Source organism: Microcebus murinus, chromosome 5, assembly GCF_040939455.1.
Source record: "Microcebus murinus isolate Inina chromosome 5, M.murinus_Inina_mat1.0, whole genome shotgun sequence".
Taxonomy (NCBI): Eukaryota; Metazoa; Chordata; class Mammalia; order Primates; family Cheirogaleidae; genus Microcebus; species Microcebus murinus.
The window spans coordinates 15222177-15366355 of record NC_134108.1 but is presented as its reverse complement, the minus strand read 5'-3'; the positions used below and the strand labels follow the sequence as shown (position 1 = coordinate 15366355).

General features: G+C 45.2%; 1 protein-coding gene across 1 annotated transcript; it reads left to right on the top strand.

The window, feature by feature from the left end:
* Positions 1-40444: 40444 nt before the first annotated feature.
* PPP1R14C (protein phosphatase 1 regulatory inhibitor subunit 14C) lies at positions 40445-124691 on the top strand. Its single transcript, XM_012740938.3, has 4 exons — positions 40445-40907; positions 99018-99101; positions 100920-100952; positions 123074-124691. The coding sequence occupies exons 1-4, from the start codon at positions 40590-40592 to the stop codon at positions 123146-123148; spliced, it is 510 nt and encodes a 169-aa protein (XP_012596392.1). The 5' UTR covers positions 40445-40589; the 3' UTR covers positions 123149-124691.
* Positions 124692-144179: the final 19488 nt, after the last annotated feature.

Genomic DNA, 144179 nt, shown 5'->3' with positions numbered 1-144179 from the left:
AGTGGCTGCGCAGTGGCTGGGCTGTGCGAAGGAGTCTGGGGAATTACATTCATCAGGGAGCTTGCCTTCAACAATAGGGGAGGGGCAGGAATGGAAAGGAGGAGGGGAGCATTCCGGGGACACCTGCAACATGTCAAGGCCAGTGCTCCTTTAAGCTCCACAGTGTGAGGCGTGGAGCCTACCAGGCTAGATATTCTCTCTTCTGGGCCCTGGCAAGGCAGCAGGCAATGACCTACAATGACCACCGGGTGCTTCCCCTGGGACCGTGAATCAGAAGGAGTGGCACAAGGTATGGGGAGAGGACAGGATGCCTCACGGCAGTGTGGAGGTGATTGCCCAAAACAACACTCTGGCATCCTACGCAGGATTTTCCTGTGAGTCCTCCTGGCTGGGCGTGGCCTTGCCTGGTGCGGGTGGTTGGCCAGCTTAGATCTGCCACCTTTAGATCAGTCCCCTTATGCTTCTTTTCTACAGACTGTTTTTCTGCTAAAGATGGGTTGTGTTGTTTGCAACCAAAACCAAATTGATAGGCCGGGCGCGGTGGATCATGCCTGTAATCCTAGCACTCTGAGAGGCTGAGGCAGGTGGATCATTTGAGCTCAGGAGTTTGAGACCAGCCTAAGCAAGAGTAAGACCCTGTCTCTACTAAAAATAGAAAGAAATTAGCTGGACAACCAAAATATATAGAAAAAATTAGCCGGGCATGGTGGCGCATGCCTGTAGTCCCAGCTACTCAGGAGGCTGAGGCAGAAGGATCACTTGAGCCCAGGAGTTTGAGGTTGCTGTGAGCTAGGCTGATGCCACGGCATTCTAGCCCAGGCAACAGAGTGAGACTGTGTTTCAAAAAAAAAAAACAAACAAAAAAAAACCCAACTGATGCAGCCAGTAAGAGGCAGACGCAGGATTCAAACAGGCTAAACCCATTATTTATTCTTGTATACCCTAAAAGTGGTCAGAATTCAAGTGACTGTCAAATGCTGTCCATCTTAAATCTTCAGGGGAAAGACATTTAAGAATAGGTCAGTGATCAAATAGCCACATATAAGTGTTTAAATTGATTACTCACCAAGTTGTCATGCAAGAAATCGGCTGACCTTCCTGTTGCTGGCATTCCCAGAGAAGGCAAGCAGAAGTAGCAGATCCTGAGTGGCTATAAGTGCAAGAGGCAGTGGTGTTGTCTCAGTGTGTCTGTGCTGCGGTAACAAAATTCCACAGACTGGGCCAGGTATAAGCAAAAGAAGTTTCCCACAGAGGCCGGTAAGTCCAAGATCAAGGCGCTGGTGTCTGGTGTCTGGTGTCTGGTGACAGCCTTCTTGCTGCGCCTCACATGGCAGAAGGGGAAGCACTGTCCTCACGTGGGGGAAGGCAGAAGAAGAAAGAAGGGCCTGAGCTCGCTCCCTCTAGCCCCTTTGCAGGTGCTAATCGCTTCCTGAGGGAGAGCCACGACTTCATCTCTTCCCCAAAGGCCCCACCTCTTCATACCAGCACAGTGGGGTTAAGTTTCAACACAGGAAGTTTGTGGGGCATTCGGACCATGGCAGAGGAGCTACAGAAGTGATTTGATGGTTAAGACACAGATTTGGGAGTTAGACAGATTCAATTTCAATCCCAGGTCTGCTATTGAGTGCACCTTTGAGACCTTGGACAAGTTATTTGTCTTCTTTGAAACTCACATGAATCATAGAGATAAAAACACCCATTTCACAGCAATTCCAAACAGCACGCGTCACGTGCCTAGCGCAGTGCCTGGCAGCGAGTGTTCGGCAAGTGGGAATTTTTAATTTCAGTCGAGCACATCACCTAATTCCATGCTCACGACAGTGCTGGCAGATTGGATTGTTTGCCCTTCCTTACATAGGTTTAGGAATCTTACTCGTGAGCATGTCCTCTTGTCACCCTCTTACCACGCTCCAAAACAGAAACGATGTGGGAGAGGGAGCAGAGAGGTGAGGGGGCGGCCAAGCAGATTGGGGCCCAAAATGGCATCCGGGTTGTCTGTTTCAGGGTCATCATTGGTCCATTAGTCACCAGTTAATTCGACATGTTCATTTTGCTGCCAGAATGTCCAGTAAATTTAGATTAAAAAGAGACTATTCTAAGTCAAGAGTGCTCCGCATTTATAATAAACTGCGACACAAGTCCCTGGGGTTGGGTTAGTCATGTCATCCTGGTCCCCAAATCCACCCAGGTAAGGCGCATAGCTCCAAGCGCCCACCCCAAGCCCCTCGTTCCCGGGACGCTGCTCTTCCTGTGTTTTGGGAATGAAGGCGGGTTCTGAGCAGCTCCGGTCCAGGAGCGGCCTTTTCGCCTGGGAGCAAAGACAGCTTTGGAGGAAGCAACGGAATCCACTAGAAGATCAGTCAGCACATTCATTAATGAATACTTAATAATAAACCACCTTGTCTTCTCTTACACTGTGTAATATATGAGAAACATCTTTGTCAGCGTGCTTTGCAAATAACAGGTACTAAGGGAATGTTAATTTCCTTTCTGTCTTTCAAAAATTGTTTTTGTGGCTTGTAAAAAATTGTCATCTGCATTAGCTCAGATAATTCTCACAAGAATCTTGAGATGTGTGTTGTTTTTCATCTGCTTTACAGAGGTGGAAATCTGGAATTTAGAAAGGATTGTTCTAGGCTTGTGCCGTGTGGACTTGGCAGGGCACGGACTCAGACCCCAATCTTTGGACACCAATCATTCATTCATTCATTCCCTATATCACCTACCAGGTGCCTGAAGCTGGGCTGGGCACCAGGGACCCATGTTAGGAAGAGTTTCCTTTTTGCCTCCTGTCTGAAACAGCACCATTTTTTTCTGGCCCTAATTAATGATCCATTCACACCCTGAGGCTGGAGGATGAATAGTTATATTCAGGTTTCTAATTTATGGTAATTTCGCTTTGGATGCCAACCAGTTTTGTGTCTCCATTTCAATGTGCCCACGCACTTCATAGCTGCACTGTGGAATGTGACCAGGAGAGTGGGATCATTTCTTGCCAGTCCCCACGCGGGGCATGGCAGGGTCCGTGTCTCCCTGGCTCCCGTCGGTCTGGGCCACACGGGAGGAAATGCTCCAGGGGCCCTGCCTGCCCGGCTGACAGTCTCCTACTTTCTGCTTTTAGTTTGCTTTATTTTCTTCATAAGACAAAGCTGAATTTACTTTTCACCCTATTGAGGGAGACAGCTACTTCAACCTAGTCTTGATAGCATCTCAGAGGGGCAAAAAAATTGGGTTATTTATTGAGACTTTGACATCTGGTCGAACGCAGGTCTTTAAGTGTGGGGCTGGACTAGAAATGTGTCCCTGTTTTCAAACTTGAGAATTAGTGCCATGAGAGGAAATGCTTAGAGAACTCTTTTAAGGTTTGGGGCTTTTGTCCGCATCTCCCTCTGGCCACCGGCGATGTAACTAACTAGTCCTGAGAAGTCCAGCTGTGGAACTCTCGGGTGACACACCAGTGACCTGCATCCCGGCAGGCTGGACCACTTTGATGTCTCTTAGTTCACCGCTGCTTCTCAATTTAGTGCAGGGACAAATCCTCCTTTCTTCTCCAACCACAAAAGGTGGAGCTGCCTGGGAGCATCATATATGTGACAAAATAATCATCATAAGAACCATCACCTTATCACCGGCAGCATTTATCCGCCCTGACTATGTGCGGGCAACTGTGCTGAGCCCTTTGCATGGATCCTGCTCATGTGAGCCCCGTGACAATGCCGTGAAGTGGGTGCAGCTTGGCTCTTATTTATAACTGGGATCATTAAGCTTACGGAAGTGAAATAACTGGGACAAGGCAGTTAGTAGTGACAGAGCCAGAATTCAAACCGCAGCTATCTGAGCCCAAAGCCCATTTGCTGTTCACTACTGCGGTATAGTATAGATGTCCTCGTGCCTTTGAAAATGCATTGTTCCCTCATCGTAGCAACTAATTTCTTTAAAGTGACATCCAAATCTTTGTTCGCCAGGCAGAAGACTGACGTTCCCAGCACAGGGCTCCTCTCTTCTTTCAGCCTGGCAGGAGTTTGGGCTCTGATCCCCATGTCAGGGATTATTAGGTCTTCTCCCATTCAGGACGCTTTCCAGGCGAAAGCGGTTTCTGCAGTAACCACAGCCCACGCTGGCCCCTCTGCCGGTGAGTCCGCAGCTTGCTCTGAGAGTCTTGGATTCTTAAAGGTGTTTCTGTTGGGCTGTTCCCACTGCGGTGACGCATGTTTTCACAAATGACTGATGAAGACGACACTGTCTTGGCTAGAAGGAATGACTGTTCAGAGACATAAAAGAACACTGTCACCATAAATGGTGGCTGCTGCAGGGTGGGAGGGCTCTGAGCAACCGATCCATTTATTTCCCTGGTTTTGGGCAGACATATCGAATTATTCCAGACAGATGAAATTCTACCGGTTTTAAAAGCTTCCTAGAGAAGGAGCCTCCACTGTTCCCTGTAACCAGCGTGTAACAGTCGGGCAATTATTTCTAATAGCTAATCCAAGTCCTGTATCTGGCAACCTTGAAGTCATTTCTAATATTTTGCTTCTTAGGTAGAAATAGACAAAACCACCCACTCGATAGAGGGGGCGGCAGCTGTTCTGCTCGGTTCTCTTGGGAAGTGGTGGGAAGACTCCGCGGCATTCACGGGACGGTAGAGGGTGGGGGAAGAAGTAAGCTCCAAGCTCAAGCTCGGCGTAGGTGGAGGGTCAGGACCCCCACATACCAACAAAAGGTTCTCCGGACCTGCTTCCTGTGCAGTAGAGGAGGAAGGAGGTAGGGCGATGGGTGAATGGACTCCAGGGGGACAGGAATGGGCTCAGGAGGACGGCCCGAAGGGTCTGCTGTGTTAGGAGAGGCTGCTCGCTGACTCTGGAGGCTGGAATTGAGGGAGATAAGACATTGGAGACTTTTGTGGAGTTTCAGAAAGGATCCTGACATTGAGCAGTAGAAAAACCTTTTTAGAGTTGATATGTATCTTACCATGGTCTTCAACATGCTCGTAAACTATTAAAGTTCGTAGGATCTTGATACGTCCCTGGTCAAATCACATCTCCTCCTGGGTTCTGTGTTTTTCCATGTTTTGTTGTGTTTTTGTCTGTTCTAGTCAAAGAGGAGAAGAAGAGGAAAGAGATCTCTTGGAACAGAGGGACTTGGAAGGTGGAAATTTAGGAACAGGCTATGTCAATTTAGAAGGCAGGCAAGAACAAATAAATAAGCAAAACAAAGAAAATTGGAAAAACAAGTGGTAAATGTTTTGAGAACACAGAAATGTTATTCCAACATCATGTCTTATACACAATATCTTCACAGTCTTCCATTCACTCAATAATGGCTTCTTAAGTGCCCTGCAGTGCCCGGGGCCCATGCAGTCTGCTGTGGGTGCCGCAGGTATGAATTCGACTTGGAGAACCCCGGGCCCATGAGAAGAGCTGGACTGGGTACTGGAGGTGGACGGTGAGAAGAGAGAGGTGGTGGACGGTGAGAAGAGAGAGGTAGAAGTCCCTCGCCGGTGCCGGGTGGGGGGGGTGCTCAGAGGACGTGAGATCTTTCTCAGCTGGCACGTGCAAGAAGGGGTGGAGGAGGCAGAGGAAGCCTGAAAACCAGGACCTGAGAGTGGCAGGTGGGATTTGGCCCGGGTGAGGAGAAAGGCTGAGCTGGGGGGCCTGGCTCAGAAGGGAAGAGCGCTGTGTGGGATGCAGATTTGAGCTCCAAGACGGCTGTTCTCGCCTCCTTCATTTTAAGGTCGTGTGGAGTCACTGGGAGCCTTTGGCTTGTGGACAGATGGCCAGAGGGACTAGTGTGTGGCTGTGGGTGATGCTCTGGGGCAAGGGTGACAGTGAAAGCCCATCCCGCCCTGCTTACTGAAAACTAGGACCTGGTCCCTGTGTGCTTGCTGCTGACTGAGCCCGGACACCATCAGCCTACTTCAGACTGCCGTGGCAGCTGCTGCTGAGAAGCCTGGGTGTCTCAACAAGAGGACGTGACAAAGGACTTAAAGGATTTGCACTGGTGTTTGATGCTTTGGGGTAGGGTTTGAGGAAGGCCGGCTTTGCTCTGCCTTGGATGCTGTCGGGAAGTGGAGAAATTCTATGACTGGGTATCTTGATCATTCTTATCTAGGAGGCAAAATGAACGGAGGGGGAGAGCCCAGATTAGGAAAGGAGCAGCAGCCACTCATATTGGCCAGGACGAGAAGATGTTGGTCATTGTGATTTCAGCAATGCTCTTAGTTTTGCCTGTGTTCAGACATGATTATGGGGTGGTTTTGTTTCTGTCTTGCTCCATCCTGGTCACAGAATAGCTGTGTCTGGTCTTGCCATGCTGTGAGATTATGTTCTGCAGAAGAACATCAGGGCTCAGCTGAGGGTGCGGGCCAACTCCTAGAGGTCACGCACTTCTCTCTTTCTTTCTCACCAACGGACCACAGAGAGCTCTGGGGAGACTCAACCTGGAATTGGGTGCTCCAAAGGATGCAGGGGAAGGATATTTGAATTGCAAATGGAAGAGGGCTCAGGCTGAACTGGGGCTTACCACAGAGGTTATCGATGAGACATGGTTGCATGTACCATGCATGCATCATTAAGGAAGCTTGTCTTCTGTTAAAATTGGCAGAGGAAGCAGGAGCATTGCTGTTTAAACACACAGACTTGGAAGTCAAGGCCACCTGGGTTTGAATCGTCCTGGGACTCTAATGTACTTGCAGTGTGACCTTGGGTAAGTTATCTAATTTCTTTAAGCCTCAGCTATTACAAATGTAAAATAAGGATAAATGTTCCTGTCTGTATAAGTTTGTTGAGAGGAATGAACCCACTGTAACAGTGGGAAACACACTGCTTGTATGAAATATGTATGTAGCATGTGGCAGCTCTATTCGTTGTTACCAGATAATCACCACCCAGCAGTAATTGTAAGTGTACAGAAGAAATCAATCAAAGGGAGATCACAGTGAGATTCTTCCTAGAAATTCCTGGGAAAAAAGGGGTGGCTGATTGTTATAGAAGGATTATTTGATTTGGATTCAGGAGATTTAAGTTATGGTCATGAATTGGTTGTGTGAGTTTGAATAAGTCTCTTAATCTTTTTGAGCTGTGATTTGCATATTTATAAAATCAGAATAATGATGCTTATCTCTTTGCACCACCCACCAGAGTTGCAGTGAGACCAAAATTAGAGCAAGTAGCAATTGACAAATACTTAAGTGATGGGACCATCTGCAAAGGCATGTTGCAAAGGTGCATGGCATTAGAAAATGCAAGATGCTATCAAAGAAAGTTAACAGTTGATTATAAATTCATGTCTAAGAAGTTGCCTTATGGCAGGGTGTGGTGGCTCACGCCTGTAATCCTAGCACTCTGGGAGGCCGAGGGGGGTAGATTGCTCGAGGTCAGGAGTTCGAAACCAGCCTGAGCAAGAGCGAGACCCCTCTCTACTATAAATAGAAAGAAATTAATTGGCCAACTAATATATATAGAAAAAATCAGCCGGGCATGGTGGCATATGCCTGTAGTCCCAGCTACCCAGCTGGCTGAGGCAGAAGGATCGCTTGAGCCCAGGAGTTTGAGGTTGCTGTGAGCTAGGCTGACGCCATGGCACTCACTCTAGCCTGGGCAATGAAGAGAGACTCTGTCTCAATAAAATGAAATAAAATAAAATAAAATAAAATAAAATGTTGCCTTTAAAATGGATATTTACAGAGAATGTTCTTTTTGTTTCCTTTTTAAAAAAGATGTAATATAGGAGAGTTCAAATTTTTACATATTTTTATCCCATTGTAACTACTACCCAGATTAAAAGCAACTAAGAAGTGAAATTGTCTCTATTTGCAGATGAAATTATTTTTTTTGTTAATTTCAAAATATTAAGTGGTGATAAGATTATATATATGGAATACCGTAAAGATTCCACCAAAAACTGTTAGGACTAATAAACAAATTCAGTAAAGTTGCAGAATACAAAATTAACATACAAAAATCAGTAGTGTTTCTATATGCTAACAACAAACTGAAGAAGAAATCAAGGAGAAGAAAACCATTTACAATGGCATTAAAATATTTAAAAATAAATTTAACCAAGGAGATAAATGATCTGTTCACTGAAAGTTATAAAATATTGATAAAAGAAGTTGAAGAAAACACAAATAAATGGAAAGATATTCTGTGTTTGTGGATTAGAAAAAGTAAATTTGTTAAAATGCCCATACTACCTTCTATAGATTCAATGCAATTCCTATCAAAATTCCAATGACGTTTTTCACAGAAATAAAAAAGACAATCCTAAAATTTTTATGGAACCATAAAAGACTCCGAATAGTCAAAGCAATCTTCAGCAAAAAGAACAAGACTGGAGGCATCACACCACCTGGTCTCAAAATTTAGTACAAAGCAATAGTAACCAAAAGAGCATGATACTGTCATAAAAACAGGCTTATAGACAACTGAAGAAAATAGAGGGCCCAGAAATAGATCCATGCATCTACAGTCAACTGCTATTCAACAAGGGTGCCAAGAACACACAATGGGAAAAGGATAGTCTCTTCAATAAATAGTGTTGGGAAAACTGGATAACCACATACCCTTATCTCACACTATGTACAAAAATCAACTGAAAATGGATCAAAGACTTAAATGTAAGACCTGAAACTGTAAAACTACTAGAAGAAGACATGGAGGAAAGCTTCACAATCTTAGTTTTGGCAAAGATTTTTTTGATATGACCCCAAAATCACAGGTAACAAAAGCAAAAATAGACAAATGGGATTGTATCAAACTACAAGGCATCTGCACAGCCAAGGAAACAAGTAACAGAGTGAAGAGACAACCTACAGAATGGGAGAAAATATTTACAAACCATACATCTGATAAGGAGTTAATATCAAAATATATAAGGAGCTCAAACAACTCAGTAGCAAGAAAACAAATAACCCAATTTAAAAAATGGGCTAAAGACATGAATAAACATTTCTTAAAAGACAACATACAAGGAGACAACAGGCATATGAAAAACTGTTCAGCATCATTAATTATCAGGGAAATGTAAATCACAAGAAGATATTACTTCACACCTGTTGGAATGGCTATTATCAAAACAAGACAAAAGATAACAAGTGCTGGCAAGGTTGTGGAGAGAAAGGAACACTTATACGCTGTGGAAATGAATAATAAATTAGTACAGTCATTATGGAAAACAGTATGGAGATTTGTTAAAATATTAAAAGTAGAACTACTATATGATCCAGCAATTCCACTGCTGGGTGTATACACAAAGGAAATGAAATCAGTATGTGGAAGAAATATCTGCACTCTCATGTTCGCTGTGGCACTATTCACAATAGACCAGATATGAAACCAATCTAAGTGTCCATTAAAAGGTGAATGGGGCCGGGCGCTGTGGCTCACGCCTGTAATCCTAGCTCTTGGGAGGCCGAGGCGGGCGGATTGCTCAAGGTCAGGAGTTCAAAACCAGCCTGAGCAAGAGCGAGACCCCATCTCTACTATAAATAGAAAGAAATTAATTGGCCAACTGATATATATTTAAAAAATTAGCCAGGCATGGTGGCGCATGCCTGTAGTCCCAGCTACTCAGGAGGCTGAGGCAGAAGGATCACTCAAGCCCAGGAGTTTGAGGTTGCTGTGAGCTAGGCTGACGCCACGGCACTCACTCTAGCCTGGACAACAAAGTGAGACTCTGTCTCAAAAAAAAAAAAAAAAAAAAAAAAAAAAAAAAGGTGAATGGATGAAGAAAATTTGACACACACACACACACACACACACATGCATATATGTGGTGTATATATGATGGATCATTATTTACCCTTAAAAAAGAAGGAAATCCTGTCATTTGCAGTGACCAGATGAACCTAGAGAACATTATTTTAAGTGAAATAAGCCAGCCACAGAAAACAAATACCATATGATCTCATGTATATGTAGAATCTAAAAAAGTTGGACTCAGAGAAGCAGAGAGTAGAACGGTGGTTACCAGGGGCTGGAGAAGGGGAGCAGGGAGATGTTGATCAAAGAGTGCAAAGTTTCAGTCAGATAGGAGGACTAAGTTCTGGAGATTTATCGTACAGCATAGTGACTGCAGCTAACAATGATGTATACTTGAAAATTGCTAAGAGAATAGATCTTAACTCTTCTCACCACAGAAAATCTGATAGGTCAGTGAGGTTATGGTTAAGATGGGTGAAGGCAGGAAGATGCCTATCCTGCTCAGCAACGCGGTCTCTAGCGCATGGTGGGTGTGCATTACGCGGAACGAGTCAATATTAACTTCTTGTCCAGGAAGGGGTCCCGATGTGTCTCCCTCTGCCTAAAAGTCCTCTCTGTGCTTCCTCAGACAGGCAGGGCCCACCCCATGGCTGGCTGGTGATGGGTCTCCTTGGCTCCCCGGTTTCTACACTACCTGCTTCTCTCTCGAAGGATCAGGGACGAGAGCCTGTTGGGTGGGCTTTTGACCGTGGCCCCCCTAGATACGTGGCTACCTGCAGCCTGTGTCCAGGGACACTGTAGAAGCTGCTGGTTCTTAGCACGACCAGTCAAAGGAAGGAGTAAATTAACATGGAAAGAAAACCAAGGCCTAGATGATTATTGTAAAGAGAACAGAAGTGAAGGAAAAGGAATTTACTCTATCAATGAACAGTTGGATTCTGTTGGAGCAGTTGGTTGTCTGATACATACGTTTTGAAATAATGAATTTAGAAATATAAGCCTGAAAAAGAAACATGTTGCATATCTCATAGGTTATTGCTTTTGCTGGAAATAATTTCACCTGGGTTATAAAAATCTACTTTCAGAATGTGTTAGTACTACATAACCCAACACGGATGTCACCTTTCCCTTTTCCATATAGTTGAATGACGAAAAGCAAGTCGATTGTTTTGTTTCTTATTTATTTATTTATTTGAGGTGGGGTCTCACTATGTTGCCCAGGCTGGAGTGCAGTGGCTCTTCACAGGTGTGATCCCACTACTCATCACAGGAGTTTTGACCTGCTCCATTTCCAACCTGGGCTTGTTCACCCCTCCTTAGGCAACCTGGTGGTCTCCTGCCCCTGGGAGATCGCCATGTTGATGCTGAACTTAGTGCAGACACCTGATGGGCAGAGCCTACTGCAGCCCAGAGCTCCTGGGCTCAAGCCATCCTCTCGCCTCAGCCTCCCAAGTAGCTGGAATTACAGGTGTGCACCACCGTGGCTGGGTGCTTTCTTTCTTTACTTGCTTCCTTCTCTAAGATGTGTCCTAGCCTGGTTTTTGCAGAGAGTGGAGGCTGAGTAAAAGGAGTATGTATGAGGATCTTACTGGGGAGTGTGATCCCAGGGGAAGAAGGAAGGCTGTATTGTTGAGTGGCCTGCAGCCACTGAGTCAAATGGTCGCTGGATCTTATGGAACCCCCAAGGAGCCATATTAAATGCATCTCAGGACTGTCCATCAGGGGAATAAGGGGGAAGAACTGTCTGCCTACTTCTGTCCCCATAGATCATAGTTTTGTCCTCTAAGGTATTAACTCCCCCATCTTCCAGGTTAGGCACACACAGGCACCAAGTGGGTTCCGAAGGCATCCCGCTCCGTGCTGTCATCAGACAGGCTCTGGTCTGGGTGGTGAGAGGCTTGAGCTGCAGGTCTGGCTGTACCTGGGTGAAACCAGGAGCTGTCCCAGAGCTGGTGTCCCTGTGGAGGCTGAACTGAGAGGCAGGGGAGGCAGAGAGTGTCCAAGTGGTAAGAGGTGGCCAATACAGATGGTGATGTAATGACCCCAAAAGTTATTCTTTGGGACAATACTTCAGTCTGCAAGACAGAGAATGAGCATATTAGACATTAGTTTCAGACTTGGCTTTTGTTTCTCCTAGTAATGATAGAGTAAGATATCTTAATATATCTACCAAAGCTAGAAAAAATAGTACAAAATCTCAGTGATGTGAAGAGTTACTAGCAGAACTGACTTCTGAATGCCATCCCAAAATGGAGTGTTGAAAGGCACCCATTTCCCCCAAGAGAGCCTGTCTGTACCTGGCTGCAGCCACCGTGATGCCCAGCTCCAAGTTTCTGCTCAGCCACACTCCATTTACTTTATTATCTTCAAGACCCTTCTAAGGGGAACTTCCTACATAACCTGCCCGAGACAGAAATCAACACCAAAGTCTTCCCCTCTTTCTTTCTCACTCTTACAAATGGAACCTGCAGGGCCAGAACTCTGGGAGGGGGTCATCTCTGACTCCTACTCTCCCTCTCTCCTTCATGTCCCTCCCCATAGCCAGCCAGTTGTGGAATCCCATCAGTTCTAGCCCCTTGCTGTCTTCATGTATCTTCAGGTCTGTCCCCTCTGTTCTGTTCCCTGCAGCTTAGTTCCGGGGACCTCTCCTCTTGTCTGAATTGCAGCACAAAGGACCTCCTAAGCCTCCTCCCCGCCTGCAGTCTTGTCTTCAGCCCATCCTCTGGGAAGACTTCCTGACTGCCCAGAGACCAGGGGATGATGTGGGAAGTCACGTAGCCTGGTGATTTTCAACAGTAAGGTAAAGATGTCACCTGGGTTGGACCTGAGGTTTTTATAACAGTTGCCAAAATTGACTCTTGTTTGTTCTCCAAGTCTATCCATGATGGGATTCCTGTTCTTTCTCCCTGTACCTGGCTTATCTACCCATCCTTCTAAGAGGTGTGTTCTTGGACATTCAGTGCTACACTCAATTCCCCATAAACAAGTTTTTATGACATGCTGCAGCTGTGACTGAATACAGTTGAGCCTTGAGCAACGCAGGGGTTAGGGGCATCAACCGCCTCTACTGTCGAAAATCTGTGTATACATTCCCCCAAACTGAGCTGCTAACAGGCTGTTGTTGAGCAGAATCTTTACTGATAACATAAACAGTGGATTAACATATTTTGTATGTTATATGTATTCTTACAATAAAGTAAGCTAGAGAAAAGAAAATGTTATTAAGAAGATCATAAGGAAGAGAAAATATATTTCCCATTCTTTAAAGTGGAAGTGGGCTATCATCTTTGTCTTCACATTGTCTAGGCTGGGAGGAGGAAGAGGAAGGGTTGGGCTTGCTGTCTCAGGGGTGGCAGAGGTGAAAATAAATCCATGTATAGCCCAATCCCATGCTGTTCAAGGGCCAGCTGGCTATGCATTTGGTGGTGGTTAGGGGAGTCCAGGGTTGGTGTCGGATCTATGACACAGAATACCTTCACAAATTCTGCAGGAAGGTGTGCACTAGCAAGACAGGTGTGTTCAGCAGGGCCTTCTTGGTTCTTAGCCTGGCTGGATCTCTTGTCTCCCTTGCTATTTAAGGGGTGGGGGTTGATTTTGATCAAACTCCCTGGGGAGGGAAGGGAAAATTTAGTTGATTGGTGCAAAGTAGTGTTTGAAGGCTTGAAAGCTACTGACCTGGAACACCCGTGTATTTTATAGCATGTGAACTATCCCCTAATGTAGTAACAAAGATTTCCCATGGGCTGGCTATGTCCCACCTTGTCAGAGGCATTACAAGAGAGGCAAAATGTGTGAATATTTTCCCCTAAAGTAGGGGAGGCAACTTATACACAGGGACCATTAGTACAAGGTTAAAGAACCAAGTGTTGAATTGTATGAGGTAGAAAGAGAAGCTGTTAGAGAAGATTTTGTAACATCCTTAAGAGCCCATTGTGGAAAAACATCTAAGAGGAAACCTGGACTCATTGTATTTCAGAACCGTGGCTCACAATTTGTCCATGTATTTGTCTGTCTGCCTTTCAGAAAGCAGTGTGGAAGGAAAACATTTTACCCGCCTGGAGTTTCATTGAAAGTTTCATAAGGTACTTTTCGAACTCCTGACCTTGAGCAATCTGCCCGCCTCGGCCTCCCAGAGTGCTAGGATTACAGGCGTGAGCCACCGCCCGGCCCATAAGGTACTTTTTTTTTTTTTTAAGGGAAGTATCTAACTTTATTAAAACTGTGGGTTAATAAAAACCTTTAAAAACACAAGGTATCAGTAAGAACTCTGAAATCCTCAGAAGATAGCTATAGCTTAGGTATTGTTTCTCAGTCCTCAGGCAGCTGCAGTTGCTCCCTATATCACATTATGCAGCCCACTTCTATTTCCCATTGAAGAGAAGATGAAGCACAGGATCTACAATGATCTAATGTTAGGCACTTCCTTGACTTCATCAATATTGATAGATAGAGAAGAAAAGTGTGTTTTAAAATTTGGAAAGAGGTTCTGTGCACTTCAAAATGTCCTCAATGTCCTCTTCGCAAACTGTAGAAGCCAGCCACTTGGACTGCCTTGGGTCGATGTTTGTAGTGGGAGGTGCTGATGGTTTGTCTTGCTCAACAACACACCTGACAAACGTGAATGCTTGCCTTGGCGTTGTTTTGGAACAAATGTTAGCACAGAGCTAAAAACAATCTCCCTTTTAAAATCTCATATTGGATGTCACAGTCAGTTGTAGGATACAAAAACATGTAAAAGTCCTGCCACACATCGGTTACAGGACATCCACGTCCAAGAAACCCCTCATCAGAAAGTACATACCAACTGCCAATTGTCAGCACTCTAATTTTGATATGAAACCAGTTGAGACTACAGGATATCGCCAAGTCTAGTGGTGCTCCGTACTCAAACGAAGTCATAGCAACAAAGAGAAAAACTAAAGCCAACTTCATGATACCAGACCCAAGGCAACGAGTGATCTCTCAGGATGCAGACAATAAAGTCCATAAGGTACTTTTTATAGTTCTAGTTACTGGCTATTTTTCTGGCTGTTAAAATAGGGGAATGAAAAGAGAAAAATTCAATCATATCTGTCTGTTTTTTGCTTACTTTGCATGATCGCATTTGAAATTGTTCTTCCAAATGTTGGCAGCACAGGTAGACTGAGCCATGGCAAACAGCAGAGATTCCAACTGTGGGTTAGTGAGAGCTGCAAAGAAATCACCATGGACGTGCTACCTGTTGTCAATGTTTACTGTATGACACTGAGATTAATTTTATTTTAATTAAGATCAGCACTGGGGCCTCAATTTCTTTAGGGAATGCCAGGCTAAATCCATTACTTACTTCACAGCTGTGAGTGAGTCTCATTCTTTGTTAACATTTACATATTGCAGATGTCAGACATCTGTAAGAAAAATTTCAGTAAGAGAAAGTTTTCATTTTGTTTCATGTGTAGAAAATTTAACTTGTTGGTTCTGTCAAAAACTGAACAGAAAACATTTGTGATCACTATTCCTTAGGTTGAATGGACTCATTTGACTTAGGGTAAAACTTCACAACATCTGACAAACAGAGTTTATTCTCAAGACAAATGTTAGATGATTTCTTCAGTTAGGTCAAACTCAACACATCTGTCATGGGCTGAACTGTGACCCACCCTCTCCTCAAATCTATATGTTGAAGTCCTAACCCCAAGACCTCAGAACGTGACTGTATTGGAAGATAGGGCCTTTGAAGCTTAAATTTTGAAGATTAAATTAAAATGAGACCATTAGAGTGGAGCTTGATCCAATCTGACTGGTGTCCTGATAAGAAGAGGAAATTTGAACACACAGAGAGACATCAGGGATGTGCACATGCACAGAGGAAAGACCACGTGAGGCCACAGCAAGAAGGCGGTCATCTGCAAGCCAAGGAGAGAGTCCTCAAGAGAAGCCAAACCTGCATATGCTGATCTTGGACTTCCAGACTACAGAACTGTGAGAAAAAAAAAGTTTCTGCTGTTTAAACCACCCAGTCTGTGAGGTACCTTGCTGTAGCAGCCCTGGTAAACTAATATATCTGCGACCAAATATAATTCCCTGTCCAACCCATTCATGCGGAGGCATTCATGGCTCGCTAAATAGCCATGTGATTCCCTCTGAAAGCCCTGCCCACCTGCACTTAGAGGGGGCCATGCGCCGGTTCTGGTCTGTGGGCTGTGCGCAGACATGACATGAATCGCTTCTGGGCTAAAGCATGTAAAAGCTCGTCTGAGACCCTCCGATGATCTCTTCCTCTGTCACGGTGGTCAAGTATGCTACTTGCTCCAGAAGCATAGCTCCAAGATGGTAGGGTCTCTATTAGCCCCGGTCCCTGAGAGACTGGGTGGAACAAAACCTTCCACCAATCAGTGTTGGCCATGTACCATGGATGACAAAGGGTTCATTTCTATATTAACCTTGGGATTTGGGGGTTTAATTTCTTTCTTCAGCTTTACTTTGTTTGACTTGACCAGTACAATTTCCATCTTCTTAGTTCTCTTGGGAATGGAAACTTAGCCATAATTTGGGCTCCTCCCACGTTGTCATTAGTCCTTTCCATTCTAGTTTTGCAACATTCCACAGGTTGTTCCTACGTTCCATTCAAAGAGCTACCATAGTCATCTCCCTAAACTAATGATGATGAGGAGGAGGATGACAAGGATGGGACAGAGCTCCAGGCTTTACATATATGAAGTCATTTAATCTCATAACCTTAGGAGGTAGGTACTATTATCATCCCCTTTTTCAGATGAAGACATTGAGGTACAGAGGGTTTAAGTAACTTGTTCAAGTTCACGCAGCTGCTCAGTGGCAGAGCTGGCATTTGAACCTTGGCAATATGACTTGCATTGCTTGTGAATAAATTCAGGTTTTAACAAACTCTCATGTTCTGATCCCACTGTCCCCTCTCAGCGTCTTCTCCCATCAAGAACAGCCCTCTACCCCTGACTACTTCCAACCCTCCACTCTAGTTGGAGTCCAGATGGTGTCTGTTCTCCAAACACAGCCTGCATTTGCCGACCTCTATCTCGTTGCTCCAGCTGGCCCATTAGAATTGCTTTACTTCCCATGCCCTCTCTCCCTTGGCCCTGTCCCTTAGCTTCCTGTGTGTCCTGCCACGCCCCACTCAATGCCCGCCTCTTCTGGGAAGCCTTCCTTGGGGTCATCCTCGTTCAGCACCCTCACAGTGCCTTGCCTAGACTTCCCTGTGGGCTCTCGTGTCCACTTACTTGTGCCTGTGTCTATCTCTTGCCCTAAAGTCTAAGCCCCCTGAGCCCTGGGACCATGTTTCTTCCTGGATTTCCTCTGTAGGTAGTGAGCAAACAATCATTGTGCTATAAACGTTGACTGCACTTAATTAAAAAAAAAAAGTCTCCTTGGCTGCCCTCCTACTTGGCAGAAGATAACAATGTTACCCCTTCTCACTTGGGCCACAGTGTCTTAGAATTCCCAGTCACACCGAGTGAAAGTGACTTTGTTGTTATCAGAATATTTTTTTCTTCATCCCTCTCTCTGCTCTCACTTCTCTGAGTTTGATGTTACCACTCCTGATCTGTGTGATGTTAGCAAATTGCTCCTTTGGTCTTTATATTAGAACCGAATTTCACTGAATTTCAATTATTTCTTAGCTTTGATTTATTGATTAAGAGCAGCCTTTTATCCTGGTGGTATCTGTGAGCATGTGGCAATGCACGTTCTAGTGAGTTGAAAGAAAAGAGAAGGTTGGAGTTCCTGCCTCTCTTTATCCCTGGGCAAGTCTCACCTTTGAGCATTTCGTGAAGCTTTGGCCACAGGTGTGGGCGGAAAGCAGAAAAGAAAGTGGAGTTCAGTCACTTCTGCTAAAAATATTGCTGGTTCAAATGCAGGATGAAGGAGTTGAGACTTGAACAAAACTGCATTTTCTGAAAATACCAGTTGATCTTTCTCCCCAAGAATGCACTTGTGCTAAGTGTGTTCTTGTGCAGGCGTGCATTTTCCATGGTGTGGCAGTCTTTCTCCAGTGACAGACTCCGGTGATACCTGCCTCCCGGTCCCACGCTTTTGTGTCATCCCCTCCCACGGCAAATAGGGGAACCAATCCTGCGTAAGCAATGGGATTCCGCAGAAGCGACCGAGTGTGGCCTGCACGGCTGGGTGGTAAAAGATATCTTGGCTTCCGGCTCTCTATGGGGTCACTCGCTGTGGGGGAAGGCAGCCTCCTGGTTGTGGGGATCTGGGTCACCCTACGGAGAGGTCCGTGTGGCAGTGAATTGATGCCAACAGCCCGCACCAACTCGCCAGGCGTGTCAGTGAGCCTTCTTGGAAGGAGACCCTCCCTGCAAGGGAGGAAGCCTTCAGATAACTGTAGCCACAACTGACATCTCGACAGGAATCCCTGAGAGACGTGCGGCTAGGTCAGCCCAGCCAAGCTGCTCCCAAATTCCTGATCTACAGAATCCATTTGAGATGATAAATATCTATATTTGTTTTAAGCCACTGAGCTTTGCTGTACAGCAATAGTAACTAATAGACATGGCACATGCAGTTTGATTTTATTCGTTCTTTGTAAATCTGTAGTTTTGTGTTTTCAGTTCTGCAAAATTTTTGGCAATATATAGAGTATGATCCCAGGTGGTAGAAGTTAAAAATCAATGGTCTAAAGAAAAACCACCACGGTTTGGGCAAATCTCAGCATGGAGAGTTGCCTCGGTTTCCTGCTGCAGTTGTGCCTGGAGCCCTGGAACTGCCCTGAGACCTGCGTGCCTTCCCCACTCCACTCCAAGCCTCCCCTGTCCCCTCCTCTCAGCCACCCTCCAGCCCAACAGCACCCTCGAATAAGTGCTCCATGACTGCCCTCAGGACTCAGAGGCACCCACCAGTGCCCGGGTCAGCATGGACCTCCCTCCTTCTAACACCTACTGCCATCGCGCCTGGCTGCTCTGATGGGAAGCTGTGACTTTGAAGCACCTTGTGAAATATTTCCTTCCTCAGTCCCCGAAGGAGAGATAACTTGCTAAAGAACTGGTGCAAAATCAGCGAAGAGGCCAAATCTTGCTTTAGAGATATCAGAACCTAGTGACTAAAATAAAGGGCTGACGCCATGAGGTCTGCGTTGCCTTGGGGGGCTGTGAGTCAGTCATTGCTGTCACAGCACAAACAGCTCCAGACACAGACCACCCACATGACGGGCCCCCTTGGTGCCCGTTACCTGAATGTGCAGGTGAAATCACAAAAGCTGATGTGCATAAGAGGGAGGCGCACATGCTGACATAGCAGAGCATCTCTTTGACAAGTGCACCTGGAGACAGCCACAACAAGACTGAGTCATGGACTGCTTTCCTGTGGCCTGGATAAAGGTGGCCTTGCCCACACCTGTCTGTTTCAAAAGGTGCCTCTGCTGCCTGGCAACGTCTGTCTCACCTGTCTGAGACACTGACTCTTCCCTCCCTTCTCCCCTGGCTCCCCTCTCTGTACCTTTACACACTGGCACAATTATGCATAATTAGTGCAGTTGACCCTTGCAAGTCTAAGTATTGCATTTAGAGCTACCTCAGTTAATTAGTGGAACTTCTGCATTGCTTTGTAGGCAAGGAGTACACAAAACATCATGTGAGAAGCTGTAAGGATTAATCCTTTTACTTTCGATTTTTTAAAAAAATAAAAACACATATATTAAGTGTATACAGTAGTCCCCCTTACCTGTGGGGGATATGTCCCAAGACCCCCAGTGGATGTCTAAAATTATGGATAATAGTGAACTTGTACATACATATCTATGCACAGTAAGGGATTAGCAATAACTAATAGCAATAACTAATAGCAATAACTAATAGCAATAACTAATAGTATAATAACAATTATAACAATATAATAGAAGTTATGGGAATGTAGTTTCTTTCTCTTCTCTCTCTTTAAATCTCTTATCGCTTGTAATATTTTGGATCCTGGTTGACTATGGGCCACTGAAACCATGGAAAGTGAAACTGTGGAGCAGGGGACTGCTGTACATCTTTCTGCTAACATGTTTCAGAAAGCAAGTTATCTCTAGTGTAAATATTTGCCATGGATCTATACAACTTAGACTGAAAGTTAAAGTCTGCATGGCTAACAAATTCAGTGTTCAAAACCACTCTGGGTTATTTAGGCAAGAAAATACACTTCATCTATTTTAAATCTGCAAGATACGGGAGTTGCCAAATTTTCACTTGGCTCCATATTGCACAGATAGATATTTGAAAAGACATGATCAATCATTCCAGTTGTAAGGACACATACTGTCACTGTCCACCCCAAATCACGTTGGGTTTTAATCTACTGATGCTCACTTTGTATGAACAGGTTAAACTCGTTTGGTGTCCATTACGTGGTCTGCAGAAATCCTGATGACTTATCTGAGCCCCAGAATCTAAGAGACAGCAAGAGAGTTCCTGAACTTTTGAGCGTCCTTGGAAGCTCAGGTCTTCTCTGAGGATCACAGTCAGCACGGGGCCTGCCTAGGTGTGGACTTTTTCATCCTGACCTCCTAGTCCCGAGGTCTGGGCTGGAGAAAGTGTAACCCTGGGCCCGAGGCAGGGTCAGCTGCTTGGTCCCCCAGCTCTTGCTCTCCCTTTCTGGCCCCCTGGGCTCCCACTAGGACTGACCCCAGGTACCAGCGGCTCTGGGAAGGAAGGATGTCCAACTGCCTTTGCTATTCATGGTGTCAATCAGGACCTTCTCAGAGTCGTGCCCTCTCCCCCGTCCATCCACACCCTGACAAGAGCTATTGTGTTATTGAAACTGCTCAGGGCACTTCCTGGGAACATGGAATTCGGCAAATAGAAACCCACAATGGGAGGTATGAACAAATTCTACAAGTGTTTGCTCCTCTCAGGGTTTCACAGGCAGCCAATCCCACAGACTGCTCTGGGCGGCCGGCGGCAGGGCTGTGGGTAGGAAACTGCCTTGTGCTTCTTGTCCTTGGAGAGACCCGCGGGCTGCCCAGCTGGCTGCTCCGAGTCACAGCCGGGGAACACCTGGAAGGGAGGAGTACTGTTCTCTAGGAGGGCCCGAAAGGCCATCACTGCGACTAGTTCTCAACATGGAGGGACAGCCTTGGGCGAAACTGCGAGCGGGTGGGCTCGTCTTTATTGGTCCCTCTCCACTGAGGCCTCCCTCCTGGCACATCTCTTCCAGGTTCTGTCACCCTCCCCTCTCACCACCCTGTTCCACCAGCCACCCCCCTCACCACTGGCCGCCAGCTACCCAGGGCATCCGGCTTCATCTAAGACCAGCCTCACTTCCACTCTGTTGTGACGTCCACACTTCACCTCTCACCTTCCCCTTCAGTAGTGTCATCTGATAAGGTCCCCCACTAACGCGGCAATCAAAGACACCTCTGAATGCCCAGGCCTTGTCTGCTTTTGAGGGACACACATACACCCTAAGAGGGGCTCCATGCCCGTCTGTGACGTTCTGGAACCCAGCAGCAACTGCGGGGGGAGAAAGCACAGCCCTCTCGGTGGGTGAAGGAGTTCAGGATGTGCCACCCAAAGTGTGCTGCTTCGGCATGTGGCTTATTTTGAGTTAAAAACACAGGAAAACAGCAGAGGCGAGGCGCTGCAGACGGAACCCTCAGGTGACTCAAAGCCTCAAACTGCAGTCCACAGCCAAATAGGGCTCACGGGCATCTTTTGTTTTGCTTGCATGGTTTTCTTTTACAAATTTTGTTTAGTTGTCAACATTGTAAAATTAGGGAGATTTCACATAAAAATCTGGATTCTCTTGGAAATCCGAAAACCTGGCCACACAGGGCCTGACTGGTTCTCGGTGGAAGTGACGAGTGTACCTGTGTTTCACGTGCACGCGGGGCTGCCTCACTGCCTCCCAGGGCTGCAGGCTGCGGGCTGGGGAAGGCATTGCTGGCAGAGGAGAGGCCACCGGGCTCATGGCAATCAGTGCCCGGAGCCGGTTTGGAGGAAGCCAGAGATTCCCTGCTCAGAACCTGCATGTCTGGAATCAAAAGAAAGTGACAAACTTGCACCTAAATAAACATGGTTTCACAATGAAGCCCATGTCCACACTTCCAGCCAGCTTAGCGGCTGTACCACCAGCGCTGCGGAGGTGGGGCTGGAGCTCTGGGCTGGCCTCTTGGGCCCGAGGCTCCTGTGTGGAAGGGCTTCCTGCTGGGTTCAATGGTCTGCCTGTGCTGCCTTGAAATTATTGATACTTTTCCAACAGGGGCCATTTCATACTGCAGTTAGGTAGCCAATCTGGGCAGAGGTTAACCAAAGCAGGATCCGCTGTCTCATCAAGAAGGTGGTTTTGAGACTGGGTGCTTTGGAGAGACAGAATGCTGATGGGGCTCCGTAGCTCTGGTGTTCTGAGCAGAGAGTGATTTCCTGTAACGCTGTCGGTGGAATTAGAGGATACAGTCAGTGCATGATAGAGCCCCTAGGAGAGCGTGGGAACGAGTTAACACATTCACTGTCAAGTGATCAGAAAGTTATTGTGGTTTCACACTCAGTGAAGTTAATGCCTCCTCTGCTTTAAGCATTTTTTGCAGACTGTTGGCTGGGTGGACGAAAGCGAGCTAGGCCCACGCGTGGGATGACACTGGTATGAGCCACGGTTCCTCACGGCCGTCAAGGTCCTGGTGAATGCTTTGGGTTCCTTGGAGAGACGTCTGCTCAGGGTTGCTGCTTTTCTTCCAAATGAATACAGTGTAAATAGCTGGCTACCACAACAGTAACTTAACCAAATCCTTTGGGAACGAAGCAACAATAACAAAAAAAATAAAAGGTAATATTTCTGTAAGTATATTATGTTGGTGTCTTTGACTAAGTTTTTCAGTTTATACTTGGCATTTACAGTAAATAAAAAATGATTTTTGGCCAGGTGTGGTGGCTCACGCCTACAATCTTAGCACTCTGGGAGGCTGAGGCAGGAGGTTTGCTTGAGGCCAGGAGTTCGAGACCAGCCTGAGCAAAAGCAAGACCCTATCTCTAAAAAAAATTAGAAAAATTAGCCAGGTATGGTGGCACGCACCTGTAGCCCCAGCTACTTGAGAGGCTAAGCAAGGGGGATCATTGGAGCCCAGGAGTTTGAGGTAGCAGTGAGCTATGGTGATGCCATTGCACTCTAGTCCTAGTGACAGAGCAAGAACCTGTGTCAAAAAATAAGTTAAAAATCAATTATTTTAAAAATATTTTTAATTGACAAATAAAAATTACATATTTATGGTGTATAACATGATGTTTTGAAATATGTATATATCATGGGTTAGCTAAATCAGGCTAATTAACACATGCATTAGCACACACACTTATCATTTTTGGTCGTGAGAACACTTAAAATCTACTCTCTTAGTGATTTTCAAGTACAGTTGATACTTGAACAACACAGTTTTGAACTGTGTGGGCCCACTTATACACAGATTTTCTTCCACCTCTGCCACCCCTGAGACAGCAAGACCAAGACCTCCTCTTCCTCCTCCACCTACTCAATATGAAGACAACAAAGATGAAAACCTTTATAATGATTCACTCCCACTTAATTAATAGTAAATATATATATTTACTTTTTATATATGTATATAAATTTATATTGATATACTATATTTATATAATATATAATAATATATAAATATTATATATTATTATATAAATATATTATGTATAATATATTTTTATATATATATATACACACACATTTTTTTTTTTTTTTGGTGGCAGAGTCTCACATTGTTGCACTGGCTAGAGTGCAGTGGCAACATTGTAGATCACAGCAACCTCAAACTCTTGGGCTCAAGTGATCCTCTTTCCTCAGCCTCCCGAGTAGCTGGGACTACAGGCTGTGTTACCATGTCTGGCCAATTTTTCTATTATTTGTAGAGATGGTCTGACTCTTGCTCAGACTGGTCTTGAACTCCTGAGCTTGAGCAGTCCTCCCACCTTGGCCTCCCAGAGTGCTAGGATTTGCAGGTGTGAGCCACAGCGCCTGGCCCCTTTTCTTTTTCTCTCTTTTTTTTTTCTTTTTCTCCTTTCCAAGGGCATGATCTTGAACCCTTTGCTTAATAACATTTTCTTTTCTCTATCTAATTACTTTATTGTAAGAATGGTATATACTACATATAACATACAAAATACATGGTAATTGGCTATATGTTATTGTAAGGCTTTTGGGCAACAGTAGACTATTAGCGGTTAAATTTTTGGGAAGTCAAAAGTTACACTTGGATTTTTGACTGTGCAGGGGCTGTGGTGCCCCTAATCTCTGAGTTGTTGAAGCTTCAACTATATACAATACATTGTTATTAACTATAGTCACATGTTGTATAATACAATAGATCTCTTGAAATTATTCCTCTTGTCTAAATGAAATTTTGTATCAATATCTCCCTAAACTCTTCTCCTGCCCAGTCCCTGGTAACCACCATTCTACTCTATGCTTCTATGGGTTCAACTATTTTAGATTACACACCTAAGTGGGGTCATATGATATTTGTCTTTTTGTCCCTGGCTTGTTTCCCTTAACATAATGCCCTCCAGTTCCTCCATGTTGTCCAAATTACAGGATTTCTTTTTCTAAGGCTGAATAGTATTACACTGTGTGTGTGTGTGTGTGTGTGTATGAATAAGAAAAATGTGATTTTTATATATATAAATATATATATATATTTAATTTATATATAAATTTATGTATATATATATATAAATCACATTTTTCTTATTCATTCGTCCATTAAGAGGCACTTAGGTATAGGAGTGCAGATATCTCTTCAATCAATATACCGATTGCATCTCCTCTGGATATATACCCAAAAGAGAGATTGTTGGATCATATAGTAGTTCTATTTTTAATTTTTTGAGGAACCACCATGTTGTTTTCCATAATGGCTATACTAATTTACATTCCCACTGACAGTGTTGCAAGGGTTCCCATTCTTTCCACATCCTTGTTAACACTTATCTTTTGTCTTGTGGATATTAGCTAACCTAACAGGTGTGAAGTGATACTCATTGTGGTTTTAATTTGATTTCCCTCATGATTAGTAATGTTGAGCATTTTTTCATAGTCAATTCAAGTCCTTTGCCCATTGTTTAACAAGGTTCTTGCTATTGAGTTGTTTGAGTTCCTTAAATATTTTGGCTATTAACTCTTTATCAGATATATAATTTGCAAATATTTTCTCCCATTCTGTAAACGTTGTCTCCTCACTCTGTTGATTGTTTTCCTTGCTGTACAGAAGGTTTTTAGTTTGATGCAATCCCATTTGTCTATTTTTGTCTATTTTGACTTGTGCTTTTGGGGTCATATCTAAAAAATCTTTGCCAAAACCAATGTTATAGAGCTTTCCCCCTAGTTTTCTTCTAGTAAGTTTACAGTTCCAGATCTTGTATTTTAAGTCTTTAATCCATTTTCAGTTGATTTTTGTACATGATGGGAGAAAATGGTCAAATTTCATTCTTCTGTATGTGGTTATCCAGTTTCCCCAATATCATTTATTGAAGAGACTGTCCTATTTTCACTATCTGTTTTTGGCACCCTTGTTGAAGAACAGTTGACTATAAATGCATGGATGTACTTCTGAGCCCTCTATTTTGTTCTATTTGTCTATATGTTTATTTTTATGCCAGTAACATCCTGTTTTGATCACTGTAGCTTTATAGTATATTTGAGATCAGGTAGTGTGATGCCTCCAGCTTTTTGTTTTTGTTTTTGATTTTCCCCTCAAGATTGCTTTGGCTATTCAGGCTCTTCTGTGGTTCCATATTCATTTTAGGATTGTTTTTTTCTATTTCTGTGAAAAATGTCATTGGAATTTTGATAGGAATTGCATTGACTCTGCATAGATCATTTTGGGAAGCAAGAGCATTTAGATAATACTAATTCTTCTAATTTATGAACACAAGATATCTTCCCACTTATTTGTGTCTTCTTTTTTCTTTCATTAATATTTTATATTTTTAGTGAACATATCTTATACCTCCTTGGTTAAATTTATTTCTAAATAATATTTTTGATGCTGTTGTAAATGGGATTGTGTTCTTTATTTTTTTCATATAGTTTGTTGTTAGTGTATAGAATGTTACTAATTTTCGTATGATGATTTTGTATACAGCAACTTTGCTGAACTCATTTATTATTTCTAACAGTTTTGTGGTGGAGCCTTTGGGGTTTTCTAGATATAAGATCAGGTTATTTACAAATAGGACAATTTAACTTCTCCCTTTCCAGTTTGGATGCCACAGTTGTGATCCATCCTCTCAGGGTTTTAAAGTCAGGCAACTTCAAGCCCCCCATGGGAGTGGGTGAATGGGACTCTTGGCAACAACCTCTTCCCCCAACTCCTCCTAACTCACACCCTTCATGTGAGAGAGGAGTTTGAGAGTTGCTCTGCTCCTTTCCCCCACTTCCTTTTTGCAAGTTCTACATGGTGGTCTCACACCTTACTTTGGAGTGTGGTATCTGTTGTCATCTGGGGCCTCAGTGATAGAGTCCTGTAACCAGGGCTTACTCTTTACTCTGCCAGGCCCTGCGTTCCTCACTGTAATATAGAGTCTATGTGCATTTTCTCACTCAAAACACCTCTGCGAGGTAGATATTATTCTTATACCCATTTTACATATGAGAAGATTGAGGCTAAGAGAATTTAGTAGCTTGCCCCAATCAACCAGCTACAAAGCCAGGGAGCCCAGAGTCAAATCCTGGTCTATCTGACTCCAGGGCCTAATATAGATGACTGCAATTGTTAATATTTTTATCCATCAGTTTTTTATTTGTCCAGAAAAGCCTTAAAAGCAGAACTTTTAAATATTAGCTAAGAGGTCTCCTATAGCTTATATTATTCAGAATCATCTCTCTTCATTGAAAGTGGGGTATAAGGTTTAGGGTTTCCCCATAATCTCCTAGCTCATTACAGGGCAGAGACTACTAAGGGCTCACCAAAACTTAGGTTCTCTATTTCCCCTTGTGCATATAGCTGAACTCTGTTCCCCAGGTCCCCTTGCCATTAGGAGTGGCCCATGTGACAGAGTCCAACCCAATAAAATGTGGACAGGAGGAGTAGATGCCATTTCCTGGCCCTGCCCATGAAAACCTTCCTGTGCCGCCCTCCAGCCTCCTTCCTTCTGAAGGCTTGATTTCAACACCTGGGGCTGTCTTGAAAGTTACTTGACTTTCAATTTGAAGAGTTAGAGAACTTTTTCCACTTGAAAAGTTGAAGATGGCAGAGCTTTCATGAGCCTGGGCGTCTTTTTAAATGGCTACAAGGAGGAGGGTTGTTCATCTCCCCAGAATTAATATGTGAGCACAGAATAAACATCTGTGATGGTGGAGCCATTATATATTTTGGGTCTCTGCCACAGCAGTTAGCTTGTTCTAGTGAAGGCACACCGTGCTCCCGACACACAAGTAGGTGAGCGTGGCTTGCAGGCCAGATGGAGGTAAGTGCTCTGTAAAATCTGGGCATGGTCTGCAAATGTTGCCACCGATTTCCTAGAAAAGTAGATGTTTTTCAAATGTTTATTCAAAAATAAATGTTGATTCAAGTTTTTCTGAATAGCCTGCAGGTATCATTTGATGCTAGCAAAGGGTCAGCTAGCTAGCTGTAGCCTGGGAGGTGTGCTGAGGGCAGTTTAGAGTCCATAAAAAATATGATCCACGTATTATCTTGACCACATCAGGCAAATGGTACCCATTAGCAAACTCCCTAAATCCCATTCTAATTTCTCATGTACACTCAGAAAATTTACTAAAACCTCCGGGAGGTCTGGCGAAAGGAAGTCATCAGTCTTGGTCCCGCAAACAGAGCCATCACTTCTCCCTTCCTGCTTGTGTGTTTAACATTTCATTTCAGTTCTGGCCATTCGAGCCAGGTCCAGGGGAAATGTGGCATCTGAAAAGATAGCTGTTTACACAGTGATGGCAGCTACATCAATTGATTTGCAAACACTCGCTTTCTCTCTGAGAAAGACAAGCCAGAACTCTAGGTTCGTCCCAGTGACGTCATGATCCACACCTTGTTCCTGGTGTGAATTTGGTGGATGCCCTGTGCAGGCTGGGGCTGGTGGGCGTGGCGTGGGGGCCGGGAGAGCTGGGTAGGAGAGAGCTCGCTGAGTCTGAAAGTCAGATTGAGGAAGGAGGCTGCGGAGGGCCAGGATTTCGGGTTTGGGGGAATGTGAGTGTCATGACCAGGAACAGCCTTGTCTATGGAGACTTGCTGGTGCTGCTCTGTCAGGGTGATGGGCAGGGGTGGTGCTTGGGCACGGTGGGGACGTCAGGAACGTTTACTGGAGGAGCAACTTCTGATGAGAGGCTGTGTGGTGTGGCCGGCTACACTGGCTGGCTCCGCCCTCCCAGCTGTGTGGTGTGGGCGAGTTGCTTAACTCCTCAGAACCGCTGTTGCCTCTTCTGGAAAGTGATGAGTTGCTCTGAGGACTAAACTGGTACTGGAAGTAAATAAAGTGGTCATGGTGGCAGCTGGCAGTTAGGAGGTGTTATGTAACTGTTGCTATTGTTCTTAGGAAGCAGTATTAATATTCTCTTTCAACGTTGACTTTTAGGTTGTTGAAGTGATTCTCAATGTCTTTCTCTTAATAAAGTGAGAAGAAAAAGAGTATACAATAGTTATAGCTTATCGAGATGATATCTTTATGTCCAAACAGCATTTGGTATCTAAATATCTTGATGCTTTTAAAAAAAAATAGCATATGCAGTCATGTATTTATTCATTAAGCTACGACTTGCCAAATACTACGCTGAGTCCTGGGAATACTGAGCTAGCATCGTAAGCCAAACCCGCTCCCTGTTCTCTTCTGAGATTTTATAATCTAAATTCTGTTATTTAAAAACCATTTTTTCCAGCCCCACAGATTTTCTGAAACCACTTTGACTTTATATTTCAAATCTTTAAACTTTTATAAGCTGGTTCTTTCTCTCAGGATCCTTCTCTAACTTTCATCGGTCCACTCACTACGGACGGGGTCCGGTTTCCATTAATAAGAAATCAGCTGACGGTCGGTGTATTTGTGTAAGAATAATTCCGCTTTTTAAGAAAAGATTAGACTTCGAGATCATTGGCATTTGAAAAAGGGTACTCCTAACTTTAACTGTGTTACATTGTGCCCATTCCCTTTTTTCTCCTATAAAGTGAAAAACAGAAAACATTCCGATGTGGCAGGAGAGCGGGTGATTGTGGGGGCCTTCCGCCTAACGGGGGTGCTCGGGCTGTGGGCCGCGGGAGGCAGCCCGGCGGGGCTGGCAGTACTGGGCACCACGCTGTCCCTGTCTCTTCCAGTCCATGGCAGACGACACCGAAGCCAGATGGCAGGCTTCTTCCCCGAGCCTGCACTGCCGCAGAGACCCTTGCCACACGGAGAACTAAGGGACGTGGCCACTGTGCGGGAACATGTGTTGTCATCTGAGGTGAAACTTATTTTCCATGCCAGTTCTGTGGGAGGCCATAGCTAGCAGCCAGGTACACATTTTCCTGAGAAGGCTCTGTATCAGTCCTACGGTTGGAGGAACAAAGCACCATAAACTGGGTGGCTTCAAACAACAGAAATTTGTTCTCTCACAGTTCTGGAGGCCAGAAGTCCAAAGTCAAGGTGTTGGGCGGGTCATGCTGCCTCGGAAGCCTCCGGCTGGGCACCCTTCCTTTCTCCTCCAGCTTCTGGCGGCGGCTGGCAATCCCGGGCATTCCTTGGCTAGTAGCCACGTGACTTCAGTCTCTGCCTCCGCCATCCAGGACATTCTCCATGTCTCTTCACATTGTCTTCCTCGCTGTGCGTCTGTGCTTGCGTCTCTTCTCTTCTTGCAAGGACACTAGTCCTCACTCCAGTGTGACCCATCCTGACCCATGACATCTGCAATGATCCTCTTTCCACGTGAAGTCACATTCTGAGGCTCCAGGAAGGACATACGTTGGGAAGGGGACTACTCAACCCAGTACAGGCTCTTTGCGGTCTGTCACTGTCACACAGCTGGTTCCTCCCAGCAGGAGGAGCAGAAAAAGGGATGGTGGGGGCCGTGGGAGACACGTGGCATGGGAAGGCTTGAGAGAAACTGCCGGCAAAGGGCAGTGGTGGACACACAGGGCACCTGGAGTACGCACCTGGGGAGGTGGGCGACCTGGAAATTAGGAACAGGGATACAGTTCGCACCCTCGCAGCTTGCTTGGCTTGGGGCCAGGAACCAGCCGGCAACTCATCCCAGGACCAGAGACCGCGCGAGGCCCCACTTCACCTCCCCGAGTGCGGGTGCCGCCTGACTGATTTGAAGGGACAAAATGGAGGGTGCAGCACAGCAGGCAGAGTAGATTCCTACCAGTGTCCCAGAAAGACTCCATATTTCTTGGCTCACTCGAATAGGGAATTTACTCGCATTTTTATTTTCTGGAATCGTGGCTGTGATTACGATTGCAGTTCCTGTTCCAGTAGTGACAGTTTGGGAAGCACTCTGAGGCTCATCTTCATTCATTATGTGCTACCACATTTCTAGGTTTTTCAGTAGGAAACCTCATTTCTGAGTTCATAAAAGCTCAGATCGCCAAAGGGCATTTGTGGAATATTTTATAATTGTCAGTCTGTGGGCTGGGCAGTTGGGGCAGAGAAGGTTAATGCCATTTATTACTTATTCAACACCTTATTGCTTTGCTGTCTACACAGAATACACTATGCCCACTTACTGTTTGGTTTGTTTTCTAGGCTGCGATGTTATTGCTGTACCATGACACACACTGTTATAATTTGGTCTGTTTCCAAACGTGTGTATGCGCCATACTTCAATAGATTTTTCTTGTCTTAAATACGAAAGTTAGGAAGAAATGCCATTCTCTACTTTTTCAACATATTATGATTCCTACGATTAACATAATTCTCCACACAAGTTTCTGACTACACTCTTAACTTGTTTTGTTTTTTAAATTAAGTAACTAGCTTTCTTAGTGGTATGATAGATTTAATATATCTGATCTCTTTATTATTCTAAAACTAGGTGTTTCTTTCTGTCCAGAAAGATCCACTCTTCTTGTATTTTAAAACAGTTGGCAAATTGCTTTACCAGTTTCAACTTGTACAGTGAAATTCACGCCATGAACGGTGTGTTTCTATAGCAGTGGAGTGTTTGAGAAAGTACTTAAGGCAGAGCTGCTGCTGCTTCTGAGGTTTTTGTGGAGCAAAGCCACAGAGGGTAGAGTAGATGGGGGTGGGACAGAATGAAAAAAGTCTGAGAAGGAAGGAAAGAGTTTGGGGAGTGCAGTTGTCACCCATAATTTTGTCTCCAAATGGTCTGACACAGTGGTCCTCAGCCGTGGCTGCACAGTGGAACCACCCAGGAACTGTTCAATAACACTGATGCCCAGATCTGGCCCTCAGAGACCTTGACTCAGTGGGTCTGGGGTGGGCCTATCATTAGATTTGCATCTCCTGTGACAAGAGCATGAAACCAGACACCTAGCAGATACCATGCATGATTATTAATTCGTTTTAGAGGATCAGTTCTCCAAGCAGAGAAGGGTCAAGGAAAAACTATTTTTATTAATAAAAAACAAAGCTTGGTTACTTCAAATTTGGAACTGGAACAGTAATCTTTGTGCAGGTGGCTGTGTGTTCCTTTGAGGTTGACTGTCCCCTGAGACTTTCATATAATGACCCCAGGCTGTACCAAGCCAAGCTAGAATGGGAGGAAGTGTGGTATAGTGTGCCCATAATCCCAAGATCCTGCCCTAAACACACAGCCTTGCCCTAAAGACCCTGTCCCAGAACTGAGAGGGGCTGGAACATTCAAGTAAGATTTGAGGCCGGGCAAGGTGGCTCACACCTGTCATCCCAGCACTTTGGGAGGCTGAGGGGGAGGATCACTTGAGGCCACAAGTTCAAGACCAGCCAGGGCAATAGCAAGATCACCATCTTTACAAAAAAATAGAAAAATTAGCTGAGTGTGGTGGTGTACACCTGTAGTCCCAGCTCCTCAGGAAGCTGAAGCAAGAGGATTGCATACGCCCAGGAGTTTTAGGTTGCTGTGAGCTATGATGACACCCAGGCAACAGAGTGAGATCATGTCACAAACAAACAAAACCAAGTCAGATTTTACAAATGACTAGGCCGGCAGTTCAAAAATAAGGTCCCAGCTCCATTACCCATAAAATCTCAGGGTGGAGGGAGAGGGTCACTCAGCATCTAGTAGTTTGATTTCCTTATCTTTCAAATTAATATAATAGTCAACCTTTCTTATAGATTACCTTATGGGGTTGTAGGAAAATTTAATGAGATAGCATTTATAATAAAGTGCCTGACACATAACAGGTGTCGTGATGGGTAGCTTTTGGTATAATTAGACTCAAATTATTATCAACCTGGTCACCTGCTCACAGATAAGATTAGCTCAGGGCTTACCTACCCTGGATGTGGGCCCACCTCCCCATGGAGGCCACACACAAGCATAGTTAGGTCTAGATATTTCCTTAGAGTCTAATCACAAAGCAGTAAAATCACTTCTCTCACTTCCCCTTGGCAGTGGCTAAGGAGTTCCAGCTTCTAGAAGCACCTCTTAGATCTCCAGATAATTGACAATGGGCATATCAGGCCTTTCATGAACACCCAGCCCCCTGTCCCCTAGGATGGAGCCTGTTGTAGCATCTTAACACCGTGCAATCATCCCAATGGTCACAAGAGGCCCATATAAAACAGGGATGCTCATTTCAAAGGATGCTCGAGCCATCCTGCACAGGACACGTAGGCAGTGTGAAAACCACGTGGCCTCAGTTGGAAGATTCACTTCTCTTTGGGTCACTAGGATCAGCTCTATTTTTCTGAAAGATTTCCAGAGGAGGAAATTAAAACCAGTGTCTCATTCTCTTAAGCTGGAGGGCAATGCTCAATTACTGCTGCTGTTACTATAGTTATTACAGTTTACAAGCCATTCGTAATTACAAAATGAGACAATTGGCACAGTGCTTTTCAGAGTGTGGTTCCTGAACTGGTGCCAGTTGATGAACTGCTTGCTATTGGTCCACGGTGAGTTAAGTACAGAAACGGAGAGTAAATGTTTAGAAAGTTTTAGAGGAATTTTTCATTGTCATGAGACCAGTGGCACAGACTGGCTTCACAGAACAGGGTTTGGGCCAGCCCGAGTCTTGTCAGACTCACAGGTGAATCGCAGAAGACGCAAGACACATACTTAATTGTGTGCTCCTGGAACACACCTTGCTCCACAATGAACTGGGGAAAAACAAACCTGGTCCTTCACCTCAGATGGCCGATGGTGGGAGCCTTCAGAATCACTCCTCCTTTTGTAGACGTGAAAACAGTCACTGAGGGAGATTGTGAGCTGCTGACGGCACAGCCAGGTAAGAGTAGAGTTGGAATCACAATCCGATTTTACACCTCATTCCTTAGCCACTGTCTCATAACACTGGCTCAAATCAATAAGGTATTCAAAAGCTGAAACTAAATACTGAAGGAAAAGGTGATTAGAGAGTCCACCCATGTGTAGGATCTTGGGAGAATTGGGTGACAGCTGTAGCGGTCCCTTTGTTTACTATGGAAATATAGTAAAACCCATAGAAGCATCTCGGTAGAGAGCAGAAGTGTGACTTCTATAATTTAAAATAACAACCACCACCAGATTGGGTCTATTCTGTGGAGAGAGATGGAAAAGATCTGCATTTTTGTGTATTTGTATTGGAGAATCAAGAAAATATTTGTGTACAGCCAGAAGTGGAGATAGTCTCATTCATTCATTAATTTGGGGCATCTACCATGTGCTAAACACCGTTCTTGGTCCTGAGAACACAAACTCCAATTAGCTGTGTCCTCATCCTCAGGAGTCTGCAATCTCATGGGGCGGGGGTGGGGGGGTGGGGATAGGTGATCCAACAGACTCCGTGTGTCCACAATGAGACTCCAGCTGCTACTGTTGTCTCACACTGTTTTCAACAGTGGAGATACCAAAGTGACCGCCAGTTTACATGCTGGTGGCAGAGTGAGAAAATGGACAAATGCATATATAGTTTCCAAGTAGGCATAAGAATGAGAAAGAGAAATAAAGAGGGCAAGAGGATAGAGGGTCTGTCTGAGGAGGTAATGTTTGGGCAGACATCAGATGGCACAAAGGCTCGATGGGTGACATGAAGAGCCAGAGAGAGTGGCACTGAGCAAGCAGATCGACACCTGGCTGAGACCAGGGAAGTCAGGGAAGGCTGTGTCGGGGGGTGAGAAACACGCTCAGCCTGGGAAGAAGATGGGTGTCTGAGTTCAGTTGTGCTGTTATAACAAAACGCCGCACACTGGGTAATTTATAAAGAAGAGATGTTTATTGTCTCACAGTTCTGGAGGCCAAGGAGTCCAAGATCAAGGTGCCAGCATTTGGTATCTTGTGAGGACCTTCTTGCTGTGTCTCACATGGCAGGAGGGAGGGAAGGGCAAGAGTGGGAGGCAGCTCCCTCACACTTCTTTTATAAGGGTGCTAATCCACTCACAAGCGCTCTAGCTCAACATCTAATTACCTCCTAAAGGCCCCACCTCTTTTTTTTTTTTTTTTTTTGAGACAAAGTCTCACTTTGTTGTCCAGGCTAGAGTGAGTGCCATGGCGTCAGCCTAGCTCACAGCAACCTCAAACTCCTGGGCTTAAGAGATCCTTCTGTCTCAGCCTCCCAAGTAGCTGGGACTACAGGCATGTGCCACCATGCCCGGCTAATTTTTTCTATATATATTAGTTGGCCAATTAATTTCTTTCTATTTATAGTAGAGATGGGGTCTCATTTTTGCTCAGGCTGGTTTTGAACTTCTGACCCTGAGTGATCCTCCCGCCTCGGCCTCCCAGAGTGCTAGGATTACAGGTGTTAGCCACTGTGCCCAGCCTGGGCCCACCTCTTAATACTCTCTCATTGGTGATTAAGTTTCAAGACATGAATTTGGGGGGGGGGGCACACTTAGACCATAGCGGTGGTGATTTCAGTTTGAGTTACTTTCAATTTGAGGCAACTGCAAGACAGCCAGGTGGAAGTGCCAGGTGAGTAAGCAGTTGGAGAGAAATGTTTGCCTTCCATTTATTGGGACTCACCCCTGACGGCAGTATTTGAACGTGCTGTATGGACAGTTGGAGCAGGAGCCCCATGGAGGTGTTTTCCCACTGTTCTCTCCCCATCCCTGAAGTCGGGATGTGCCTGTGGCCACAATTCCTTTGGGACATTGTTGGAACAATGGTGAGCCAGTCCTCTCTGCTGTGTTTCCGATCTATTCATAGACAACAGCAGGCTCTGTCCTAGGTGCTGTATTCCCAGGAATTCATTCGACCTTCACAACAACCTGACAGACAAGCACAACTGATCATATCATCAACGGAGAAACAGAGGCACAGAGAGGTTAAGTAAATTTCCAAGGTCACCCAGGGCCTAACCAAGCAGAGGTTGGATTCAGTCCAGGCAGGTGGGATCTGGGTTTGGACTGGCGACCACCACAATATACTTGTCCTCAGCTGGAGACTCTACCAGTCCTTGCCTTCCTGTCTTTACCCCCAACCACTCCACCATCTCCTTGGCTCCAGCCAAGGTGCATCTTAATGCCCAGAATATTCTTTCTCTTTGGTTCTTTTATGGCACCTTCAGGAGGATTGCATTCATGCCCTGGGTCGGCCATTTGGGGTCAAAGTTGTTCAGCAGGACATTTCAAAATTTAAAAATGGTAAGAAGAAGGCCGGGCGCTGTGGCTCACGCCTATAATCCTAGCTCTTGGGAGGCCGAGGCGGGCGGATTGCTCAAGGTCAGGAGTTCAAAACCAGCCTGAGCAAGAGCAAGACCCCGTCTCTACTATAAATAGAAAGAAATTAATTGGCCAACTGATATATATATATAAAAAATTAGCCGGGCATGGTGGCACATGCCTGTAGTCCCAGCTACTCGGGAGGCTGAGGCAGAAGGATCACTCAAGCCCAGGAGTTTGAGGTTGCTGTGAGCTAGGCTGACGCCATGGCACTCACTCTAGCCTGGACAACAAAGTGAGACTCTGTCTCAAAAAAAAAAAAAAACAAAAAACAAACAAACAAACAAAAAATGGTAAGAAGAGAATGCCAGGGGGTCTGTAACCAGCTTGGAGTGTGCCTTTAAGATGAAGCAGAGCCAGGATTGGTGCTCACAGTCCCACTTCTGGCTGCCAGCAGTCGTTTGCACAGTGGGCTTTTTGCAGAAGTGGGTTGCAGTCTTTTAGTGGGTTGGGAAATCAATTTAGTTGGTTTTTACTAGCATTCATTAAACATAATGAAACAAAATAGACTAGAATAGGAAATGTCAGAGTGTATTACATGAAATATGGGTAAGTATGTGTGTGTAGATATATATTCGGGTCATGACATAAAATGCATTCCTTATTGTGGTTTGTAGTAAAAAAAAAATTTTTTTAACGCATTTGAAAAACACTGGGCTTGAGCATACTTTACTGTGCTGAGCACACATGGCCAAAAAATATTCCTTGTAATGTTTTGTTCTCTGGTGAATTGCTATAGATGGGTATTGATGGAGTTTAAATATAAACGTGTGCGCAGTGCATTGGCACTAAGCGCTTTATGCTGCAGACCTGAAGCTTGGGCTGGAGATCTGTTCCAGGTCTTCACTGGGGGAGTCTGCAGCGGGTGGGTGGTAGTCAAGGCTGCAGGAAGCTTAGGCAAAAGCACCTGGGGAGCCTGTGAATGAGCAAGGAAAGAGCGGTGGGTGGAAACTGGGAACCACCTACCTTTAAGGCGCAGGAAAAGGAGCTCTCAAAACCACTGAGATGCAAAAGACAAAGAGGTGGGAAGAAATCCAGGAGGGTGTTGGCATCCGGAGCCAAGAGAGGAGAGAGTTTGAAAAGCAAGGAGAGCTTTGAGGCTGTCAGATGTGGCAGGAGGTCATTTAGATAAGAGCTGAAACGTGCACATGAATTGGAGCAACCCGGAGTTGGCTGGTGGCTGGTGACCTCGGTGAGGATGCTTTCACTCCGGGGGGTGGCGGCCAGGCTGCAGAGGGGAGGGCAGAGTGATGAGAAGGGAAGATGAGGAGATGTGGGGGAAGAGACTCCTCTTTCAAAACATTTGGTGGTGAAAGGTGGGAGGACGAGAGGCCATTGCTAGAAGGGAGGATAACTTGCTTCTCTAGAAACAAATTTGAGCCTAGTTTTTACAGAAAGAAAAAAAAATCTACCGGTTAAGTTTCCTGAAATGGGCAGTGATATTTAATCTTTGTCAAAGGGCTTGAAACAAAGCTATGCATGCCCCCTACTACCTAGTATTGTGTCTGAACAGTCAGGTAAGAATTTCTGTTAATTGCTGAGACAAAATTTTAAATGTGAGACAATGACTGCTGTTGTAGCTCTGGTTATTTATGCAAGTAATGGCTAAGTTTATTTTGCAATGATGATTCCAGATTGTGGAGCCTCATACAAAGGTCCAGAATTACAAAGCGAGGGAAAAAAGAAAAAGAGAATGAAACAGTAGCCAAAGGAAAAACTGCATGGATACACTGTGAACAACATTACTGCCTATCACCCCGTAAAGAGCAATGCAATATTGGACTGGAAACGGAAAAAGTTGTCAGTAACTGACAGAATCCCAAAGGACAGATTAGATTTCTCTACCTTTACAATGTAAACCAGACTTACAATTACTTTTGATTTGTCTTTTTGCTTTATCACATCTTGGAAAGAATTCGGATATAGGCACCTTATCACTGGCATTTATTACTCAAGATGAGAATATTACGTTCAGGTTTGTGGGCCTCTAGGTGGTAATTATAACATTCTCATGGTAGGTGACCGGTGTTGCAAATTATTGTGACATTTAGTCTTTAAGGAGTAAGGAAATTTGCATCTAAGTGTAAACAGTTGCATTTAATTTTTTCCTTGTGGGGTGAAGAAAGCCTTGGGACCACCAGTCTAAAAACCTTTGGGCATAAAAGATCATATTCAGAAATAAAAGACCTATGTAATTCCAAAAAAAAAAGAGCCTTTCTCTAAATTGGGGAGCAAGTAAAAATGCCCAAGTGAAAGCTTTAAGAAAAAGGTATTGATGAATGAAACTTCCTTGGGCTGCTTGCACAGCAGGGAGTAATTGACTTAAAGTAAAAGCTCATCCCTTGCATTCTAGAAAATTCCCAGACCATTCAATTCACTGAAAACTATTCATTGTTTTTGATTAATCAGTATTTGAAAACACTTGTCTAAACAGACTAGAAATGAAAGCATTTGCCTTGAACAAATATATATATGTTGGTCTTATAGATGAGAAATATCATTGGTTATGCTGAACTTAAATAGTCACCTATGTAAAGTGACTCTGGCCTGAGAATAACTCCTTTATCCCAAATATTTTGTCTTCAATATTTGAAATCTGCAAAAGCAGTATTTCTTTCTGTCAAGATTTGAACATTTGAGTTTTAATTATTCAAATCTGGAATGAAGTATGTGTGTTGGGGGGGAGGAGTGTGCTATGGAGTTTACTTTGAATATAAATTGTGTCCTGGGTGGGACAAGTGGGTTTATAGACAGAGGAACTCTAGACCTGAGTTCAACTCCTACTTGTAAGTCAAGGTAACTGACTACTCCTGCCTATATATATTTTTTACAAGTTAGGATGCCTAAAACCTCACGTCTTTTAGTATCTTCCATCTCTGAAGTTGTAAGTGAAAGTTGAGTTTTAAGCACAAAGGAAAAAGCATCCTATGCAGTGGGGAAATATTGACATTAGAATTTCTCAGAAAGAACTTAGTGAATTTTTACAAATCCCTTGAAGTTATTCCTTAATGACTGAACTCATTGTCCAAAGACTCGAAGTAAGGAGCTGGAATTTCCCGCTCTTTGCCCACACTGCAGTATCTCGGGCACAATTTTCAAAATAATTGGTATTGCCAGGTTGCAGTGCCAGAATGAGGTGGAGATTTTATATAGTTTCTCCTTTGTTAACATTCTGCTGTTTTTGTTTTGATTTAAACTCTCCTAGTTAGTGCAGTTGGTTAAAGCTGGTGCTAGTCAACTTGGCTAGGTGCCAGGTGTCTGGATAGAGACAAGCGTATTCTGTGTGGGGAGACACTGTTGTCCATCACCCGCCCTCTCTCCTCTTCCTTCTTGCAGATAGAGTTCCATTTTGTTGAGGTGCTCACCCTGTTGGCTGCAAGTTCAGGATTTAAGATGATCTGCCCTACCAGGCAGATCGGGGCAGAGGTGACTGGGAGACTGGCCATCATTCTCTAAAAGGGCTAATCGTGGTAGTTCCATCTCCTGGGTCCCTGATAGGTTTGGTGAAAAACCCACCTTCTAAAGGACAGCTAGCCTCTTCTATCCCACAGAGATCTAGTCTTGACCCCTTTGTAATTATGATGGGAGTCCAAGGCCAACAAGAGCCACCCACTGTTTCACACACTGTCATCCCGGGACATCTTCCCTTTTGCTCCTCAATGCCTGGCTTGGCCTTATGAGGAGCTGCAGGCATGGGACGCTTTGGGAAACCCCAGATCCAGGGGACAAAGGCGGTCATGCACCTGGGTAGAGCAGACCTGGGCACCCACCATTGCCTGGCTGGAAGAGCCTGGAGGAAGCTGCCCATTTACTTCTTTTATTTTCCTTGTCTTTATACCTGTCCGTCTAGAACCCCGGGCAGAATCCTCTCCACCATAGGAGTGTTCAAAGGAGCCTGACTTGGTTGTCTATTTTACCTGGAGACATTTCTTTGAGTACCTGCCAGTAACCTTTACCAGTTTTTTTTTAACCGCCATAAAAGCTACTTGTATTTGAACATCTTTGCGGTTTCCCTCAGTTGCCTAAACAGAAATTTATTGTTATGTACAACAGAGACATGTTAGTCTTCCTAATTTTATACACATACACATACAGTTTTGTTTATAACTTCCCTCCCCACTTAATTGCCCTAAACCTTATAATAAGCTCATTCATTCCTAACTCTACTTGGCTGCATGATGTTTAAAAAGTAGAGTTAGTCAACGCAGTTGCTTTCCTGGATAAAAAGAGGCTGTTTGGCAACGGTATTGAGAGGAAGCTGGCTGTGCAGGGAATGCGATACTAAAAATGTAAAACCAGCAACCGTCACAGACTGGATGTCCCCAGCGCCTTTGCCCCAACGCTGATCAAGCCTTTAGATGTAAAGATATCTTAATGCTCTGCCTATGATCGAACAGATGTTCGGTAAAGAAAGAAAAACTGGCCTGGAAATAATTTCCCAGGCGCGGTGATCGCCAGATTGCACAAACATCGCCTAGTCAATTTTTCTCACAATCCGAGAGAGGAAGTGGCATCCATCGTGGCATGAATAGGAATGTGTGTTTGGAGCTGAGGGGTGGGGCTGGGAGGGGAGGAGACACCTCGCCTCCGAGGAGACAGTGGGGCGAGGAAAACCCCAGGGAGGGACCTGCGGCGCGGTCGCGTCCCACGTCCCCTTCGCACCAGTCCCTGCCCCGGGCAGCGCCTAGCCGGGGGTTTCTGGCGCTCAGGGACCGCGGGAAAAGCTCGAATCCGGGTCGCCCAGAGGAGAGGCCACAGACACCCGCGCAGAAGACCACCCCCTGGTCACACCAGTCCCCTCCAGTGTGTAGACGCAGGGAACCGCCGGTGTCCACCCGCACTCATCCCCCGCCTTGAAGGCGACTCCCACGCCCTGGGCCCCCTCTGCTGCAGGCGCCAGATCCCGCCTCCCTGGGCTGGACCGGGAGGGTCCTCGGCTACGTCTTTACGGCTGAGGTACCAGCCCCTCCCTCCTCTCCGCCCTCCTCCCTCTCGCCGAGGCTCCTCCCGCCCTCCCCGAAGAGCCGGCGGCCGGGCGTGCGCGGCGCGCGGAGCAGGTGCCGGCGAGCCCTTCGCATGCGGCTGCCCGGCCGGGGGTGGTAGCGGCGCCGGGCGCGCTTCGCCCGCCCCTCCTGCGGGCCGCACTCGGGCTCCGGCGCGCGGGGACATGTCGGTGGTGACGGGCAGCAGCGAGGCGGCCGGCGGGGCTGGCGGCGGTGGCGCGCGGGTTTTCTTCCAGAGTCCCCGGGGCGGTGCCGGCGGCAGCCCCGGCTCCAGCAGCGGCTCGGGCTCCTCCCGGGAGGACTCCGCGCCGGTGGCCACGGTGACTGCTGCCGGGCAGGTTCAGCAGCAGCAGCAGCAGCAACAGCAGCGGCGCCACCAGCAGGGAAAAGTGACGGTGAAATACGATCGCAAGGAGCTTCGGAAGCGGCTTGTGCTGGAGGAGTGGATCGTGGAGCAGCTGGGTCAGCTGTACGGCTGCGAGGTACTTGGGCGCGGGGCCGGGAGGGTCGGGGACCTTCCTCGCCCCTCTGTGTGGGCACAGGAATTCTCCGGGGCTTCAGCTCCCGGGGGCGCACGGCCTGGCTCCCAGGGGCCAAGCCCCAGAGCGAGGAGCAGCGCGTTCCCTCTCTTCCCGGGTGTCCTCTGGCGCCAGGGCGCAGCGGCTGGGACGCCCCTGCCTGGGTTCAGCTGCGGGTGCCAGGAGAGCGGTGGGCCCCCCTGATGGCCTTGGGGAGGGTTGGGTCCTGCGGAGCGCATTGCTTTTCTCCGAGGTCCTGGCGCCTCTAGGCTCCAGCTGCAGCCACACCAAGCGGGGCTCCGAGGGGCTCACTCCAGCTGCGCCTAAGCAGCGGTGGGAGAAACCGCAGCCGGGGAGAACAGTACTCCCTGCTGGGATTCGGCAAGCCCGGATTTTTGTGGAGAGCGAGCTGGGAAGGGGCCCAAAGCTGCTTAACGGAGAGGGGAGGTTCTGGGGATCTCAGAGGACCCCTTGGTTCCTGGAATTCTAAATCAAAATCATGAGATGAACGCGTTCCCTTTTCCGACCTGCCCCGACGCTGTCCCCAGAATTCGTCCCTACGTAACCAAAGCTGCACACATTGTGCCTTGTTGAAAATGATTTTTCCCCCCTCCCAAGCTCAGTTACTGCCATGGATGGCCTCAGTGAGTCTGGGGTAACCTCGACGGGTGCCTAGGTGGAAGGGTGGTAGCCCTGCGGGTGGTGTGCAGGGGGGCCAGGATCCGCCAGCTCAAGGCCCCCAGCTCCCCTGTCCTCCACGACATTGTGACTTCCCACCGCTCAGGGGCTAAGGTTATACACAAGTCTGGCCGACCTGTATACATTTGATATAGGGAGAAATATTCAGAATAAACTGTAACAAAGATGTGCTAGAAAAATAGTCAAAGCCAAAATGATCTCCCATGAGAGCCTTTAATATCAGTAATTAACTCTAAATGAAGTATTCTACTTCTCTTAAGGGAGTGGAGTTTGAAAAGGGTGGAAGCATGAAAGGGTTAATAATAATTAAGGATGTGACTTCTAAGTTAAAGCTAGGTTTGTATCCATACAACTGTTAAGCTCTTCAGCAAAAAACAAAGCAGGATGAACTCACTGGCTTTACCACTGCTGTTAGGTATTCTGTATTTCACACATTTTATGGCCTATTGTGAACACATATTTTCTTTAACATCCTCATTGCACAAGGAAACAGCATTCTCACTGCCGACTACTGATGAGTGATTATGGTATGATGAAGCTTGACTGTCTGACTAATGGGCTTGTAAAAATATATTGTTTCTCCAGCCTAGCTCTTATAAAAACCCAATTTAATTGCATAAATAAAAACTGGCAAAAATAGGAAGTGTTCACGGGATTGTTATAGGAAGTTGGCAAAACTCTTTAAAGAAACAATATATCTGATTTAAATGGGATTACTGTTGGATGAATGAATGTGCTCAGTCTTGCCTCTGTAGAATCCAATTAATTCTCACTTATTTCAACTGGCCATTATTCTCCATTTTGGGTTTGGAGAAGGCTTGAGTTAACAGAAAAGCTATTGCTGAAATTTGCAATGCTTTTGTATTGCTCATTTTATGGGACACCAATTAGATGTAGTTTGGGTAACTAGAAAGAGTTCTACCTAGTTAGTAGGTTGACAAACTATATATATCAAAAATTCTTCTAAATAGCTGGGGAAAGTGGAGGTTTGTTCACTGTATTGAACATGTAGGTTAGGTACCTATTATAAAGGGTAAATATGACCTTGAATCTTTTCCTTGTACTTTTCTTCTTGGGTTTGAAATCTACAGTCCATAACAAGACATTTGAAAGAGGTTTCTGTGGTGACAAGATGCTCTATATGTTGTCTGCATGTCATTAAAATGTGGCGAGTATTTCTCTTCAAGTTGTTTGTTCAGTCATTGTAGGCTGAAAGAATATAAACAATCGAAAAGGTTGTTGGCAATTTGCAACTACTATGCTTGATGGTTTATTTAATAATAAACATGTGGATTAACAAGCAGCCAAATAAAGGATTACCTCTTTCTATTTCTCCACTAGTAGGGCTCTATTTTTAGCTCTTGTCTGGTAGCCTCCTTTTGTTGATAGCTTCAAGTATTTCAGCCTCTGGTTTGTTAATCAGGAGGACCTATCCTGGCTTGTAGCTTTAAACTTCATGTATATGAAGTTTAGGAAATGTCCTTCTTATACTTAAAATTCGTAATGTTTTCAAATGTTTATGGCATGAAATTGACACAGGAAGCTAATTTGCCAGACTTATACTTCACACTGGCCAAAGGCTTGAGTTATTTGCTGAGTTGGGGTAGAAGATGAACACATATTTAATTTCAGAAGAACTTCCAGGCGGGTTAGCAGTTAGATGGCTGACTTGTCCTTTTCAGAATAGAAAATAATCTTTTAGAGTGGCATAAAGCAAGCTATTCAAAATTAGAGAGGAGTGGGACAGAAGAAATAGCACAGGACAACCTCCCGGCTGTGGTCTTATCTGGAAGTGTGCAGTGGCCAATCAATTTGGTAAGGAGAGCAATGTACCAGTCAACATTCATACAGTACTTATTATGCACCAAATGCTGTCATAGGTAGGTCCTTCATATAGGCTAATTCATTTAGTCTTCATAACAACCCTATAAAGAGGATGACCTTACTAACCTTGTTTTACACGCAAATGTAAATGGGGAAACTCAGAGAGACTCAGAGCAGACTAAGAGCCTTCCTCAGGCTTGCATGGCTGGTGAGCTGGGTGGGGGTGGGTGGGTGAACCCAGGCTGGACCCTGAGTCAACCATCTAACCACCAGGCTTGCCTGTAACTTGCAAGAGAACAAATGGAGGCCCATAGAGCATATGTCTAGATACTTAAAAATTATGAATTAAGTGAACAGGCATTTATATAAAATTTGTTCTATCCCCTGACCTTGACAACTATATCTTCATAGTGATCTGAAAGGCTAGGTTTGGATTTTGACTTCAAAATTCAACTTCCCAGAGCGCTGAGCTGGAATGCAGATGGAAAAATCTGCCCCTGGCCCTAGTTTCTTCCTTTTGCTTCCCACCCTGATACAGTCTCACCTGGTGAAGGGCATTGTGTCCACTTGCACATCCCATCTTGGTATACACTTGCCACCCCTTGACTGTACCTCTGGCTTAGGCTAGTGCCAGTAGCAAAGTCCCCCCTGGGGAGGACAGATCTGGGAGGAGTCTGTTCCTGCCCTGGAAGCTGCTTGATATTTGCCGAGGGAATTCTGGGGACCTGGAGCACACCCTAAAACCAGGTGGAGGGACACTGGTTCCGGATGGGTGGGTCCAGCAGGTTCTAGGAAGTCTTTAGGAAGACAAGTTATGGCAGGAGTAGGGCCCAGGGTTATGGCCCTTCTTACCTAGTCTAAGGGCAGCATTGTTAAACACCACACTGTAGAGCTTTTAGATACATAGATAAATGTTTTTATTAGATTCCAAAATGATTAGTTGTATGTCTATAGTTCTTTTCCATTTCATCATCTCATGGGAAATCTTATACAGGTAGTTACATTTTCAGCTAGGAATTTGGTTATAATGGAACTGTTAGGCTAAATCTACATCCACACTTAGGGATTTCTGTTTTAAGACATTTTCATATCTCTTCTAAACCCTGATGGTTTTTAAGAGCATTTGAAATCTGGCGTAATGTCTACTTTGACAAGTATTGGAAGATGACTTACTTGATAAGTCATATCATATCAATTTTTCCAATTTTGCCCAGCATTAAGATAACATCTGTACTTCCAGTGTTGCAGTTTGATTTGCTTTGGAAACAAAAGTATGTTGTTAAGCTCAGATTAATGAAATGCCAGTAGCAGCCTAGCCATGAACAGATTTGGATACCTAGGATAATTGCTATGTTGTCCTTACTGTCCACTTAGTGGGGCTTTCCCTTTGCTTTAGGTACTTGCTTTTTAAAAATGGTTTCTGGTTTATCACACCATTCAGTCTTCCTGACATCTTGCCGTCGCCATTCTATGAAACAATGTTTTTGAGAATTGTTTTTTTCCTCTCCCAACTCCCTGCCTTTTGGAATTCAAGAATTTTGGGTGGTGACACAGAAATAGAAATACCCTTTAGATGGCTGCCTGACACATGGACATACAGAATCAGGAATTCACAAGGCACCACTTAATTGTACTGTGCATGCTAAGGTAAAACATTATAAAAGTAATCTAAAATATGACTCATTAATGTTTAAATACAACATTCTATTCTGTTGCATTTTCCAAAATCCTGGTTGTGATCCTCTAAATTTATTTCATCACACATTAATGGGTTGTGACCTGCAATTTAAAAAATACTGCTTGAGAAAGAGAAAAACCTAAGCATATGTAATAGAATTAGCAGACATTGATTGAGTACTTAGTATATATTACATTGTATATATACATTAGTATATATACAATGTACATAAATAGTATACATTGTATGTATACAATGTACATATACATTAGTATATATACATGGATTGAGTACTTAGTATATATTAGGAAAGAGGTTGTTATCCTAGTAACAACCTCTGACACCCTTATTTTATGGATGTAGCAACTGAGGCACACACAGAAAAGTAAAGAGGTTGCCTCAGGGCCCTCAGCAGGGATGTGCAGCTGAGCTGTGGCCTGGAATTCAGGCACACCCTACCCACTGCACTGTGCAGCTTCCTGAGGCCGGACAGAGCCTGGCACCTCTGTGAACCCCTATAATTTGCCTATTCTCCAGTGCTGCTGCTGCTGTACTTTTTTTTTTTTTTTTTTTTTTGAGACAGAGTCTCGCTTTGTTGTCCAGGCTACAGTGAGTGCCGTGGCGTCAGCCTGGCTCACAGCAACCTCAAACTCCTGGGCTCGAGCGATCCTTCTGCCTCAGCCTCCCGAGTAGCTGGGACTACAGGCATGCGCCACCATGCCCGGCTAATTTTTTATATACATATCAGTTGGCCAATTAATTTCTTTCTATTTATAGTAGAGATGGGGTCTCGCTCTTGCTCAGGCTGGTTTTGAACTCCTGACCTTGAGCAATCCGCCCGCCTCGGCCTCCCAGAGAGCTAGGATTACAGGCGTGAGCCACCACGCCCGGCCGCTGCTGTACGTTTTAAATTGACTGGCATTGCATGTAGGGCAGCAGTCCCCAAACTTTTTTGCACCAGGGACTGTTTTGGAAGACAAGTTTTCCGTGGACTTGTGGGAGTAGGGGGGATGGTTTTGGGACAATTCAAGCACATTACATTTGTTGTGCAGTCAAATCTCTGTGCTAATGATAATCCATATTTGAAGCTGCTCCCCAGCGCTAGCATCACCGCCTCAGCTCCACCTCAGACCATCAGGTGTTAGATTCTCATGAGGAGCGTGCAACCTACATCCCTCACGTGTGCCATTTATGGTAGGGTTTGAGCTACTGTGAGAACCTAATGCCACTGATCGGACAGGAGGTGGAGTTTATGAGGAGATGCGAGTGATGGGGAGGGGCTTTAAATGCAGATGAAGCTTCATGCTCACCTGCTGCTCACCTCCTGCCATGTGGCCCAGTTCCTAACAGGCCACAAACAGAACGGGTACCAGTCTGGCCCCAGGGTTGGGGACTGAGACGTAAGAAACACCTCTGCCAGTGGGTTTGTTCTTGTACTTGATGAGGCTTCTTGTTTTAAGTTCAGGTCTTTGTTTTGTTCATGGTTTCCCGCTGCACATCATCCAATCAGTTTGCTTTGCTTCTTTGTCAGTACCCCAGCGGCAGGTAGAAACTGCTGTTTAGAACTCTGTTTGTGGATTATTTGGTGAATCCCCATTTCTTTAGGTATTTGGGAACAGGCTGTTAAACGGAGTTACTTTTTTAAAAAAAATCTCCATAAACTCAACCTGTAATGTATTAAGGAATAAATTAAACATGTGAAAAGTCAAGGGATGAAAGAATTCTAAATTGCCAAAGGAAGAAAAGAAAACTGTACTTAACATATTTCCCTTTGGAACCATGGTTAGGGAAATTGGGTGTGGGCGCAGTAGTTTAGGGTGATGCTTTGAAGCTAGGGGGACCTGAATTTACATGCCAGCTGGCCTGTTTATTCAGTAGGTATATGAGATTAGGCAATTTCCTTAACCTCTCTGAGCCTCACTTTTTCCATGTGTTTAAGGGGTTTAAGCACCTTGGCAAGGTTGTTTGAGGACTGAGTGGTGCAAGACCAAGTGTAGTATTGGAACATAGTATTAATAAATGTATGGCCAGTGTTGTCATTGGAGCTGTGATCAGCCACTAACTGTCAGTTATTCTATATGACGTGGGGAGAGGGGAGGAGGGGAAGAGAACAAGGTATTCACACCTACTTGGTGCAAGAATTTGGGGAAACATGTATGGATACTTTGGGGTCAGGGGTGTTGATGTGTGTTTGAACTTGCACATGGGCAAATGTTCTCTAAATTCTTCCTCTTGTTCCTAGATCCTTTCTCATTGTCAATGTTTTGGTGGATTTTCACAGAAGTGTTGAGAAGTTTTAGACCTTTAACAATTTGAAGGCAGGAACTGTCTTCATTTTCATTATATAGTCCCTACTTCTCTAACCTTTAAGCATTTTTTTGAATGAATTTTTGAAAAGTGTCAACATCCAGGAAATGTTTGAAGAGTCATTGATGTTTTAGTATCTGAATTAGTTGGTGGTGGTTTTTTTCTCATAGATGTGGCTAAGCTGAAAAATCAATCAATGGTTTTGTTTCCATAATCCATATCATACTCTTGCATCATTACGTTTTATGTCGGCATTATTGAAAAGTACACCTCCTTTCATTGACTTGCTCCAGACAGGAATTAAAAGATGGCAACGGTGATTTTTAAGTTTAAGTGATTGATTTTTAAGTTTAGGTTGAGAAAAGATTTTTTTTGAAAATGTAATCTTCCTGAGTCCCCCATCCACTCTTTTCCTTTGCTCCTGACATACCCCTGCTGTTCTCATCTCTGCAGATACATGTTTGCTTCTGGTATCTTCTGTTTTCCTCCCAGCCTCCAAACACCCTGGCTGCATGGGACATCTCCTGCCTCACCCACAGTTCTCCACAAAGAAGTCCTTTTTCAGTTGGAGAGAAGAATGGAATCTGAATTGTTTTGTTTTCCATGCGGCCTGTGCTTTGTGTGGATGGTTTTACTTTGTTGTCTACTTTCTTGCTTCCTACATTTGGCTATTGCAAACCTTGACCTGTCTTTTCAAGGCACCTCTTCTTTTATCTCCTCTCAGCTCAGCTGGTGTCCTTGCAGCTTCGGCCTCTTCAAGCCAGCCCAGCCCCTTCCTTCCATTTATTGCACTCATTTCTTGGCTGTTTTTTCAACCTCTCCCTTTCAATTCAGCATAGACACAGTGGAAGTCTTTTTCTTCTGTTTAAAACCATCCCCACACCCTGCCACCACCACACAGAAAACTTCCCCTCCTCTATCCTATATCCCCCAGCTGCTCCCTGTCTTTCTCCTTCACTTACTATCTATTTTTCTAGATCTTTCTCTACCCATGACACACACCTCCCTTTATCCACCACAGGGTGATGTCAGCACCCACTGGCTTCCCTGAAGACTTCCATGTGACTCAGTGTGGTGGACCTGTTTGAGTCTTCCCTGGCCTTGACCTCCTGCACCGTCAGGTGTTCTCACCCTTTTGTTCTGAAGCCTTTGTCCCCTGGCTGTGGGTGGAGGCTGCCCCATCTCCTGGCCTCAGCCTTTTGCTTTCGCTGCGCTTCCATCCCAGTCTCCTTTCTGGGTCTTCGTCCTGGCTGGCTGTCTCTCCTCTGTTTATTTCACTCCTGCATGCTCTTTCTGGATGATAGGAATGTTCCTGTTCAGTTGCTGCTCACACGCTGACAGCTTCTAACTCCATATTTTTAGCCCAAGTCTGTTTTCTGAGTGCCAGACATATTCAGAGAACTCTGAAATGGACAACTCCACTTAGATGCCGCAGGGGAACCTCACATTCAACTGGGCTGAAAATCAGTTTCTGATCTTCCTCTGCAAACCTGCTCCTCTTCCTCAATTCCCTCGGTGCACGGCTGGTGCTGCTGTCCTCAGTTGTCCCAGCCAGAGATTATGTGGCATCTTTATCTCTTGCCTCTCCCTTGCCTGTTACACCCAATATTCATGAAGTCTTGTTGACGCTTGCTCCTTATATTAGCTCTGGAATCTGGGTCTTCACTGCTCCCTGCCGCTGCCTTAGCCCAGCAGTGCCTTGTAAATTCTCACCTGTATTACAGCCACGGCCACTTTCGTCTAGTTTCTTTCAAATTACGATTCTTACTCCTACTCCTACTCCTACATCCCTTGACTACTGCTGTTGTTACTACTACTTCTGGCGCTGACATAGCTCTCAGCCAGGCAATTTATACATTTTATCTCTTACAATCAATCCTCATAATAACTTCATGAACTGGATGGTATTATCTTCATTTCTTTACAGAGGAAGAAACAGATCAGAGTTGTTGCATGTCCTTGTCCAAGGTCACACTGATTCCAAAGTCATTTAGCCACGGTGCTACCATTGCTCTCTGTGCCTACATTTATTAAGTTCTTACTGTATGCCCCATCCTTCATGAGCTCTCATTTAATCCTTGCAGTAACTCCACAAGGTAAATAAACTGAGGTATGGAGAGCTTGAGCCATGGGCCCTCATCCGATGCCACGTGGCTGATGAGTGGCCGTGTCTCCAGTTCCTGGGCTGAGTTCTCCTGCTGTGCCCCTACCCCCAGCTTCCCACGGTGCCTCAGAGCCACTTCCACGTGATGCTGCCAGAGTGTGCTTTAAAATCCAAATGGGATCTTGTTCCCCACAGCCTTCGGGACAAAGCATGGACACTTAGCCTGCAGCCAGGGCTCAGGGGCTGGCCCTGCCTGAGGCTGCAGCCATGTCTCTGGCCACCACCTCCGCCCTGCTTCTTCAGTTGTCAACTGCAACCCTCATGCCGGTCAGCAGTGACCCTCTGCCAGAAGCACCTCTCCCCCTCCCCCAGCCCACTCACTACCTGTCAACCTCTCACCGTTTTCCAGGCTGGCACTTGGTGGCATGTCCTCCAGGAAGCTTCTCTGATCCATCTCTTGCTGTCAGACTCACTCACGGGCCTTTCTAGGCACCCCTTTCTGTGATCCTGTCTCTTCTTGCTGCAGCTTTGGGAAGGTGGAATTTTATATATTTTTGTAGCCCTGGTGACTCTCACATACCTGGCCGCACTTGGGTGTCCTTGCCATGGGCTGAAGGTCTGTGTCCCCCTAAAATTCATAAGTTGAAACCCTAATCCCCAAAGTGATGGTATTTGGAGGTGAGGCTTTTGGGAGGTGATTTAGTATGAGCCTGGGTCATGAGGGTGGAGCCCCGGGATGGGACTAGTGCCATTATAAGGGGACGAGGGACCACAGCTCTCCTGTCTGCCATGTGAGGACAAAGCAAGAAACACAGCAAGAAGATGGCCACTTATAAACCAGGAAGAGGCCCTTGCCCAAACCCAACCATGCTAGCACCCTGATCTCAGACTTCCAGACTCCAGAGCTGTGAGACAGGAATGTTTATTGTTTGACCCAGACAGTCCCACATCTGTCTGGGTTGAGTGAGACAGACAGACAGACTCTGGCCCTTCAGAGCAATGGCAGCATCTTCTAGTTTACTGATGTGCATTTCAGAAAAATGTTCCCAGAATTAACTGCATTAATATAATCTGGCTCTGCCTGTATTGAAAACCTACTTTCACTGTCGACTTGAAGCTATGGTTCCTTTTCATGGCTATGAATTGTAACTACGCAGTCCTTTGAACCTGTGGACTAAGAGGAAATTGTCATGGGATAAGGCACAGCTGCAAGGGCAATGAAAGTCTTCAAAGGAAGGAATCACAAATTGCAGCCATTCTTCTCTGTAAATTTTAGTTTTCAGCATGTCCAAGAATGCTATTTTATTTGCACAGGAATTGTTCATGTGTTTGGGAGTGGAAATGCTTGTGCAGGGAAGGAGCGAGGGCTCTTCCATCTGCGGATAGATTCGGAGCAACAGGCGCACACGAGTCTTGATAGAACGAGAATGAAAGCCCAGATTCCCGTCTCCGCTTAAAAGTTTGGGCCAATAAATTCTCACCAGGCTTTTCTTAGTCAGCACTGGCATTTTGGAAATCTGTTCCACTGAGTAGAAGCTTAGAAAAAAGAAGAGACCAGAGTGTGGATTAGTCTGTAAAGCATCACTTTATGGTTGAGAAAAAAGATGACCAAAAAAGGACTTTTCTGTTTTGAAAGAATCCTTGGGGCAAATTGTGGAAGGAGCTGTGGAGGACTGGAATATTCATTCATTCATTTAACAGATAATTTACATAGGGAAGTAAAGAGGAATAAGTTTCATCCTTTAACTGGGTAAGAGAAAAAGAGAAGGAACTCTTCCCATTATAGCAGAAGAATGGAGGAGTCCATGTGATTGAAAGCTCTTTGAGGGCAGACTGTGTCCTGTTCACAGTTGTATTAGTACAGTCAACACATTATTTAGTACATAGTAGCTGCATACACCTTCCTTACTCAAAGCTTGTGGTCAGGAAAGGATGTGATAAATTCATTGATGTTGTAATGTAAAACAATTTAATTATCTCTCATTTTAATAGGAAGTAAGATCTTAAATAAGAGAAAGTAATCTCTTAACAGCTGAATTTCAGGAATGAGGTAAACCGAGGCAGGATGTATTCTTCCTGATTATAGGAATCTCGTGCAATCTATGAAATCAACTCATGTTGGCTGTTCCCAGTGGGAAAGGCCGGGTTGCTGCTTACCAGCTAGATGACCTTGGCAAGTCGTTTTCACTGTTGGGTTTTGTTTTCAGGCTTTCTTTCCTCATCTGAAAAAAATGAGGGATGTCTAGGGCTCCGCAGCTCTTATCTTCAGAGAATCTGTGATAAAGCCAGCCCTGCACTGGAGAGAGTGAGATGTATTAAAGAGAGGGAGATATTGAACACAGAAGTGTCTTTTCCTTTCAAGGCACACTTGAGACTAGAATTAGTATAGTTCACCAAAGGGTCATCCAATGCATTCAGCTAATTTCCTGTAGCTAAGGTGGGAGTGTACTCATCCCTTACTGGGTATGGTACCTTGTTTACTGTGACTCAGGTAGGGACTAGGAATATAAGGATCAGACTGAGAAGCCTTCTTAAAAATCATCTTTCCTCCTTCTAAAACCTTCCCCCAACGATTGGCGTTCAAGTTAAGTTTGAAATCTGACAGCATAGAGACTTACAGCCACCATCACTGCTTTTTCTTTGCATTTAATTGGGTTAACCTTTAAGAAGAGTTGGCATATTTGACTTAAAAATTTTAAGCATCTAACTTATAATATTGATTGTCAGGAGGGGTGCTTTTCTGCCCTCATTATTTGCCCTTTATCTTGGCAGCTCATAATTAGCTAATGATGGTATTTATTTTAACTCGAGGGAGGTTTGTATTGAGATATGAAATGAGCATCTGAGAGGGGGAAAATCACAGCAGCTTTAAGGAATAAAATTTAAAAAGGTGAAAGGTACAAATTAGCCTGAATAAGAGCATGCATAAATCCATATTAAGCAAATTAATTTTCACTGGGAAGTTTATTCCTGAACTGTCACTTTATAGTTAGTTTGAGAACTAAAGTGACAGGATAACAAAAAGAAATTAAGGTATTTCATGGACAGTTCTGGCAAGAGGTGTAACGTAGAATTTATTGTTTTTTTGTAATATTTGTTTTGTACCATGAAAAAATCATAAAACATCACCAGATAATCCCATTCAGCCCACATGAATACTCTGTGATGTAAGTAGTCACGCCATTTTTAAAATGAGAAAAGTGAGGCTCAGAGGGGCTTAGTAATGTGCCCAAGTTGAACTTGCCAGTAAGAAGAGCAAGGAGAAGGCTTGGCTCTTGGAAACCGTGCAGATGAGTTCCACCTTCCCCCCCAGATAACTTCCATGTATTCCAGCATGTTTGACTGATATGCTGAGCAAATCTTTTCTGTTTACTTGATAAATTTTCAAATATGCTTCATCTTACTTGAACAATGTATAGGATTCTGTTATTTCTTAAATGAACCATTTGCAAGATTCAGCCATGTCTTTAGAAAAAATTTCGAATCCAAGGATATATCCCAGTGAGGGTGCTGCTTATTTCTTTGATTGCCAGGTTTGCGAGAGCAGTTAATACCAGAGTCCTTATGCTCTTCCTCTATCCAATTAGATGGAATTGGCTCCATGCTCAATCTCTTTTGAGGTTAAAAGTTAGAAACTCACTTTAAATAAGCCATGGGATACAGAGTGTGTATTTATCTTACATGTTTGAAAAGTAGCAGATATTACCTTTGACATGATAGAAGTAAAGTAATGCTTTTTCTAAATAAAATGTGGAAAACTCTTAACAACTTGTTGTACTTATGCTAAAGGATGTTTTTGCTCATGCCCTCAGCCGCTGTGGCCGATCATCTGTTGCTGTCTTTCTCTTATATTTTACATGTCAATAGTGCAACTGAAGTAGCTGCTTCATTTCTGCTAATAATAATGAAATCAAATCTATTTCAAGCCAGGTAGGTTAGATGTTGAGTTTTCAGATTACAAAGATGGCTTTTATGCTTAGTTCTTATGAGCCAATACCCTACATAACAATTCTAATTAGTCAACTGGTTTTTCTTATGTTTGCGTTGGGGTGTGGCAGCTCTCTGACAAGTCAAAAGAAAATGAGTCATTGATTTGGTGCTAAAACATGATTGTGCTTGCTATAATGAAAACACCCTACAAATATTACAACTGAAAAAGCAACACATACTATCTCTGCTAGACAAGTGCCTTTTGTTAAGCTAAAATGTTCCATTTCTTCATCAAACCCCAGATGGTTTAGCATTTAGTAATGTTGTACCAGAAGCAGTTTATATGGATAGATGTTTAGATAATGGAAAACTGTCTGCATTTGGATAAACAGAAAGATCACCACCTAAACTATCCTGAGACTCCAAAAACATTGAGCTGTCAGTCTTGCCTTAAACCTCATCTTCCTAGGATGGGGAGTTGGCTTGGTCTGCCTACAACAGGGGTCCTCAAACTTTTTAAACAGGGGACCAGTTCACTGTCCTTCAGACTGTTGGAGGACTGGACTATAGTTTAAAAAATATGAACAAATTCCTATGCACACTGCACATATCTTATGTTGCAGTAAAAAAACAAATGGGCAAAAACACCCGCATGTGGCCCGCGGGCCGTAGTTTGAGGACACCTGGCCTAGAAGGATGAAGCTGCCCTTCCCCCTCCCACCTTTATTTACAGAGCAGTAGTCAGTTGTCATCCTTGGTTGACTTTAATTTCCCCTTTTAAATGATCCAGCCCTCTCAGGAATGTTTTGAGGATTAATAATGTTGAAAAACCATCCCCTCCATAACCCAGCATATTTATGAAATTACCATTGGCAGCATCTGCTGTGCTTTTGCTATCATTAATTCTGCCTTGTGAACACACACATTCAAATTAAAGGTGTGTTCTTTGACCAAAAAGGGAGCAGAGGCCTATGGGGCTTTTTATTTTGAATAATTTGGGTGGAGTTCTGTTTTAATTGCAAATTTTGGTCACACACCAGATTTTATGAATATAGAATAATCTAGTCAGTACTCCAATGAAAAATATTGTTGGGTTGCTTCAAGAGAATTACCTTATATGAGCTATATCATATTTGAATTAAGTAATAATAGATAGCATGCATTCTGGATAGAAATCTTTTTCATAGGATATCCTTTATATGTTCCTAGAAAAGGGACTAGAACAATACATAATAACTGTTAATAGTGCTTTTTAGTGTAATTATGGATAATTTTAATTTCATTTATCTGTTTCATGTAATGAACATGTATTTCTTCTATAAGAGAAAAAATCTAGAGTTAATTTTTTTTAAAGGGGAGGGCACAGTTAACCCACTTTTTCTGTTGTCATAAGTAAGAAAAGGGCATGCACCTTCTCCTGCCATAGGGCTTTACAGTGTTTAGAACGGTTTGGGTGATGTTTTTGTCATCTTCTCAGATAGGCATTAAAATTTTTAAAAATTGTAAATAATTGAGAAAAAGAAATAAGCCAGCAAATGTGTGCATATTAGATTCTTTACATTTTCAGAATAAGCAGTCACAATACTCCTGGAGGATACTTTTGATGTCTTTATTTTTGGGGGATAGAAAGATAGTCTCTGGTGAGGATGGTGGCACCACACGCAGGACAGAAGGAAAGTTAGAGAGAAGATGAGATTGCCCTTTACATTTACTCTAGGGGCCAGCCCCTTGCACCTGCTCAGGGGCTGGCTACTCATATATCAGCCATGCCTTTGTTTTAAGAGTCATAGACTGTACACTGAAGATCTGTGCATTTTATGGTATGTACATTATACTTCAATAAAGTACTAGAAAACAAATACACACAAAGCCCTTTCTCTGTCCTCTCTTCAGCTAGATTTGACAGGGAGGTTGTGTATACTCTTTGTCTCCATTTTCTCAACTTCTGCTTTCCTCTCAGCCTTCTGCTAGGTGGCTTCTCCTTCTTCTTCACCAAAGGCTCATGACCTCCATGTTGCTAAATCCCAAGTGCCCTTTCCAGTTTCATTCTGTATGCTCCCAGCTTTCTAAGCCTCTCTGTCCACTGTCATCCTGTCAGCCATCCCAGCATCTGTCCATCCTTCCGTCTGCCAGTGTGCTGTCTATTTGTCTCTCCCTCTGATACCTATCTACCTGTCTACCAGGCATACTTCATTTTTTAAAACAAATACACTTTATTTTTCAGGGGTTCTAGATTTACAGAAAAACTGCAAAGGTAGTACAGAATTCCCATATATTCTGCAAAAGGTTTCACCTCTTAGTAACATTTTACGTGAGTGTGGCAGATTTGCCACAATTAATGAACCAATATCGATACATTGTTATTAACTAAAGTTCATAATTTATTTAGATTCCTCAGTTTTTACCTAGCATCTTTTTTTGTTCCAGGATAATACATTACATTTAATCATCATGTCTCCTTGGACTTCCCTTGGCTATGACAGTTTTTCAGACTTCCTTTGGTTTTGATGACCTTGACAGTTTTTTTGGAGTACTGTTGAGGTAGTTTGTAGAATATCCTGCAGAGCATTCTAGTCTCCTTCCCTTGCCTGTGTTTAAACTCCCAACTCAACAGAGAAACCAGTAGTCCCCACCGACCCACATCCATTCCCTTAACTGTTGGAATACACCTAGATACAGTATCAGAATTGTTAACCTAATTCCCATGGAAAACAACTTTATCAACTAGAATACAGTGCTTATGTGCAGTTCCTTTTGCATTGTGTCTTACAGACTCTACTCATTTCTAGGTACTTAGGTCAGGACACTTTTTTTTCTACCCCCTTTTGTGAAGTTCTTGCATACATTTGTAATATAGTTAGATTGTTTTGTCACATTCTGCATTCCCTCTTGGGATCCCCAATCTCCTAAATAATTTTTAAACTTTGTGTACATGAAGATGCATTCTTTGTGCTGTAAAGTTCTATGGGTTTGACAAATGCATAGTGTCATGTATCCACCCCGACAGTACCATACAGAATAGTTTCACCCCCTAAAATATCTCCTGTGCTTTACTCATTCAACCCTCTGCATTTCCCCCGAACCATTAATGTTTTTACCATTGCTACAGTTTTGCCTTTTTCAGAATGTCATGTAATTAGAGCCATACAGTATATAGTCTTTTCAGACTGGTTTCTTTCACTTAGCAATATGCATTTAAGATTCACCCATATCTTTTTGTGACTCGGTTTCGGTTCTTTTTTATGGCAGAGTAATATGCCATTGTATAAATCTATCACAGTTTATCCATTCAGCTGTCGAAAGACATTTTGGTCACTTCCCAGTTTCTGATGATTATGAATAAACCTGGTATAAACATTTGTGGGCAGACTTTTGTATGGATATAAGTTTGAAATCAGTTGGGTAACAATGTCAGATGCACTTTTAGGCGCTAAGGATACAGGTGCTTGGGATATAGCAGTGAATCAGATCACAAAGTCCCTGTGCTCTGAAGACAAACACAAATACATCACAATGGTTTCAGCTTGTGAGAAGTGACAGGAAAGAAATAAAACTAATAGGATATAAAGGGTGAGCAACTGTAGCCAGGTTGGTGGGGCCAGGAAGGGCCCTTTGAGGAAGCTCATTGCATTTGAACCTGAGCGTGCATGGTGATGGATGACATTAATGCAAAGACTCTGAGGCAGGATGGACATCAGCATGGCCAATGGACTAGGAACAGAAAGAACTGTGAAGTAAAGTCATGGATGAGAATATTTTCTAAAAACCTTTTTATTGTAGTATAACATACAAAGTACAGAAATCCTAAGGGTATAGATTGATAGCATTTTCTCATGTTGAACCCACCATGTAACTACCTTCTAGATCAGGGAATGGAAAGTTGCCCGTACTACAGGGGTCCGTCTTGTGCCCTACTCCCATCATTAGCACCCCCAGCCCCTCACTCCAAGGTTATCTGATTAATTTGCCTTCTTAAATGCTTTCATGTCTATTTCTTTTGTTCAGCATTAGGTGTGTGAGGTACACCCATATTGTTTCATGGCATTGAGGATTGTTCATTTTAGTTGCCATATAGTATTCCATGTGTGAATATACCACAGTTGTTTTTTTTTTATCCATTCTGCTTTTGGTGGATATTGGAGAGGTTTCCAGTTTGGGGCTGAATCGAGCTGTTGTGAATATTATTGCACATGTCTATTGGTGAGCATGTGTCTGCATTTCTGTTGGATTACATACAGAGCGGTTAAATTGCTGGCTTATAGGATGTGCAGATGTTCAGCTTTTCTGGGCATTTCCAGGTGATTTCCCAAAGGAATCATACTGATCTACATGCCCCCTGCATTATATGGCAGTTCCAATTGTTTCACATCCTCACATACACTTGATATTGTCTGACTTTTTCATTTTAGCCATCTGTTACATATACAGTGATATTGCATTGTGCTTTAAATTTGCATTTACCTAATGACTAATGAAGTTCAGCCCCTTTTCATGTTTATTGGGTCTTTGAGTATCTCTTTGTGAAGCGCCTGTTCAACTTTTTGCCCATTTAAAAGAAAAAACAACTACCTTTGGGTTTGGGTTGTCTGCCTTTCCTATATCTTAGACACCAATCCTCATACATTCTGGATGTGAGTCCTTTGTCAGAAATACATGTGGTAAGTATTTTCTGCCACTTTGTGAGTTGCCTTCTTCACTCTTTTAATGGCACCTTTTGATGAACAGAAGTTCTTAATCTTAATATTGTCCAATTTGTCAGTTTTTCCTTTGTAGTTGGTGCATTTTCATCCTGTTTAAGAAATCCTTATCTGCACTAAGGTCATGAAAATGTTCTCCCTATTTATCTTTTTGATGCTTCATGTTTTGCTTTTTATATTTAGATCTGCAATCCTTCTGAAATTCACTTTAGTGTATGCTGTAATGAGACTAAGACTCATTTTCTTCCACTTAGACATCCAGTTGACCCGGCACCATAGATCATCCTCTCCCACTGCATTGTAGTCACACATCAGGGACGCTATGGACTGAAAGCTTGTGTCCCCCTAGAATTCTTATATTGGAATCCCAATGTGATAGTATTAGGAGGGGAACCTTTAGGAGGTAATTAGATCATGAGGATGTAGCATTCATGAATGGGAGTAATGTCCTTATAAAAGACACAAGAGAGCTCTCTCTCTCTCTGCTATCCACCATGGGAGGACACAACGTGAAGATGCCATATGCAAAGCAGGAAGCAGACCCTCAGCAGGTGTGGGATCTGCTGGTGCCTTGATCTTGGACTTCCCAGCCTTCAGAACCATGAGAATTAAATTTCTGTTGTTTAAGCCACCGGTCTATAGTATCCTGTTATGGCAGCCCAAACTGACTAAGATAGGGGACGTCGTGTGTGTGGCTCTGTATAGATTCTAGTGAGTGTTTTAATGTTGGATGGGGCCTTCCTGTCTTGGTCAATATATTCCATCTCCAATTCCTGGCAACAGCCCATGTGCTATAAAATGGGCAATGAATATCAGCTGGTTGATGGGCAGGTCTGAACTTGCCCTTAGACAAGAGTTTTTAAAATCTCTAGGCTCAGGCTCCAAGAAAAGGTACTCAAGTTTTGTTTTAGAGAAGACTTCACATGACTAGTTAATTATATTTCTGCCATAGGCCCAAATATGGTTCTGCACCAGTTCTGCTGGCCAAGATCCTTAGGGAAAGTGGGATGACCTCAGACTATCCAGTTGGTAGTGCTGCTTCTATTTCACAATCCAGCCAGCTTCCCAATAAATATTGTTTATAGGCCTACTATGTGGTAGGCATAAAGTAGGACTAAAATAACCTGATTATTTTCAGAGTTTCTATTTTTAATTTTAGAACATTTGTTTCTTTCTTTACAAGTTAAACCCTCACTGCAAAGAGGGTAATTTTGAGAAATTTCTTCTATTTCTGGGATAGCTTTATTGTTTTATTGTAGTTATTTAAAATTTTTGTGTGTGACATTCTGGGTAAACAGGCAATGGGGCTAAGAATTAGAGCTTTTATGTTGCTATCAGACTATTTTAAAACAAACAAACCTTACAGAAGAGATTTAAAAAAAAAAGTTTAAAGCACATTATTTCATACAGTGAATTCAGCAAGCAGTTAAATAGTTTTCTCATGTTCAAAATGTAGTGCCAGACCAAAGACCAAGCTCAGAGAAAGAGAGAAATGCATTTTCAGGAGGTTAGTGTGTGCTCTGGACGTGCCAATCAGTGTCACCACATCAGATGGCATTGCAAGTGGGTCACGTGCCATGTGCTGCTGTTGCTCCTGGGAACTGTCCATTGGGGGACAGAAGAGCCCTGGGGGCTGCTCTTGCTTGGTGACACCAGGGCCAGGGTTCATGTCACAGGGCCTCTCTCCTCCTTCCTGCCCCCAGGAATGTGAATGAGGAGCCGCAGGGAGTGGGCAGATGCCCCAAGCTGGGGCCGGTCCCTGGTATTAGCTGTTGGAAGGTGGAGCTGCCTGCACCAGCCCTTCTTGTCCACCCGTGCCCGTTTCTGGTGGCTGCCAGTTTCACCTGCTCGTGAGCATTTTGTGGCCACTGAGAGGGGCAGCCTTGGAGCGGGGGCCTCCCTGAGGAAGAGGAGCTAGATTGCCAAGGGGACAGGGCGCCTGGTGCTATCAACTGGGACTCCAAGACAGGGCTTTGATTCTCTTTCTTATTTAGTTAGTGTTGTCTCCATTTGCTTTATTTTTTGGTTTGTTTCAGTGGAATATTTTCTGTATATAGTGAAACCTCACCTCCCTAGAAGTCATGAATTTTGTAGCCTTAGTCATTTGGAGCACAGTGAAAAACCTCAAAGAAAGCGGGAGCAGCTCTGAGAACCTAAGGAGATGCTCTAGAGTTACGTTCTTTCTTGGCGAGAGCCTCGGGCTTTCACGCAGAGCTTGTTTACGCTGACTTTAGCCACAGTTCTGACAGGTTTGGTTCTCTGGCTTCTTAGTTCACCAGATTTAGAAGCAACGAACGCGACTGCTAGATGCGAGTACTGGGAGAACATCTAGAAGTGACAGCTGACAGCCTGACAGTAAGGGAGGAGACAGAGAATCTATAAAAAGCTCAGAGACCGGAGCCGTTTTAGACACTGTATAAGGCAAAAAGAGCTGTCTGCCTGTCAGCCACCTGCAGGGTGTCCTGTGAGGCCCGGCGGCAGGACATCTGATCACGGGAGTGACCTGGGTCATTAAGAAAACATTGAAGCGTGTTGGTAGCCTCTGCTTCAGAAGGCAGACACACGGGGAATCCATTTAGAGAGATTTTCAGAAAAAGAGCTTACATGTTGGGTATCTGAAATAATTTGCTTATATAAAGCCATTGGATTCCTTAGGATATTAAATAAATAAAATAATTCCTCTTTTCTCCTTCTTTCTCCTTTCTCTCCCCACCTTCTCCTTTAGCTTCCCTTCCCCCTCCTCTCCCCTCCCCCTTCTCTCCTCTCCCCTCCCTTCCCCCTCCCACTTTCTCTCCCCCTTTTACTTTCTTCGCCCCTCTCAACACAGTACAGTTTCCCGTTTTCCTTTGCCTTGGAGGTTCACACATACGCGGTGGGTTGCTGGTAAATGTTTAACAGCCGGCTCTCAGGAGAAAAGCGACTCTGATTTGGTTTTCTTGGTGTAGTACTCTCCTCACGGTGGACTTCAGGCCAACACTGTCACGTGCCTGAGTGTGGCGCAGGAAGTATTCCTCCACACAGGCGTAGTAGATGTGAAAACAACCTCGAGCTCATAGAGGATGGTGTAAAACGTAATCAAATACTTAGGAAGTGATGTTTTGAGTATTTATTAATACCAACTTTGTTTTTCATACAATTAATTTAGTTGTGTGCTTTATATAATTTTTAAAAACGTTAATAATGTATCTTATTTAACTCAATATATCTAGAATAGTACCCTTTTAACATATAACCAATATAAAATTATTAATAAGATATTTTATGTTCTTTTTAAAAATATATAATCTTCTGTTATAGTTAGGGATGATCTCAGGACAAATTTTGACCAATGAAATGAAAGTGGAATTCACTGCATACAGCTTCTGCATGATCGTTGAATGGTAACTGGTTCAGTTGGCATGAGAACTTTCATCCTTTCCCTCACTCCTTATGTGTAAGTAGAAGAGGAAAAAAAATTAAAAACAAAAACGACAAAAAGAGAGCTCACCCATGACATCCTTGAACTGTTGAACAAAGGCCAATATCCAACAATCTTGGACTTCCCCGTATGTAGCATGAATGAGACGTATTTGGTTCCTGTAACTACTATTATGAGGTTATTGTCATGTAAGCAGAGACCTGGATAAAAGGAGGGCACAGGACAAGTGAATTCTGAGCAAAGAAAATTCTAGGCAGACAAAATCGAAAGTGAAAAGACCTGAGGGGGAAGGTATGGAACTTAGAATGTCCTCAGGTTGACTAATTACCAATGCCACATAAAAGATTTCCCCAAATCTTAGTGGCTTAAAGAAATAACTATCCCTTATTTTGTTTGCGAATCTGTGATTTGTGCAGCATTTTGTGGGGTGACTCATCTCTGTTTCATGAGGACTTAGGTGGAGTGGCTAACCTAGGGCTGGAGTATCTGTTTCCAACATGAGTCACTCACGTGTGCTGGGAACTGTTGGGGCCTCGGGCCATTGCTTCAGCTCCTTAACATACAGGCTTTTCCACGGACTATTTCGGTTTCCTTGCAGCACGGCGATGGCGTTCTAGAGTGAACATCTCAAGATAATTGGGAAGAAGTTGTATTACTTTTAATGACTTCACCTTGGAGGTCACATAAGTGTCGCTTCTGTTACATAGTTCCAGCTCTAACCAGCTTTCAAGGAGGGGAACCGTAGATCCCACCTTCTGATGGCAGGGATGACAAGTCCCGGTACCTTGTGAGCCAGGGAAGCGGAATGGGAGATATTGCAGAAGCAAGTTTTGGAAAATACAATCTGCCACACAAGAAAGAATGAAAAAATATATGAGTGATGAGAACTGAATTCAACAAATATTTACTATACTTTTGTCATGTGCTTGTACCTTTTTAAGCACCTGTGATCCAGAAGTAAACAAAAGACACAAAAATCACTTCCCTTCCTTCTGGGTTTTCCAGTCTGGTGAAACAAGTGAGAAGAATGATAGGAAATGAGGTTAGATAAACAGGCTTGTAGGTCATGGTAGGGAATTTGAATTTTATTTCTACGTTATGATAGTTTTTGTACAGAGAAATCATATGATCTTTTCTACTTCTCCTTCTCCTCCTCCTCCTATTCCTCCTCCTCCTCCTTCTCCTCTTCCTCCTCCTCCTCCTCCTTCTTCTTCTTCCTTTTCTTCTTGTTCTTCTTCGACAGGGTCTTGTTCTGCCACCCAGGCTGGGGTGCAGTGGCATGATCCTAGCATGATCCTAGCATGACCACTGCAGCCTTGACCTCCTGGGCTTGAGCCATCCTCCTGTCAGCCTCCTGTCTAGCTGGGACTACAGGCACACACCACCATGACTGGCTAATGTTTTTTATTGCAATGAAAGTTCACTTTTATTTGGCATGTTTTTTCAAAATGTATTTAATAAATTTGTTTTTTAGAGCAGTTTTAGATTCACAGCAAAATGGAGAGGAAGATATTAATACAATTGCCATATACTCCCTGCCCCCACTCATGCACAGCCTCCCTCACCATCAACAGCCCTCCCCCCAAGAGCGGCCCATTTGTTCCAGTCGATGAGCCTACACTGACACACCATTATCACTCAAAGCCCACGGTTTACATTAGGCTTCCCTCTTGGTGTTGGACATTCTATGGGTTTGGACAAATGTATAACAACATGTATCCTACATGTATCCACCATGGTAGGATCATACAGAGTAGCTTCACTGACCTGAAAACCCTCTCCTCACTGTGTTTGACAGCTGGCTTGTAAAATTCCTGAAAATTTAACAGCTGTCTCTTGTGAGCTGGTACAAGCCAGCCTCAGCACGCCATGGCACATACCTAATATCTTCTAGCTGGGGGATTCTTTGTCATTTTACTTGGGCATAACAACAATCTAAACTGTATTACAAGAGACTCCCAGAAGCTCACAGTTAAAAGAGACCCCAGAGATCGTTAGATCCTCTGTTCTGACCTCTGCCTGACACATGTGTTCCATCTGCAATCTGGTAAAAGGATATTCCAGGGCGACTGTGCTCAGATTTCTCATGTCCCAACGCAGATCTGTGATTGACGTACACATTTGAAAGTTAAAGGACTTTCTTTAGGCTGCAAACCAGGACTGGGATTTAATCTCTTTCTCTTGTCCCTCTCTAATTTTATCCTCATGCCAACAACCCAATTCCTGAAGTCATAATTTAGCACAAGACATGTTTTATTTAAGTAGGGATTAATTTAAAGACCATAAAACCGTGACATTAAGTAAAATCAACAAATGTTTGCTAGCGCTTACTCTGTGGTAGGTGTTCAGAACCTCTCCTTTTTGTGCTGAAGAATTTATTTTAGTGATTCATCACCCATATAAAGGACATTCATTATATAGGTCATAGACAACCTATATATATTCACTGTATGGTACTTTGACATTCAGAACTAATGGTTCAGGTTACTATAGATAGGAAATATTAGCTTCTTCAGGCCAGGGAGACTAGACAGCTTTCCAGGAGATCTTTCTAACCCCCAGTGTTGGTGCTTTTATGGTAGGTGAAGCTCCTTGCAAAGCTGTGTTTGTGTTTGTTCATCCATTAGACCGTTCCTGGCCTCCCGAGTGAGGCCTTGTGGTACGGGGGCTGGGCGTAGCAAGGCAGAGCCAAGTGCACAGCCCAGCTCTGTTGCTCAGTAGGTGCATGATTATTCTTCATTCGGACTATTAGGACCTGATGTTTGGGATATTTTTTCATTCCTTATGAAGCCTTGGTGTATTATGAGCCTCAAAATAGCTTCTTAGCTTGAAGGTAGAGTTCTTTGGAAATGCCATCTGACACCCCCTCCTAGTGGACAGAGTTTCTTTACTATGTTGTAACTGACAGCTCTATGAAGGTATAATTGACAAAAATTGTATATATGCCATGTACATGATGCTTTCATACATGTATACCTTGTAATAGGATTAAGTCAAACTAATTAACATATTCATCAGCTCACATTATTTTGTGTGTAAATGTGAGAACATTTACTATCTTACCCTGTACTTCTTGGTATTTATGTAAATGTGAGAACATTTACTATCTTACCCTGTACTTCTTGGTATTTATGTAAATGTGAGAACATTTACTATCTTACCCTGTACTTCTTGGTATTTATAAATCAATTAAGAGGAAATGCTATGTGCTATGGCATCACTTGGTGTGCACTCGCCATGTGTCGCCTAAGGTCTGGTCTCCTAGGTGTGTGCATTTCATCTTCTCAATTGGACTGCAAGGGTAGGAACTTTGGTTTATACCCTTTGGCTCCTAAGGGTAGGAACTTTGGTTTATAAGATAGCATGTGCTCCAAAAAAGCCTGCCAGATATTCGGTGTTCAATACATGTGTTTTAAGTAAGTATGAGTTCCTGGAAGATCACTGGATAATAATTAATGAAGAGAATGTTTCTTTTTTTGGTCTCATTCTATTTGAAATATACTATCGATTGGCTTGAACATTGTTTATAGTGCTGCTACGACATTTAATTCCTGCTGACCAAATAATAAAACCCAAAACGACAATAACAACAGTAGCTGGCATATTGCTTATCACGTGCCGGGCTCTATTCTAAGCCCCTACCCATGGTAACTCGCCTCATCCTCTTAGTAAACCTGGGAGGCGGGTGCTGTTACTAATCCCATCCATTTTAAGGATGGAAACCAGATAGGGAGAGGTTTGGTAATTTGCTGAGAGCCGCGGAGGAGGTGGTGGAGCTGGAGGGGCCTCCCCTGTGGGCCGTGTTTCTTGGATCTAAGTTGGGGGGAAGGAGTGGGGGTCTTTGCTGGCAGAGGTTACACGTGGACCCAGAACTTGTCTCCTTTTCTTTGTGTGTGTGAAGTTACAGTGGTCATTTACTAAGGATACAGAACTTTGATATGTTGAAAGTATTTTTGGGAAATTGAGTTCGTTAATATTGTGAGTCTTTATAAATATTTAACTCCTAGCTCTTTAAGACTGGTTAGTAAAATAGTACTTTGTAAAATATTACTTGGACAATAAAAAGCACAAATAAAAGCAAGCTCCTGAGCGTGGAGCTGGTGAGAGCATTTCTACACGTTGCTTTGAGGTTTCCAGGGTGGCAGTTTGGTCAGCCCGGGTACAGAGGGTAGGTGATTACCAGAACTCCTGCTTTGTGTACTTTACCTGGTCAAATACTTAATCATTTTACAGCATCTAACTGTCCATTATTGGATAATGTAACCCATGGCTTTGGACTGTGCTAGGGTTAGGGCTGGCATTTTCTCAGCAGAATCGGTTAAAGTAAAACCTGGATGTCATACCCTGTGCTTGGCCTGTTTTGGAAAATGCCGTTTGAACCACAAGCTCAGCATACTTGTGGTGTTTTAAAATTATGTTTGGTTGGCTAATCTTATTTGCTAAGTGGGCTCTGAATGTTTTGAAATTCTCTCTCTGGTAATAGGATCTCTAAACTTGCCACACCTAAGTTATAAGTTACTGAACTAAAGAATTCAGAACTCCACTGGGGGTGTTTAGAACACTGGTCTGACATAGTCTTGTGTTCTTTTCCTTTTCTTGTGGGGTTATCCATTGATAGATACCTGTCTTTTGGAGGGAAAGTATTCCTATGACTGGGTGAACAGGAGGCACCTGGCGGGCACTGTTAGGTTAGGGGGTGTGGGGTGTTGGGGGTAGAGCCCAGGCAGTGCTTGCAGCCATCCCTGCTGGCTAATCTGGGGGGGCCACCCTGGGGGATCCCCCATCCTCCCTTCTACAGGAGTGCCCATGGCTTGCTTGAGCGACCAAGCCAGGAATTACTTCTAAAAATCGGGCCAGGCTCAGTGGCTTGTTCCTGTAATCCCTCACTTTGGGAGGCCAAGACGGGAGAATTGCTTGTGGCCCAGAGTTTGAAACCTGCTTGGGCAACCTACTGTCTCTACAAAAAAAAAAAAAGAGCCGGGCATGGTGGCATGTGCTTGTAGTCCCAGCTACTCAGGAGGCTGAGACAGGAGGATCGCTTGAGCTCAGGAGTTCAAGGTTACAGTGAGCTGTGATTGGGCTGCTGCATTCCAGCCTGGGTGACAGAGTGAGACCCTATCTCTAATAATAATAATAATAATAATAATAATAATAATAAAATAAAACTACAGTTGGAAGCAGATGCCCATGGTGCAATTTGTATCTGACTTCCTTGGTAACTACCTCTTGTCTTGTTTCCTGCTTCAAGGCAATATCTTTCAGATTAAACTGAATTTTCCCCCTGATTATATGTCTTAGTGTCAAAGAGACAACAACAGTAACATCCTGTTTCTATCTATGCTGTCTTATTTGAAATACTGATGAAGGTCAGAGCTCAGTACATGGAGAACTTCCTTAGTTTATGAAGAGCTCTTGTCTAATTCGTGATCCATGTCTTTCTACTGATACTTTGGTGGATTAGTGGATTGATGTCCCCTGGGCCAGGAGAGTTTTATTATCATCTTCCAGTGGTCCACATTCAAACAAGTCCCTTTTGGATCATAGAAGTGAGCTTTTCTTCTAAGCTATTATTAGGAGTGAGGCCCACAGAAGGGTGGTTCCCTGTGGTGGCCGCGGGTGTCTGGGTTCAGTAGGGGACTTGAAGGAGTGGCTTCAAGCAGGAGGGTCCTGTTCGCGGTGGGGACACCCTGTGCACCAGGGGGTGGGTTTTACGCAGATGAGGCTGCTCAGGGCAGCGGGACGAGAGAACACTAGGAAGAGCCGATTATTAGGCCTGGTGCCACCTGCCAAGCGATCTGGCCTGTCCCTGTGTGTGGGCGCCGGTCTTTCTCTCCATCCTGCCTTCTATGCCCCTGACTCCACGGCCCGTTTGCTGCCTTCCTTGTACTGGGAATCCTAACACCCCTGTTTCCCAGCCTGCACGCCCGGCCCTCGCTCCCGACTGAAGTCTGTCTGGGTGTCTTTGTTGTAGACGTTTTGGTCGCTGGACTGCCCTCCGAGCACAGTGAGGCCAGTCTCTGCCCTCAGCACTAGGGGCACAGGCCTCCCTGCACCGTGTGTCCGTCTGAAAGGAGAGATGCGTGTGACAGTTCCAGGAAAACTAAGACGTACCGTTTCTCTACCTGTCGTTTCCGTGAAAGGATCTGAGGAGAAGAGAGGGGAAAACGAACTGACAGTTTTGGGCCCATATATGGGTCCTCCTTGATGGTGTGAGCATGAGGGCCAGGTTTATATTGGGAAGGGAACTATCTTGGTAGATAAGAAGTGAAAATTCTTGCCAGTGTGACTAGGGGTTGGAACCGGTCTGTTGACAGCATCGGAGGGAAGTGAAGTTCGCGTGTGCAGTGTCCTGGGACCTGGCCTTTGGGGTCACATGGCTTTCGTGAGGATCCTTAAATGGCCTTGCCTTCCCTTTGCTCTTTCCTTACTTCTCTGTGTCTCTCCCCGGGGGGATTACACATGTATGACCTATATACACAGGCACACACGTATCTGGGGCACAAATACATGAGTGGCCCTGAATCCTTGCTTTCCTCCCCTCCTTGCTGCCCCCAGAGTTCCACAGTCCAGTTCGGTTTCGCACCCTGTGAGGCCGTGGGGCCAGCACAGGACAGAGTCATGGGAGGCAGATTGGGTGGGTGAGCTCTTTTAACTGGGCCACCTGGACCTGTGTCAGACCCCCAGTTCCTCTCCCCAGGGGCAGGCCAGGGGCAGACTCATCACCTGAGGCCCCATCCACAGGTGGGGAAGGTGAGCGTTCATGTTTTTCCTCGTTACTGTGTGGTTAGCCCTGGCTGTGATATGAAGATTGTCCAGTTGCTTTCTGGTTAATGTTTTACCTTGCTCGTGAATATGCTTTTCTCAAACAGCTGTGTGTGGTGGCCACACACAGAGAGTGTGTGTGTGTGTGTGTGTGTGTGTGTGTATCTCCTAGTGCCGGGGGGCCCTCACCCCCTACACAGCTGCTATGGCCTTTTGTACAGGAACTCGCTCTGTCGTTTGTGCCCTCCTCGTATGTCTGCATCCTGTGGCCATTGCAGGCACCACTTCAACAGGGTTTGCCTCGAGAGTCTCAGGGGAGTCTGGGGTGTGATTAGCAAGGAAGCAGGTCACAGCGGGTGGAGATTTATTACTGTCCTAATATTCAGGGCCAGCCATTGAAGTTCATTTATTCCATTTAAGTAAAAAATGTGATTACTTCATAGACCTACTGGAAGTATCTCAACCAGAGAGATGATTGTTATCGTTAACCGTGGCGTAGCCACAATGGCTTTGTTTCCTCTATTGTTTTTTGGAGTCACTAAAGATAAAATCACTCCCAGCTTTAAAAATTGTCATGATGATGGAAAATAGCATATCAGAAATGCTAAAGAGCGTCTTCATGCCATTGGCTATTTTGTTACAGCAATGCGAACGATAATCTAAGGCAGTGATCCCCAGCCATTTTGGCACCAGGGACTGGTTTCATGGAAGACAATTTTTCCATGGACTCAGGGGGTGGGAGAGACGGTTTCAGGATGATTCAAGCGCATTACATTTATTGTGCGGTCAGACGTCTCTGCTAACGATGATCTGTATTTGCAGCTGCTCCCCAGAGCTAGCATCCCCGCCTCAGCTCCACCTCAGACCATCAGGCAGTAGATTCTCATAAGGAGCGTGCAACCTAGATCCCTCGCATGCGCAGTTTACAGTAGGGTTCCTGCTCCTATGAGAATCTAATGCCCCTGCCGATCTGACAGGAGCTTATGTGGTGATGCGAGCAATGAGGAGCTGCTGTAAATACGGATGAAGTTTCACTCACTCACCTGCCGCTCACCTCCCGCTGTGCGGCCCGGTTCCTAACAGGCCACTGACCAGTACCCCGTCTGTGGCCCCGGGGTTGGGGATCACAGATCTAAGGTGAAGAGCCAGATAGAATTGGTTTGGCTCAAATATTATCCCGACCTGGGTTGGGAGGATATGGAAGCATCTAGGTGTACTCTCTCATATAGGACTTTCAAATCTCACGGGTGACTAATTTCTTCGTCCATAGAGAAGGAGAGAAAATGAGGTCTGTGTACCTCTTGGATGACCGGCTTAATACGTAGATGCTGGAGGCAAAAAGAGCTCTCTAGGGAAAGTTAGACAGCTGTACTTGTTAGCTTTCTAGGCTCTCCCTGTCACTATGCGTATAGAAGTTTTTTTCAAAGCTCTGTTCTACTTCCTAAAATACCTTACAACCCAGTTCCTCCTGGGAGGAAGGGAGGCCTGTGGTGTCTGCCTCTCCTGAGATTAGAGCCAGCCGGGAGGAGTGGGGAGACACAGGCAGGAAAGTGACTGTGGCCACACATCCTTGTGCTCTTAGTGAGGACAACAGATGGCCCAGGCGTGGAGTATCCAGATAAAGGTCTGGATCCAGGTACTTACCAAATGGGCCTGTCTTTTTTGTTTTTTTTTTTTTTTTTTGAGACAGAATCTTGCTCCGTTGCCTGAACTAGAATGCAGTGGCATCATCATAGCTCACAGCAACCTCAGACTCCTGGGCTCAAATGACCCTCCTGCCTCAGCCTCCCGAGTAGCTGGGACTACAGGAATGTGCCACCACGCCTGGCTAATTTTTAAATTTTTAGTAGAGACGGGATCTCTCTCTTGCTCAGGCTGCACTTTAACTTCTAAGCTCAAGAGATCCTCCTGCCTTGGCCTCCCAGAGTGCTAGGATTACAGGCATGAGTCACCGTGCTGGGCTGTCTTTTTAAATGGAAACTAACTCTGTGGATTTGCCCTTCATTAGAATCATTAGAATCCCCAAGCATGCGTCTCATTGGTTCATGGGCTGTTAAAAAGAATTGATAACATCCATGACAACTATCTTGTATAGGTGAGATGAAGTAACTTTTTTTGTAAAGGATGGCCCTGACAAAACTGAAGAATAATATCTACGTATAGAATGAGTGAGAAAGACATGGGTTTGAGTCCCAACTCTACCACATACTGACTGTGTGACTTTGGAGAAGTTACTTGGCCTCTCTGCTCTTTGGTTTCCTCATCTGTAAAGTGTGTGTGTGTGGGGGGGAGGGGATGTTGTGAAAATTATCCGAGATGATTCATGTAATAAAGCATTTAGCATAATGTCTGGTAGCCAGGAAGCATTCAATGCATTTTAGCTATTTTGAGACAGAATAGTACAGAGTGGCACAAGTCTTGGCTTCACCTCTAGTGTGTGACTGTGAGAAAATAGCTAAACCTCCCTCTGTAAGTCTTGCACTTTTCATCTGTAAAATGGGGATATTTGTTCCACCTACGTGAGAGAGTTGGTTTGAGAGCCGCACGCGGTGTGTTTACAGAAAGAGCTTTAATGAGACATGAGCGCTGGGACTGTAAGAAGTGAAGCTGTTAGAGTGCACCGAGCAGTGCGTGAGCAACTCCACACGTGTGGCTACATGCCACCGCTCCTCCGTTTGCCCTGTGTTTTCTCTGGTGTCAGTGTTGTCACAGCCATTTTTGGAAGGGTCGTTTTATGCGTGTGTCTTTAGGCTCTTCCTGCGGTGACATTGGGGGTGACACTGGAGGAGGGGTCTGCGCAAGCTCCCCAAGAGCACATGATGTAAAGATCAGAGCGGCAGCAAGGCGATTTCGCAGCATTTTAGGACTGACACCCGACAGTGCGGCTGGGGTGGGGAGTGAAGCGGGAAAGCCTCCGGTTGCGGTTGCGTGGATTCGAAGGCAGCCTGGCTGCTGAGCTGTGTGTCTGGAGTGATGTGTTTTTATTGCCGAATGGTGACCCTGGGCCACATCAGAAGCCCTAAGAGGGGCTCTGGATCAAATAAGAGGTGATTTGGTGCAAATCTGCACCGTCACTAGAAAAATTAGTCAGTGTCTACGTGCTTTTTACAGTGCATGCAAAATAAGGATGGAATGCCAAAGTTTGGGTTTATTTGGGTGAGAGGAAGGCAGAGAAGCTTCTTAGGAGTCAGATTCAAATTTAATAGTGATATATTTTTCCCAGAGCTCACTCGGAAAAGGCAGTGTCTGACTCCTCTTTACTTCAGTCTGCTTCTCGGCAAGTGGCTGAGTGCTTCGGGGAGGCTGGTGCTTCCAGGTGCTTCTTGCTGAGGATGCCTGGCCTGGCTGGCATGGCACACTGCCTCTCTGAGGCTTGGCATCATTCGAGTGTGCTTTTCAGGGACCGGGTGGACAGTGGTAGGCATTTCCCCTTCCTTTCTGCCTTGGGATTCAGGTAGTGCTTAGAGCAAAAATTCTAACACTTTAGTAGAACACTGAAAAATGTTGTCTTGGATATTGAGTTTTAGCTATCAACGTTCTCTGCTGTTGCCCTAGCTCTTCCCTTTTGCTTGATTTCCTGTTCCTCAGGTAATCCACTCCTCACGCTAAAAAATCGCTCTTTGCACATAATATTTTTGAGATTTTTGCTTATACCTTAATTAGGAAAAATGTCGACAGCAAGCCAAGCCCTCTGTTTCTAAACATAGTCAGATGCTTTGTTCTTCTCCCTAATTGTACCTCGCTGCAGAGCGACGCTGTTGGTTTGCTTCGGGTCTGTATGAGCCATCTTCCTGACAAGCAGAGCACACGTTTTGTGTACCTTTGTTAAGATCTTGCATTAAATGTGCACTGATTTATTTATGATTTGGGGGCTATGACAGGTTTTCCTTTTCATTGCTTCTCAAATTTGACTTGAAACAGAATTACTTCCTGCAGTAAATGGTTTGCAGTGTGTCTCTCCCCTTCTTCCTTACCTGTAGTATGCTAGCTGGAGTGGGAAACAGGATGCTCCGGTGGATAAGAATTAGTTCTTTGTAAATGCCGAATTTCAGATCAACTATATTGCTAACTAGCTTGGGTGTAAAGGATATTAAAGAAATATAAAACTTAATTTTGTCATTTGACTAAATTCAGCCTTTTCCACCAATTTGGTGTGTGTGTGTGTGTGTGTGTAGATCTTCAGATTGTGGTCGGCAACAGAACCATTTTAGTTAGTGTAGTGGCTAAGGACCCAGACTGTACATCCAGCCTGTTGGCTTTGAGTCTGGCTTCCCCACTTCCAAGCTGTGTACCCAGAGGCAAGTTATTCAATCTCTCTGTCTTAGTCTGTTCAGGCTGCTATAACATAATGCCATAGACTGGGTGGCTTAAACAACATAAATTATTTCTCACAATTCTGGAGGCTGGGAAGTCCAAGATCAAGGCACGAGCACATTCAGTGTCTGGTGAAGACCCAATGCCTGGTTTGCAGATGGCTGTCTTCTCACTGCATCCACACATGGCAGAAAGATAGAGATCATCTCTCTCTGTTTCTTCTTATAAGGGCACTAATCCCATTCATGAGAGCCTCACCCTCATGACCTAGTTACCTGCCAAAGGCCCTTCCTCCAAATATCATCACATTGGGGGTTAGGGCTTCAAAATAAATATAGAAAAGGTACAGTGAAAATATGGTATTATGATTTTATGAGACCATTGTTGTATATGCGAAATGTCCTTATGCTAGAAATGCCCGTTCTGTGCAAATGGTACAAATTATGCGCTGGTTTGTTGATTATGTCTTTCATGATTACTGTGGTAAATTTGAAAAGGAATGATTTTTTTTAGTGCATTGTCTTGGAGTATTAGCAAGCAGTTCTGGCTCATGTTAGTCATAAACTTTACTTGAATTTTCTGTAGTGCAGTTAGTGCTGAATTTATAAAAAGGAAATGAATTGGTGAAAATGGGTATATAAATTCAACTTTGTTTCTCTACCTCTACAAAAAGGAAGTAGAATAAAAAAAATGTATTTTGTCTTAGGACTTCAGAGAAATTCAGTGTTCAGAAAAATGTTGTAGTATATGGAGAGTTATTGTGAACCTACTGGGAACATCTGAGTGGGGGTTCTACCTGAGTCACCAAACTGGAACATTCTTTAAGACGAGTAAGTAAAACAGAAAAGCCTTAGTGATTTATGTAGAGTCTCGCGTTGATGCATATTTATTAGCATACTTATTTTAAACATCTGAGAAAAACAACAGAGACTTACTGTGGCATAATGCTTACGTTTTGACAGCTCACATATTTCCTAAGTTATAAGTAGTTTCTTTTGATGGCAGGTCAGTGATTCTTTTGGCTTTTGAAGGATTAGTTTTGACAACCCAGTGAGCTAAATTGGGCAGGTTAAATGTCATTTTCTTCTTTGACACAGATAGACTCAGAAGTTAATATATGGGCACTTTAGTGCCTAGATTGCAGGTGTGGTCTCCCATCCGAGTGCGCCTGATGGGCAGGTGTCCCAGGCAGCATGTGACGTGAACATAGGAGAGGCACAGCCTTTGGCTGATCGCGTCTTTGAGCTGATGAGGTTCTTACGTGGAGTATGGAGGGGCCGTCTCTGTCCTTGTCACCTCCTCCTGCCCACAGGCAAGCCTGACCCCCCTGGAATGGGTAAATAACCAATGTTCATCTCTTTATCTCCTCCCCCACTCCATCTCTTTATGGCTGGAAGGTATGTTTTGCCATTGCTGTGCTTACATTTTGGGGACATTTTTAAAACATATTTTGAACTTTTCTCTGCCAAAAAATGTGCACACGTGACCTCTGTTTCGCCCTCAGTGGGCTCTTGCTCCCAGTCTGTCTTTTTTCTCCACTTGAACCAAAGATGCCTTGAGAGCAGCCGCTGCATGTTTGTTTACTATTGTACCCAGAGTGTAAGACACAGTACCTTGCACATAGTGAGTGCCCAGAAAGATTTGTGCATGGTTAATAAATGAATAATGTTTGTGTCTTTGAGCCAAACAAAGCTGGGCACACATGGGTAGCCGCACAGCCTGGCTGAGATATGCTTGATCATGGGGTTATAGTCTTACCCATCCACTGGGGATGGACTTGACTAATTCTCCCTACATAACCTTCACGCCTGTGCCTATGCAGCCAGGACCTTCTCTTGGCTAACCAGACCGTCTGTTGTTGGCTCATGGCTATCACATTTTGTTACAGGTTCTTCCCCCTTTCAATTCCAGACTGTTGTTAACCATGCCCAGTTTCTGATGTAGTATTCTCACGTCCTGCATCTCAGCTTAGCTGGGTTGCATTGGACCTGTTATCCATTCAGCTTCCTTCTGTGTCGCTTTCCTTATCTATAAAATGGCAACAGTGATATTGCCTCTGTTCCAGAGCGGCTGTGAGGATGGAGGCAGTCTGTGCAGGTGAAGCCCTTAGGAAATGCCCAGCAATGGTCCACTCTGAGCACTGACCGAGTCTCATGAAAGTCACGTGCACTCACAGAGCTACTCCTGCGGGGCCCCTGCCACCTGCCCTTTGCCCCTACCGACTGCCTGGCCAGTTTCCTGACTCTGCTCATCTTGCCATGGGGACCATCCTCACATCAGCCACAGGAATTTCCAGCAACACTCCACTACTCTATTACTAGTACTGAACCCAGGGTCTGACAAATAATGTGTATCAGTACATATTTGTGGATTGGAAGATGCTGGATCCTGACTACCCCTGCTGCTGGGTGTGGGGCTTAGGGCTCCGCAGAGAGATGCCACTACTGCGTGATAGTTCCCCAGCCTCCTTGTCTGTAATAGGAACCTAATGATCCTTCCTATAATATTTCCAACAAGCAATGACAAATCAGCATGGTGCGTCAATCGGCATAGGCTAGGCTATGTTACAGTCAGGAGAGACCCAAAATTTCAGTGGCTTAAAACAATCAAGGTGTATTCTCACTTGTGCTGTGTAGCTTATTGGCTGACGTGGGGTTCTGCCTTCATTGTCACTCAGGAACCTGGGCTGGTGGGGGTGACTAGACACATGCAACCACCTGATTAGCAAGGCAGGGCAACGGCCATGCACAGCACCTCCCAGCTCTTAAAACTTCCACGGCGCCGCACACATCACTTCACCTCAGAGTTCCTTGGCCAGGGAAGCCCCGTGGCTGTGCCTAACCTCAGGGGGCAGCACAGGGCACCTCCCATCCCAGGAAGGAGGCCGCCAGAGTACTTGTGCACAGCCCCAGTGGCTGCCGTGACCAGGGAGGGGTTTTGCTGATAAACAGAGTGTGCTTCACTGTTAATGGCAATTCTAAAAAGGAATGTTCCTTGCCACACCCCACCTCGTCTTAAATAATCAATTATTTTACTTAGGGAGAAAAGACATTAAGTCTGGGAAGTTTAACAAAATGGATTTTCCTCTTGTGCTGTTCTTCAGAAGCCCTCAGGGACAATTTTCCCATCCACTTTAAGGATGTCATTCTTCTGTCTGTCTGAAGAGCAAATGTCCTGTGTAATTTGGAGCTGGGCCTCAGAGGGGATGTAGTACAAGTCACGCCCCTCAGTGAACTCAGTCATTTTATCCAGCTGAGCCCTGTGGTGTGTTTGGAGTTTCTACGGCCTTTAATGCTGACTCATATGTGGGCTTGTCATTGTGTGGATGAGCTTCACGTCCAGTAAACTTGATTTTGAAAATCAGCAGTAAGAAGCAGAAAACATTAGAGAGTAGCCCCTCTGTGGCCAGGGGCTGTGGCTGTGGGGCTTGGGGTCGAGTGGGTGATAAACAACATGGCGGCTCAGAGAAGGAGGAGCCATGGGACAGGGTTTGTTGGAGATCTGGGGGGTTGGGCCTCTTAGATCTTGAGGTAGGGGAGGCCATGGCCAGGAGGTGGCAGACTCAGAGACTGAACAGTCAGAGCTGAGGTAAAAAGGTGGGGAATGTTCAGAAAATGGATGCCAGGCCAGTGCAGCCACCCCGCATGAAGGGAAACTAACTTGTGGGCCAAGTAGTGGCCTCAAAATTTTAAGCTCAGTGAGAGGTCATTGAAGCAGTGGTGTGGGGTGTTTGTGGGGTGGGTTTTTTTTTTTAAGTTATACTTGACTTAGTCATTATTTTTAATTTTTACATGCTCTACTTCTTGGTATGATTTTTATTTCCATAACTAATTACTTTCCACAATATTTGTTTTAAACTCGAAGATATATTTTACACAGAATAACCACAACCCATTTTAAAGTCTCATTCTTTTCAATATTTTTTACTCACACAGAAAATTTAACAATATAAAAATAACTGAAGTAGAATATTTATATTCTCACACAGTTTCAGTCATTGCTGAGAAAGATCTGTTTATTATCAAGGTTTCTTTATTTCATTAGGGGATTGCCACAATTTGTTGTTTGGTCAAAATTTAACTTTGTATTTATGTGCATAAAGCAGGAACAGTTTCTAATTTAGGACAGATTTATCTGCTTCTGGCTTTGTTGGTTCTGTGGTGAAATAATCTATTTTTATGGATCTTTCTTCCTTCGGTAATAGCTTAATTAAATGGTCAGACAAATGTTTATTCAACACATTCTAAAATCATAAATTTTGTTCAGAAGTGGTTGAAAGTGGGTTGGAATATTAAAAAGATGCCTCTGGCTGCTCAGGGCACCTCATCTTGGTGGGCAGGTCCGGGAGAAGATTCGTTGTCCTGGGAACAGAACAAAGAGAATTACCTCCTCACGGGATGTGTTTTTCTTACGGGATAATCACCTTTTGTTCACTCACTGCATTCCCCTTTCTTATAAGCTCTTTTTTCTGGATATCACTGAAATCAATCCACGAGGGCCTGAGCAATCCCTTTTCCCCAAAAGCGCCAGTAAACAGCAACACATTTAAAATATTCGACGCTGCTCCCACCGTGCCTCCCCTGCTTCTCCGTATATTGTTTCTGTGGACACGGGACCCCCTTAGACAGAGGCCAGGATGCTGTAGAGCCGATTTCATGTTCCTTGATGACTCAATTTCCATCCAGTCCCATTTTTCAGGGCCACTGTTATTGCATTCGAGGGAGACTCTGGTCCCTTGATTGGATAAGGGAGACACCGGAGTGTCCTTGATTGGATTTGGAAGACATTCCTGTCTCCTTGTGGAGGGCGGGGGAAATGCTCTGATCCCAACTGCAGTGGATTATCAAGTCATCTTTTATGTTGGAGGGCTTCCTGGTGACAGCTAAACTCCTCATTTTGGTGTTGACTGTTTTTGCTTTTCTTTCAGTAGGAACGTTTTTGACCGCATATTCTAGGGTTGCTTCCATGTGAACCTTTGAAACCTTTCTTCAGACTGGTGGAGAATGTGTGGTTACCGAGCACGTCTCTGGACAAAGTGTGAGAACTGCGGACACCTGGGTCTGGAATCTTGACCTTGGGTGGTTCTGTACTGAATCCAGCAGCTTCTACCCACCTTTCTAATCTTTTCAACTGAGTGACTCGAATCTCTTCTGGGTTGTAACCATGGCCCACACCCCGGCACAGACACCCCCCGGAGTGTACAGGAAAGTGAAGGTTAAGAGCAGGCTCCTCAAACTACGGCTCGCAGGCCACAGGTGGTCTGCTGAGGACATTTATCTGGCCTGCTGGGTGTTTTTGCCGCCGCTGCCTGTCCTGCTTAGCAGCCGACTTGTCCCGGGCCCTCAGTGCGCATGTGTGGAATGTGCGCCGCACTCTCCAACGGCCCTCCAACGGTCTGAGGGACAGTGAACTGGCCCCCTGTTTAAAAAGTTTGAGGACCCCTGGTTAAGAGAGTCTCTGTTCTTCCGTGAGGCCTAGCCTGCCCTGGCTTCCGCTTGCAAATCAAGGAGAAAAAAGATGGTTTTGGTTAAACTCCCCCTAGCAGCCTGGCCGAGGACAAATTATGTCACTTCTTCTTATCCTTCTACGTTCCATCTTTTGGGATTCTTATTTAGTTTCATGGCTTAAAATGCCATCTATACACTGGTGAATCCCAAATTTATGTCTCTAGCCTGGACCCCTTTACCAAACTTTATTCTTATACGTCCAACTGCCTCTTCCACATCTCTACCTGGATGCTTAGTAGGAAGCTCAGCCTCACTATGTCCAAAGCCCAGGACCTGATCTTTAGCCCTGCCCCTCCCTGCTCCCTTCTTGCCCGTTTTGTGCATTTTAGGAATGGCAGGCAACTCATCCTAACAGTTGCTCAAGGCAGAAAACTTACAATGATCCTTGGCTAGGCTCTGTAATTTGCATTCTATATAGAACTGGTCAGTAAATCCAACTGGCTCTACCTTCAAAATGTACTGAGTCTGACTTCCCGTACCCTGGTCCACGTTATCAGCCTCTCTTGCTTGGATCACTGCTGCAGCCCTGCCTGCTCTGCTTTCTTCCTCCCTTGCCCTTACCCCGTCACTCTGCTCTCAGCACAGACGCTGGGGCGAGCCGTGAACATAAGTCAGTGGACACACGGCGTCTGTGTCTTCACACTGTCTGCACGGCCTGTGTGGTCTGAGCCCCACCTCCCTGATCTCCCACTTGCTTTCTCTTCACTCTCTCTGCTCACCCACGCTGGCCTCCGCGGTCCTCCTTGACATGCTGCACACGTTTCCTCTGGGCTTTGCAACTTGCTGTTCGCTCTGCCTGGGACATCCTTCCCCTAATGTCTGCGTGGTTCCCTCCCTCACCTCCTCTAGGACGGTACTTACATATCAGTCTCCTGGCGAGCCTTCCGTGATCAACTATTGTAGAAATGACGACACCCTCAACACTTCCTGTTTTCCTTTCCTGCTTACGTTCCTTTCCTATAGCACTGTCTCTAGCTGATGTGATTTTGCATACTGAAGGGCCCGGAGGGGGATCCTGTGTGTTTTGTTTCCTCCTCTCTTCCCAGCACCTGGAACAATGCCTGGCACATAGCGGACACTCAGTATCTGTGGAATGAATTTATCCACCAAACGTTTATTTATTGGTCACCATATGCAAAGAACAGTGCTTGAAATGGGGAGGGGCACAAATAAATCAGATGTGTGTGCGTGTCTTGCGTGTTCCCAGTGGTGTGAGAGAGAGCAAAGACACGCATAGCACTTCCTCTTCAGCGTCACCAGAGCATCGCAGACCCTGTTTTGTTTATGCGAACTGCTCAGTGGTAGACGTTTGCCATTCTTTAGCATGTCAGTGAGTGAAGGGGCAAGTCTGCATGTTTGAGGACTTGTGCACAGGGCTTACCATTATTGACGCTGAATTCATGGGTGAGACTTTAAAAGAGAGAGACCTTACAAGAAGGAAATGGTTCCAGGCGCCAGAGTAGCCTCTGACCTGGGATTCGAGGTGTAGATGGGAACAGAAGCGTGTTCCAGGTGCAGACACCACTTGCACAGGGGCGGGAGCTTTCAGATTCAAGGTAGTGGAATGAATACCTGGGCTTGGTTGGTTTCTCCCTAGGTGAGTAGTATCGAATGCTCTCCCCAGCGTCCTCATAGAAATTCCATGCTTTAGATTCGATTAGGGGCATGTTTAGGCTGGCCCATTTGGATTTTCCCCATCTGTCCTGTGGACTTGATTTGGATGCTTGAGCCATTTGGTTATTTGGTTTTCTCCAAGTTTGTATGGTACTTGAGCATGCTATAAGGAAGACGTGGCACCATCACATGGTTGTTGGCTTTTTAGTGGGAGGGAGATAGACCCTGGAATATTTTGAGTGACTGGTTCTCTTTTTCTTACTCTCTTGTTTAACTGCAAAGTGGAAATCATCTCTCTAGCTGCTCCTGGCAGATGAGGGCCAGGGTTTGAATATGGACAGAGGGAGCTTAGAGGCTACCAAGTCCAGTGTTCCCAAACCTACTGATGAGCAGAATCACCAGGGCAGCTTTCAAAGTCACTCTGGTTGTATTTAATCAGCATCTCCAGAGAACAGGATGCTGTACCAGGTGGAAGGTTGGCTGTGTCTGTGGTCTCTAAATGCCATGCTACTCAGAAACACAGTAATACAGGGGGGAAAAGTACATTTTCTTTACTAGAATTGGGGTATGCGGATGTCTGTATCTGAGTCTGCATTTTCAAAGAATTTCCAGGAGAGAGTAAGAAACTAGGGAGATGAAGAAGAGAGCTAAGATGGGAAACAGGGCAGGAGGCAGGAAACAGAAAGATGAACGGCTTGCATGGTAGGGGTGATGAGTGAATGCCGGGGGAGGGAGGGGGGAGGGCCGGACTTAGAAGAGGGAGGACCCTCCACTGCTTTTGCTGGCTTGCTCAGCTCTGGAATGTCCTTGCACAGCAGCCCAGCTGTTCTTGCTGGCTTCCTCAGCTGGAATGTCCTTGCACAGCAGCCCAGCTGTTCTTGATAAGAGCTTCTTCATTTTCATTTCCTCCTGCCATTCGTGTGATGTGGGAGTCCCCCCCCCCCCCGCCTCCCCCCCCCCTCGCGGCCCAAGCCTGGCTCTCATTTGTTCTTTCTGCAGACATTTATTGAATGCCTAATGTGGGCATGTTTTTCTTATCTCTAAGAAATAAATCTCTAAATCTCTCTTCCATTTCTATTACCTTCCCCTTACCCCAAGAAAGGGCTACTCAATGAATACAAAACCCTTATGAGGATTTGGACACAGCTTTGAGCCAAGATTTATCTTTATATAGCAACCCCTGTTTGTTTTATCTCTTGAGGGTGTGTACAAAATGACACTGTACACAGGATTTTAAGTGGTGCATGTCATTTAGTTAAGAGAACCAAATGATGTTCTACCACAATTTGTATGTCAATTATAAATCATTCTTTTCCATTAATTAAAAGAAGAACTCTGTCTACCACTAGGATGTTAAAATGATGAAATCGTGTTTCATTTAAAATATTTGACATTTTATTAAATCACCTTGGCCTCTGACTACTCATGACTCACTGTACCTTTAGCACAAACAGTTCTCTCCTTTGTTAACATGATAAAATGACTTGCTTGTCCTATTGTAAAATATAAAAGAGACTCTTATAATTTTACATAGTTTAAGACCCTGTTTATTTGAACTGCTTGGTGGTAGATATTTGCTATTCTCTAGCATCTCAGCGAGTACTAGGGGAAGGCTGCTTGTTTAAGTACTTACACAGGTTGAATATAGTTATTGATATGGATTTAAAGGTGAGATTGAGCCAGTTCATAAACATAACAATTGATCCAGGATGCCCCCTGTCTGGAATAAATTGATAAATGAAGGTAAGAGTTATAAAAAGAATATGTGTCCATTTTCCTTTTGTACTTTAATTACATACCTAGAACAGTTACTAGTTATAGGTTTTTAAAATATAACCTGTATGACCATCTTGTCTCCAATTCTGTGTCAATTTCAAGAGGAAGTTAAGTACCCATGTAGTTATGTGGGTTACCCTTATTCTTAGCCTGAATATTCCAGAAAATGTGTTTAATGGTGGTTTTAGGTCTAAGCATCTTACTTGGGAGACAGCTTTAATTTATTCACTCAATAAAAAGTTGCAATGTGTGTGCATACGTGTTAGATATCGCGCGATGCATGGGGGTTACAAAAATAAATGAAACACAGTCTCTGCCCTCAAAGAGTGCTTAGTTTGCTGGTGGAGACAATGGATGTTTTGTTTTATTGTTTTTATTATAATAAAATACATACGACATAAAATTTAACATTTTAGCCATTTTTAAGTGTACAGTTCAGTGGCACTAAGTTCATTCCCATTTTTGTACAACCATCCTCGCCATCCATCTCCAGAACTTTCTCACCTTCCCAAACTGAAACACTGTACCCGTTCTTGACGGGTTTCAGTGTGCTAAGGACCACAGAGCTCTCGGGGCCAGAGGATGGGAAACCCCCAGTGCTAAGGCAGTGTCTGGTCACGGACAGGGATCAGCCCGAATGGCCTTCGTCCTGTCTCCCCATGTGTCCAAGGATCAAAGACCTGAGACTCTTCAGCCTGGGCTGCTGTCTGTGCTGAGGAACCTGTCTCAGTGAGCAGAGACCTGGGACTCTCCTCTCCTGTGTCGTAGAGACTGAAACTGTAGTCCTAGTTGATCCCCACCTTTCCAAATAGGAGCCTCAACGGGGCCTTCAGGAGGGAATCGTCGCAGGGTACTGCTGTTAAGCCTGCTCCACTGCTGGCTGGGCTGCCTGGAGCAGCTGAGAAGCTGGCAAAGATTTGTGGTCATCGGGGGCACCTGGGCAGCCATAAATCTTGCACCCTGCTTGCCTGCTCAACGGAGGAAGCTTGTCACTGCACAGAGCCGTGGGGACTCCATGGAAATCATCCAGTCACTCAACGGATAATTACAGAGCGCCCACTAGGTGTGAGACATTCTGTTTCCCCTTTCTTTTACGTCAATATTTAGCAGGAGTAGGAGCAAGGCATCCAATTGTTGAATCTAATTTCTGTTCCAAGGACTTTTTTTTTTTTTTAAATCTGCAAGGTTGTTTTGAGTACGCCATCCTCAATCCAAATCATGCCTTGCTCAAGAGGAAAGAACTAGAGCTTTGGGGAAAGACTGGACCATTTAACGTGTCTTTCTGGAAATAAAAACATAGATCGGGACAAAGCACTGGCCCCCTTAGGATTTGCCACCGTTTTTCCCTTTGAAAAATAAATGTGTAGTTCAATCAATTAATTTGTTAACAGTAAAGTATGGCATCCTCTTCTCCTTTCCATCTGCCGTGACTTGTGATCGAATTTGATCTAATCTGTCCTAGTAGCGGAAGTCACAGATGTAGGTGAGACAACAACTTACTTTGTGACTGAGTCAGAATAACAAAATTGGGGTTTTGGAAATCACTGGGATTTGATTACGTGCTACTTGCCTGGAGTCTAAGCTACAGAGCTGCTCTGCCCTCCTCAGTGCTGACAGACCGCGTTTGTGGAGGAAAGACAAGAACTGCCCAGGCACCAGGAAGGCCGGAATGCACTTGCTCTCCCTTTGCCCCTCGCCCAGTACGCCTGACCCTCCACCACCTGGACTGAGGCTCCAATGGCTGCAGCCTGCGCCACCCCTGCAGTTCCCTGAGCTGGGGTGACGACATGCGTCTCAGTTGAAGGACTGTAGCAGGTTGCAAGGACTGTCGGCCGCCCTTGTCTTCCTCAGGCCTCTGAGAGGGAGAAGATGAGGGACGAAAACGCAAGGGGAGGATCCGTGTCAGAGGCTTAGCTCCAGCCTGCCGGACCCAAACTGCACCTGCTGCTGGCCCAAGCCGTGTGCACACTGCCCCTCTCGTTCCTGTCGTCTGTCTAGGCAGTTACACTGCGGGCCTCCTACCCGCCTCGGTCCCTCCCAGGACACTGCCTCAGATGTCCAGCTCCGGGGGACACTTGTCTTCACAAAGAGGCAATAAGTGTTCGAATGCACTTGCACGCTCGCTGCTGGCCTGGGCTCTGTGAGATTAGTGAGAAGGGAGCAGGTGGCCTGAAAGCTGAAGGGCTGCTTTGTAGTTGGCAGATTGCTCATTTCCAGACTGTCATGGGAAGTGTGGTGGTGGGTGTCCAGGTCGTCGAAGCAGGGTGGAGAGAAAGATGCCCCTGCTCTCCCATGTGCAGGCAATCTGGCTATGACATCTGTCCCCCCGCCTGCCACAGTGGAGCAGGAGGAGGACCCGGAGGTCTGGCTTTGTGCACCCCAGCTCTGGCTTCGTGGTTGTCAGGTGACCTCCCCCTCCAGGGAGAGGAGAGCTGCCCCTCGCTAAAGGAGGGCAAACGTGGCTTTGTCCCCCTGCCAGGACGTTCTCGTCCATGGCATTTCCACTAATCTTTCTGCATCCCCTGGTTAAGACCCGTATGATTACAAAAGCTGTGGAAGTTAGTTTTCTTGATTCGTTGTCAAAATAGAGGTGCCAGCAGGGGCTGAGAATCATGAAGGGGACCTCAGCAATGCCATCTGTTCCCAGAGGGTCTCGGGAGCCGCAGAGCGGAGCGGTGGCCAGCAGCGGTGCCCCCGACATAGTCCGGGCAGCACCGTCGGCCCTCACGCTGCTGCGCTTGGCTCCGCAGCCCGGGAGCGGGCTTTCTTCCTGCGGCAGCCATCTGCCTCTCCCACCGCCACTCGCCATGGCTTTGTCTTGCCCCGAATGGTAGGTGAGGGGCTTGTATCTTGCAGATCTTTGAATCCTCAGCACCCAGGCTCCCAGGCCGCCACAGACAGCGAGTACACAGAGCATGAGCGACTGTCTTCTCTGGAAGGGGCGCGGAGACCAGTGACCTTGCAGAAGTGGCGGCTTTCCCTTTGCAAGTTGGCGCCATCTACTTAACATAATTAATGGCATCCCTTGCTTAGAGAAACTCAGCACCTGCGGGGCAGTGGCCCCCAGACCTTAGTCGCCTGCGGCTCCCAACTGCGGAGAATCGACTCCTCACTTACGTGTTAGGGTTCAGTGGCTTCGAGGGAGTTCCCAGGAATCTGTATTTTTACAAGTTCATGGGAAGATTCTGAGGCAGGTGTTTCATGAACGTGAATCACAACTTGCAAAAGAACACTTCAAGCTTTCGGCTGACATGTAGCTATGGTTCGAATGCGCCCCTCCAAAGTTCAGGTGCTGAGCCATTTGATGCCCAATGTGACAGTGCTAAGAGGGATTAGGCCATGAGGCCTCCCTTGCGAATGGGGTTAAGGCCCTTATGAAAGAGGCCTCATGCAGCGTTAGTCCTGCCCTTCCGTCTTCCTCCCTCTGGGGGACACAGCAACGAGGCGCCATCCTGGGCCTCGGACCAGACCCTCCCCAGACAACAGACCGGCTGGCGCCTTGATCTTGGACTCCCAGCCTCCAGAACTGTGAGAAGCCAATTTGTGCTCTTTATGTGTCACCTCGTCTGTGGTATGTTGTTATAGCAGCATAAAAGGACTAGGTCAGTGCTCTGGAAGGAGATTCTCCAAGTGGGGAATAAGCAGTGAAGCAGCAAACCCTGGTCATTTCCACTGCTTTTATCGTACACCTGGGGTTTTCCACACTTTGATTTCTCTTGTCCCAACTCATTTAGTCCCCCAAGTACATTTTTAAATTATCACAGGGTATACTCTAAATTTCTAGAGCATTTTTTAAACCAGTTGACATATTAATATTTGAGTATTTTTATAGGAGAACTAAAAAAAATTACTGTAGGACATATAATTAAAAACCAGTTAACTCTCGAAAGTATAGGATCTTAAATAAACTCTATTTTAGTCTCAGAGATTGGCAATAGTCACAGCTACCTCTCCTGGTGCCAGCGTCTTAATTACTTGTCTCTATGGGACAGTTGTCTTTCCCCCTCTGATCATGTGTGATCTCGAATTGAACCCTTCCTTGACCGAGTCTACAGACTTAGGTTTATCCTTTTCCCCCTAAGGTCAACCTGTCCAGCTCTGGGTTCCAGTCTGGGGAGCTCCCCTTTTCCACTGCTGGGTGGAAGGTAGAGGAGCAGACACAGTGACTGGTCTCCTGCTTCAGCCCCCGGGTCCCCTCCCCTTTGGACATCCCCCTTGGGTGCAGATATGGCCTTCTCTGGAACAGGTCCAGAGAACAGCAATATTTAAAGCAGCCATCTCTGCCATATTTGTAACAGGTGAGGCCCAGGCCTCCAGCTAGGGTTTAACATGTTCTCCAGAAATAGTTAGTCATTCCCAAACTAGCCCTGTCCCCCCGGGTCTTCATCCACACCCTGAATCCATTCATATCCATCTCATAAGGGGTTGTGGTCCCTTGAGTGTTTGAAAGCTGTTGTCATCCTCTAAGTTTCCATGGAGCTTCCTGGGGTCTAGAAGGCTGCAAATGCAGCCTTGGCTCCTGCTGCTGTGTTGGGAGCCGGAGCCACAGCAGTGGCCTGGAGGATGCCCAGGCTGCTGTCCCCACACCACTGAGGGGCTCTACCATCCTCCCTTGCTGCTGCAGCAGTCACTGGACCCAAAGGGGAGAACTCTTCTTCCCAGCAGTGCTAAATCTTCAAGGCACATAGCGCAAGTTGTAGGGGCCATGTATTTTGGGGTCAGACTGTCCAGGTTTGAAACTAAGCTCTCAGCCCCATTGGGAAAGATACTCAGACATTCTATCTGTAATGGAGACGATAATAAAACCCACTTCAGAGAATTGTTTGTTCTTTAATTCGAGAAATGCTTCACCAGGCCTTATTGCTTGTCAGGCACTGTGCAAGGTACTGGTCCATGGTCTTACAGTTTAGGGAGGGAGACGGACAACTGTCAATTTTTACTCTCTGTTAAGTGCCACAAAGGTGGGTTACAGGGTGTTATGAACCAAGTTTCCATGGGTGGGAGGCTGAGCTCATCACAAGGATGGCCAAGAACGTCTTGCCTTAGGAAGTAATGGCTGACATGAGACAGTGAGAAGAGCTTGCCACACCTGCACCCAGCATGTGCCAAGGCCCTGGGGTGGCCTAGCTGGGGAGGACGCCAATCGATGGGAAGAGGCCAGCATAGCTGGAGCTCGGGCAGCGAGGGCAGAATATTGAACGGAGGCCAGGATCCCGGCACACAAAGCCTTGCAGGTGGTGATACGAATTTTGGTTTTAAGAGTCGCAGTGAGCCACTCCAGGGTTCGGAGCAAGGGAATGAGAGTTGCTACTCTAGCTACTTAGTGGAGGTTGGATTGGAGGAGAAATGAGAGTACCTTTGTGGAAGCCAGTTAGGAGGTTCCTGCAATAGCTTAGGCAAAAGATGATCTAGCTTTGACTTGGGGATGGTGGAGGTGGTAAAGGGTGGAGGTTCAGAAGACATTTAAGCTGTAGAATGGATGGTTTTAGAGATGAGTTGGATGTTGGGGACAGGGAGAGGAGGTGTCAAGGTGAGGCATCCTGTGAATAGTCACATCGCCTGCCCTGAGCAAACACTCACTAACTGTACATGACTATGGTAATAATTTACAAAAGAGCACGCCCTTTGGTTTGCTTATTTTACATAGTGGCTCTGGTTAAATGACTTTATTTTGGACTGGTCACTCTCCTTAAGACTTGAATTTGACCGAAGGCAGCTGGGCCCATGTGCATGGGGACCTGCCTTCGGACCCTCGTGTGGCCCTTGCACCAAGTGTAAGTGCCTCTCTCCTCTCCCACCTGGGTGGTGTGAGGGAGATAATGAAAGGAACATTCTAGCAAGTTCCTCATCCCCATACAGAACATTCCTCAGGGGGCCATCCCATCCCTCAAGGCTTGGCAGCATCCAGTCTGCCTTGGTCTCTGTGTCCCTCCCCTGTGCCCAAGCTCTGGCCTGCTTTGCCTGGATTGAGTCCACACCCCCTGCTTCAGACTTTCCAGGCCCCTGGCTGTGCTTCTCTGTCTCTCATTGGTGCCCTCGCCCTTCTCAGGGCTGGCCTGGGCTGTTTTCTTGTCAGCTGTGAGCCTGGCTCCTCTCCCCAGGGAGAGGGAGTCTCCATTTGGCAGAGCCAACATGGCGGCTCCTTTCCTGAAGGGACGGCCCCAGGGGGTCCTATCTGGGAGGCTCCACCATGGTGCTCCCCTCCCCCGCCCCCCGCAGCCCGCCCTGGTTTCCGTGATGGAGCCGAGGACCTGGACATGCCTGAACGTCATGGTGTGACTCACACCTGGGACCTTCAACACATCCGTCTATGGGAAGAAGAATCAGAGCAGCCCCAGGCACCGTCACCACCAAAACAATAGTCTTGGCTTTGCTTGTTTTTCTTTTTAAATTAATAGTTTTTATCTTTTAGAGCATTTACATTTACAGAAAAATTAAGTAGGAAGTACAGTGAATTCTCACCTACCCCTTTCCCCTCCCTCCCTCCTTTCCAGTTTCCCTTTTCATAACACCTCACGTTACTGTGGTGCCTCCGTAACCACTGATGAGCCGATCTCGGTACATCATTACTAACGTATAGTTTCCATTCGGCCTCACTCTGTTTTGGTGTTGCATGAGTTTTGTGTTTATGTGATTTTTCTCTAATTGGGTGTTGACGAATGTGTAATGACATGTGTCCACCCTCACAAGATCACACAGAGTAGTTTTCTGGCCTCTAGATGTCCCGTGCTGTCTCATTCAGCCCTCTCTCCTTGCCAGCCCCTGGTAACCTCTGGAATTTTTACTATCTTCATAGTTTTGCCTTCTCCAAAGAGTCCTTCGTGTCGTTGGAATCATACAGTATGGAGACTTTCCAGATGGGCTGCTTTCACTTGGTAATAAGCACTTAGGTTCCTTCATGTCATGGCTTGATCGTTCGTATCAGCAATAGTCTTTTCAACTGGAAAGGACAGGACGCCTGCCTCCCACCTGGAGCCTTTTGAAAGGGATTCGCAATTTCCTCTCAGGCTCTTGCAGGCGGCCTTGCCACCTCATCTTCCCAGTCTCTGTGCACCTGCCGGTGCAGAACACATTGAGGCAAGACAGAAGGTGGAAAATGTCTGGACTCAGTGTTCTGCATTAGGAAATCTGACACCACGAGGACCCTGGATTGCCAGTGGAGCGGCTTGGTCACGAGCAGGGTGGTGAGAGATTTGATATTGTAGGGGAGCTGTCTTCTCTCCAAGAATTGGCTGCGTCGGGCTTCTGCCCGCTGCCTTTATGCCACCATAGGATAACTTGAGTGTTTCCAGCTGCTTGGCCCCTGAGCATTTCCACTAAAAAGGTGGGTATGGACCATTTTCTATCAGAAGACAGCTCAGGCCAGATCCCCAAATTATTGGGAAGCAGGACATAGCCAACTGTGACTTTTTAGAGACAGGCTGGACCGCTGCTGCCTCTCTCTCCTTGGGTGGCATCAGCCCTTTCTTTCCGATCACTCCTTTACTTTTCCCCAGTGTCCTTATCCACTGCCTGTAGCCAGTCCAGTACCGAGCCTGGAGCTCACACAGGGTGTCACCTCCCTGCAGGGCACCTGGATGCAGGTGCTGCCATGGGGCACGGGGAGTCTTGAGGGGAGGCGCTGCTGTAAATTAGCACAGTGGGCAAGGGGACGGTGGCCATCTGTCTGCTGTAGCCAGAGCCTTTGGGATGTTCCTATTGTCCTCATGTATGCCATCATGCCACAGCCAATGCTAAGGAGGTTGTCCTTGCCGTCTTTATGTACTGCCCCAGCTATCACTTACTTTCAGATGCCTCATTAGGAACAACCTGCTGATTTTCTTGTCACTTTGGCATTGTTAACGACCAGCTGTGCGTGCTCAGTGTTCATATGCAGAGTAAAGTGTTATGGTTTTCAGAAAGCTCTGCATCTGGGGATTTTTGCTTACATTTTCTTTTCCTCCACCCTCTGCTTTTAATCCTTGTGGTTTTGAACAAGTTGGTAATGTGTTAGCTCTTCACTCGTAACTTCCAGACATCAGGAGTGAAAGATGCTCTGGAAGAGACATTGATGGTGAACATTTATTTATTTATTAAAAGGGGAATCAACTGATCAACTGTGCCCAGTCAACTTCGTACCTACTGAGGTCATGTTGCCATTTGTTGGATTTGCACGACATGCCTGGACATGATCGTGCCAGATTTTTAGCCCCGTTTTACAAGCATGGGAGGGAAGGGTTGGGAGGATGAGTCCCCACCCCCAGCTCACACAGGCAAGTGGCTGTGATGGAAGTTAAACCTAGGCCTGCCCCTCTCCAAACCCATGCTCTGGCTCTGACCCAAAGGGTCTCCTTTGTGCTGAGCAGCAGGGCAGCCTGGGCCTCGCGTGGGAAGACTGAGGCTTTGGGTTTTGGATTCCCACTCTGTGTCCTGTTCACCCAGACTCCCTGGACTCCTTCTGTCACAGAAGGAAGTGGCCTCCTGAGCCATTTGGGACCAAGGTTGGGGCATAGCACACCATGTCTGCCTGACTCTTGAATCTTTTTTTTTCCCCCCAACTGTGACTGGAGAGTCATGATGATTTCTCCAGGGACATTCATTCGCCATAATGAGTTGCTAAATGTAGGGGAGACATTTAGGGGTAGAGGAGGCCTGGTGGGTGGGAAAGAGAAACCTGCATGGTGGGTGGGTGTCAGACCTAGGAAAGACCTCCTCAACTTCGGTCCCTGTTGCTTTGCCAGTGTCCCCAGGCAGCTGCCCTGGCTTAGTCTAGGCAGCCTCCCCAGACTTCTGAGCCCGCGTGCTCCCTGGCCAGGGCCCCGCCTCAGTGCCTGGGCTGCATCGCTGATGTACACGCTCACCACCGCACCGGGCCGCTGCTGGTTAAGGGGTGTGCGCCGGATCCCGGCCGTCTTGCAGAATGCAGAATGCCAGGTGCCTCAGCCAACTGCCGTACCTGGTAGAGCTCTTGAGATGTTAGATTTTTCTTTGAGGTCTGGATTAGCAGTGACCTATATAGGAGCTTATTTGTAAGAGCAGAATGTACGTCATGCTATGCCCTAGTCAAAGTCACTGGTCACTTTTTGGCAGCATATTTCTACGGCCTCTTCAGTGGTCTGTTTACTTGCGCCCTCGCGTCCTTGCACCCCACTATCACAAAGCAGCCTGGACGGCTGTTTTAAAAGGGAGATCAGATCATGTTGTCCTCTCTTCAAACCCACTCTTTGACTCTTTCAGTCATTCAGGGTGCAAGTCAGAGGCTTTCTAGGGGCCTCTGGGTCTCCCCATGCCACTCCCCAGCCCCAGTCACAACTCCACCATTGTCACCTGGGCTCCTGGTGGCTTCTCACACACAGCTTGGCCCTGGCTCTCCTCCTGCAATGCTGAGCCGCCCATCAGATGTCTGTCTCACTGAGCCCCGCCCTGTCACCTGCCTATTTAAAATTCTAGTCCTACTCCCAATCCCTCTTCCCTGCTTAATTTTTCCAGAAAATATTTATCACCATTTGCCACACACACTGTACTGTACTTATTTGTTTACTGTCTATCTTCCCCTGTTAAGGTTAATCCCCACAAGAGCAAGTATTTTTGTCAGTTGTTCATTCCTTATCCCTGGCATCTAGAACAGTGCCTGGCAGGTGGTAGGTGCTCAGGCAATAGGTGTTGCATGGATTTGCCTGGTGCTCCGAGGCCTGATATAGATGTGCCTAGTTCTGGAATAATCTAACATGACCAGTAATGTGAGTCTTCATGTCTACAAACTGGTATTTGTTTTATACTGCTGATTTGTAAGATAACGTCACTCTTGCTCACTTGTATCACAACGTGTTTTCCTGAGTAGGAGGAACGAGAGGCACTCCGAACTGGGTGCTGCGGTGGCACCCGCGGTGGCTCTTCCCCTCCCAGCTGCGGCTGTCGAGTGCGCATGCGTCAGTGCCCCAGCACTGAACTTTGGTGGGAGAGAGGTAGGTCAAGACCTGCTCTCCTGGGTGCCAAGAACAGTGATTCCTGTAAATATTATCTGAAACACCCTTCCACTTTACCAGAGTTGAATTCAGTGAGACTGTTTTGATATTTTTAAAGGAGTAGTTGGGGGCATTTTGCTGTGTGGCTCTGAGCAAGCTTCAGCTGTTGGAGGTTATATAACTTTTAAAACAAGTGCATATTAGGGAAATACTAGCAATATGGGATCCAACTGGAATGGCATGCACTTGTTCACCCCTGTCAGTTCCATTTAAAGCCATCCTTCCCCAGCGCCTCTAAGTGGCCCGGCCACCCATGCAAATGTGTGCCCAGCAGACTGGACCCCAGGCCCACCCCAGGCAGCCTCACCTCCATGCCCACCAGCGTCCCAGCTCATCCAGCCTCTGTCTGCTGTGTTCTTTACTCTGGTGTCTCATGAACCATTCTCAGTCTGGGTTTTAGGATGTGAACTTTGGTCTTCAGGAGCCACAACTACAGATGATTTCAGAAAATCAAAGTTTATTTCCTTAGGAAATATATGGGAGGTAAATATATTAAGATGTAAGACCTAATGAGTCTTAAAATGTATATGGTTTTTTCTTCTAACTCTTGATTGACAGTTTGGGAGTGTCTTAGTCCATTTTCTGTTGCTATAACAATACCATAGATGTGGTCATTTATGAAGAAAAGAAATTTATTTGTTACAGTTCTGGAGGCTAGGAAGTCCAAGGTCAAGGGGCCATGTCTGGTTGGCTTCTGGTGAGGGTCTTCAAGCTACGTCATAGTGTGTCAGGAGAGCAGAAGGGCCAGGGAACGCATGTGACAAAAGGTGGGACAATGGTGGTCACCCGGCTTTATAACTGCCAGTCTCGAGAGCATGGCAGTAATCCATTTGTGTGCACTGTGCCCCATGACCTAATCACCTCTCAAAGGTCTCACTACCTCTCAACACTGTTACATTGGGGACCAAATTTCAACCTGAGTTTTGGAGGTGTCACACCACATCCACACCATAGCAGGGAAGCATTGAGGTTGGAAATCATTTCCCCTCGGGATTCTGGAATCATTGCTTTTGGCTTCCAGCGCTCAGCATTGCTGTTGGGAGACCTACTGACATTGATTCTCTGTCCTTCCATGTGTGACCTGTTGTCCTGCTGAAAGCTTCCAGATTCTTCCCTTCATCCCTGATGTTCTGATATTTTGCAGTGGTGTGCCATTGGGCAGGTTGGGCTCCTTCTTAAGTGGAAAAAATTTCTTGTAGATCCCAGGGCTGATTTAAATATTTAATATTATAATATTATTTAAATATGTAACACTTAAAACTAGGTATAAACTTTTTATGCATATGGTTCTTCCAATTATAAAAATCACATCAAAATTGCAAATTAAACATAAAGTACCCTACCAGTGAAACTGAAATGCAAACACTCATTTACTGTGATGGCTGATTTCATTCCTTTTGTAACAGGAATCAGGTAGAGATTGCTGTGGTTCAGCATCCTTTGAGTGATATTTGGCTTCACCTGGTGTCAATGAATCATTTCATTTATATATTACATCTACCCCATGGCTTTTTTCTCACTAGCCACAAAGATTAACGTGTAAACACAGAGTGGGCCTGGTACGACTTGGTTACAGCATGGCCATCCAGACCATTCTTGGAATATGCTTGCTTACAGGAAGTATTTCAGATTGTCATTAAAATGAAAACGTGAAATGTAAATATTTTCAGAGAGAGCTCACATAATCTCAAGGATTCAGTTCTTTTTGTGGGATTTCCTATGACAATTTTCTCCCGTATGCTTATAGAAAGGTGAGCTTTAAGAAATGTTGGACAGGCCATAATAAGCTGGTACTTGCCACTCCCTGCTCCTGCTGCCCATGTTTCTCCATCAGCTGCCACAGTTTGCAGAGTAGTTTAATCCCATGGTGCTCTGCCATCTTATTTTGAGGTGGAGGCTGCTGAGAACTGCTAGCTACGGGCATTCCCAGGGAGCTGTTAAGCTGTGTCTCACGGAACTTGGAAGCCGTGATCCATTTTCAAGCTAAATTTTAGCTTGAGCATTCCTGCCCACCCCCTTTACTGCTGTGGACAGGGGTGAGCATCCATAGTTTTTCAAAGCTGACATGACACCTGACATGTTACAGTATAAATTTTCTGGCCAGTTAGAAGTGTGTGTGCGTGAGTGTACACATGGTGTGTGTGTGTGTGTGTGAGTGAGCGTGTGTGTCACCCCAGGCCAGCTGTGTGTCAAGGCTCTGTTTGGGTTGCATTCCGCACCCAGGCCTGGCTGCAGTACCTGTGCGGGGGCAGCGGGGATCCCCCTTCTGCTTTCGAGTTGAGTTTCGAGTTGAGCTTCGGGGGTGGCAGGCGATGGCTGGAGTCTGCGCTGCGTGCTGGCTGTGAAATGTCTTCAGGGTCCCTGGGCGTGCTCCCTGTCATTGCCGTCTTTTCCCAGAACCTCTCAGGCTCGCAACCTGGATCTTCTCTTTCCCTTTTCCTTCTCTCCCATTCAACATCAAGTTCATCTCCAAATTCCATCTGTTTTTTCCTTGCCACTTATCACTGTTTTAATCTTCTGTTCATTCTTGCTAGGACTCGCCTTGCAGCCCTGCCGCCTCCCACCTGCGTGAGTAGCTGCTCGGCAGCCTCCTGCCTCCTCCCCGCTGCCCCAGCTCTTCCTTCTGTCATTTCCTCCCCTTGCTCCGGAGCCCTCGGTGGCTGCAGTCTCTGCAGGACAAGGGGAAACTGGCAGCCTGTGGGCTGATGGATGTTGTTTGTCCTGCACAATAGTTTAAGAAACTATTAGCCAGCTTTTAAAAATTGTGATTTTTTTTACTTTAAAAATCTGTATTTTACATTTTTCCTGAAAACTTAGAAAATCTGGCAGCACTGAGCACGTGTTCCTAAAAGGTGGGAGCAGAGTGTTCCCAGCCACCTTTCCTTGCACCATGTTTTCCCTGGTTTGCCACATGCCCCATAGACATTCCCGTTTGCAGCCGGAGCTGACTGACTCCCAGGCCCTGGACCGCCCTGCACCCACAACTAGAGCACGTGGCCACCGCTTTGCCTCTTGTGGGTGTTCTCCCTCCCTCTCCAGGTTTGTCCAAAGCCTGCCATCCCATGAGGCCAGCTCGCCCCCTCTTTCCCTGTGAAACCTCCCTGGCTGTCCCTGGTGGGAGCTTTCTCTCTCCCGGAATCACTAAAGCATTCTGGTTCGTCTCTGGCTGTTGGTGCCGTTGTATGTCATTGTGTTTGTCACAACCTTGCTGAGATGGACTGTTCCTCCAGGGCCGGGGCCTCATAGCACCTGACTCACAATGCGTTGCACACAGAAGGACCCAGAGAGAGTCTCCTTCTGTGGGTGCCAACAGGAAAGCCTCTGACTAATGTGGGCGGGGCTGGCTGGCAACTTTCCCAGCTGCTCTGAAGATGATTGTGTCACTTCTTGTCACCAGAGCCATTGTTTGGGGACACTTCTTTAACGTGGGAAAATACCCAAACATAAGGACACTTTGAGACACCAGAGTGGGCCATGGGTGTGTTCACTCCCTTGTAAGTGACTTGCTCTATTACTAAGGTCATTCAGTGATATTGATCTAAGATCAACGTACAGAAGAGAGAGAGCTACCTAGAACTTCAGCTGAATTTAGAATACATCCAGACTTCTCATTAAAAATATTAAATCCCGGCCGGGCGCGGTGGCTCATGCCTGTAATCCTAGCTCTCTGGGAGGCCGAGGCGGGCGGATTGCTCAAGGTCAGGAGTTCGAAACCAGCCTGAGCAAGAGCGAGACCCCGTCTCTACTATAAACAGAAAGAAATTAATTGGCCAACTAATATATATAGAAAAAATTAGCCGGGCATGGTGGTGCATGCCTGTGGTCCCAGCTACTCGGGAGGCTGAGGCAGCAGAATCGCTTGAGCCCAGGAGTTTGAGGTTGCTGTGAGCTAGGCTGACGCCACGGCACTCACTCTAGCTTGGGCAACAAAGTGAGACTCTGTCTCAAAAAAAAAAAAAAAAAGATATATATATATATATATATATATATATATGTATTAAATCCCGAAGCTGTGCAGGATTCTATACTAGCTTCTGCCTCTGCTTCTTAGGGCTCCCCCTCGTGTCCCCCCGTTTGCCCACATCTCTGTGCCCTTCTCACCTGGGTTTGTCTCTGCATCCTCAGCGTTCAGGACACCCTAGGACTCCACCTCTGGCTCCGAGAAGCCTGGGTGGGGGGACTGACAATCGGCAGAGGTTGGCAGAGGATGGTAGGAAGTGCCGATGCCTCCTGATAGTTGTCATTAATAAAGCAGTTTGCATCAGTTTTCCCACATGGGAAACCAAGCCCAGCGTTTTCTGGCCACATGCCCTTGGGGTGGGGGGAGTGACCTTGAGATGCCAGGCCTTTCCTTTACTCCCTCAAGCCCTTTGGGGGGCAGGGGCTTTGCCTCCCATGTTCTGGGCCAGAGGGTGAGCGTGCCCGGGGCAGCGCTGTCCGGTGGCGCCTTTGTGACGACGCAGGCGTCATCTCCCGCTGTGATGTCCAGCGCGGTAGCCACCGCCCATGTGGCTGTGGAGCACTTGAGATGGGCCAGTGTGACTGAGGAAATGGATTCATAACCGTATTTCATTTTAATGAATTCAAATTTTTTTTTTTTTTTTTGAGACAGAGTCTCGCTTTGTTGCCCAGGCTAGAGTGAGTGCCGTGGCGTCAGCCTAGCTCACAGCAACCTCACACTCCTGGGCTCAAGCGATCCTCCTGCCTCAGCCTCCCGAGTAGCTGGGACTACAGGCATGAGCCACCAGGCCCGGCTAATTTTTTCTATATATATTAGTTGGCCAATTAATTTCTTTGTATTTATAGTAGAGACGGGGTCTCACTCTTGCTCAGGCTGGTTTCGAACTCCTGACCTCGGGCAGTCCTCCCGCCTTGGCCTCCTAGAGTGCTAGGATTACAGGCATGAGCCACCGCGCCCGGCCTGAATTCAAATTTTGATCCCACATGTGGTTACCACATTGGCCAGCCCACACCTCAAGGGCTGGGAAAACGGGTCAGATGCATACCTAACGGAGAGCCGTGTGCAGTTCCTAGAAGAGGGCGCCTGGTCCCCAGTTCCCACCGAGTTGGGTAGGGCTCTGCACCACTGCGAGTCAAAGCCCGTTTCCCCAGACTTGGCTGGGTGCCAGGAGTGTTTGAATAATGTCTGCAGGGAAACTGGTGGCTGTGCTGTGCTGAGAGGGCAGAGTTTCTGATTGCTCTTTTATGTCTTTTGAGAATAGCAGACTCCGATCTGCCCTTACCTGGGGTTCCTTTAGCAGGTTCTGTATGCAGCTTCCTTTGTTGGGTTTCTTAAATCATGACATAAATATATACTTTGTGTCCACGAAGTATAAACCCTGAACCCAAGGATGTTTGTGGGAGTGAGGAAGGAAATGTAGGGGAGGTTGTGACACAGAGTGAAACTTGGGGCTTTACCTATTTGGCTCAGCTGAAACCGCTGTGGGTGTTTTGGTGCTCTGTGGTGGTTATTACAGCCAAACCGTGCCGTGGACATGGCCGAATTAATCTGTAGCTGTGTTTGCTAGAGCACGTGCCAGTCACCTCCCAAAGGTGCCACCCCCCAGCACCACCGCAGTGGCAACCAAATTCCAACGTGAGTTGTGGAGGGAACATACATTCAAACCTTAGCATATCCTTTTTTCCATTTTTTTTGTTATTATTTTACAGATTTTTGACTCTAATAAGATTAAGGATGTTAGAATTGCCCTACTTGTTTAGGTTCCGTTTTCCTTCTGGGTTTGTTTGTTGTTGTTGTTTTTTTTCTTTTTCCTGAGCTTTTTAATATGGATTGTGTGTCTTCCAATATTACAGAAATACTAATCAGCGCTCAGCATGTCTTAGCCCTGTGCTAGGTACTGTTTTGAGAACTTAATATTAATTCACTAATTTGATCCACACATTAACCTTATGAGGTAGTTGTTATTTACTATCCCATTGTTTATGGGTGAGGAAACTGAGGCCAGAGAAGTTAAGTGATTCAGGGAGAGGGTTGTTTCTGGAATTTTCCAGCCCTTGGAGGGCCTGCCCTCAGGAGCCAGTGTTGCTGAGGGGAGTGTGTCATATTCCTTGGTTTCCCCAGTGTACTGGGGGCTCAGTCTGGTGTTGGAACACAAACACCGAGGTTGAGCCACCATTACTTAATAAATGCACTTTACTAGAAAGGAAATATTCAGAAACTCAGCCTTACCTGGGAAGTCAGCACAAATTGCTTACACAGAGCAGTTAAGCCCTGGTTGTCCCCACGTGCAGCTTTCTCTTTGCCTCCTGCAGCCACTCCTCGGCCAGCCCGTGGCTGGAACAAATGGGGCTGCAGGGGGCTCCTGATGGGAAGATGACATGCAAAATGGCAGGACTCTCTTATTTCGAAATGCCATTTTTAAAGACATAGAGAAGACTTAGGTACCAGAAGAGATGAGGTAGCCAAGATCTACCCGTGCTGGAAGTTCAGATTCCAGATGAATGAAGTCTTTCACCAAAGCCATCTAGCCGTTCTTGCTCTGTTTTCTGGACTGATGTCCGTGGTTGCAGGAATATTAAACTCGACCCGCACTGACTGAAACAGTGAAGGGGGTTTACTCGCTCACCAGTAGGCAGGCTCAGACGTGGTTTGACTTGGAGACTTGGTGATTTTATCTAGAACCTTGTTTTCTCATTCCTCCCGGCTCTGCCCACCGTGGAGCCAGCCTCATGCGAAACTCAGCTTCTCCTTGTGCTTGCATGGTGGCTGCCAGCGATTTCAGGGCCACGCGCTTCCTCAGAGCTCCCAGTGTGGAGGGGTGGGCGAGGAGGAGGATGCTCCCGTGGAAAGAACGTCTGTTCCCAGCGGCCCCTTGGGTCTCAGCTGAATCTCACGCCCTCTCTTGAATCAGTGACTGGGGCTGGGGAGATGCTGATGTGCACAAACCCCAGGTGGGCTCAGGTTTCCCACACACCCAGAGCTGGGAGGGAGAGGTGGACCCCCGAGTAAAGGTTGGGGGTGTCACCCAGCAAGGGTGGATGTTAGGTACGAAATGCAGCTCTCACTACGCTTCCTGTGATCTTCCAATCGCCTGTTGTATACTTACAGGTGCAGCTTCCTGCTAGAAAGTAGAGAATGATCGTTTTTGAAATATTACTTTTACTGCTTTGTGTCTCTGAATTCTCCTTTGCTCTCTGCCCCTGCTTCCTTTTCTCCCTCCCTTTGTGTTTCCTCCCTTTCTTCCTTGTCCATCCTCCTTCCCAGCCCATCTTCCCTTTTCCTATCTTTCCCCCTTTCCTCTATATTCCCTTCTTCTCCTCCCTCCCTCCTCTTCCCCTAGTCTCTCCTTCTTCCTTATTATCCATTCTCATCTCTCAGTTGTTGATCTAGTCATTTATTTAACTCAAGCAAGTTGGTTTGTTGCAGTTCAGTTTCTCACGAAATTAAAGACTGCTATTCCCCTGCCCCCTTCCCCGCAGGAAGAAGAAATGCCAGATGTAGAAATCGACATTGACGATCTTCTCGATGCAGACAGTGAGGAAGAGAGAGCTTTAAAATTACAGGTAAGCAGTTTTCTAGAACCTTCGGACGTTCTCCATCTTTGTTTTCTTGGGGAAAGGGCTGGTTCTGCCCCCAAAGATCCATTCGCCAGGGAAGAAAGTGCTGCCCCATGGCTGCGTGGGAAGGAGAGGGGCTGAGCCAGGGCTGTATATCCTCAAAGCTATGGATTCTATCATTCATGAAGTTAATTTCTAGATAAGGTTGCTTATGCTATAATTATACTTATTAATAGTAAACTATCTTTTAATGGAAAACACTCACCAACAGCATTGCAGTACAACAATGGATATTGAGATGTCTGATATTTCCTTAGTGGAGAGCAGTAAAATACAGTACTTATTTCTCTTCCCACAGCAGGTCAAATATATCATTTTAAAATCTGCATTTGGGAGTTTCTAAAACCAATTAACCTTTACCTGCCATTGTTCTTAATGTCCACTGATAATTACTGTTAATGGCTGTTGGTTGTCACCAATGGGAAAGGGTCATTGAAGCAATCAAAGGCACATTTAATGTCTTAATGTGTTTAATGTATTAATAATTACTAGTGTCCCTTGAGAGGTGAACACTCTTAGTTATAAAGATTATTTCTTGTTGATAGATTTAGTTAGGAAACAAAAACATCCCAGTCATAAGTTAAAAACAAAAAGATAAAGAAGACACTAGTTCTATGGAAAATGTAATGACATTAAAAAAGCTTTGTCAAAATTGGCTGGGCACAGTGGCTCATGCCTGCAATCCCAGCAGTTTGGGAGGCCACAGTGGGACCATCGCTTGCGGTCAGGAGTTCAAGATCAGCCTGAGCAACATAGCAAGACCGCCTCTCTACAAAAAATAGAAAAATTAGCTGGGCGTGGTGGTGTATGCATGTAGTGCCAGCTACTCAGGAGGCTGAGACAGGTGGATTGCCTGAGTCCAGGAATTTGAGGTTACAGTGAGCTCTGATAATACCACTGCACTGTAGCTCAGGAGGCAACAGAGTGAGACATTGTCTCCAAATAAAAAGGTTTTATCAAAATTGAAAAGGGGCTTTGTAAGCTATTATCAGGTCACCCGCTACCCTCCCACTTTCCAGTGGAGGGCATCAAAGGCTGCAGAGGTTATGTCCCAAGCTGGTCTCGGCTGAATCGGTCAAACCCCTTGCTATCTGAGTCCAGGGTGATTGTCACCATCTCTCACAGGCTGTCTCAACGTTAGGTATATCCAGTTTAATATTAACCCGGTTGCTAACCTAAAGGAAAGATGTGTGCGTGCCTGTGCATGTGCATAAAGTCAGGGTGAAAGTCATGGGCCAGGGAAGTAGGTTTGAAACAATGTGGACCCTCTCGATTATATTCCGTCAATGAAAGGAAAACTGGAACGTGGGGATAGGGTCCCTGAGGAAGGCTGCTTGCCTGGGTTTGGAGCTGCTGAGTTAGTCCACATCTCTGCAGACTACAACCTGGTGTGTACCTTAGTATCCCCATCCTTCTCTATTAATAAAATAAGCTCTTTCCTCAGTAAGGTATTTATAACTTCACCAAAGGTTATATTTTTTCAATGCTCTAGTAGCATGAAAAATAAATATTTTCCTATTCAAAAAACTTTTCATGTAGCATGTATGTGTGCACACACTGAAGAACACACTAAGGGTATAGCTTTTTCTATCTTCACATGACCAACTGGTGCTGAAATAAAGTGTGTTTCTAGATAGTCAGCATGAAGTCTTGATTTAACACTGTAAAAATAATACTATAAAGATGAAATGATTTTTAATTTCACTTTAAAATGATATTGAATTTTAAAATAATAAGACTGACTTTCTGTGTGTTTAATTCTAGGAAGCTCTTGTAGACTGCTACAAACCAACAGAGGTAAAAGAACCACTTTTCCTAAATGCCATGCTTGAATGGTTTTGTTAAATCAATTTGTCTATTTTTAAAGCTAAACCACAATAAGTGGGTTTTTATTATGTGTATACTAATTAGTAGTTATTATCCATGAGCGCTTATGTTTGAATAGTACTAACTTCATTATTTCTAAGCCTAAACATGTCTAGTTCAGAAAGACTTAAAACTAATGGAGCAGAGTGTATTGCTTGCTTTAGATAAAAACCAAACTTTAAAGGAAATTGTGAGAAGGTTTGCAATCATTTTAGTAAAAGTTTTAGATTTATAACTGGTTCATGCATTCTATTAGTTTATATGCATGGTTTTTTGAAAAGCTCAAAGTCAATTCTGTCTCTCCAAAGAATTACCTTTACTGGGGGAAAAATGTTATGTTTTGTTTGTGTATTTATCAAGTGTATAAATGTTAGTGTAAAAAACAATGGATATTAATCTGATTAGACCAATATTAGCAATATGCAATATCAGCATTTAATGGAGATGCTAATGACTAAAAGCACAGCATAGAAATTAAGGTTTGAAAATATTAGCAAAATTCAGTTATGAAAATATTAGCAAAAGAAGTACTTTCCATTTGTCCCTGTGATAAATCAGAGAAATTAGAAGATCCATCAGATGTTTTGGAATCTATTTGTAACATCAAAGCTATGGTTCTATCAGCAAAGTTTCTCATTTTGAAAGAAGTATAATTTCAAAGGGAGAGGAAAGCACACTTTTACAAGAGTGTGTAAGATTTTAATGACTTGGTTTGAGGCTAGTTATCTATTTGAGCTGTATTTTATGACCTCCAGTTTTAGTTAAATCTTTCAGTCATAAATATTTTTAATTTTAGCTGTCAAAATATATACTTTTAAGTCAATGTAATAGGTATTCATACTTTTGAAAACCAAAAATTACTATGAGGCTTATAAAGAGAAATGAGTAGTGCCTTTCCTCTCCCTTCATGCCTCTACCCTAGAGGTATATATTTCATATTTATGTATTTTCATACAATAGTACTTTTAGATAGTTCCCTGCTATTTACTCTTGTATTCTTGAATGTGCATTTGCTGCTAGTTTTTCATTTGTTGAATAAAAGGGAAAGATGATAGCTCTCTTATTTGCCACATAATTTCTTTCTATCTATTCCCTTATCAAAGTTATTCAACAGTATTTTGATAAATCAGCGGTGAAGATTTATAATACTATAATTTAAACAAATATTTTTCACTGCTGAGCCAACAATAAAATATGCTTATGGCTCCTCTTTTTTTTTTTTTTGAGACAGAGTCTCGCTTTATTGCCTCAGCTAGAGTGAGTGCTGTGACGTCAGCCTAGCTCACAGCAACCTCAAACTCCTGGTCTCAAGCAATCCTGCTGCCTCAGCTTCCGGAGTAGCTGGGACTATAAGCATGCACCACCATGCCCGGCTAATTTTTTCTATATATATTAGTTGGCCAGTTCATTTCTTTGTATTTATAGTAGAGATGGGGTCTCACTCTTGCTCAGGCTGATTTCGAACTCCTGACCTCGAGCAGTCCTCCCGCCTCGGCCTCCCAGAGTGCTAGGATTACAGGTGTGAGCCACCATGCCCGGCTGGCTCCTCTTTTTGTATAGCCCTTTGTTTTTCCTGGAGTTGATAACCACCTTGACTTTTATTTTGTCTAGTACCAATTGCTGTTTTTTTTGTTGAACTCTCCAGTGTCTTTGCCAAACATGGACTGTATTTCCTGTCTGCTCAGACACATCATTCCCATCCCTCTGCCCCAGACTTTGCTCCTGGAGCCTCTATATAACAGCATAGAGAAGTTTTTCTCTGGGTCCACTGAGTAGCTGGGTTCTTTTCTATTCTTGTGCTGGGTACTTTGTAAGCTCTTTTAGTCTGAAGGCATGTCTTTCAGTTTTCCAGAAATTGTCTTTTATTATTTCTTTATTCTTTATTATTTTTATTTATTCCTGCCCTGGTATTCTGTATTTCTGGCTCTCCTGTTATTTAGATGTTGTGTCTTTTAGATGGAGCCTCCTATTTCTTCTTTTACCTTTTATTTTTCATCTCCTCAATCTTTTGTTCTACTTTTTAAAATATTTCCCCGACTTAACTTTCAGCCCATTTTACTGATATTTTAAAATTTCTCATTTCTAATATCCAAGAGTTCTTTCTTGATCTCTGTTCACTCTTTTGTTTTAGTAATTTTTCTTGTTTCATGGATGCATTTTATTCTGTTTTCTCTTTGAGGATATTCATCACATTTTCTTTTCTTTGTTTTTAAGAATGTTCTGTGTTCTGCATTGCATCTGTTTTCTTTGAATCCTACTTTTTTCCTGCCTATTTTATCTGTCTGCTGGTTTTTGGCAGCATCCCCATGTTTGAGTAAGAGGAGGCAGTAAGCAGATTGGCATGTGTGTGTATGAGCATGGTTTGTGCATTGGTAGGTCTCACTGGGACCAGGTTGCAAGCCAGACTTTTCCATGGTCTTTTGTATGTGGAGTAGAAGGACTTTTGCAAAGAATTAGTATTTGATTATTTATTTTCTGGAGAGATTCAGTTTTTTTTAGAGTTTGACCCTGTAATCTCTTGCCTGAGGGTTGACGGTCTGACTTGAGGCTTTCTGGAAGCAGAGAGGAGGAGGCAGGAGACCTTATTGTTTTTAGGTCTTTGGGGAATAGAGCTTCTTTATTTAGTGCTATATGGGGAATGAATATAGGAGTTAAAACAACTAGATATTCGGAGAGCGTTTTTACATTGTGTGACTGGTTAGACAAGAATAGTAGGATTATAGTCAGGAAGAATGACAGATTATGCAAATGAATGAACATTTGACATGGGGGAAGGGCTGCTGCGGACAGTAAACTAGACTTGCCATTTACTCATTTTATTATCCCCTTTTCTTCAGTTTTCCTCATAGGCAGAGAAATTCATGCTTTTGGTTACTTGGCTGGGGAAGTCTGGGCTTGCAGATTTCTCTTTTGACTGGCTCTGCAGGCAGCCAAGAGTAGAAAGGCTCTCCACTTCCTCACTGAAACCATCCCTGCTCTCTCCCCAGTTTTCTGTACTCTCTGGGGAACAAAATATTTACACTAGTTAGCAGCCACGCAGTTAGATGAAAATGGCGGGTCTCGCCCCCTGGAACAAAAGTATTCCTCATCTGGTTTCTATCCAGAGGCTTAGGAGATGAAAGGATGCAGTATTTGAATATTCTTCAGAGTCCCAAAGGGAAGAAAGAAGAAAAACGAGTTGGAGTTTCAAGTGAACAACTCTGTTCTTTTTTTTAGCTCATAGTGTCTAGGAATGGCAATGATGTAAAATGCTTAGGAATTTCATTCAAGTTCATTTATCTATTAAAGGATCACTTCAGAAAGGCCAGTTTTGCCTTTGAGCTTATGTTCATAAGAAACAGTTTTTACTGATGATAATGATACTAGGTTACATTTTCTCAGAGCTCTGTAGTTCACGTTGCACTGACATGCATTTTTTATTTAATCCTCACCATTATTGCTGGAAGAGGGTTTGGATAACTTGCCTGAGATGTCAGAGACGTGGGCAAAGGTGCCAGGACCCAACCCGAGGTTCTGACAGCTGGTCCGGTGCTCTTTCTTTCCAATCTGCCAGTCTTTCTGAGCCATTTGACTCAGCAAGAGATTTGGAACTTTGTGATCAGCTAATGAATTTGAGGCATAGAAGGGGTCTGCAATTTCCCTGAGTTCACACAGATACTAAGAAGAGAAGCCAGGATATGTGTTAAAGTACATAACATAAAACCTCACACATACTAGGTCCTTTACATGCTAGTTGAATCTGATTCTATACGAGCTAATGGTTCTCTATCATATGTTACATGTGCAAAATGCCCCCATTCACTTATAATGATATTCTGGAATTACTAAATTTGAAGATAGGACTTTAAAGAATCTGCTCATTTCCCAGAAGTGAGATTGTTGTTGATGTGTCACCTTCTGTCATTTACTAAGGGTCCATGGTTTCATCCTATTTGGGCCACTGGCTGATAGGGAAAGTACTTGCGTTTCCCCATTTTGATTCATATTCAGACCGTGGACTTTCGACAGGTGAATCTTCGTGACTTGGACCCTTTAAAACACAGCAATATAACTGGTCACCACACTAATGTATTAGTGATTGATTAGTAAGAATGGTGTTTTAATTGTTTCCTTTTGAGTAAATGGCATTTCTGATATAGTTGATAATGAAAGAAAGCCAAGTTAAGGGTTACAAAAGGATGTTTCCATATAATTCAAGAAGAAAAAGAGTGATTTTATTTTGGATGTTACTGGATTTGAATGATCAGTAGTGATGGGCTAGTGGATGTGGTGAAAACCAGGAGTTGGGATTTGGGAGCCCCGCAAGCCAGGTAGGGAGGAGTTCCTCATCCTTTTTCTTTGCATGGTTTCCATTCTTGGGATTACAGAGGAGCATTTCAGGAGCATTGTCCTGAAATGATGAAACAGAAAATGCACTTAATGTGGGCTTGAGGGCATCTGCCTTACCATCTGTTGGGGGAGTTGTCAGTCCAATCAATGAGCTTTTATTTTTTTTAAATCTCTTTTTATAGTTGTCCATGCCATTGCTCTCTGAATAACACCATGTTTTTCCTTTCATGCATTTATTTCATTTTTTGAACTAGAGGTTGTGATATAACCTATCATTTTAACAATCAAAGCCTATAAATTGATATGCATCAGCTCATCCAGAATGACTAAGTCTGATAGTAGATGGAAAGAGTCATTTCTGGGTCCCCATAATCTGCCAGGTAATGGAACTGTCATGGCCATGCGATGGTGCAGGAAAAAGATACCTGGTATGGTTTTTAAGTAGAAATCGAGCAGTGTTTTCTGAAAGGCAGGCCAGCTCTGTTGTTCTTGTGTTGGCAGTAGGGGACAGATTCTCCTTTTGCAGTGGTTTCATGTGACTGTCACTTTTCTGATGGGCTTTGGTGGTGGCTATTGCCAACTCATCCTATTTACGTCAGATCTCTCCCCATTTAGCATTTAAACCTATCTTTTAAAGTTATTGTTCATCTTATATATGTGGAAGTACTCACAGTCCTTCTGCATTGAGCTGTTTACAGTGGAAAAAACATATAAATGGGTATTTACAACACAGAAAAATCATGTGGGCGACTAGAGGAGACACAGCCTGGCGTTTAACTATATTCTCTTTATTCATTTGCTCAGCAAATGTTTATTGAACATCTGTGTGCCTGCAACTAATCTAGGCACTGAGACCTGGCAGTGAACTTCAATATCCTTTTGTAAAACAACCTCTTAGAAGGCCACAGTTAACTGTGATGGGAATTTGAATGCTCAAAGAATATTAAGATAGAAGTAAAGGACAGACGTGCCAGGCTGTCAGCTTATTCAATGATTTTCTAAGTTATGAACCAAATAGCTTGACAGAATGTGTTTTTCAGGGGATCTGCACTTGCTAGAGAAAGCAAAGAAAGCAGCTGTGTTACTCAGTTTAATGGAGCTGAGTGTCCAAGGCAGGAAAATCCCTTTCTTTTCTTTTCTTTTTTCTTTTTTTTTTTGAGACAGGGTCTTTTTCTATGTCCCAAGCTAGAGTGTAGTGGTGTGATCATAGCTCACTGCAACCTCAAACTCCTGGCCCGAGAGCTCCTCCTGCTTCAGCCTCCCAAAGTGCTAGGATTATAGGCATGAGCCACTATGCCTTGGCTGAAAAGATACCTTTTAAAAGCGGTCACCTTCAGAACAACATTTCTGAATAGAGAAGGAATTGGGGACTTCCAAAGAAAGACCAGAATCAAATGAAAACTATATTCTAATGGTGGTAGCCATTGGTTACAAAAGCCTTATACTTTTTTAGTGTAATTGGGCAGGTAACTATTATAGGATTGGTGTTTATTAGCCAGAAACACATGTAGCTTTACTTAGTACCTGAAAGGATTTCGGTCCCAGTATTCCAGTTGCTTACACACTTTCATTAGGACTTCTGTACCAGACCTCATCTGCTCAGGGTACAAGAGCCGGTGTGTGCTGGAGTTGGCATCTGGACTCATATTTGAGTCCAAATCCTAGGCTCTGACTTTCTCTGAATTCTTACTAGGTGAGCACAAGCTCCATTTTAGAATATTTATAAAGTTAATTAAGATTGTTTTCATTGAGGAAAATCAACCCAGAAATGTTAGGTAAGCTTGCCAAAGACGTGTAGTCATTAAGCAAAACCCTGCATTTATTTCCTGGCTTTCATTCAGCGCCCTTTGCAGAGTTAGGGAAGTGCACACAGGACGCCCCTCCCCTTACTTCTGACGCTGGTTGCTAGCCCACAGGTCCCAAGATCACCTTCAGGTTTGATGATTCACTGGAGAAACTCACTGAAATCTGCTACACTCGTGGTTCTGGTTCATTACAGTGGAACTTTGTAGATTAAGATCAGGCAAGGGAAGAGACACTGGGGGGGTGGAGTCCAGGAAAGTTGCAGATGCAGAGCTTCCACTTGCCTCCTCCCAGTGGAATGGTCGGCATTAATCCTCTCCGCAGTGATGTGTGGCAATACCTGGAGAGTATTGCCAATCAGGGAAGCTCGCCTGAGCCTGGGTGTCCAGAGGTTTTACTGGGGCTCGATCGCATAGACGTGACTGACTGCCCATGACATGGCTGGCCTCAGTCTCCAGCTGATATCACATGATCCAAAGCTCCCACCCTCAATCACATCCTTGGACTACCTGGTGTGGCCCAGCCCTCCAGGTAGACAAAGACACTTTGTACAGACAGACATTCTAAGGGCGTAGAGCTCATCTCTCAGGGGCTGGGGGCAGGTAAATTCTTTGCTGTATATTCTTAGAAGCAGGATGACCTTGAGAATAATGACGATGACAATAAAAGTGATGAAAATAAGGAAGAGATGGCATTATAAGAAAAGCCACATGCTCTTGCTTTTTGATGCACCCCTCACCCCCTAGTAATTAATGATTGTTATTTTTATAAAACCTACAGTAGAGGAGGCACAAGCTTTAAAGGGCAGTGCACCTGGCTGGCATTTTCAAATGACTGATTGTGACTTTATGGCCTTTTCTTATTCATTAAATTCAGAATGATCAACCCCATATTAAAAATAGCTCCACATTCTCTTCCTGTGATTAGACTTATCTAGACAGAAGAAAGAATATAAATGAAAGACAATTTGACACATGCCTTTTGGATATCTATATGTTTAATAAAAAGAATTATCAACAAAAATAAATTCCAAAAAGTTTGGAAATGAGTTTCCTTTATTGAGACAAAATTCCTGTATTTGTAGCAAATAAGATTCTCCCTTGTGGATAGTAGGACACTTCGTGAAGTTACTTTAGTTCCTTAGTGATTATAAAGTGGAAGATTATAATTTTCCTGAATTTACTTGATTGCTTATTTACAGTGGCTGGATTATTTATATGGATTTTATTTTCTGTTGCTGGAATTGCAAGTGTAAAGATTCTGAGAAAGCTGTTAGTAAGTGAAGGGAGAATTAAGGGCTCCAGGGTAGAATCTGGGGAGGGCAAACGAACTGTTCTGCTGCACACAAAGATAGGTTGGAATTTGGGTGAAAAATAAATTAGTCCGAGAGCAGTGGACCGGATCTCTAACACAGATTAGTGGGACTTCTCTCACAGTGGAATAAATCAATATTTAAAGGCAGATAGTTAAGGAAATAAATGGACAACATAGTGTCAGTGGTTCTAAGTTAAAGGTTGGGGGCAGGGAGCAGGATGTGGTTAAGAACATCCGGAGTTTATCTTGGTGGAAGTTATGACAACAGCAGCCACAAACCCTTGCACAGAACAGATTCATAAGCCTCTTTTCAGATAATGGAAAACAGGATTGGTTCTGGTGTGCGCTGGTGTAGATGAGCCTCGCTAAAGATAAACAACATGCCATCCTCCCGAAAGAAGACAGAAATTAAATATTTCTGTGGTGAGTGTGGGTGTGCCGTGCTGTGGAGCCGACAAATGCCTGTGACTTCAGGGTGCAAATCCCAGCCTCACGCAGAGCTGGGGCCACCCTAAAGCTCAGCCCACAGTGCCCACTCACTGCCTGCCCGCTGGGCCTCCTGGGTGACCCGGATATTCAAGCAGATAAGAGCATAGTGTGATTTTTTTTAAATGCTTAGCTGTTTCTTTGGGTGAGGACATTTTACCATTTGGGGCAATTCTCTGATGTCACCATAGCCTTTTCCAAGTGGCAAGTACTACCCTTCCCATTTTCCTCACTCACCTAAACTTTGTGGATCTGGAACTTCTTTTCTCACTCCACCCATTCACACCTTACCTGATTCTCACCAGTCTGTTGAATGTCAGGCTTTTTGGAGGAAGTGTCAGGTAGCTACTTAGGACTTGGGTGGAGAAGACTCCATTTGCTGTCAGTTGGCGGCAGGACAGACGGCTCCTGTGAATATGCAGTTTTTTTTTTTTTTTTGAGACAGAGTCTTGCTTTGTTGCCCAGGCTAGAGCGAGTGGGTGAATATGCAGTTTTAAGGAAGCAACTGGTGGGTGGGGAACAGGGAGGCGACAGTGCTCAGAGCATCCACGTGGGTCCCAGCCTTGGGAATCCTCTCCCCACCCTTGCACCCTGGTAAGAAGTGGATGGTATTCTTTTCAGAAAAGCAGGTTGAGTGTCCAGGGTGCTTCTGAGCACCCATTATTAGAGCTTGCAGAATTTATACAGTCACTGTGGTTGGTGAAACCACTCCCTGAGCTGTGATTTTAAACATTTCATTTAGAAGTTCTTTTGTCAGGAAATACTTCTAATCCAAGGGATACTGCATGATATTGATTTATCTTGATTCACTTTTTAATTGACTCAAAGTGCTTGAAAGAATGACCTAAGTATAGCTTATGCACAAAACAGTGATTTGCAGTGATTCTGTGGTTTCTCTTTTTCCCATTTTCCAATGGGCCCATCTGTTTTTAAGTAGCACATTATTTTCAGTGAGTGTAACAGATTAATTACTTTGAATGACTAGGGCAGGCTACCAGACACCTGGCTATGGTGATAACGACAAAATGTGTGTCCCTCTGCTGCCTCTGGTGCAGGGGGGAGCAAGTGGGGGTAGGGTGGGGTGGACTGGATAAGCTCCAGCCCAGGGGGAAGTGGGTGGGGAGCTCAGGGGAGGGTGTGGCTGCTGCAATGCATGTCCCTATGACAGAGCCACAAGGCAGAGACTTTAGAGTAAGAAAGGACCCTCTGCTTTCATGACTGCTGCCAGATCTGGACTTCGTTCCTTTTTAGAAGTCTCTTATAAATCAGGTGGTTGCATGTTGTATAAAGTCAGTTTTCCAAGCTCACTGGAAATGTTGTTGGCTTCTTTCTACTGTCCTTTGATCTCCACTCTGTATGTGTGTTTCAGTGTGTGTGAGAGTGTGAAGGAACATTCTAGGCTCCTCCCTTCCCTGAACACTTCTCATCTTCCCTGACTCTCCCAGGTTGGCCTAGTTTTTCAGTGCTTGGAGGAGCATCTTTAGATCCTACAAAGCTGTTGGTCCACTTGATACTTTGTACAGATTTTTTCTTACTCAATTGACATTTAAAGATTTTATTAATAGTTTCCTCTCTGTTTCTTCACTTTTATGCCACAGTTGTAGGAATTAATTGGTTCATTCATACATGCCTTTACTTTGCAAACCTTTGCTGAGCCTCCCTTGTATATTGAGTGCTGTGCTAGGAAAACAAAGATCAGTAAGACTCTCGCAACCAAGTAGCGGTGACCAGAATGCACATGGATTATTTTGTATACATTTTAACTGTGTAAATCCTATTTTGAAAATTTTCTCATTTGGCTTACTTATTTTGTCCAACATCAGATGTCTGAATTTATCCATGTTAATAAAGGAGGCTCTAGTGTGTTCGTTTTATTACTGTACAGCATTCCTTTGTATTAATATACTGTAATAAATGTTTCCATTCTTCTGGGGATACTCATTTAGGCTGTGTTCACTTTTTAATTATTACAAACAATGGTGCAGTAGAATAATTATTGTTGACTTGTTGCCTTGTGTCCAAGATTTTCTCCAAGGAGTACAAGAAATGGAGTTGCTCTTAAATGCTTGCACCAGCTTGCATGCCCACCAACAGGATATAACAGCTTTCTTTCAACCTCACTATTCTCATACCTGGTATTGCTAAACTTCACAATTTTTGCCAATCTGATGATGTCTTATTGTTGCAACATATCTTTTACTGACTGCTAGGGAAGTTGGGTACTCTTTTTTTTTCCCTACATGCTTATTGGCTATTTGTTTTTCTTTTTCAGGGAATTTCCATTTCAAATTCTATGCTCACTTTTCTTTTGAGTTGTTGGTGTTTTTCCTGTTGATTTTTAAGAGTTCTTTATATAATCTGGATGACAACCCTTGACCTTGATGTAGGTTGCAAATTTGTCTGTGGAGCTTATTTTCACTTGTGTTGTCTTTTGTGTACAGAAGTTTTAATTAAAGCCAAATTTCTTAATAATATCTTCTGTGGCTTGTGCTTTTTAAAAAGTCTTATTTAAAAATCTTTCACTAGTGTCTTAAATATAGTCTCTTTATATTTTGTTTTGAAAGTTTTCATTTCTGCCTTTTGCACTCAGGTATTCAAACCCCCTTGAATTTATTTTTGCGTATGATAAGTAGGAATCTAATTTTATGTGTGGCCATATTGTCCTAGTACCATTTACTGAGCAGTCAGTTCATCCGTACCCCACTGCTCTGTAGACCACTTGTGTCATAGCTCAGGTTCCCTCTATGTAGGGACTATTTCTGGCTATCTGTCTACCAGTGCACACTGTCTCAATTACCAGGGCATTATAATAAGTTCTTAGTAAGGGTCCAGGAAGCTCACCATTTTCTTATTCAAACTGTCTTAACTATTTGCGAATATTTGTATTTTGAATGGAATTGCATTGAAATTTATGGATTAATTTGGAAGGAAAAGAAGTCTTGATGATGGTTTGTTGAGGACACAGAAAATGGACACTGTAACTTCCTGAAGGGGTGGAACAGGTTGGAGGCAGGGGTGGGTAACAGTGAGCTCACTTTTGGTCATTTGGGACTGATCTGCCCAGGGGGCATCCTGGTGGAGATCTCTGGCAGCCACAAGGAATGAGGATCTGGATCTCAGGGTGAAACCAGAGCTAGAGATGAGATCTGAGGGTCACTAGTGTTCCTGGTCTTGAGGAGTCTAGGAACAGCGTTGGAGAAGGCAGCACGTAGCCAGCAGGGGGTGGCAGTGGGGAGGGCCCAACTCAGGGCATTGTCGGTAGGTCAGGGACCCAAGTGGAGAATGTATAGTAAGTCTTCATTTAACGTCATCGATCGGTTCTTGGAAACCGCAACTTTAAGCAAAACCATGTATAAAGAAACCCATTTGACCGTAGGCTAATTGATACAAATAAGAGTTCAGTTCCTACGGCATATTTCTGTTCACAAAAATATCAGCAAACTTCTAAATAAAGACCCAAACACTTCCAGTGTTAAACATGGAAATGAATGGGAGCTGTATATACATTTAAGAAGGATTAATAAAAACAAGTAAGATAATTCTTTACCTGGTTTGTGGGGAGTCAGCGAGTGATGGCGGTCATAGCCGTGGTGGGCTAAATCAAGGCGCAAATGTTTGCAAAGCAGAAATTGTCAGGAGCACCTCCCCCCACCACGAGGTTCAAAAACAGTCATTAATATGGCGGGTTGGCAAGCGCTTGAATACTGCATCGTTTATTGTCGTGCATTTGTGCGATTATCATACACTTTACTGATTTTTGTTTTACAATAATTTGTATTCATTCATTCTTCCATTTTCCAACGTGCTTATTCCAGTTCAGGGTCTTGGGTGCCTGCAGCCTGTCCTGGCAGCTCAGGGTACCAGGTGGGAACCACAGGACGCACCCACACACGCACCCACACTCACACTGGGACCGCAGAGACACACCGATGAGCCTCATGGGCACAGCTTTGGGCTGTGGGAGGAAACCAGGGTACCTGGAGAAAACCCACACAGACAGTGGCCCCAGTGGGAATTGGTTTGTTTTCTCAAATGATGTTGTTTGAGGATCGGCTGTAGAGAGAAGTAAACAAGCTCCTTGAAAAACCCAGAAAGATCTATTATCACTATACATCCCCAAGATAAGCTGAAATGAAAAACACAGAGTATAGGTGGAGATGTAGATGCACTGGAATTCTCACACCTGCTGGGGGGAATGTGAGATGGTGCAATCACTTTAGAAAACTGTTTCGGGTTTTCGAAAAAGTAAAACAAACACACTCTACAACTCAGCCACTACATTGTTAAGTATTTACTCAAAAGAAACAAACGAAATATGACTACACAAATACTCGTACAGGTATATTCGTAACTGCTTTATTCACAATGATCAAAAGCTCAAAGTTGGCTGGGCACGGTGGCTCATGCCTGTAATCCTAGCACTCTGGAAGGCCGAGGCAGGCAGATTGCTCGAGGTCAGGAGTTCAAAACCAGCTTGAGCAAGAGCGAGACCCCGTCTCTACTATAAATAGAAAGAAATTAATTGGCCAACTGATATATATAGAAAAAATCAGCCGGGCATGGTGGTGCATGCCTGTAGTCCCAGCTACTCGGGAGGCTGAGGCAGGAGGATTGCTTGAGCCCAGGAGTTTGAGGTTGCTGTGAGCTACGCTAACGCCATGGCACTCACTCTAGCCTAGGCAACAAAGCGAGACTCTGTCTCAAAAAAAAAAAAAAAAGCTCAAAGTCACCCAAGTGCCATCCTTCTGCAGATGGGTGGATAAACAAATGGGCACACCGGGTGGTGGGACACCGCTCAGCAATGCAAGGGCCAAAGTGCTGACGCACACGGCGGTATTGATGAATCTCAGATATATTGGAAATCAGCCAGGCAAAACACAGGACATAATGAATGATTCCATTTACATAAAATGCAAACTAAATTATAGTGACAGAATCCTGGGGCTGGGGCCTGATGAATTCTCGAAGGGAAATAGGACATCTTCGGGGTGAAAATATTCCACACCCTGATTGTGATGGTGATTTCCTGGGGGTAACCAAGTGTCAACACTCACCAAATGATACACTTTAAATAGATTAAATTATTACTTGATGAAGCTGATAACTTAAAAAAAGAAAGAAAAGTGTCCTTGGTAGTGTCAAATGAAGAGAACTGCTAGGGGCAATGGATGTGGCAATGAGAAGAATCTCAATGATTCATGGGTAGGTTGGGCAGGATTTCAGTGGGTAAAAAGTCAGCACTCTGCTTCTGTCTTTTCTTCCGTTTTTTCTTTCTCCTCCTTCTTTCCCTCCTTTGCCGCCTCTTTCTCTTTTCTTCTAATTTATGAGTTAGTTAGAATAGGAGGTAGTTATGAAGGCTCTTGAGGTTTTTGTCGTCCCCTAGGGAAGAGGCTATGAGGAAAAGCTTCATCCCTCAGGGATAATTTTCAGTCTACCTGTAGGCCAAGTTTTTGCATGTCTGTCACCCTTTTCCCCATACTTGAAAATTACGATGCTATGTTTATCATACGCATTTCAAGTCATTTTAGTTTAGTGTGTAGTTAGGCTACGATTACCTTACCTGGTTGCTTAATAAAAAGGATGTCTTAACCTGGGCAGCGAGGTTCAGAGAGAAGGAATGGGACCTTCCACCTCAGGGCAGTGGTTCCGGGTTCCCGATGCCTTTATATTAACACAGGGTTTGAATCTTGGTCTGACCACACAGCAGCTCTGTGACCTCAGTCGAGGCCCCTCCGAGCATATTTTATGACACTTGTCATGATTAAATGAGACAGAATGTGAAAATAGCCAGAGTGCCTGTCCCACAAAAGGTGCCCGATAAGTATGAGCTAGATCTGAGCCCCAGGCAGGTGTTTGGTGGCCCAGAGCACGGTGCTGTGCCAGGCGGAACAGCAATGCACACGCCCTGGGGAAGGCGGTGCTCGGGTGAATGAGCGTACTAACAAGGTGAATGCAGAGCGTTCTCAGATCCAAAAATAGTGCCCGGGGCTGAGGGAGGGGGCCTGGCCCAGGGTCATTTAGAAAGGCATTTACTGAAGAAGGGAAGCTTTCAGGTGTTCTAAGGGAGGGAGGTTTGTGGAGGGAAGGGTCGGCTCCCTCCACATGCAGAGCGATAGAGGCCACGTTCAAAGGCTCAGAGGAGTCGGCAGGGAAGGAAGAGCTCAAGGAGTAGGAGGTGCTTGTTGGTGCTGCTGTGTGTGTGTGCGCGCGCATGTGTGCGTGTGCATGTGCGTGTGCGTGTGTGTGTGTGTGTGTGTGTGTGTGTGTGTGTGTGTGTGTGTCGATGGGAGGGAGCTGTTGGGAAATTCTGCCGAAGGAATGTTTCCAAGCCCATTTCGAATACTTCATGCTGTGAAGAACAAATACACTCTGTGGTCACTTGTAGTCCCTCGAGGGCGGAAGTCACGCAGTGGAAGTGGCTGTGGAGTGGCAGGCTGTGGCGGCAGGCTGTTGCTCAGGCTTCGGGGAGGAGAGGCCGGGGGCAGGGAATCTGCTGGGGAAGGTGCTCTGGGAACCGGGGCCGGGAGCAGGCAGGGTGGAGAAAGGCCGGTGTGGATTTTCTCAGCAATCATGTCCTCTGTCACCTAAAGCTGGGGGAACCGACCACCGCAGAGAGGAACGTTTGCAGGGCAACCGACAGCTCCCTCGGGAGGAACCTGTGAGTGCTGCTCCCAGCCTGGCGTCCGCACCCAGACCTCACTGGTGTCACATGACATAATTCTCACCTGCCTTCATCGTCAGACTTTTCCTCCACGGACAGGGAGGAGCAGATAGTGTAGTCAGAGTAGCGTATCACTGATTTGAATGTGGATAGACTGGGTATGTTCGTATCTCAAAGTTCAGCTTAGTCTCAATGGAGATGACCATGACAGTGGTACACATGACATATATTAATTCATTCAATCATTTATTAATATATTAATTCATTAATTAATATATTAATTCATTCAATCATTTAATTCTTTTTTTTTTTTTTTTTGAGACAGAGTCTCAAAATAGAGTGAATTGTCTGGGCTAGCATGCCGTGGCATCAGCCTAGCTCACAGCAACCTCAAATTCCTGGGATCAAAAAATCCTTCTGCTTTAGCCTCCCGATAGCTGGGACTATAGGCATGCGCCACCATGCCTGGCTGATTGTTTTTTTCTGTATATTTTTAGTTGGCTAATTAATTTCTTTCTGTTCTTAGTAGAGACGGGGGTCTCGCTCTTGCTTAGGCTGATCTCGAACTCCTGACCTCGAGCGATCTTCCCGCCTCGGCCTCCCAGAGTGCTAGGATTACAGGCATGAGCCACTGTGCCTGGCCTGGCCCAGTCATTTAATTCTTACAGCAGCCCTGGGGGTAGCTTTTATTGTAATTGCTCCCACTTACACAAAAGTAAAACCGAGACTGGAATGATTAGTCTTCAAGTGGAGCCTGAGGATCTGAACCAGGTCATCTTGTTCCAGGTCCCTGTCCTCACCACAGGGCTACACTGCCTCTCACTGTGTGCGGGTAGGGTGACTCCTTCCTTATAGGAACAAACCCATTAAGAGTTTTTTAGGCATTTGTTTCAAAGGATCCTCCTGTGTTTGTGACCCAAGGTCTTTATCTTCTGTTTCTCTGCTTCTTGCATCGCCGTACAAGCCACAGTCCGAGGGGCACAGGGCCTCGCCTCGTTCCGTGCACGCAGGGATGTGTCCAGCAGGGCACGACGAACCCCGGGGAGCCTGGCTGCTGGGAGGCAGATTCCAAGGTGCAGACCTGGGGTCTCTTAGGAGCGTTCTGAGGAGCATTCGGACAAAAGCTGCTGAGGCATTCTTCAAAGCTGCTTGTCTTGAAAGATGGGTCAGGGCAAATGTTGGGCAATTAGTAGAAATAGTATTTCAACTGTTAGGAAACTGGAATGGCCAGATCTTAGAAACTGCTGGAGAGACAGTTAAAAAGATTTCCCTTCAACTAGTGATGGGAGAGGAGGAGGAGGGAGGAAGGAGGGAGAGGGGGAGGGAGCCAGCTCACCCGGAGTAGTTGTTCTGGGTTCTGTGGCCTTTATATTACACAGAGCCTCTGGTCTTTGGAGGTCTCCTGGAGCTGTGGCCTTCTTTGGCCCTGTTATCTGCTCTGGGAGGCAGCGTGGGAGAAGCTGAGCAGGCCCGGCTGGGGCTCTGCAGGGCGCCTGTGCCCACACCCAGCACTGCGGCCCGTGCCTTACCTTGGCAGGGCCTGCTTTGGGTTTAACTTGCTCTTCTTTCCCTGATTCTTAGGGTCAAAGCTGAGGTCCTTCCCAGTGGCCTGGGAGCTCCTGGAAGGCAGGATGCTTTTCATCTTAGCACTTGGGTAGAGGCAGGCTCAGTGAGGGCTCAATGCACACGTCACAGACTCAGTTGGCATCAAGAGAAATGATTCAAGTATTTGCTTTGTGACCTTAGGCAAATGACTTGCAATGAACTGGAACACTGGTTTTACTGAACTGCAAAACCTCTGCTACATTGTATTCAGTATGGTCACATGTAAGGAGGCTACCGTGAGAGCCTTCAATCAGAGCTCATCCCCCATTCCCTTCTCGTTTTCGGTTGAGCATAGCCAGTGCCAGATCCCAGTACAGAACCCACATCCGCCAGGGAGCTCCTCATCTGTCCTCACCCACCCTTTTAGCCAGGGATTGAAAGGTCAAAAAGGAGTCGAGTGCCCTTTTTTGAGTATTGCAAAAGACCGTGCTCTTTGTGTTTAGAGAAGTGCCTTAAATAAAGTACCATTTTCATTTGGAAATCTCATAACTGGGGAAGCAGTTTTGTCATCCTTTCCTTGACCTTGTTCAGTGCAAGTGCTAGTTACATGGGAAGAGGCTGTGTAAAGGCAGTAGTGAGACAGCCGGCTTAGAGGCAGCCTGTTTTTTTTATAAAATGCACACAGAACATTTACCAGCATAGACATATTCTGGGCTAGAGAGCAAGTCTCAAATTTAAAAGGATTCAAGTCATAGAATGTATGTTCTTTGACTATAATGGAATTAAATTAGAAATCAGTAACAGAAAAATACCTGGAAAATCTCCAAATATTTGGAAACCCAATGACACATTTCTAAATAACCCATAGTCCAAAGAAGAAATTAAAAGGGAAATTAGAAGCTGTTTTGAACTGAATGAAAATAAAAACCCATCATATCAAAATTATGAGATGCCACTAAAGCAATGCTTAGAGGGGAACATACAGCACCGAATGTTTACAGTAGAAAAGATCTCAGATCAATGACCTCAGCGTCCACCTTAGGAATTAAGAAAAGAAGAGCAAATTAAACTCAGAATAAGGCAAAGAAAAAAAATGATAAAGATGAAGACAGAAATCAATGAAATAGAAAACCCAGAGCTCCTAATCCCTTGGAATTTCTGGGGTGACAGGAGCATCTTTTGTTGTAATGAGACAGCTCTTGGTGGGCTTCTGGATGGGAACTGGTCACCAGAGAGACCAAGCCATGATTAGAAGCTTGGAACTTTCAGTGCCCCCATCCACCAGCCTCCTTTAAGGAGAGCAGGGCTGGAGATTGAGTTAATAATAGATCACGTCTATGTGATGAAGCCTTCATAAAAGTCCCTGCACGATGGGGCTTGGGGAGCCTCTGGGTTGCTGAACACGTGGAGGTGCTGGGAGGTTTGTGTACCTGGAGAGGACATGGGAGCTCAACGCCCCTTCCCCGTACCTTGTCCTATGCATCTCTCCATGTGGCTGCTCATCTGTATCCTTTATCATATCCTTTATTACTATAATACACCAGTAAGTGTGAGTGTTTCCTTGAGTTCTGTAAGTTGCTCTAGCAAATTACTGCACCCAAGGCAGGGGTCATGGGAACTCAGTTCATAGCCGGTCAATCCAGAAGTATAGGTGACAACCTGAGACCTGGAATTGGCATCTGAAGTGGGGGGCAGTGTGGTGGGACTGGGTGTTCTGACTTTAACTCCAAGTAAATAGTGTCAGAATAGAATTGCATCATTGGATCTGCTAAATAACTGCTTGCTGTGTAGGGAAACTCCCTGCCCCCACCAAACCTCCCCATGCATTTTGATGGCCAGAAATGTGCTGTGCTGATCATGAACGTAGGCAAAACAGTTTTGTTTTTCCTATCTCATACAGCCAAATTTCTTAAAAGATACGACCTTTCAAAACCTCCCCTCAAACAAACAAACAAAAATGCAGGCCCAGACGGCTTCCCTGGGGAATTTTACCAGATATCCAAGGCAGGAATCACAACAACTGTATATAATCTCTTCCAGAAACTTGAAAAGGCAGGAAAACTTCCCAACTCATTCTGTCCAACACAGCAGCCACTAGACATATGTGGGTATGGAACACTTGACATGTGGCTAGTGTGACTAACAAAGTGAATTTTCATTTTTACTTATTTTAATTAATTTCGGTTTCAGTAGGCACATATCGTTAGTGGCCACTATATTGAATAGTCCAGGTCTAGATCGTTGTGTGTTGACAAACTATGGGAAGGATCCCATTAGCTGGTCTCAAACTGCACTTTTTCAGAATAAAATACTAATAGCAAGAGTTATATTTTTTCAGGAAACTTCTGTTCCAATCTGGTATCTCTGTGGGGTAACACATCATTGTTGTTTTGTTTTGAAGGTGAAAACCACTGATCCAGATGCTGGTGGTGCCCATATTAACGTCTTCAGCCATGAGCTGAGACCCAAAGTCACATGTGCCTGTCGTCTTGACATCTCAAGACAAATCTGTAAATCTGTTTTCTTTCCCTCCAGCTATCCCCCGTCTCAGCAGAGGGCACCACCTTGTCACTTAGCTGGGGAGAAATGGTGACCTTAATTCCCTTCTTTCCTGTCTTCTCCTCCCATTCAGTCCAACAGCAAGGTCTATTGGCTCTGCCTCCAAAATGGGTGCCAAATCTACCACTTCCATTAGGGTTTGCATCGCGGTACCCTAAGCCCCGGCATCCCTTGTCTGGGGCACTGTGGTGACTCCAGACTGGTCTGTCCTTCACTCTTGCCTTCCTGAGTCCCATTCTTCACGCGGCAGCCAAAGGGATCTTTTAAAAACATAAATCTGATATTGTTGCTCCCCTACTCCAAAGCTCCCATGGCTTGCCATTGTGCCAGCAGTGTTCTGTCATCGCCCTGCCAGGCCTTGGGGACCTGGCCCAGCACCTCCAGCGTCACTGCCCCACGCTCACCCTGGCCATTCCGCACCAGGGACACCCACTTTCTTGCTTGTTTCTCCCCAGGGCTCTGCACGTGTGCTGTGACCTATGCCCCCGGATCTTCCCGAGCTGGCCTCTTGCTGTTAATTCAGGTCCCAACTCAGAGGTCAATTCCTCAGAGGGACAGCCCTGCTCTGACTAAATCAGCGTCCCCAACCCAAGTCTGAGTGATTTTCTGGGGGGAGTAAATGAGATGTGTTGTTATGGAGATGGAGTGCTTTTGAGTAATAGGAACCCAGAGCCATCAAAGTATTTTTGACTAGAGATCCTTGAATCTTCTTTGAATCATCTGTAATAACAAAATCCTTCTGTGCAAGTGGTGTTGCCAAGTTTCTATATGGAGAATAAATATTGGTCTTGCTATTTTTTTAGCTTAGCTGAGTACTCCATTATGCAAATTTAATGAACAGTTTAAAATATGCACATTATGCACAATATAGTATATTATGATATAGACTTATAAATTATATTGATGTAAAATTTAAAATGAATTTTTCATTAATGTTAATATATCATAAGCACAGGACAAATTATATCATTTGTTTAAACTTTTTAATCTCTGAAATTTATGCACATCATGATCAGTTTTTTAAGAAAATTTGAATTTGATTTAAATTACCATATTACTTGTGTCTTGAAGGGAAAGGTCTGTAATTTAGGGTATATTATTCCTTATGTGGCTTTAGTCTTTACTTTGTGAAATGTGTTGTTAAAATAGTGCAGAAAAATTACCAGAGTTATCAACAAAGTAAATTACAGGGTTTGTGATTCTGACCTTTTTTTGAAAAAAAAAAAGAAAAAAGGAAATTTATACTCAAATACCAAAACTCTAAAACTTTTTGCAGGAGTCATTAGCATAACAGATTCCAAAAATAACTAAATTAAAACTGTATATGCAGAATGCTATGTATTGGTTAAACCACATAGTAAAAGAGGCAATAGGGAATGTATTTAACTTTTCAAAATGAAAATTGAATTACAAATGGGAAAGTATGGCATTATTTCATCCTAGAAAATTCTTCAAGTTGGATAGTGTTCAGAAAATTAAAATAGGACTTCCATTTTACTTTACTTGTACTCCATTCTGTCCAAGTTCAGAAATAGTGATGATTAAAATGTTTATGTCATTTGACCCTCTTCTCGGATAGCTCTCCAAAGAGAGTAATCCAACCTACAAAAATTTATGCACAAAGATGCTAGCTATGCCAGTGTTTATAATTTTGAAAAGCCAGGAACCATCCAAATATTCATTGATGGGGGAATTTTAGCAGATTATACAACATCCATACAATAAAGGATTGCATAACCATTAACATTAATTTTTAATGTTCAATGTTATGGGAAAAAGCTTCTGGCATAATGCTAAGTGAAAAAAAAAAGATATATTTATATGGTATGGTCTTAATTAGGTCAAAACAGTATCCATGAAAGAAAATATGTCAATAGTGGTTACTTCTAAGGACTACATTGTTGCTGGTTTGTATTTTCCACGTTTTCTAGAAAAAGGACATATTATTTTTATAATAACAAAAAGGTTGTTTAAAAAATTGTGGTGGCTAATAAAATAGTAAATATTTAAGCTTATTGTGTTTTAGAGCTGGAGAGTAGTATAGGGCTCATTTAGTCTGGGAGCTCAGGACTGAGAATTATAATTGGTACAGGGAGACTGAGAGCTGTGTTTCAGAGGTCCTCAGTGGAGAGCAAGGTTTCTTAGTGTTTTTGCTCAGATGGTCCCTGATGTGCTCAGCTTTGTCCCTCACAGGAGTAGAGTAGAAAAATATGAGTAAATTGTATATAGTAAGTATTTTGTAAATTTTAATTTTAGGTGTGTGTCTGTAGGTACTCAATTGTAATGTAAAATGTGTTTTTAGCTTCATTTTGTTTTGCTCTTTTACCTATAGTTTGCAGTCAAAAAAGTCCAAAGACTCTTAGTGAGATCTAGACCAGTGGTCTCAGTATGCTGTGGGGAGTAGTAGCACCAGTATCGTTTGAGAGCTTGGCAGAAATGCAAATTCTCTGGCCCCACTCCAGATCTACTGACTCAGAAACTTGGTGGTGGGGTTTGTCACTCTGTGGTTTAATAAGTTCTGTCTTAGTCTGTTTTCTGTTGCTGTAATAGAATAACACAGACCAGGTAATTTATAAGAATAGAGGTTTAGTTAGTTCATGATTCTGGAGGCTGGGGAGTCCAAGGGCATGGCACCAGCATCTGGCGAGGGCCTTCTTCTGTTACAGCACAGTGGAGGTTGTCACATGGTGAGAGGGCAAGAAGAGCATGCATGTCCACTCAGGCCTCTCTTCCTCTTCTTATAAAGCCACCAGTCCTATTATAGGGACCTCGCCCTGATGACCTTATCTAATCCTAATTACCTCCTAAAGGCCCCACCTCCATTCATCAACATATGAATTTGGGGATTACATTTCAAACATACGAAACTTGGGGGACATATTCAAACCAAAGCATTCCTCCTGGTGATTCTGATGCACACTCAAATTTAAGAACCACTGGTCTAGCATTGCTATTCCTGGTGTGGTCCAGGTACTAACACTGACATCACCTGTGAGCTAGTTTGGAAATGCGGAATTTCAGATCCCAACCTGGGCATACTCACTCAGAATCTACAAGACCCCCAGGTGACTTATATAAGTAGCAAAGTTGAGTAGCACTGGTGTAAACACAGATTCCTCAGTGAGTGAAGGTAGCTCAATGGAGAGTAGATCAGTAAGAAGGCATTGTGGTGTGAAGTTTATGTACTCTTCGTTTGTTTAAAAATTTCCTGTATTATACTAGTTGGAGTTAACATATCCAAACAAATTCATCAACTAAAGTCGACTGCCGTTGATATCAATTACTTTAAGCGGATTTTTTTAAACACAATTTTTAATAGTGACCACTCATATTAACTTCATCTAATCTCTTTTAGGAATTTATCAAAGAGCTGCTTTCTCGGATAAGAGGCATGAGGAAACTGAGCCCTCCACAGAAGAAGAGTGTATGATGCTGGAACAGGGTGGAACTCTCCCAGAGATGAAGACAGGTTCCTGGGATTTGGACTTCATGAAAATGCTTGTTAAAGAATAGTTGTCCTTAAGAGCAACGTTTTTTTTTTGTTTTTTTTGTTTTTTTTGGTGTTGGGGGGAATCTATTAGACATTTATTCAAGGGCGTTCCTTTTTTTTGTTTTGTTTTTAAAGTTTTTTGTTAGTGTGTAATATTTTAATAGCAAAGATATCACAACTCTGGCCACAGCCCAACCAAGGATTATCAAAGCAGGTGGACATCCAAGGATGGGCCAGGCCAGACAGCATTTTCTGAAAGGACTCAGATGTTTAGGGACCTTACGATACAGGGAAGACGGCTTTCTTACAACTAGTTTGATAATACTTTTTTCTCAAGCTGTATATTTGACTCAGCTGTCGAATTTCTCATACTTGTATATATCCACACACAACTAAGTTAAACTGTAGATGTGAGTTTTATTTCATATGGATGGAATAAACTTGTGGTCGTCCTTGAATTGGCGGTCCCAGCACATGTATTTTCTAGAGGCCACCAGGCATTTTTCACGTGAGTGCTGCTGTCTGTCAACATTCACTTTATGCACCAAAGTGAAAGAATGCAGTGTATCTGTTGTTTTAATGAGCTACACTACAAAAATGTTGAGTTGGTCAAGGGCTTAATTTGTGGACTTTATATTATTTCATTGGTTGGGATGCTTTGCCAGGTCATGTACTTATTGCCTCATTTGTGGTCTTTTAAAGTTTTATGAACCCTTAATTTGCAGAACTAACCTGATTTCTAGAGAAATGCCTATGCTATCTGACCAGTGTTTCGAAATGGAAGAAGGAAGCCCTGTGTAGCAATGAATTCTCTGCTTTCCACCAAATACTATGTATTATTCCCTCCCCATGAAAGCAGATCAAAAGGAAGTTAGCAGACTGCCTTCCTCCTTAGAAATAGGTCCCTTCTATGCGTGGTTCCATCAGACTGGAGGGCGTGAACTGCTTATTGAGGAAGTGTAGATGTGAGAAAGCCTCGCCTTCTCATAAGACAGCGGATGGGGCGCATTTGCTGGTTTGGAAGTGTGGAGGTTGCATTTCCTGCTTCTCTCAATTGGCTTATGGCGAGGACTTTGGGCTCTGCTGGCCCTAATTGTGCACCCTGATCCCTGTACTTGCAGCTAGGCCTGGGCACCTGCCCTGCCCCTCTTGGTTACAAAATCAAAATTTAGTTGCGATGTGGGCAGGGTCAAAAGTAAGAGTAGAAACTCTTCCTTCCCTCCAGGAGGCCCCCGCTGCCCCCCACAGAACCCCTACCCACTGGGAGATGTCTCCAGGTGGCCCTGTCCAAGGACGGGGGTCAGGCATTTTATATCAAGGGTGCTCTGAACATATTTTATTTTTTAAAAGAACTATGTTTGTGAATTTTACGTATACTGGCAAGCTTTCGAAAATGTATTTAATTTTGTAATGTTTACCAATGATTTATTTACAAGCTATTTACTCAAATAAATGGAGCTGCTTACAAGTCTGTTTCCATGGATGCTTCTGCTACAAGTCTGTTTCCATGGATGCCTCGCAGACACGTTAACCCGGCAGTTGGGCTTCGTCGGGTTCTCTGCAGAGGAGGGCGTCAAGCATCTGTATGTAGCTTTTCATTTTCAGGGTACTTTTAGGCATTTAATCCTGTCCCTCTCTTGAGAAGTCTTCAGGTCAGGTGATGAGAGCACAAGAGCCTGGACATATTCCTGGGCCGAGAAAGAAATAGAGCATGAGCCCTGTGTGCTTCACCCTGCCTGGCTTCTACTCCAGCACTCCTAGACCGTGCCTCTCTCATTTAATTAGAACTCCCTTTTTTCCCATTTGATAGGATGCCTCAAAAAGATTTCAAATTCATAAAATACTCCGATTATTGTTAGGATGCCATGCACCATACAAATCAGAAGAATACAGAATTTGTAGGATGTCTATTGGGCTTGATTGACCAGCCTACGTGATTGTCTTCAGATGAAGCAAGAATTAACTCTTCTTCCAAAGGCGTCTGGCCCCATTGTGCACACACTCTCCACGGCCCCTTCCTTCCCTGCTCAAGGCCTGGCCTCACCTAATCCCCCCAGAGCTCCAGCTGGAAGCTTGGGCTCTTCCCTGACTCCCCAACACGCCCCCAGTCACCAAGCTGGTGCTCTGCAAATACCTCTCAAACCTGTCCCATGGTCAGGTTCCCTGGATTGCTGCAGCCGTCTTGGCACCATGTCGACTTGTCTCTCTCTGGTCTGTTCTCAACCTGGGAGCCAAGCCAGAAGGATCTCGTTACTCTCCACCCTGTGCTTAAAACCCAAACCCCCTAGGCAGGCTGCATGAAGAACTTTGTCCCTGCCTCTCTTGCCTCATCTTTTGGCCCTGTACTAGTGTCCAGTCCCACTGAATTCCCTGGGGTTTCTGGAACATCCTGTGCATTTTCTCCCCTGGGGCTTTGTGAAATCTGTTGCCTTGGCCTGGAACTCGCTCTCTGCCAACAGACTCTATGCAAAGAGCTGGATTAGATCCCCACCCCCTGAGTGTGTTCACCCACAGCCCCAGCCTTTGCACCATTGTGGCGTGCATCTACGGTGTCATTACTGTATGCCCATGTGCTGTCTCTTCCCTTAGATGCCAGCATCCTTAAGGTTGAGACGGAACTTAAGCATCTGGTCCTATGCTTGGCCAACCAAAGAGATTAATACGCTTTTGCCAATTCAATGACTGTGATAAAAGATTCTTAAAGAAAACTCTACTGTTTTCTTCTCAATGACAGTAGGGGTTCCTAGATCTGAGTGTACATTTGGATCACCCAGAAGCTTTAAAAACAACTGAAGCCGGGGCCTCAGTCCTAATTAAATCAGCATCTCTAGGACCAGAGCTGGGGCATTTTTCCAAGCTCCCTAGATCAAGTACTGCCAGGCCACTGGGTCATTCTCATGCTATCAGATGGTTGGACACAGTGGTTTGACCTCAGATCTTCATGTTTATACCATTATAGCAGATGGCAGCTAGGACATTAGCACATTGGCTATGTCCCATACAAAGAGTCTCTTTACTAGGGGAATGGCTTTATCTTCCAGTTCAGTCTCATTGAACAGCCGCCACCTGCAGGGCTCTTCCTCGCTCCTGAGAACCGAGGGGCTCACCTGAACACCGGGAAATCTGATGGACTGGCTCCCATGTATAACAGCCACAATAAAAGTTAGCACTGGACTGAGTGCTTCCGTGCCTGACCTTATTTAGTCCTGACCTTAATCGTATTAGGTAGGTTGCATTGTCCTCATTTTATAGATGAGAAAATAAACTCAGGGAGGTTTAGCAGCTTACCTGAGCTGCAGCTACAGAGCTGAGAGTCAAACTCAAACCTATGTGACTCCAAAGCCCCATAACCACTAGGCTTTCTTGTCTCTTGCAGGGGGTTCCTCTTAGTTCCACGCACAGGAGTGACACCCAGGAGCTGCCCTACGGTGAGCCAGGTCTCTGTGCCGGCAGGGCAGGGCCGGGGGCTTTGCAGATGGAGGGAGCCTCATCCCCACTCCTGAGTGTGGGACACATTCCCCACCCCCACCCCACTTCCTTCTGCTTCCTGGAAGCCAGCCCCTTTGGAAACGCTGCCCTGCTGCGCCTGTCAACTTCCTCCTAGGATTCAATTAATGGCACCCCGTGGCCTAAGAGGGCCTGGTGGGAGGTCCTGTGGGTGGCGGGAACGTTTGTGGTCTGTCTAAAATAACAAAACTCGTTATTTGGTAGTCAGACCTTTCTGAAAACCATTTTCAAATTGGACCCAAGGATACTAGTATTTTTCCCCACTGGTTTCTCTTTACTTGAATTTATTTTAACCCAAATGATCCTGGAGAGTTTTCACTACGAACTAACCTCATTTCCTTTGGGGCTTGGGGTATAGGTTACTGTGTGTTTGTGATTTGCCTGTGAAAAGTTCAGTGGCGTCTCACAGACTCCCAGGGGTGGAAAGAACTGTCCAGGCTCCACGGAGTCCCCTCCCACCCCCACTCAGAACAAATGCTGGAGACACTTCGCTTTTAGAAAGCGTTCTTATGCCACCGCGAATGCGGAATAGTCCTCTCTTGATGACTATTGGTATGTCACGCCTGGGGATGAATTGTTCTTTTAAGGCTGGATCGTTTTCTACCTCTCTTGGCTCCATGGGTGTTCCCACCATATCACGCTAGACAGACATGTCAGTAAGGTACTGACGTTAAAACAGCTGCTGAAAACCTGCTTTTCTGGAGCTTTCATTGAGTCAATTCTGTAAATAAGCCTGGATTTGTCTCTGGTACATGTTTTCTTCATGTTCAGTCTCCTCAGTGGGCTGTTAAGTGAAACTGGCTGCGTGGTCTTCTCTGGGCTGGCCTGTTCCAGTGGATTCTAGAGGCAGACAGTCCTGGCAAGCATGGGCAGTGAAGTGCTCTTTTAACATAGTTGCTAAAGAGACCTGGTCATGATTCAGTGATAAAACTGTTGGGAGACAATTCTACATGGGTCTCTCATGTTTCCATGTCTTGTAAGCAGACTGCCTTTCTTCCAGACTATCTTTTCAAGAACATTTGTAAGTATAGCAAACAGCCTTGGAAGTTAGAGATAGAGTCTCCCTCTAGAGCAAAGCTTACTGCTTATTATAAAAGATTTGGGTTCCCTAAGTTCAAAGTCCCTCTTCTGGAATGCAACCCCGTTGCACGTGCAGTGTCATCTGGCCTTCTTTGCAACACCCTAGGGGACTTGAGAGTCAGGAAATCAACACCAAAATGTGCTGCTGCTCTGGCCACTGCTATTGCTGTGAGTAACAAACTGTCCTTCTCTCTGACCAGTAGTGTCAGGTCTTCTATCAGCATCCATGAAGCTGGCAGGCTCATTTGTTAGCTTACAGTGGTGTAAAATCTCAGACCCTACACAAGTCTCGATGATGGTCAGTCGTCTTGGTCTCTTTCAATGCCACTTGTGTCATTTTTGTAATTAATAGATACTTTCTTGGGTTTAGATCCTAACTTGATTACAAATTTTCAAAGACATAGGGTCAGAAGTGTCCTTTAAAGAGATTTCATGCCTGGAAGTGGTTGTTCTGTGGAAGGAACTTGCTTTTGCAAAATCTACCTTCTCTTTTCCTCCTCCTTAGCAAGATGGAGTGAATGCTGCCGGAGGGAGAAAAGGCTGTTGTTGGAAGAGCGACTTCTTATCCCACAGATTTACAGTAAAATGACCCGCGAGAGTGAGGGAGAGAAGACAGGCAAATGGCAGTTCTTGCCTGAAATCTTTCTCTTTAAAACACGTGTCTAAATAATATGAGTAGGACATCATCACTTGCTATTTTGAAGTTCCCAAATTAAACTCTAGAAGCAGTTTTGTGAACTTAGTTTATTTGCAGTATTGTGGTCCACCCTGTGGTTACCCAAAACACCCTCTGGGTCACAAGTTGCCTGTGGGTGAGTGATTCACCATTTGGTTTTTCTTTTGTTAGTAGCCGAAAATTACTCTTCCGGTGCTGATTAGATTATTTAAAAGGAGCATTACTGACTCAGACCTCCTTTCTGATACCTCATAGATTAGGGACAAATATGATTATTTGTATTTTTTTGAAATATTTGTATATAGCACTTAGGATAGCAAGCACTTTGTTCTTTTTGGCTATAATCCCAACATGTGGACCCAGACTGCACAATCTATAGCGTGGGCTTGTGTCGTCTTCACACAATACCCCAACGCCTTAGAGAACCACCTCTTTCTATAATTCTTGATGGGCGAGGAGTAGTACAAAACCTCAAACTGGTTGAAAAGAAAAACAGCATAGATTTTTTTTTTCTGAATCTTGTTTTCTGTCTCAAACATCTGTGCTCCTTTCAGAGCTGGAAACTTTCTACTTGTGTCTTCAAGCTAGGAGTTCTTAAAGCTACAGTTCATGCGGGCTTCATGAAGTCCTCACACCCTCTGAGAAAACTGCACGGGAGGTGCACTGCCATCAAATGGAACTTACAGAGAGAGAGAGAGGGAGGAAGAGGAGACAGATTGAGGCAGAGCCACACAGAGAGAAACAGAGAGAGATTTGGAGCCAAAGACAGAGTGTCGGGAAGAAGACAGACAGAGAATGTCGGAGAGGCATGAGCATTTGGGGGAGGAGAGGGTCCATGCTGCCAGCGGGTTCTCAAAATGTCCATTCCTAGAACAGGTGAAGAACAAGGGCCCGGAGTCCCTGCACTCAGGCTCACAGGAGGCCAAAGCACGCAGGAAGCCGGGCTTCGGTGCCCCAGGATAGCTGGTGTCAAGCTCTGCCCCCATCCTCAGCCCCAGACCTCACCCTGACTGCATTTCCTGGTCTCTTCCTTTTCCCTTGTCCCTGGATGTTCCACTTTGCTGGGTTCCTTCCACAGGTGATCGCCTCTCCCAGCGATGCTGCCCCAGGAGCACATGACAGCCTGCCTGGCAGGGGAGCCGTGGCTGGCTGTCCCCTACCTCACATGCACACAGTGGCTGCTCGGGAGGTGGGTTCCAGGTCTCCCTTTCCTCCCTGCTCTCGGTGATGGACTCTGCCGTGGGGTGTCGTGATCACAAGCCCTTGCTGTGGACTTGCCTCAAACCCCTCAGCTTCGTGTCTGCTTCAACCACCGACGCCCTAGCCCACTCCTCTGTTCAGGTTATCAAACAAGTATGCGAATGATGGTGGGCGATGCAGAGCAATGCGTGGCAGGAAAGCCCATGCTTTGTCATCTTGTCCCTGGGAAAAAAATGAGGACGGGAAGGATAAGAAGGATGCCTCGTCCTTTGACAAAACACTCTGTGCATTCTTTTATTGTTTCTTAGCTGTGCAAGGAAGCAAAGCCAGTATATTATATTTGGGCTGGGAATCCAAATTCCACAACTTCGAGGAGGAAGTAAGTCCTTAACTGCTCTTTTCGCTCCTGTTTGATCACGAGTCTCATTTATCCAAAGTACCCCTCCTTAATTTATGATTTTTATGCAGAGGAAACACTGACAATACTTCTTAGTGCCATCGCAGAGAGAAAATAGGTCGCACATGTGATGTTAGGAACAGAACTCGCCCTTGCTTAAGTCCTGGCTCCCCCCACACACACACCTGAGATTAAGTGTGACTCCACCAGATGATGAATCTGACAAAGCCACATTTCTAATGAGCCCCAGAGCCTGGAGGCAGAAACTCTCTAAGAGACGGTATTCCCATTTTGTTGCCAACAAAAAATACCAAACTTAGTGTTCACTCATTGATGATTATCCATGGAAAACCAGGCAGAAATGAAGGGGCTTTAAAATCATAACCACTCATCAACCCAATTGCCTCCCTCTGATACTCACTTCATTACCAAGGGGGTAATTATTTTCGTGTTGTCAGAGTTTTAGGGAAGAGTCCTTGGGGGGTTATTCACTAGTAATTGGAAAAGTAAATGTTAATGTCTTCTGTGGATTAGGAAAGAATGTTTTATGACTAAGTGTTCAGAAGCTTATGTTGAATTGCTGAGTTTGGAAGTTTCATTGGCTTTCCACCCAAGGCCTCATAAAAGCTTTTAAATTACCTGGAGTTGTCAGAGGTAATAGTCTCCAAAAGGAAGTGGATGAAGCTTGTCCATTCTACTGCATTTCAGGTTTTTAAAATATGCTGCTGCAGCCCTGTCTCACCTCCAGCCCTCAATGTTAGATTGTGGTCCTGAGGCCAGGCTGCAGCCACTGATTTTAAAAGAAAAGAGTCCCATAGGAAACAAGTTCAGGTCACTAGGAGGGATGCTGTTAGCCGGCCCCCAGCAGGGTGAGGTTTCAGCAGCTATGTGGAGGTCCCCCCGCTCTTCCATCATGACTGTCATCTGGATGTCATTGGGCTGCTTACAAAACACTTTTACATTATCTCTGACAGCAGCCCTACCATGTGGGCAGCATCATGCTTGTGTATACAATTCGGAGCCAGGTGGCAAAAGGTTCCTTGCCCAGTGACAGAGCAGTGTAGATGTATAAACTGGAGCCATATTTTTTTTTGGGGGGGGGGCAACTTGAAAATATCTATTGCAATATGACATGTGACTGCCTTTAGATCCAGTAGTTCTGCTTCTAATAATGTACCAAATACTTGTGCAAATATATATGTAAACAGCTCTTTGTGACTATATTATTTATACTAGAAAAAAGTAGAAAACAACCCCCAGCCCATTGATAGAACGTTGTGTAGCTTTGAAAAGAACAAGATACCAACATGGTGCATCATTAAACAAGAAAAGGAAATTATAGGAGAGGATTTAATGTAATCCTTTTTTAAATGTACATGTACATATTTTAAATATACTCTAAAGATGACTGTATTCATTTTTTAAGTCTATCTTAACCGTCATCAGCATTATCTTGGGGTGAGAATATGGAGTTAGGAGTTGGGGAGACCATTCATTGTCTATTACTTTTCCATAATACTTGAGTTGTTTTCATAATAGTAAGAATATGTTCCCTTCTGTAATCAGGAAGCAGAGTTTAAAAAATATGACACTTGTGCGGAATGTCGTGGAGCTGACGCGTGTGTGCTTCTAGCCTGGTGCGCTCTGTGCCGTGGACCCCACGATCCTCACACGCATGCGCAGGCTGAGGGAGCGAGGCCCGGACGGTGCGTTTGGGCCCATGTGACTTTGCAGGGTGTTTGCAACGATTCCAATGGGCCCTGCAAAGGTTTAGCCAGAGGACTTGTTCACCTGTGGGGGATGTGAAAAAACAAGGCAAAAATACTATCCTATCAGTAAGGATTAGGGTGGACTTGACAATGCAGGGTGGCAAATACATCTGCAGAGACATGTTGAAGAATTAGGATCTGGAGGTGGGATGAGTTTCCCTCTGTAATATATTGACAAAAGGGATGGGTTTCGTTTTTCTTTTCAGAATGGTCCAAAGCAATGGTGGCAGGAACAGGCCCTGGATGAGCCTGGGTCTCCCTTTTACTATTAACCGTGGGAACCCTGTGCAGTATCCATCCAGCTTGTCCAGCTGTGCTTACTGTGCTGGGTGCTGTGCATTTGGATTCATTGTCCCCAGAATCCTGCCTCAGGAGGCTGCTGTTATGCCCATTATATAGATAGGGAAACTGAGACTTGGAGAGAGAAAGTATCCTGAGGTCATACCATTAATAAGTGACAAAACTTCAATTTCAAGACACCTGATCTGAATACAAAGCCAATTCTGCTAAACTGAGGACAGCTTGTGGTTGTAGGTGGAACTTTAGATTCCAAGTTCAACAGTTATCGGAGCTGGGGAAGCATGGGTTCCGAGCCTTTTGGCTCCCATCTTGTGATAGGCATATGTTTTGAGCAGGCCCTAAACTGGGTGCTGTATTAAGCAGTCTGTGATGCTGGTGCATTGACCTGAATGTTTCCTCCACGGAACACTTCATGCAATGCAGACGTTGCAGGGAAAGGTCTTGCGCAGAATAATACCTCGCAAGGGGGTATGCGTATGGGGTAGGATATGGTCTTTTATTGTGATTTTCTATGGGGCTTATATGGGCTATAGGAGGCTGACAGAGTGAAAAGAATACTTGGGTTTGTCACAACCCAGTCTGGTGTTTGGGCAAGCGATTGAACCTGTCTCGACTTCATTCTCTTCATCCATAAATTTAAGAACACTTGTCCTGACGAGCCCTCAAGGTAGAAAGGCTCACATGAGCAATTTATCTGAAATAGATTGGCACAGTGTAGCTGTAAGCAGGCGGAAGGTGATTTGTTCGTTGGTTCGGAAGCCTGAGTAGCTGCAAAGATGTGGTGCCAATCCACAGCCAATCACTCACTCAGCCAGCCCATCCATAGCAGTGGCTTGGAATCAGAATCTAGCTCCAGCTCTGCCTTTATTCTCTATGTGATTTTCAGTGCTGCCTCAGGTTCTACCCCTTGTTTTCTTTATCTGTAAAATGGGAACGATGGCAGGATTAGAGTTCATGTGAGCACACACAGACACACACACACACACACACACACACACACCTTCCATAATTAGGAAGATCCTGCATGTAGCTACTTAGAACACTTTCTTTGGTCATTTTTAATTGAAAAAGTCATGACTACTACCCTAAGGCCCTTGATTTTTCTTCTCTCTTCCGTCTGGGGCCGTTCCTAGCATTCATTCATCTGATCTGCTAAACCACAAATGTGCAACCAGGGGAAGTTCAGTGAAGCTGACAGCACACCTAATTCTCTGAGGCCACAATTGGAGGATATCTTTAGAAGCAGGACTGGAACACCTGCCCCTAAGGACAAAAGTCTGTTCCCCAGAATTCCTGAGCCCCCAAATTCTACAGTTAGGAGTTTGAAGGATCTAAAAAACACCCATAAAGACTTTTAAAAAAACACAGCTTTGCTGTATGCATGTTACACTTTCTACTTTTTAATATTGAAATGTGTTTGTATTATTTCTCCCTCTTGGGGTCCTATTTGGCCAGGGGTGGGGGTGGCAGTTGAGCAAGAATCCTAAATCCAATAGCCATCCCAGTGGGCCAAATGATCGGTGGGAAAATGGCCCACTGTATCTAAGATTCAAAGGGCAAGAAACCCATCTCACAAGGCACACGTGTTTTCTCAAGCATTTCTCAGGGCCAGTGTTTTTTAAATCAAGGACAAGGTTTTGGAAGATCATCTTTAATTAAACCTGCAGTCCCTCTGGGGCTTTGTGCTCTGTTCACCTCTTGAATTATAAACTCCAATTAGCAGGCTCCTTCCTCCTGGCCTCGAGGCTTTATTTGCAGGTCTCACCATTCTGCTATAGCTGTGATCTGTTCGATTTTCTCTGGAAGCATCTGCTCTAGTGTTTCTTCCCCTGCCAGTGTAGGGTGCATTCTTTTCCTTTCCCAGTGTCAGTGTTCAGAGAGCTGCTAAGGAGAGCTGCTAAGGGCGAAGGCTGTTCTGTCTCTTAAACACCACCTCACCCACCCGCCCACCCTTCCCCTGAATCTACCTCCACCTGCCCACAGTATTTCATAAAGGTGTTGACCAGCATTTCCTGCTCTTCCAGAAAGAACCTTATGGAAGTGATGTTCCCTCTTTCACCTAGAAGAACTGCAATATAAAAGCACTTCCGGGAGAAGAGGGGGAGGGGCTCCTCCATCAAACATCTCCCCTCCTGACCCTCTCCCCTAATGTGATTAGAAAAAGTCAGCAGATTTTTAAAAAATCTTCATCACTTGGTAAATTAATCATGTGGAGCTTCTTTGAAGTGATCCACATATTACCACTAAAAGACTTTGGTTTACTGCAATTAATTACTATAAATTACTCAGCAATAATTTTTTAAAAAAACTGTTATTATAAAATATTTCTGGTGTACAGAAAAATCTAGGAAATCGTATTGAAAGATATCTCTCTGTCTGTCTGTCTCTCTTATGTGCACACGTGTGCGTGGACCCGAGCTCTCTCCCTAGTTCATATCCTGCCTAAGAACTGAAACATTGGCTGGGAGTGGTGGCTCATGCCTGTAATCCTAGCACTTTAGGAGTATGAGGCGGGAGGCCAGGACGTTGAGATCAGCCTGAGCAAGCACGAGACCCTGTCTCTACAAAACATAAAAAAATTAGCCAGACGTGATGGTGCATGCCTGTAGTCCCAGCTACTGGGGAGGCTGAGGCAGGAGGAGGATCCCTTGAGCCCAGGAGTTTGAGGTTGCAGTGAGCTATGATCACACCACTGTACTCTACCCAGGGTGACAGCGTGAAACTCTGCGCCCCCCCCCCCAAATGAAAAAGAAAGAAAAGAAAAGTTACTTAACAGGAAAAATTTTTAGCCTGTAACTCATGGCTTCAGTGCCTGGCTTTGCTGTGCTGGGTGAGCGCAGCCCAGTTGGTTCAGTGACACTGTGTGGCCCTGTCAGGTGGCACAGTGTGGGAACTGTTCGCTGTCCCCAGGAGTTTCAGCTCCAGAACAGTTGCCGTTGTGGGGCTGGACACGACAGGCAGTTCTCACTGAGCAAGAGCCATAACGTGCTGGAATGGCGTGGCTCACGTACGGTGGATGCTAATGAAGGCTTTGCCTTTTAGGATTTTCCAGGGGAATAATGGAGGTGATCCTGGAAAACAAAGGAAATGTGTTTAGCACAGGGAAGTTTTGAAAAAACAAAAGCATGACATGTCTTGAGGGAGTGAGTATAATAGCGATATTGTTAATGAAAAACGTATGGTCAGGAGCTTTCAGAAAATGAGGACATCCCAGGCCATGTGTGGCAGGGCTTTGAACAAGCTCAGGCCAGTCACAGGGCGACGTTTAGTGAGAGTGACAGTGTGGGAGGGATGGGCTGGCTCTGTGTGGATTACAGAGGAGAGTATCTTGTTCTCAGAATTAATTTGTTGGCTTGAATAAAGCAAATGCCACCTGGCCTTGTGGCACTACAGGTGTGGTGTCACTGGTTTCGTTAAGGATGTATAAAGAGAAACGGTGGCCTGGAGGCTGCTGCCAGGAAAGATTCTGAGAAATGATGGTTGCTGAGCTCCCTGAACTGTGCAGCGTGGGAGCAAATGGTAAAGTCACTATCAGGCTGCCAGAGGAACTTGGCAAAGTCAGCAGTGTTGGCCTCTAAGTTGTGTAGACAGGGATACAACCACAGCAGGTCCCAGACACAGCAAGGGGAGCTTGCTGTCTGACAGTTTTGAGGTTGGTTTACTCACACTGATCCATTGCATACTGCATCCCTGCATGGATGCATGGGATGCCTCTTGCACAGGGTGCCATGTGCACAGGGTGCTGTAGACAAAAGATACTGCATGCATAGGATGTCTCCTGCACAGGGCGAGTCATGGACAGGATGTCTCCTGCACAGGGTGCCTCACGCACAGGACGCTGCATGCATAGGATGCCGTGCTCACAGGCCCACACTCTGCCGTGGTTCCACCAGCATTCTGTGCTCCGGATCTGTCTCTCCCTTTCCCATGTCTGCTAATCCACAAGGAGGTGCCACCCGTCCCAGGTGATGCCAAGCCTGCCTCAGCAAACAGCATGCACATCTCCGAAGGTCTGTTCCCGGCTCTGGTAGGTCAGGCGGTTCCCTTCCTGCCTCTTGAATCACATGGTGGCTCAGCTGCTGTGTAGGGACAGCCCCAGAGATGTCTCTGCCCAGCCACCTCCCTGGACCCAGTTCCACCACAGAACTGAGGAGTAGCCACACTGAGTCTGGTCACCCCCTGCCTAAGGAGACTGCTGGACTGAGGGGAAAATACCTTCTTCCCTTCTGTCTCCATGCCAACAGGGAGCTGAAAGGACAGGTCCTTGTGTCTCCCTTGGTCCTCCAGGTGTGGGGGCGAGGACAGCCAGGTGGGCAGTGCATGGATTACCTCCCGAGCTGGCTCGGTGTGGCTCCACGCAGGGCTCGGTGTGTTCATCCCATCTGACGCTGAGCACCCTCTTTTTATTGTCCCACTTGGAGGCCAGTTTTGCAAACTCTGAAAGAAAAAGAAAGGGTTGGCTAGCATCTGAAAAATTAACCCTTGGTGTTTAATAACTCACGTTAGCATGGCATTTTGTTGTTTTAAAAGTGTTTTTACCTCTGTCATTTGATATTCACATCACCTCTCTGAAGTAGGCAGGCAAGTATTGTTATTCAAATAATTGTTGGCCAGGCACGGTGGTTCACACCTGTAATCCCAATACTTTGGGAGGCTGAGGTGGGAGGACAACTTGAGGCAGGAGCTCAAGACCAACCTGGGCAACGTAGTGAGACTCTGTCTCTACAAAAAATAAAAAAATTAGCCAGGGGATCACTTAAGCCCAGGAGTTTGAGGTTGCAGTGAGCTACGATGACACCATTGCACTCTAGCCTCAGCAATAGAGTGAGATGGTGTCTCAAAAAATAAGTAAATAAAGTAGTTTATTGTCACTTTATAGGTGAGAAATTTAAAGCTTGAAGAGAATTTCTGAAGAGAATGTTAGGCCTTCCAGAAATTTCTATAGGCCTCAGAGCTGGTAAGTGATGGATCTGGGACTCGGATACAAATCTTAAAAGTCACTTAATCCTGTGATTTTCCACCTACACTATTGATTGTGTCAGTCAGGGTTCTCTGGAGAAACAGAGCCAATAGGATGCACACACAAGCACATGCAAACATATATGCTTGTTTATGCATATGTGTGCTTTCATGTGTATATACATGCATGTGAGCATCTTTACATGTATTATATTAAGGGATTGGCTCATGTGATTACGGGGCCCAGAAAGATCTCACTCTATCTGGAAGGCAGGCTGGAAGACTGGGGACTCGGGTACGGGTTCATGTTGCATTTTGAGGCAGGATTTCTCTTCCCTGGGAAACTCCAGTTTTTGCTCTTAAGACCTTCAGACCTCAACTGATTGGATGAGTCCCACCTGCCCGCATTACTGAGGTTAATCTCCTTCACTGAAAGTCAACTGCCTGTAGGGGTTAACCGCATCTACAAAATACCTTCTCAGCAGTACCTAGTGATTAAATAACGGGGTACTGTAGCCCAGCCAAGTCGACATGTCAAACTAATCCCCACACCTATGTCATAGAAATCTTCCTAGTATGGTCTCAGTTTTGCGGTGGGCAGAACTAAGACACAGCATATGGAGGGAGAAAAGTGAAACCAAAGACTTACCCATGGTCCGCATTCCGTGCACAGGGTGTCCCCTGAAGGCAGGTCTGCAGCAGGTTCGGCTATGGACTCTTGGCACAGAGCGCCGCGCCTGGCCGCGCAGGCTGTTGGTAAATACGTGTTGAAGGGACATGTGTAAGCCCAACCATAACTTGTAACACTGGTGGCTTCCAGGCCTTTCCAGCCATTGTGTGCTCTGCAGCCAGACTAGGCCTTGAAGTATAGCATCCCCGATTTCTAGCTGTGCCACCTTAGGGAAGCAACTAAACTTCTCTGTGCCTCATTTTGCTTACGGCAATTGCATCTACTACATAGGGCTGTTGTGCAAATTCAAAGAGCTAAAATGCACGTGAAGCACTTAACTCAGTGCCCGGCATATGGAACTACCCAATAAATATTGGCTAGTGTTTCTACTATCATTTACACATCTACCCTAAATTCTTTTGCTTTGAGCCCAATGTTCTTCACTTATAGGATGTCTACACTTGTACAGATTCTTTTTCCCCAAACATTGCCTGGACTCCTAGGCTACCAGGGCTAATGGTGCACATTAGAAGCAGATTATTTAAACAATTGATAAGATATTATCTTATGGAAAAGAATCCCTCCAAACAGTCGAGAATAGCCCAGTGCATTAGTTTGCAAGCTGTCACAAACTACCAGAAATATATTGTCCTGTGGTTCAGGAGGGCCGAAGTCCAAGATCAAGGTGTTGGCAGGGTCAGTTCCTTCTGAGTACCCTGATGGAGACGCAGTTCCGTGCCTATCCCTGACCTTCTGGCAGCCTCGGGCCTCCCTTAGCTTGTAGACGGCTGTCTTCTCCTCATGTCTCCACATCACTTTCCCTCTACGTGTGTCTGTCTCTGCGTCCAGATTCCCCTTCTTCTAAGGACACCAGTCATGTTGGATAAGGCCCCCAGTGACCTCATCTTCCCTTGATCATCTGCACAGACACTATTTCCAAGTGCTGGGGGCAGAACTTCAACATGTTTCCGGGGGACACAATTCAACCTGTAACACCCCGCTCTCATCCTGGTCCCAGTGGACTACAAACTCCACACTCACGCTCTGGCCCCGTGCAGGGCTGCACGGTGTCCCACACAGCTTCGAGACAGCACCTACTGGATGCAGATATCACAAGAAACCACCCTGAACTACCGTGTTTCCCCAAAAATAAGACCTACCCATAAAATAAGCCCTAGCAGGATTTCTAAGCATTTGCGCAATATAAGCCCTACCCTGAAAATAAGACCTAGTGATGGGCGTGGCTATGCAGCGCGTCTGCATGACCCATGCATTTCGTCTCGGAGTGGTAAAGATGAGCAGCCCTTCTCATCTGCCCCATGCTGACAGCTACTATCCCAGAGGTGACCCGAAAGGCACGGGCAGCCCCACCAACAAGGTCGGCTCCCCCTTCAGGTCCCGGCCATCCTGTGCGTGCTGCAAGCTGAGGCTTTGAGGGGAAAAAAACACATCCCCTGAAAATAAGCCCTAGGGTGTCTTCTTGAGGAGCAATAAATATAAGACCCTGTCTTATTTTCGGGGAAACACGGTATATAGGGAGGTGACTGTCCCTACATGAAGTAGGTGTGGCTCCTGAGATACACAGAAGCTAGCGAGAGGCAGGGCCTGAACCCTTCCAGGTTCACGCAGTGGCCTCAGGTAGGAGAACAATAAAACTCTCCCATGTCTGCATGCCAGAGTTCAGACTATATAAGGAATGAGTTCCAAAGTTCTCAGAAAGAAAAAATCCTTAATGACAGGAATGCCCACTGCAGAGCCATTCCACTGGGTTCTGTTTCTCTTTGAAGTGGAAATCAAATGCTTGACAATGGCCTGTCCTGGGGTTCCCTCCTTTTGATGGTGTCTGGCCAGGATCACAGCCAGTCTTACTGTTAATTAAAGATCAAGCCAGACGGTTCGGGTCACTAGAGACAAAGGGTTCAGTCTCTCTTGGGAGGAGCTCTTGGGCCAGCTGCTCTTCTCCCACCCCCTGCCAGACCCTCCACAAGTATCTGTCCACCTTGTCACCCTCTTCCTGCAGGCGTGACCAGACACTTGCCCTTCCCACTGAGCCTGCCTGCGGGAAACGGCAGTGCTAGTGGGTTCTGGAAGAACAGAGTCCTGAGTGGCTGTTGGGCGCAGACACGTCCAGTTAACTAGGCAGGACAGGGCCCGGGAGGCAGGGCAGCGCCGTGGGAGTCCAGTCGTGAGCCTGGCATGGGGAGTGTGTGTGGTCAGAGCTCAGCGGTGAACGAGAGTAATCACTTCTATTTTCAGGACCTGTGATATGCCAGCTCAGGACAAAGGGCTTCACATACATGACTTCATTTCCTCCTTGCAACATTCCTGCAAGGTGGGGATGGAGGAGGGGTGACTAGTACTGTTACTGTCCCTTTTCACAGATAAGAAAACTGAATCTCCAGGTCATTAAGAGAGTTGCTCAGCTATACAGCTAAGGTAGTAGACTAGGATAGGAGACTAGACTAGGAGACTAGACTAGCCAGCAGGTGTGACTCCACAGCAAGGTCTTAGCGGCACTGCAAAGACACCCGGAGTTCACAGTGCAGTGGGAGAGGCGGGGAGCCAGCGGGGAGTTTCACATGATATATGACAGAGTATGATATGGCTGTGCTGGGGGCCATGGGAACAGAGAAAGGACACTGAATGGAGTCTTGTCGGGAACTGTGGAGAGCATTTCCAGATTTGGGGTTCTACCCATGTGTCCCCATGGTACCCTGTGATGGTTAATTTTATGTGTCGACTTGACTGAGCCACAGGATGCCCAGATTATTTGGTCAAACATTATTCTGGCTGTTCCCGTGAGGGTGTTTTTGGATGGGATTAACATTTACATGGGTAAACTGAGTAAAGCAGCTGGCCCTCCCTAATGTGGGTGGGCGTCATCCAATCAGGTGAAGGCAGGAACAGCGCAGAGAGGCTGCCCCTCCCCTAAGTAAGAGACGGTCCTCCTGCCTGACCGCCTGCGACCCGGGACATCGCACTGGAACCGCACGCCAGCTCTGCCAGGGTCTCCAGCTCGCTGGCTCACCCTGCAGATCTCACGACCCGAGCACCTTTGTAATTGCGTGAACCAGCTCCTCGTAACAGATCTCTCTACACATACACGCTCAAGTGTCCTACGGCTGTCTCTCTGGCGAGCCATGGCTAGTACACACCCTGCCCTTATTCTGTCACTTCACCCATCGCGGCATCTTGTCGCTGCCTGACTGTGTCTCCTCACTGAGCCTCGGGCACGGATGACGGCCTAGTGTGCCGGCCATCGCCGCATGCTCAGCCCTGGCGCAGAGCCAGGCAGTTCCGCAGGTGCCTGCAGACGGGCAGACGGACGGAGTGAACGAGGGCCTGGGGCTGGGTGCGGGCGAGTCAGGGAGAGATGTAGGAGGTGGAGGAGTCAGAGGTCGGAGAAAGATGATCTAGCAGAGGTAACAGCAAGAGTCAAGCGTCTGGCTGAGGACCGGCACAGGGAGTCTCAGACGGCAGCACGTTCAGCAGGGTTGGAGCTGCCGGGGACAGGCGGGCAGGGGTGGGTGAAGCGGGTGGGGTCACAAAGGGGTTCACACACATTAAGCAGTTTGGACTTTATCCCGAGGGAAGTGGGTACCACTGAAGAGTTTAAGGATTCTGAATCCACCTTGCAATGTGACCTTAGCAGAGGTATTTAGCTGGGGCTTCGGTTTTGCTGTTGCTTGTCTGGTTAGTTTGTTTCTTTTTGCCATTAGAAAAGCGAAGGGAAGTACCTGCCCAGAGAATGCCGTGGGCTGCTGAGTGTTGAAGGACAGGAATGTAGAAAGCAAGTGGGCAGGTGAGGCTGTGCCCTACCCCACCCTTGGCACTTGGACAACCCCACAAAGTCCTGTTCTGAAGGGTGACAATCAGGGTGATGAATGAGTGTCCAGTGGCATCAGAGAGTTACGATGCCTGGCCTGAGTTCCTGACATGAGGGAGTAATTTCTGTCTTGGGAGCACCCAGATGAAGAAATGACATCTAGGCAGAGTCCCTGGGAGGGGCTCAGAGGTGCATGTGAGAGGGGATGGATTTGAAAGCAAGGTTCATGGAGTTCCAAGTTAAAAAAATCTCGATTCATTTATGAAGCATGCATCTCCCTGTGCTAGTTTGGTATGAATCCACATTCAGAGTACATTCAGGTCAGCTGCTGACAAGACCTTGTCACTGGCGTAATGTACCAGTCTGGGGAAACGTAGAGGTGAAGTAGCTTAAGTCAATATTGCAAAGCCTTCCAAACCCCACTGTGCAGCTGGGAGAAGTGTTTTACTTTTCTGAGGTCTCTAGAGGAAGAGAGGCAGATTTTGTTTTCCCAGCCGTGTTGTGGGCAGGATCCTCAGAAAGCTGGGGCCAGGAAGCCACTGTACCAATTGCAGGGCTCCGGGACACCGTCCCTCAGCCACACTCCAAAGATCAGGAAATAGCCATTCCCGACGTTGGTTCTAGGGACACACTGACTCAGCTGTGATCCAGGGATTGAAAGCTATCACTGTTGGCTGCAAAGCTGCCTGCAAACCCTGCCTCCCTCTCCACTCAACTGAGTTCCTAATTCAAGGCTGCCTAGGGGTGACAATTCTCAATCCTATAGAAAACCCAAGTTGCAGGAGAGTCTTGTTTGCAATATAAGAAAGTCCCTGGAAGAAGGTTGGAATAAAGAGCTATCATATCTGCTGCCTTGAACAAGTATCTGAATATCCCTCTGTCCAGTGTACGCTCTTAAAGATCAAGGTGAGAAGTGGGCAAGAGGGAAAATTCTGATTAGTTTCCTATTTCAGGCATATATGATTTAATACATTTACCTGGAAAGGTCTTGAGCATGCATCCTCTACTCCATAAGCCGCCAACTGTGCTCAGAGCAACCACAGTTTGGAGACATGATTTGCTGACCCAGGCTGGGGCAAGCCCCAAGAGGATTGCTGAGAGTGGCCACTTTTCTGGGCAGAGACACAGAATCAACTGGGCCAGAGGTAGCCCATTCATCTCCCTTTCTTCCTCTTCGAGTCTCATTTCCTGGTGCTGTATCCAAGACTGAAGAGTTGATGGTAGCTTGCAATAAAATCGAGATTCCCAAACTCCTAATGAGTTTCTGGAAAGCCTGCATTTATCTGGGTTATCAGTGTGGCTGGGTGGTTCCTGACAGCCTCTGCTTCTACAAGCCGGCTCCAGGGCCAGGTGGGCTCAGGCACGTTCCTGAGGGAAGGTGGTCCGCCTCCATGGAAGACTTTTGCCGGCTGGATTCCAACTGCTTGATTCATGGGTGTGACGCCACCATGCCTGCCCTCTCCCACCCCTAACGAGGCATCCGCCACTAAGATAATTCACTTGCACGGCGTAGACTATAGTATATCCAGTGTTAGGACAGTGTGTCTTCTTTCTAATTATGGTAGTAAGAAACACTTGTCATAGAATGTTGAAAAATATACCCAGTAGGAAGAAAGAGAAAACTCACCTAAAAGCATAACACACAGTGTTACATTTTGACACTTTGCCTTCTTTTTGTCTTTTTTCCCCTAAAGCCACAGCATTTTAAAAACACCCCAAGAGAAGGAGTGAGCCTGTCTGTGCACACCCACGTGTGTTTGAGCGAGGCCGGCACGGTGCAGATGCAGATCTACTTTCTCGTAGGGACTCAACCGCGGGTGACATCACCGCTCTCCACTGCAATATTCATCACTGTCAGAAAATTCTTTCTTTTGAAACAGCTAGCTCAATAAAAGTGCGGTAGTCATAATGCCCTTTTTGAGTCTATCATCCACTCACCCCCCGGCTGTCTGGAAGATGGCAGAAAGGCCCGCGATGCTCTTCAGACAACAAAGACACTGCGTGGTAAAGCCATCAAGGGGCTGGCTGGTGTCTGGGGTGCGAGGCAGCGTGCTGCATTAATAAAGGCTTTTGTTCTTGGAAAACGTGTTTGGACAAAGGCTGTGCTGAGCGGACAGCATCTCAGCAGCTCCCCGGACATATGTCCTGACCGAGCTGCTCGGGCACACAGAAAGTTAGCATATGGCTTCCCTCCTCTCGCGGTGGAAAGTGACAGGCCGGGGCACGTCTGCCTCACCTGCTGCTACTCTCGCCCTGGAAAACGGAGTGTCGGTGGCTTCGCTGCCAGGAAATCTTGTTCACCGGGCTCCCAGCAGGTCTGGCCCGGCTTGACCCCTTCGTGGGTGACAGCAGAAGGCCGGCCAGCCCGTCCCTCGGCTGAGCACCCAGACAGCACAGCGCCGAGGGGTGGGTTTGGGTTCGAGGTGAGATATAGCCCCAGGCATCCTCCAGGGTTGCACGGGCCTCACGGGGCAAACGGGTCTTAAAAACGACTCTCTCGGAAGAGAAACTGCTTCCATTCTCTGTCCTCGAGCTGTCCAGTCTGGGGGACGAGGAAGGTCTGCAACCAATTGCCTTCTTGGGTCTC

What these genes read in the sequence shown, in the direction of transcription:
- PPP1R14C (XM_012740938.3), top strand. Translation starts at nt 40,590, where the DNA reads ATGTCGGTGGTGACGGGCAGCAGCGAGGCGGCCGGCGGGGCTGGCGGC. An exon ending in AGAGAGCTTTAAAATTACAG is followed by an intron (nt 99,102 to 100,919) that starts GTAAGCAGTTTT and finishes GTTTAATTCTAG; the next exon opens with GAAGCTCTTGTAGACTGCTA. An exon ending in ACTGCTACAAACCAACAGAG is followed by an intron (nt 100,953 to 123,073) that starts GTAAAAGAACCA and finishes AATCTCTTTTAG; the next exon opens with GAATTTATCAAAGAGCTGCT.